A 144,179-nucleotide genomic window follows, 5' to 3' on the forward strand; every position below is an offset into this window, starting at 1 on the left:
ATGTTTTCTCAATGTCAACCATGCACTTGCAACAACCACCTCGATTTCCAACACATTGTAAGTACATGTTTTGAGAATACAAAGCTAGGTGTGAAATCACAGTGTAATGTTATTATGGATTCATACTTAACATTTGTCATGCATTTATAGTCATATTTCCATCCACGTTGGTGGAGGAGCAGCCACTACATAGTCTCTCCGGCACATTCAATGCTATACATGCGGATATTGGAGCAATAATGTTCCCGCATCTTTGCCCAACCAAACTGGTTCAAAGAAGGATTTTCTTCTATTCTCACTCCTATATTGTCCCTACTTCTACACAAGCATTTAGAACGCTTGAACCCATCAAAGTAACTTCCTTATTAAGTATGGAGTGGCCGGTCCCAGATTTGTGGTCGGTAGCATCTTTCAAGCAAAAGATGATAATGGATGTCCACAAGCTTCTAGGTCTGTGGGCTTGAGCAGGTGTTTGCCTATTCATTGTTTTGTGCACATTTTAAAAGAGTTTGGATTTGTGGAGACTACCACAATGCTTCTATGTAAAGATGCGCATTACGAGGAATTAGGAAGGCTTTTAGAAGAGGACTGGGGTTTTGTGGAGGGCATGCACAACGGGGACCGGTACCGTTGTAAGGTTGGAGCTTCAGGTATTGGAATGCGCTATTTGAAATCCCGCACCTCCTTGTACATACGATTTCACTATGATCGTTGGATGTGCAAGCTTGGAGTGTGGACTCCCTTATAGACTGTAGACGGCGCTATTGCAAGCTTTGACATTGCACTGAAGATGCCCAACGATGCTTTGGAGGCAGTCCAAGTGAACAAGCATTGGACTCTCAGTAATGTTCGAGAACATTTGGTTATTATGGGTTTTGAGGCCCTTCAACAAGCACAATTTCGTTTACAAGGTCACAAGGTGAGAATCCTTCCACCACATTTTCAATACATCATGGTTTGTCGATCATTAGATGCTTATTGTAATGAATGTCCGCAGATTGGGAAGAGAATGGAAGACAAATTGAAGGTCGAGGAGGACTGGGGGATAGATGGAACTATGCTATCGATCTTATAACTTTGTAACTCTTGCAATTTTCATATTGATCCCCGTTGTAATCAACATGATTTGCTTCGGCAAATCATGCCTTTGAATATAATTTTTTGCATTGGGATGAGAAATCATTTTTTGGTGAAAGTGCCTTCTTTTTAATGTCTTAAAAAAAGGGTACATTATAAAAGGAGGGCCACCTAACTCATTCACTATTTTCACTTTTGCAACTCTTGAGCTCCTCCACTCTCTATCCACACCCCAGGCTAAAAATGGATGTTGCCACAGCCTCTGCATCTGTACCCACATCCACCCCTTTGTCACGCTTCATCCTCTTCCTCGAGGACACCAAATACAAAGGGAAGTTGGACCTCCACACCTTTTTTACTCGTCTCCATGACCTTGACGCCACAGTTGCCCTTCACATGGATGCATTTGAGGAGATTTTTGCATTCATGGAGGAGCACATCATAAAATATTCTGTATCTATCCCCCCACATGCAGGGATCTGGGTGCCTTGCGATCTTTTGCACTATATACACAAAGGTGATCGCCCATTCTCCAAGCGGTTGCAACGATTCCAAGAAATTGCAACCAATGCAGGCCATTACTTGGACGAGCAAGCCCCTGGGGTGTCAGCGCTCAAGAAGCGCAAGTTGGGGGTGGAGTACCTTTCTCGGCTCGCAACATTTATCTTCTTGGTGAGCGAGGAACCTGATTTGGAGGAGCTCAGCTTACCACACCTTCAAGTTGGGTCCTTCATCAAGGACACCAAGGAGCAGCAGGTTATCCCCATGAACCCTGCAGTGGAAGGAAAAGCACACCAGCTCGAGTACCCTAGGGGTCTTGAGGAAGTGGTTGAGAAATCCATAGTTGCGGTTGGTCCTAGTGACACTCCAGTGCCACTACCACTGATGGATGTGGCTATCCCAGAGGTAGAAATTAGCCGCTTCTCCTCAGTGTTAGTGGATGGGGAGGAGTTTGTGTTCCTGCATGATTTGGAAAAAGCATTTGGCCTGCGCATGGATGAATGCTTGAGCGTGCTATGCAACAGCAGCAAATGTCCCTTAGACAATACGCCAGATGCCCTAGAAAGCAAGCTCTTGCCAGATGGGGACTCTATTGCTGACACTATTGCAGTTGTATGTGCGGAGGTCCTGGCAGCAGAGCAGTTGCACGTGGCTGATGAAGATTTCCAAGCCACGCAAGCCAAGGTTGAGGCTGCTAGGATGCCTATGCCATTATGCAACCTCCCATCTGATGATCCAAAGCTTGTATCTGTGGTGCATGGGAGCATTGACTTGGATGCAAAGGGCAACAGGGAGGAGGACGACAAGGAGCAGGAAGTAAACTGTATCCTAATTTTCATGTTACTATTTTATCCTTCGTTGTCTTTTTTCTCAACCTTCATCGGTTTATGACAGGATGTTGTGGAGGTTGATGATTTTGCTACAAGGACAGGTGGCAAGCGGACGGGCTTTGGACCTCAAGCTTCCCTTGCGCATTACCTCGGACAACTCCCCCCTGGCGATGTGGCCATTATCCATAATGAATTTACTCCCCAAGCCCATTTTATGACTTGGTCGTTAAAATCTTTGAGCAAGTTTTTGTGTTTGAGTACCATTGCTCAAACTGCGCATCAAGTGTTCCTAGTGCGTAGATTCCTTGTATGCACAGCGTTTGGCACTGGCTTTCGTGGTAAAGTGCTTGCCCAGATAGGGATACATGCTTCCATTGGCTCAACTGACCCAAATGCCATAGCGCAGTCCCTCTTGACTGGGGAGGTGCCTTACGCGCAAAATAGGCGCCAGGAAATGGTCAAAAAAATTCTGAACTCCTCAGATACATGATGTAAAATCACCGTGCTAGAAGGAATAAAAAATATTTGAAATTGTCTCTCTATATTGCAAATTCTTTTCAATCTGATTTGTCAATCTTGAAAATTGTTTCAATTGGTGATATGAATTATTTTTTGACTTTGTTATTTCAAGGTATGTAATTGCAGTCAATTTGAGTATAATTGTGATTTTTAAGTACCCTAGGGGGTTAGATTAGCCTATAAGGGGCAAAAAATGCCTGGCCACAAGGGCGCGCAAATGGCCCATCCATCAATTTTGGATGGGCCATTTGCGCGCCCTTGTGGCCAGGCATTTTTTTGTCCCTTATAGGCCAATCTACCCCCTAGGGTACTTAAAAAGCACAAATTTATTGCAATGGATTGGTTTTGCATCATTCATTTAAATGCAACCTTTTTATGGCAATTCCAGTATATGTTCATACTCAAGGACACTAGAAAAGCTCAAATCAATTATGAAATGAAGTTTCCAGCAAACTATCACTTGCTTTAGCTCTACCTACTACACCCTTGCACCAAAAAGTCAAATTACATTGGACACTTGGTTTCACAATATGTTATTTGTTTTGATATCCTATAAGGAATTCAAAGCTTGAAATGACCAAAAAAAGGTGTCTATAAGGATCCATATAAAATATTGATGCAAAACCAATAGGTTTTAGTAAATTTGGTTATTTTAAGTACCCTTGGGGGTAGATAAGCCTACAAGGGGCAGAAAAAGGCCTGGCCACAAGGGCGCGCAAATGGCCCATCCATCAGTTTTGGATGGGCCATTTGTGCGCCCTTGTGGCCAGGCCTTTTTCTGCCCCTTGTAGGCTTATCTACCCCTAAGGGTACTTAAAATGCACAAATTTACTGAAATTGACTGCAATTACATACAGAACTTGAAATTACAAAGATAATAGACAGAGTAGACACAACTGTTGATCATATTGTCATTGGAAAGTCAAATCATTACAAAGATAAGGGTGTGCAATACAAAAAGAGGGGTAACTTCGGCTAATGCTCGAAGTCTCGTCGCAATCGTCGTGCAAGCCGCATATCTTTTGGCTGTATTGTCACTCGCTTTGCATGAATGGCACATAGGTTGGTATCTTCCAACACTGAAATGATGTGGGCCTCTGCAGCTTCTTGAATAGCCTCTAGCGCTATTGCTTGCATTCTATATTGATTTCCATAGCTTTGAAGCACTTCCTTCACAGTGCGAGCAAAGGGGGCGCGTCGAATCAAGAGCTCCGTCGTCTTCTGGTAGTGGCGGATTTCTGCAAATGCCCTTGCTATTTTTCGGCGCCGCTGCGGTTGTCTTGGGGGCACTTGCACATTTGCTGGCGGGCGACGTGTAGGCTTCTTGAAAAACTTAGACTTGAGTCTGTTTACATGCTTAGGGGCTGGTTCTGCAGCCTCTTCTGATTCTTCCTCTTCCCTTGGTTGCCGATCTTGTCGTGTGGGGAGAACTCCCTTGCCTTGAGGCAATGTCTTCCCCCCAATGGCCACCCGGTGTGTGCGCGGTATTTTTTCTCGCAGCCATGGTGGCTCACTCTCTGATTCGGTGTCTGTATTGACCACCCGAGTCCTGGATGGTCCTGCTTGTGATTGGGGGCGCGACGGCTGCTCCCTATCGGACTCTGATGTTTGTTGGCCCTCTGCTTCTCTCCAACGTTGGGCACGTTGCTTCATTCTCTTTCTAGGTGTTATATCTTGAGGAGGTGGAGATTCAACAGTCCTTGATGACTCTCGTGGCCTACCACCATGCCCACTACCAGAAGAGTTCCTGGAACGGCCAGGTGTTCGTGGCCGTTTTCTTGTGCCTTTAAGCCATGACGGCTTCTCACATCCTTGGAGGGTGTTTTTGTTGGCAGGCAGATGCTCTTTCGCGGTTTGTTTGGTGCGCGCCATTTCGTTGGTAAGAGCTCACATGTTCTTAAGAAATGAGTGATTTATGAGAGCATGCAATATTTATAAGGGCCCATTTAAAAAGGGCCCTGTTCACACTAATTTTTTTAAAAGAAGTATTTATTTTTAAATAAACATGTCGCTAAGAGTTGGAGCCTGCGTTCACGTTTAGTGACTCGCGCAGTATCCACTTTGATCCTTGTCGCACTCTGCATCGCCGCCATGCAGCATGCTTGGTGGGACCTTGCGACATTTGCCACTTGTTGCTATGCTCTTGACGACTCCATTTGCGCACTTCAATAGCAATCCTGGATTGTCGCGCACGCTCCATTGTGAGCTTACGAGCAAATGTTGTGCGAAAAAACCAGTTGAGCATCTCCTCCAAATAATTGGATTGCACCATTCCACCACCATGTCGAGTATTTTTGAAGTACATTCCCCTTGCTCGATAATGGGACTTCTCCATGCCTTGAGAGCTAAAAATTTCAAGCGATCCATACTTGTGCATAAAAAATGCACCATGCGCAAACAAGATATGTTGTTCACATGAGCAAACGATCCACATTAGTAAATAAAAACAATCCCTTGTAATGAATACACCATGAATGACTTACAATGTAATGTGTGATGTTATTTTCACCCCAAGAAAGGGTGAAGACCTTGGTAAAATCCGCCAAAGCTTTTTGAAATGATTGCCGTTGTTCTTCTGTTGTGTTGTTAAGGCTCATAAGCTTGACCATTTTATCAAAATGGGCCCAAACTTGCTTGCGCTTGTTTGCAAGCTCGCCATTTGAATCATTGTCAGTAGTAGCTTCGCATAACTCCTTCCAAAGCTCCCAAAGGTTACCTGCCTGCTAGTTGGAGCTGCTTTGAGCATCATATCGACTTGGCTTTCCTTGGGAAACTTTCTTCAAAAAGTGTCTAGCTTTTTGTCCACTCATTGACACTTGTTGACCAATTTCATGGGCCTCCCCTGTGTTCTTTGCAGCAACTATAGACACATTTCCACCGTGACAGCCAATGAAATTCAAGAGTACCTCCACTCTTTCGATCGCTTCCTGGGACTTTTCCAACGGTTTGATTGTGAAAGCATAGTCAATGTGGAGCTTCAATAGCCTATCAAAAATACGCATGAATGCGTGTAATGTACAAAAATGTACATTCGATAGAGGAATCGAAAGATTGGATTCCAAGTGTGTTCCTTTTGATCACGGTCTGGGGCATTGAGCATGGGACATCTCAGAATAGACGCTTCCCATTCTCTACCTTCATCTCCGACATCATGACAATCTAACCATTGTTCTCCATGCCCTTGCCATGGAAGCATGTAACTGGCCTTTGCAGTGCTCTTATGTGATTTTTGTCCATTAGGTTTGTACCCTCGAGTGCAAAATGGACAAGGCATGAGAGAAGAAGCCCCTTGTTTGCAGCCAAGCAAACACTTTATGGTCTTCAAATCCCCACCTAAGTGCCACTCCACATCATAACTACCAAAGCCCTCAATCTCCAACTTCTGACCTGCAATTTGGGAGTGTATTACTTCTATGATCCATGGAGTTCTCTCAAAAATCCACGAAAGTACTCCATTGGTCTCTTTGGGCACCTCAATAGCACCCAACCACCAAATGTCTTTCTCTGATTGCACGCTAAAAGATAGGGTGGGATATGGCTCGACTGAATCCCTTCGCTTGGTTTGCAGAAGGGCCTCGTTCATTAGAGTGACACTTAGCCTCTCTAACCTTTGGCCTTTCACTATTTGACACTCATCGAGTTTCAGCACAAAAGCGACTTTTGTGCCAAGCACTACAAAATAAATAGTGCTAAGACCTTAAACTTCAACTTCTATGAAAAGAATAATACCAAAGAAAAAAGTAAAGTGTGTCACCTTCTTCAGGTAACTCGTAAAATCTAAGCATGGCTTCTTGAAGCCTTCTAAGATCCACGAAAATATTGTTCCACATTGTGTAAGCAAAGCCCTTATTCGAAGGTCTTATGGATTGTTTCTTACCTTTTCCCCTTGTCTTTGTTGCGCACGAAGCATAAAGGGAAGTTGGCATTGTGTCCTCAATGTGTAGGTATGTCCCAATGCGGGAGAACACATCTAGGTTTGTGGCCTTCTTTGGGAGCTTGACCTTGTGAGGAACGGGAAATAGGTTTTCCACAATGCCATGTTCTTTGAGGGCATCCTTTAGGAGTTGAAAAATAGCCTGATAGGCTTTGGTGCTGATTCCAGCCTCATCACAAGCTTGTTGAACGTCATCATCATTAACTGTTAGGAAATAAGACGTAGCTAAATAGATAATTGAGTAGATTACTTAATGGAGAGAGACAGATTTATATACACGAGATTATAGAGTAGAGAGAGAGAGAGAGAGAGAGTACACACGATATACGTGGTTCACCCAATGTGGGCTACATCCACGGGAAAGCAGCCACTCAACGGCTTTAGTACTTCAAAAGAAGAAGTAGTTTACAAAGGGATTATACCCTTAATGGAGCTCCCGCCTTGCTTCACTCTCACCACCTCACACTCACCTTGTTGCATCAACTTCACACTATGAAATGTGTGTAGAAATGGCCTCCTTTTATAGGCCAAAAGGGCTGCCCTCTCTTATGAGAGACAGTCACGTGTAGCCGCCCTTGTGCGAATAAGTCCAAATCGGACCCTCCAATCCGCCCATGTGTGGCCGCCCTTGAGAAGACAAGTCCGCTTTTGAATTCGGCCACCGGCCATTGAATTCCGACCACCGGCCACCAGCCATCGGCCATTGACTACCGGCCACCGGCCAACCGACCGGTTGTTTTTCGACCACTTTCCGGCCGCCGTCCGGCCATAATATTCCGGCAAAAAAGAATATTCTGACGAAAAAAAGTCTCGGGGGCCTCCGCCCCCGAGGCCTTTAAAGTTGCCCCTGATTCTTGTCCGTGAAAATTTTGGTTTCCGGTGAGTGATTTTCCTTCACGCACGATGGCTTCTCCTCATAATGGGGGCCTTACAAATGTGCGCTTTTACCACAGAAAATTACAAGGGTAAATCAGGCTCCATACTTAACAATCTCCCACTTGGAGACTGATCTCCAAACCAAACCTGTGACTGCTTTCCATTCTGGCTTCTTATCCTTGAATGCCGATTGAAGATGAGCAAAATCTCAACTTCTCCTTGTTGACCACCTTTGTAAACATGTCTGCAAGATTTTCACTTGTATGCACCTTTCCTACCTTTAGTTGTCCCTCTTTCAAAAGAGTGCGTATGAAGTGATATCTCACCTCAATGTGCTTTGTCCTTGAATGAAAGGCTGAGTTCTTCGCAAGATGGATAGCGCTTTGGCTATCACTGTACAAGGCACAATTGTCTTGTTTGAATCCAAGCTCTTTTAAGAATCTGTGAAGCCACAGAATTTCTTTGCTTGCTCCGTCATTGCTACATACTCTGCTTCCGTGGTAGAAAGTGAAACCACTTTCTGCAGCTTTGACGCCCAGCTTACTGTTGTGCCTCCAACCATGAACACATAGCCAGTAGTGCTCCTTCGAGTATCTTTGTCACCTGTCATATGTGCATCAGCATACCCTTCTAGAAAAATATCAGTTCCTCCAAAATACAAAGCATTTGTTGTTGTCCCTTTTAGATACCTAAGTATCCACTTCACAACTTGCCAATGCTCTTTACCTGGGTTGTCCATGAACCTACTCACAACTCCCACTGCATGTGCAATGTCTGGCCTTGTCCAGACCATAGCATACATTAGAGAACCTATCGCTGCATCATATGGAACTTTAGACATATAGGCTATCTCCTCTTGTGTCTTTGGACACATATCCTTCGTTAGTTTAAAATGACCAGCCAAAGGTGTAGAAACTGGTTTTGCATTTTGCATTGCAAACCTTTCTAGTACCTTCTTGATGTAATCTTCTTGAGATAGCTTTATTGTCTTCTTCGTCCTGTCCCTTGATATTTTCATACCAAGTATCCTCTTTGCAGCACCTAAATCTTTCATTGAAAAAGATTTGGACAGCTCCTCTTTTAGGTCTTTGATGTCCTGCATGTTAGCACTTGCAATCAACATGTCATCAACATACAACATTAGGATGATGAATTTCCCATATCCCAAATTCTCCCTGTAGATGTAGTGATCGGAGGTTCATCTTGTGAATCCATGATCCAACATCCATCGATCAAACTTCAAGTACCATTGTCTTGATGCTTGCTTTAAACCATACAAACTCTTCTTTAATCTGCAAACCATTTTCTCCTTACCTTTTACTTCATACCCCTTTGGTTGAAGCATGTAGATTTGCTCCTCTAAGTCACCGTGAGGGAATGCCGTATTTACATCCATTTTCTCGAGATTTAGATCATGAGCAGCCACAAGGCTTAGGACAAGCCTAATTGAGTTCATTTTTACAACAAGAGAAAATATTTCATTGAATTCAATACCTTTCTTTTGAGAAAAACCTTTTACCACAAGCCTAGACTTGTACCTTTTCTTCCCACCTTCTTCTTCCTTTAGCTTGTACACCCATTTGTTTTGAAGTGCCCGCTTACCTTTAGGCAACTCAACCAACTCCCATGTTTGGTTGCGATGTAGTGAGTCCATCTCCACTTGCATGCTCTTTGTCCATTCTTCTTTGGATTCATGTTGCATAGCTTCTTTATATGATTCCGGCTCTCCAGAATCTGAGATCAAGAGATGATTGAAGGAAGGAACAAACCTTTATGGAGGTCTACTTGCTCTTGTAGATCTTCGTGGAATAGGTTGAAGCTCCTCATTTGGTTGACGTTGTTGCACATTGTCACCGTTTGCAGTCCTTGAGTCTTCACCGTCCTCAAGCTCCATGTACTCATCACCTGTTTCTTTTGTTTGTTTTCTTTCCAAGTAATCTTTGTACATATTTTGTTCGTTAAAAATTACATCCCTACTCCTTAAGATTTTACCATCTTCAGGATTCCATAGGCAATACCCAAAGTCTCCTTCTCCATAGCCAATGAAGAAACACTTTTTGGACTTTGCATCTAACTTTGATCTTAGGCTTCTATCTATGTGCATGAAAGCCTCACACCGAAACACTTTGAGAAATGCATAATTCACCGGTTTACCTGTCCATGCCTCTTCTGGAACTCCCCCATCCAATGCCGTTGAGAGTGACCGATTGATTAAGTACACAGACGTACTTACAGCTTCCGCCCAAAGCTCAAGCGGTAGGCCTGCATGTAGCCGCATGCTTCGTGCTCGTTCCATGATTGTCCTGTTCATCCTTTCCGAAATCCCATTTTGTTTAGGTGTCCTTGGGGTTGTCCTTTGCCTCCGAATGCCATTGCTAGCACAAAAGCTTTCAAAAGCTTGGCTGCAATATTCGCCTCCATTGTCGGATCTGAGCCATTTAACCTTGGTACCTGTTTCATTCTCCACAAAGGCTTTCCACCTTTGAAATATGGAAAATACATCGCATTTATTCTTCATGACATAAACCCATGTTTTTCTAGTCGCATCGTCTATGAATGTTACATAGTACAATGAGCCACCAAGTGATGGTGTACTTGCAGGACCCCAAACATCAGAATGAACCAACTCAAGTTTTTTATTTTTTCTTTCATTTCCTGATTTTTGAAATTTTACCCTCTTTTGTTTACCATAAACACAATCTTCACAGAACTCTAAGTCCACTTCTTTCAAACCTGGTAGAAGCTTCTTTGTTTGAAGGATTTGCATTCCTTTGGCACTCATATGCCCAAGTCGGTAGTGCCACACCGCACTGTCAACTTCTGTAATTGCTGCACAAGCTGAAGGTTGCGTGCTAACAGTACACAAGTAAAGTGTACCGACTTTTTCACCCTTGGCAACCACCAAAGATCCCTTTGAGATCTTCCACCGTTTGTTTCCGAATGCAATGTTGTGACCTTCATCGTCCAATTGTCCTGTAGAGATCAAATTTTTGCGAAGACAAGGAACATGCCTAACATCTTTAAGCTTCCATTCATTTCCGTTAGCAGTTTTGACAGAAACTGTACCTTTGCCAACAATCTCACAAGCTTCATCATCTCCCAAGTATACATACCCAAAATTACCTTTGGTGTAGTCTTGGAAATGTTGCTTGTGTGGTGTTGCATGGAATGAAGCCCCGGAATCTACTATCCAGGAATTAGACACATTGTCTAATGACAGAATCAGAGCATCTTGCTCTACTTTACCTGCCACATTGGCCTCCGATGTTGGCTTGTTGTCTTGAGACTCTGTCTTCTTCTTCTTCTTGGACCAGCAATCCTTCTTGACGTGGCCCTTCTTGCCACAGTTCCAACATTCAAGAACTGACTTTGTGCGTGACTTGCTCCGCCTTGAGCGATCACGACCCTTTTGGTTTTTGAACCTCTCCTTAAGCCTTCCTCTTGTTTCCACCGATAGTGCAGCACTTGATGATTCTCCTGTGCTTCTCCTTCGCATTTCCTCGCTTAGGAGAACACCCACAACATCATCAAACTTAAGAGTATTTGTGCCAGAGATAGAATTACTTACAGCCATCACAAGGCTGTCCCAACTATCCGGTAGAGATGATAGTATAAGGAGAGCTCACACTTCGTCATCGAAATTGATTTTCACTGATCGAAGTTGACTTATGTTTGTGTTAAAGTCATTTAGGTGTTCTGCAACTGAACCATTCTCTGCCATCTTTAGATTGAACAAGCGCTTCATAAGAAATACCTTATTGGATGCCGATGGTTTCTCGTAGAAGTCGTCAAGTGACTTCATCAAGTCCTCCGTGGTCTTCATCTCAGAAACATTGAAGGCCACCGTTGACGCCAAGCTTAACCGGATTGTTCCCAGTGCCTTTCGATCAAGGACAATCCATGCTTCATCTGCCATTGTTGCGGGCTTCTTCGCAAGACCGCCTAGTGGCAAATAGAGGTCCTTTTGGTAGAGATAGTCTTCAATCTGCATCTTCCAATGTTGGTAGTTTTTGCCGTTGAACTTCTCAATCTTGAGCTTCCCTTCCTCCTCCATAACTCCCACTCAATTCAAGGAATCCTTTCCTTGAGATAATTTAGCTACGAGCAAACCTTGCTCTGATACCAGTTGTTAGGAAATAAGACGTAGCTAAATAGATAATTGAGTAGATTACTTAATGGAGAGAGACAGATTTATATACACGAGATTATAGAGTAGAGAGAGAGAGAGAGTACACACGATATACGTGGTTCACCCAATGTGGGCTACGTCCACGGGAAAGCAGCCACTCAATGGCTTTAGTACTTCAAAACAAGAAGTAGTTTACAAAGGGATTATACCCTTAATGGAGCTCCCGCCTTGCTTCACTCTCACCACCTCACACTCACCTTGTTGCATCAACTTCACACTATGAAATGTGTGTAGAAATGGCCTCCTTTTATAGGCCAAAAGGGCTGCCCTCTCTTATGAGAGATAGTCATGTGTAGCCGCCCTTGTGCGAATAAGTCAAAATCAGACCCTCCAATCCGCCCATGTGTGGCCGCCCTTGAGAAGACAAGTCCGCTTTTGAATTCGGCCACCAGCCACCGGCCATTGACTTCCGACCACCGGCCACCGGCCATCGGCCATTGACTACCAGCCACCGGCCAACCGACCGGTTGTTTTCCGACCACTTTCCGACCGCCGTCCGGCCATAATATTCCGGCGAAAAAGAATATTCCGGCGAAAAAAGTCTCGGGGGCGGAGGCCCCCGAGGCCTTTAAAGTTGCCCCTGATTCTTGTCCGTGAAAATTTTGGTTTCCGGTGAGTGATTTTCCTTCACGCACGATGGCTTCTCCTCATAATGGGGGCCTTACAAATGTGCGCTTTTACAACAGAAAATTACAAGGGTAAATCAGGTTCCATACTTAACATTAACCACATTTCTTAATTTACGCATAAGGTCCTTGGTGACTGCATCCTTAATGTGCTTACCTCCAGGTGATTGTAAGATAGAAATAACGTCCTCGGTATTGAGACAACTAGTGAGAAGGTTGACGCAATTATCTTGGCTTGTTCCATCGCATGCCTCCTGGATGAAGTTTCTAGCAACAAATAAACATAAATGTTAGAAAATAGTGTGAAGTAAGAATGCAGCATGCAAGTAAAGACCGAATCACCTTGTGGCTGTAACTCGTTGTTTGCGTGCTCCTCCGGAATGTGCAAGAGTTTCAATGGATGAATACGGGCGTTTGCGTTCCCTTGCACCAAGGGGTGTTTCTTTCAAGTATGTGATGGTGTTGGTAAGCTTCTGGATGTGGGACTCCTTTTCTTGCATTTGTTGTTCAAGACTTTTAACTACCCTCTCCGAAGAGGCAACACTCTCTTGTAATGCCGTCGTCTTGAGGTGAAGAGCTTGACATTCGTGCATCCACATATGCAAAGAAGCACCTGCACCCATACACAGCCACTTGCAATAGCCTAACAAGCCTGCTTCTCCCCTCCCAAGAAATTGAAGAAATGTGGAAAGGCTATTAAATGGTGGATGGAAACGGCTTATAGGATCGTAAGGGTACAAATGGCCATCCACCCAAATGTCAACATTGGTCTCACAAGCGGTGCGACGTTCCTGTGATGACCTTTGATCACCTTCACTAGTGGTCTTCGGTGCAAATGCCGTGGGTAAGCGAATATGTATGCTTTTGGTGTGCGGAGTACGTGGTGGTGGAAGCAAACCATTTGTGATGTCCGTGAGCACCATGGAAGTTGTTGCGTGAGGAAGCAAATGATGAAAAGATAGAGGGGGAAGGGTAGAGAGGCCGAGCAGGATGGGAGGAGAGAAGGAGGGAGGGAGGGGAGGGAGAGATTGGGGAGGAGGAGGAAGGTAGGGGCAGAGAGGGAGAGGAGAGGGAGAGGGAGAGAGGAGGGAGGAGAGAGGAGGGAGGAGGAGGAGAGAACAAAATGTTTATTACTTTTTGGGGGAAAAGATTTTTGAAAAAATGGACTTTCTAAGCTTGTGGGTTAAAAAATGGGTCAAAAAATGATTTTTGGATATGTATATATGTTGGGAGGGAGTTTTAAGTAAAAAACAAATAAAAATGAAAATTTAAAAAAAAATCAAATTTTGACTCTTTTTGACTCACGGAATTGCTGATGTGGACACACCCCTATGCTTCCTTCACTTTAAAAAAAAGCTAGAGAGAGAAAGCAACCCTTTAGGTCCACATCCTACATTTGTCTTAAAAAAAGGCTAGAAAAGCCTACTCAAAACTACCTTCTTCAATGCCCTTGCCCCCTAAACCCCACACAACATTAGCCTTAATCCCTAAAAATTAGGATTCCTTACAAGGCCCATGCAAGGTTCATATTTCTCCTAATGTTGAAACTGACGTCCCAAAAGATAATGTCTCCATATCTTGAGAGCGTGAATGATAGCCAAAAGTCCTAGAACATGAGTTGGGTAATTCAACTCTTGAATCCTTTGAAGGTGACTGGTCGGCCTTCTTATGTTAAGACTCTACCTATGGAAACGCTAGCATTTGTTACTACTTCAAAGTCTTGAGTGAAATTGGGTAACTTGAGCATGGGAGCACAGGTGAGAAACTGCTTTAGTTGTTGGAAACAATCTTCTTGCTCTTCCTCCCATATATAAGCTTGGATAATTTATTGAGTAGTTGAGTTAAGGGTGCATCGATGAGTGCATAATCCTTGACAAATAATTTGTACCATCTTGTAATACCCAAGAAACCTAAATCTTGCTGATAGACTTGGGTTGTGTCCATTCTATTATATCCTTAACCTTTGTAGGGTCTAGTGAGATCCCCTTCGAAGATATGATAAATCCAAGGTAAAGGAAACACATTTTCACATCTTGGCACATAATTGATGTTGGTGAAGGAGACTCAACACTTTGCATACATGATCTTCATGCTCCTTTGCATCTTTACAATAAAACAATATGTCATAAAGAATACCATTACAAAATCATCCAAATATTCCCAAAATATATCCTACATGAGCTGGTTAAGAGTTACCAGAGCATTAGTAAGACCAAAGGGCATGTATCAAGTGTTGAATGTAGTCTTGTAAATGTTTGCTTCCTTGATCCAGATTTGATGGTATCTTGATTTGAGATCAATTTTTGTAAGCGTTTTAGCCCTTTGTAATCTATCAAGTAGCTCATCAATACGAGAGATAGGGTACTTGTTCTTCATAGACACTTGATTAAGACCTTGATAATCTATGTAGAGGCGTAGGGATCCATCCTTCTTCTTTTTGAACAAAACAAGTGCTCCCCATGGTGAAGTACTTGGTTAGATGAATCCCTGCTCCGATAAGTTGTCGAAGTTGTTCTTTGAGTTCTATGGCTTTGGGTAGGGACTTTTTGTAGGGACTCTTGGAAACAAATTCATTACCTAGAAAGGTTTCTATCTTGTGATCTATATGCTGGATGAGGTAAATTTGAGAGATCCTCTTGAAATTTAGCCGAAAATTTCTTAAGCGACCTTGGAAGTTGGTTGGTCTCTAAATCTTCAACTTTGTTTAGTTTAACCATACATAAACCCTTTATAAGTCTACTACCCAAATGAGCCCTCGGTTTCCCATTACATCCTTGTACTAATACTTATTCCCATAATATATTTTCAAAGGAAAACTAACCTCTGTGCAATGGATGTAAGCTTGATATTTGGATAACTAGTCCATTCCCAAGATGTCGTCATAGATCCTTAGAAGGCAGGGTGCAAAAATAGGATGAGGTATGAGTCCCTCCTAATTCAAATTATACTTTCCCATTTGAATATTGAAGAAGAACCTCTTTCCCACTTGCTAGTTCTACTACCAATTTTTTGATGGGATATTGACTCAACTTAAGCTTTCTTAAGTATTTTGGAGAAATACAAGAATGGGTACTACCACAATCTATAAGTAACTCAATCTTTTAACCTTGTCGGTTTATAGTAGTTTGGATGACCGCATATTATTGACGAGCTCTAGAATTGTCAATTGCAAAAATAGTGTACCTCTTTCATTTTCTTCACTCATTAGGGTAGATTCCCCAACTGTGCCATAATCTCTAGCTCCTCTTCCTCTTCCTCTACCACGTCCTCCATTTCTAACTCCTCTTTGTATGTTTCCTTGATTCATTGGGAGTTGGTGGTTAAGTCTAGCTATAGCTCTATGGTCTTCATCTTGAGGAAAAATACTTTTATAATGCCCCATTTGGTTTCATCCATAATACCTCACATTAGAGAAAGGTTGGTCCAAGGTTGCTGCATCTACTACTATACATCACTAATTTCCTTGGTTGAAAGTTCCCCTAGCTCAATCCCTAAAACTGTTAGAATTATTATAAATCTTGGTAGAGTTGGTTCCTTCTACTGCAAGAGGTTTGGCCCTAAGAAGGGAATCTTGAATGGAGGTAGGCCTCATAGCTTCAAGGGGTGTACTCAAGGTTTGTTGAGGCTTTGACAAAAATAAGCAATCTGCTGCTCTGTTGCCATCTGGGGAGCATAGCATTCTAAGGACACAAATTTGGTGTAGTATTCCTCTAGGGAGAGTGCTCGATGAAAATTTTCTTGCAAAGATGGGAAAAAAAATCTTCCTCTTTTTCTTTTCAATTACATACTTCACAATTGAATTTTTCAAAAACCATTTATTTTCAACCTAATACCTTAAACTTTTCGTAGGGTTAGAATCTTAGTTAACACATGCTTCGATACAAGTCAAAGGTCCCCAACCTATTGACACTAAAGTCGAGATGGGACCCTTAACAGGTCTCTAGGACTAATAAAACTTATAGTCTCTAAGTAAGAAAAATCCAAGGAATAGCTTAGGACTATAGCCCTAGAGAAAGATCTACTCCTATCTTGCAAGCAAAAATGGGACAAAATCTAACTGCTCAAAAACTTTTTTGGCCCTTTAACTTCTATAGATGGGCTAAGGTATCCTCATCCAACACTTTTTTCCCTCTATGGGAGTGAGGGTACAGCCATTGGTGGACTTCTCTTCCACCGAAGAAGTATTCTAACGTTAGTGCATGGGGATGGATAGTTACCCAACTAATGGGGTCCACTCGTCCATGATTGCCAGCCTTAGTCAATTCCCCACTTAACACCTCACACTCACACATGCTTCTTTGTTTTTTAATTACTACCACGCTCTTTTTAATTACTACCACGCTCTTTTCACTCTTAAATAATGGTTTCTTTTAATTTCCAATAACAATAATTATTTCTTAAAACAAGTATTGAAAACAACATTGGAAAACTTTCTTTAACAAACAACATCTCTAAACTTAAGACGACAAGGTACGGTCACTTAGAAATAATCCTTGAAAACTTGTTGGTCGGCTGCCAAGCTTCACCATATCAATGCTAGCAAAGTGAGAACCACATATATAAAATGTCAATCCATGGCATGTAGCTGACCTAACTAGTGCGTGGAGGCTACAAGAGATAGCTAATCCCTCAGAAGACTCAAGTCCCATGTACGCTTGCCTAAATTGATTGTCTCAAATGTGTGTCAAACATCAAAAGGAACTTCCCTTACCGCAAGATTTATCCCATGATTTTGTATAGCTATGGTGCTTCGAATGCAATGAAACTTACTACCTAAAATGTGCAGAGTATCCTCACCATCCCCATATGCTCGAATTTCTTTTTTGACACTTGGACAAAATTGTGCAAGATAAACAACCTATCTTGGGTAGGTCGGTTTTGACCTCCAAAGCACTCTGTAGCTTCCTTAGTATGCACTATCCCTTTGGTCAAAAATCAGTTTAGATGCGTGTGTTGTGCGCAGGGAATGAAAATAACTCGTAGATGGGCAAGGCTAAAAGCACAACTTCATCGCAAGAAACTTACGTAGAAAAAGAGAGCTTTCACCTGCGAGGGTGTTGGTATGCTCAGATTCACAATGCAACACCGCACGGGAGACACGAGCAATTGAAAAAAAACGCAAGACTCACAATATTGAACTGCAATGTACTCTCACTTTCATTATTCAAAACTTGGGTTCAAAATTACAAAAGGTAACCCCTTATACCTTAGCCAAGGTTTAAAGAATGGATCTTAGCTATTTGGGCTCAAAAGCAAGACTTAGGAACTGAATTTAGCTACAAATTTGGAAGCCCTTGGCCCCTTTACACTCTTTAACAGTCAATGATAACACAACGGCTTTAGAATTTTGTAGGATTTTCATTAATACAAAAATTGTGATACAATCAATTGGGTAAAAATAAGAAGGATGTCCATTTGTTAATTGAGCAGCTAACATTCCCCCATCCTTGACTATGTCATGCGCAACATAGTTACTTAGGGTGCTGAGTAGTGGGCGGGCTTTCTGGCTTCAGTCCTCTTTTCATGCTGCTCTAGGTCTTGCTGATACTTGAGGCAAGCTCTTTATCTTCAGTGGACATGAATTGCATTGTAATTTTGTTCCTCTCTTCCACTGTTGAATAGCTGACAAACCTTGCTAAGAGATTAGTGATGATGGGGCCAAAAATCTTTGATCTGTAAGTGAAAAAGCCCGTATAGAATGTCTTCTCAAAGGTATGTATGTAGTTGGATGGCAAGAACAACACTCGAGCATAAAATCCATGGAGCAATTCCTCCAAAGGTTGGCTTGATAGATCATTGCACAATCCTTTGTTACCTTTGAGGAATGACATCCATGCTACATATGTTTGCTCCACATGGTGAAAAGTATGCAGACATGTAAGGAGCATCTTGGAGATTTTTACCAGCATGATGTAGGCCAAATCTGGTATTCCTTACAAAAGTTGAATGGTCAATGAAAGATTGTCCACCATATAGTCTTTAGTAGAAATGCCATTCGGTGGTGGTGGAAACTTGGGATAATTTAGCCTGATTGGCAGCTTTTGTTGAATGATGAGGTGTTGTTTCTAATTGCAGACTCTTGGTACCAGACACTGCACATGATCTTACTTTATAGTTGGAGGTGCATTTGCATAAAATTAAGATACCCGGGGTGTCGATTTAACCAAATCTCCCGCCACTTTGGATGTCCCATTGCAGGGTTGGCCTCAATGTCCTTGAGCAGCCTTTCCTTCATTTGTAGAACTTCAAACTTGATGAGTGGGAAGGGGAGAGCTTGCTCATGACATGATTCATTGATATTGGTTGGTGTGAAAATATTGACATTGATTGAGTGCAAGATGCACTCTTCCCACTGCATCGCTTCTTTCCATATGTTCTTTGTCTCCTCTTCCACTTCCTTCTTTAATACAGCTTCTTTCTCTACAATAAGGCTTTTTGGCTGGGTGGAGGGTCCAACTTCTTCTTGAGGAATTTCTAGATCTAGGAGACTACCTTCTTGAGTGGTCTCTACTTCAAAATCCATGAATTGCAAGGAATATTTGTTTCCCATTGCCGTGTTTGCTTGTTCTTCCCCCAAAGTGGATGCATGTGCATTGGCTGCCTCTTGAGCTTTGTTGAGCTCTTCTTTGAGTTGTGAAATTTCTTTTTGATTCCCTTATTCCCACTGCATAAATCCAATGGAGATCTCACATTGTTGCATTTTTTCTAGCTTTACTTCCATCTCCATGTCTTAACCTTTTGCTCTAGAGCTTTGAAGGCCTCATTCGTGCCTTGTAGTATGGCCATGGTGGGGTTATCTTTGAGTTGATTGACTAGTGTGTTTTGCACTTGGCAACGAGATTTTGTTTGTGCCAATTGAGTATTGGCAATATTCAATTGAATCTGTAGTCTTTGTACTACTATGGAGGTTGATTCTTGTAAAGTGGTGGTTGCCTCCTAAAACTGTTGTTCTTGTTGTTTGTTCTTTGCTTTTAGAGCTTCCAATTTTTCTTTAGAATTTGAAATTAGTCCTGCCAATTCCTTGTGTTTGATTTCCATTGCTTCTTTGTATGCTTCATTAAAATTCTATGCAATGTTGAGCATTTCATTTGAGTACTCCAATCGCTAATACAAATTGTGAAGCTGTTGGTGTGGGCAAGCATAGATCTCTTCTTTCATTTTTTCCACCACTTTAAGCACATATTGGGCGTACTTATCAATGTCAGCTAGACTTTCCAACTTTTTGGAATGGCTCACTTTAGGTTCATCCATTTGTGGGTCCTGATCCTTTGTTGAAAGTGCTTCATCTGGCAGATCAACTTGTTCCTCTTCAGGCTTCTCGGGAGGCAGTGTCTGTGCTTCCTTATTTTAAACATTTCAAGCACATTCGTCTTGTTGTGGTTGCTCTCTTGGAGGAGTAAATTCTGGAGTCTCTTCAATGTGTACTTGTGCCAATGCAGGTGAGTCCTCTCTAGGCAATGCTGACTCCTTTTCTTATTCCTTTACATGTTCTCTTTTACGCTCTTCTTGTTGATAAAGATGGTTTGATCCCACCATAGGATCATCATGCAGATTATACATGGCATTTTTAAAAAAAAACTTTGAACTTTTGGACAATGGTTTTTGTAACATTTAATGCACTAGTAACTTGTGTGTAGCGGAAAATGATAACATAGTGAGCATTTCATTAAGAACAAGTTCCTATTGAGCCTAGAGAGACTAGTTAGTTTGAGAAAACAACATAGCAATTTACACCTAGCTAGTTTGGCATAGACAATACTTGAAAAGAGAGAGAAATAGAACAATTGACAACAGTTGAGGACCAGATTTACATGGAGTGGGTCCCCCCTCCAAAACGGCTTTGTATATAACTTCTCCCATCAAAGGAGACTTTTGTACAATGCAATCTTTGTGTTCCTTGACAAAATTTGTTGGTGCAATAAAGATGGAAGCTTCATACACCAAATTATGTTTGAAAAACACACCTAGTGTCCCTAGCCTCAGCCCCAAGACCTCACACACCTTCAAAAATGGTGAGAGCTAGAAGAGAATGAGGAAAGATTGAGAGGAAGAAGATGTGTTTTACGAGAAAGAAGTATTATCCTCACATAATCACTCTAATATCATAGCTTAGCTTAGTAATTAGCATGGTAGAGGAGATGAGCATTCCATTGAAGCCTAGATCTTGGTTGGATTTGCATTCCATAGCCATGAGTTGTTGGTGTAGGACTTCTCAATCCTTGGAGAAGGAGATGGAGTTCTTGCTCAACACATGAGTTGTGTGTGTGTGTGTGTGTGTGTGTGTGTGTGTGTGTGTGTGTGTGTGTGTGTGTGTGTGTGTGTGTGTGTGTGTGTGTAGCAAAGTGAGTTAGACTATAAATGCTAACTCTCTCTCTACTTGGTCGACCCCTCTTCCCTTTTGCTCTTACTGGCTTCCCATTAGCTCCTGCAAAGCTTAGCCAATAACAATTAAGAAGCATAATTGATAGCCTTGTGGCATGTGTCCCCCTTTTCCATTTTGTGAGAGCTTTAGGTAAATAAAATAATTTAATTAACCTCTCGTTGGACCTTTTAGTCTTCTGACCAATAGGAATCAAGCAAGCCATTGGGCTGTTGGATGCTCATTGACCTTGGTAGACTGTCCAATAGTCTTCTAGGGAGATTACATTCTATTGGTTCTTTTATCAAACATTTTTAAATTGATTAGACTAATTTTGCTCTAGCCTAATTCTCATTGGTCCACCTCTATGGCCATCCAATAGGATTTGAGGGGACATTGGGGGCAAGTGTGCTAGGATCCTGCCATGTGTCCATTCTTCCCTTTGGGGAGAGCTTGGGAGTGTGTGTGTGTGTGTGTGTGTGTGTGTGTGTTTTTCTCTCTCATACCCTATCATTAGGGCTCGCCCCTTCCTAGGCCTGTGGGAAGACTTTTTAGTCTTCCCATAACCATCCAATTTTCCCACCTTTGGCCATTGGACTTTTTAGTTAATTTTTGGAACCTTAGACTATGGAAGTCTTTGTGAGGGCCATACCCAGACTCGACCCTACTCACCTCCCTCATGAAGGGGGATCGGAGAGCACCACAGACGGAGAGTGAGAGAGAGAAGGAGACACACGACACACAGATATGGGTGGGGAGACTCAAAGAGTGAGCAACCCCCTATACACTTATGCTATGTATAAGGTATACAAGTCAGTGGGTGCCCAGACTCTGGGTGGTCGGGCAAGGCACATGCGTCTATACCCCAACAACGTCCCACTTAAAGGCGACTGTGCATTTAAGCAAGGGAACCTAGTCTAAAGACTACAAAAGGCGAGAGAAAATCGCTCTCAACCGATGCCCGCTGGCTGGCTGTGATCGTGTGCATTCGGCTGTCCTGCTCCCGTGTAAGTCCATACACCACCAGACATACCGCACACGTACTGCAAGTATGTACACAATACCTGCATATCTCCCTCGTGCACTCTGCCATCATCAGCCAACAAACGACTAACAACTCCAACTGCAAATACTCCCACTACAGCTGTGATATCCGGTCTCAAGATCAACATCTCATACATGAGACCACCAAATGTTGATGCAATGCTAGCTGGCCCTGCTAGCTCTATGGAGCATGCATCAACATATATATCCATGGCAATAGGCATCTCTGACTGACAAGGCGTGTCAGCCACATGCATCTCCTGACTGTCCGCAAAAGACGCATCAACCTGTCGTGCAACCTCAGAGAAAACCAGCTGCTCTAGGTGTCTGCTGGAAGACATATCCTACACAACTATATCCCCATGCTCACTGTCGATCATAGAAAGGAATGATTGCATAATCGCTGACGTCTCAGCCTCCTCTGTAATCATCCACTGCAAACGTGACCACTCGATCTGTTGTGACTCACTAGAGCTCTCATGCTCTAACTCCTTATGCATAGACTCTTGCACAACTTCCTCCTGTCGTGACTCACTAGAGCAAGACCGCTCTACGTGTCTATCTTGCATAGAAGTATCTCGCACAATTGACTCTTTGCTTTGCTCACTAGCAAAGCATGCATCTCTGACTCTGTCACCTCTCTGTGTGATTGCTCAAGTCGTGCCCCAACTATGTGCACAACGAGCTCACTACTCTGCACTCCATACAAAGCACCCTGCAACCCATGAGCAAAAGAGATTGTCCGGGTCTCTCGCTCTCTACATGGCTGTAACAAGATTGAGACTCGACCATCTCACACCAGTACTACGTGCAATGGGTACCATGTGCCAACTCTAGCACCTCTCGCAATCACTAGCGAACCCAAATGCAACGCAAAAGATTGCTCAAGCAACGATACTCGACATCCACTATCCCATAACTGTCTGACTGAGATCAAATCCCATCTCAGATCTGGCACATAACGCACATGACGCAGGGTAAATCTCATACCACTGGGCAAGGACAAACATACGTCTCCTGCATCCTCAATGTCATACACAACACCATCAGCCATGTGCACACAACCAAGTCTCCCACTAAAAAACGTGCTAAACCACTCACGATGCGACGTGACATGGAAAGTAGCATCTGAATCTAGTAACCAATGCGAAGACAATGTGCAATCCGATATACAATTCGTAGACATAAGATCGTCTAAAGACAAGCTAGATGTAAATGTGACATCGCCGTCACAAGCATACTCAATAACCACCGTACTGATCTCACTAGTATCTGTCATGCCCAAATCTGCATCACGCATCTGTCGCCTCCGTTGTCTCAAACGCCTGAAACATCGACGCCTAATGTGCCCTCTATGTCCACAATGCCAACATGTCAAGTCTCTATGCCATCGAGACTTGCGTGTGGGACCAATCTCTCCCATGGACATAGAAGTGGGACTAGACTCCCCTGTAGACAAGGATGTTGTGTACATAGCATGTAAACTTTGCCATAAATCATGAGTTGTAGTCTCCCTTGAGACCTGCCAGTAAACAGACTCAACCAGATGCAAATGAATCGTAGACATGGCTAACTCATCAAGATCCTGCCAATCATCATCACGCATAGACTTGGGCTTCGCCGATAAACCATGCAAGGGTTTATCCTGCCCCAAATCCGTCAATGCAACAAGCATATGCTCCTTCCAAGCAACAAAATCTGCACCATCAAACTGTGTCATACCATAACGCTGGAAGTCAAATGAAAAATCAGCCATAATGCTCGCAAAAGAGCAACCAACAATGAGTAGCAAATGTCAACCAAATCATCCCTAAACTGGCTTGTATCGCATCAACAAAAGTCTACAAATATGGCTCAAAACCTGATGCAAAATTGCACGAATAATCGTGCAAAACCTTGCACAAAATCACAAGTCAATATGACTCGAATCCGGCTACCTAGCTCATAGCCACACAAGCATACATCACAATATTCACTCCTGTGAGTGTGCCAAGATAATTGTACGCCTGTCAAACCGTGAGTTAATCACCAAGCCCACATTGTGCGGTATCGATGCATACACACGCACAAATCTCCCACCTGCAGAGAACACCGCACGCAAATGCTGAGTGCAACCCGCAATCTCTACCTAGATCGCATAAATGATACGCATAAAACTCCTGGGAAAATTTCGCCAGTGTTTCGATGCACAATGGCTATCAACACAAAATAACCATTGTCCTGCAAGCTCATTAACAATGAGCAATCAATGCGCATCAAACTACACTCAACATACATACATAAGCTCTGAAAACCTGTGTCCAACAAATGCTCACAAAGAGTACCACAGCTTGCCGAGAAGAGGGAAGATGTTGTACACAGTGGGCTGATCTATAGAGGAACTGTGGACTGATCTATGAGCACTAGGAAGATCCTGAGAGATCTCCTGCAAGCCTTTGTATGGCTGTCAAAAACCCTCCTCTATTCCTTTGCTTAGATCTGTGACCTGTCTGCCATAGGCGACGATTTCATCGCGAAGCCGTCCATCTACGCTCTCACACCTGTCACTCTGATACCAATTGAAGGGGGATCGGAGAGCACCGCAGACGGAGAGAGAGAGAAAGAGAAGGAGACACACGACACACAGATATGGGTGGGGAGACTCTAAGAGTGAGTAGCCCCCTATACACTTATGCTATGTATAAGGTATACAAGTCATTGGGCGCCCAGGCGTCTATACCCCAACACCACAATCCTCTAGACCGTCCCAGGGAATGACGTAGATCTATCTGCAGGTATCCCTCCCACTTGGGATCGACACTCAGACAGGACTCCAGCCTATCCCGAATGCCAACCCAAGGGGGTACATCCCTTCATTCAATGATTCTATCAGATTCTCATAATCAATATGTCCTTGACAGCTTTCCGCACCCAAAATCGTGGTCCTTAGTCTTGATTCTCTTGATCTTTAACTTGAGGATCTGCTCTTGCTTTCTTGTTCTCCCTTGGTTCATGGCGATAACCCCTTTTTCCTGACAAGCAGGCACGGCAGTTATCACTTTCCCCTAAGAAGAGGGATCTTCCAATCCTACCTGGTCTCGTTCGTCCCCGATTATCCATTTTTATCCCACGTAGTCCTAACGTTTAACATAAAAAATTTAAATCAGCATCCGGCCATCTGACCCTCCGGATCCGCCCACCCACCGAACCATTTCATGAAAATCCCTTCCCGAGGTAGTACTTAACTACTACAAAATCAGGAAGATAGTAGTCCATCAGACATCATCAAACAACAAGCAGCATGCAATCTGTTGCATACCCTCATTCACGGAAATTCATCTGGTTGTTCCCACTAGATCTTTATTTTGAAACTTTTGATTCATTTCCTTTCCTTTATCTACTATAATTAGCTTGTGACTAGTTTCCTAACTAATCATGCAACACATTTAGTTTCAACCAATTCATCTTACCTCCCCATTCAGGCCAAGATAATCGGTTACAAGCCATCAAAATGGCATCACCTTCACAATATTTCCGAGAATTAAGTGTTTGGGAAAGGCTCATCAAGTAATTTAATCATTCCTTCCTAAGCATTTTATTTCGAGAGGTATAGCACCATCTGGTGACAAATGCACAGGATAGCCCCTATATTCCTAGCCTTTTCAGTTCCTTTTTAAGCAACCAAGTCGAACAAATTTCCTTAATTAAATTCACATCATCCTCCCTGAGTATAACCTTCTCATCCAACTATTGACATCAGGCCATACCCGGATTATGGTCAATTTCCAATAAGATACCGCGGTTACTTCACCCAGCCGGGCAAAAATAAAACAAACCCATTCATCCCTTATCCCTCGGGCATGAATGACCTAGGTATAACAACTTGCCAGTTACGCTGCCCTAGCCGAAAAGGGCCAATCTCTGATACGTTCCCCAAGAGAATCCTCTCAATGGGCTGGCCTTTCAATCAAAATGACCCCAAGAAGATCCATCTTGGTTTCCGGTCATTTCCGAGCAATCTTCAAAACTCCTAGTTAAATCTATGTTTTGCAATGGGCTATCCCTATCACCTCTCGAGATTCCTTTTTAACTCCTAGTTGGTAATTTCCAAGTTCATTCATTTATCAACCTTAATTCCTACTTTCATTAATTATCTACTAGCCAAGTTTATTTAGAAAATACCAGCGAGTTTTTGCCATAGGAAATTTGATGGTTAATGTCTCTTCGGAAAAGCCAACATTTTAAGTTCAATCCCCGTTTTGTCGATTCCTGGGTTTTTGCAATCCTTTGTCATCCATGGGGCATCTCCATGGAAGCTTGTAGAGTTTTCGATTCAAACAACACGTAGATCAATTCCCCGAAGTTATCCCCTATCTCCCCCATCCCGTATTTGCAAACAAACTTGAAATTGAAAAACTTTAGAAATACTCTTCAATACCAAAAATTGAACTACTTCTATCGAGTTAAGACAACTATTCTCTTATTATGGTGCCTAGCTTTCCATTTTAGGAAGCTAGAAGGTCATCCTATAATTTATGAGTTTTCGAGCTTTCCATTAAAGCTTAAACCTAAAATACAAGGTAGTCACTAAAGCTTACACCTAAGTGCAAAGTTACCATTAATGCTTAGCTTAAGAGTGCAAATCTACCTTTGAAACTTAACTTAATGATGTATAGATACTCTTAGCACTTAAGCTATTTGCGAGGTTTCCATTAAAGCTTAAACCTAAAAATGCAAGGTAGTTAGTGAAGCTTACACTTAAGTGCAAAGTTACCATTAAAGCTTAGCTTACGAGAGAAAATCTACCTTTGAAGCTTAACTTTATGATGCATAGATACTCTTATCACTTGACCCTAATTGCAAGGTTTCCATTAAAGCTTAAACCTACAAATACAAGGTTGTCACTAAAGCTTACACCTAAGTGCAAAGTTACCAGCAAAGCTTAGCTTACGAGGGCAAATCTACCTTTGAAGCTTAATTTTATGATGCGTAGATACTCTTATCACTTGACCCTAATTGCGAGGTTTCCATTAAAGCTTAAAATCTAAAAATGCAAGGTAATCACTAAAGCTTACATCTAAGTGCAAAGTTACCATTAAAGCTTAGCTTACGGGTGCAAATCTACCTTTGAAGCTTAAATTTATGATGCATAGATACTCTTATCACTTAACCCTAATTGCAAGGTTTCCATTAAAGCTTAAAACCTAAAAATGCAAGGTAATCATTAAAGCTTACATCTAAGTGCAAAGTTACCATTAAAGCTTAGCTTACGAGTGCAAATCTATCTTTGAAGCTTAACTTTATGATGCGTAGATACTCTACCCCAACAACCTCCCACTTAAAGGCGACTGTGCCTTTAAGCAAGGAAACCTAGTCTAAAGACTACAAAAGGCAAGAGAAAATTGCTCTCAACCGATGCCCACTGGCTAGCTATGATCGTGTGCATCCGGCTGTCCTGCTCCCGTGTAAGTCCATACACCACCAGACGTACCGCACACGTACTGCAAGTATGTACGCAATACCTGCATATCTCCCTCGTGCACTCTCCCATCATCAGTCAACAAACGACTGACAACTCCAACTGCAAATGCTCCCACTGCAGCTGCGATATCCGGTCTCAAGATAAACATCTCGTACATGAGACCACTGAATGCTGATGCAATGCTAGCGGGCCCTACTAGTCAAGGAGTACGAGCGAAAGTGCAACGCGAGAGAGAGTGCGAGAAGAAGAGCACGACGATATGGTGAACTCGCTCTACTATAATGTGTAGAGCATAGTGAGTTCTTATTCGGTTTTTACAAAAGAATATGTGTACATACCTAACGGCCCGCCCACTTACCTGGGCGACCACATTGGGCTTTCTACCCCAACAACCTCCCACTTAAAGTCCAATGTGGTACTTTAAGTGTGAGAGAAGCTACTATACAAGCTAATATACAAGAGATGTAGAGAAGTGATGTACTACCCTACACCTAACTGCTTGCGAAAATGCGCAAAGCTCTCTGAGGGAAGTCCTTTTGTAAGTAGATCAGCAGGATTTTCTGTGGTGCGAACTTTGACAAGCTGAAGTTGCTTATCCTCGAGCATTTCCCTGATGAAATGATACTTCACATCCACATGCTTTGTCTTTGAGTGATAAACTGGATTGCGAGCCAATTGTATAACACTTTGACTATCACAATATGACACAGGTATCTCTTCTTTGATTCCCAAATCTGTTACTAGTCGATTAAGCCAAATTGATTATTTGCATGCCTCTGATGCTGCAACATATTCAGCCTCTGTAGTAGACTGAGTAACACAATCTTGTAATCTAGAACGCCATAATACTGCTCCACCAGCCAATGTAAAGACATACCCTGACGTAGACCTTCGGTTGTCTAAGTCACCTGCATAATCTGAGTCTGTAAAACCCTTTACACTTAGCTCCAGACTCCCATAGCATATACGCATACTCTTTGTAGCTTTCAGGTATCTCAATATTCCTTTCACTGCCTCCCAATGTTTCTTGCTGGGTTTGACATGTATCGACTTACTACTCCCACTGCAAATGCAATGTCTGGGCGAGTAGCAATCATTGCATACATCAAACTACCCACTGCAGACGCATATGGAATCTTATCCATTTTAGCCTGTTCTTCCTCAGACATAGGACAATCTTGTTTGCTAAGTTTCACATATGGTGGCAATGGAACACTCAGTGCCTTTCCCTTCTCCATATTGAAATGTTGCAAAACCTTGTCAATATACTCTGTTTGAGATAACCAAATCAACTTCTTTGATCTGTCTCTCTCAATGCGCATACCAAGTATATGACTTGCCTCAACCATGTCTTTCATGTCAAACGATTTTTCCATCTTTGACTTCAAAGCTGAAATTTCTTCCAAGTGCTTGCCAGCAATCAACATGTCATCCACATACAAAATAAGGATCAGCCAACTACCATCCTTAGCCTTCTTTGTATATAGACAGTGATTGAACTCACTACGTTTGTAGCCTTGAGAAAGCATAAACTTGTGGAATTTATGGTACCATGCCCTCGGTGATTGTTTTAAGCCATAAAGACTCTTTAACAACTGGCATACCCAATCTTCCTTGCCTTTCTCAACAAACCCTTCTGGCTGTTGCATGTAAATTTCCACATCTAAATCACCATGCAAGAACGCTGTCTTGACATCCATTTGGTGCAACACCAAATCTAATATGGCAACCAATGCAAGAAAGCATCTCAATGTAGTCATCTTGACCACCGGAGATTTTCTTCATCAAAGTCAATGCCTTGTTCTTGCTTAAAGCCCTTGGCAACAAACCTTGCTTTGTACTTTGGATGACTATCATGAGCGGTGATCTTATACCTGTAAACCCATTTACGAGGTAGAGCCTTTTTGCCCTGTGGTAATTTAACTAGCTTCCATGTCTTGTTTTTATGCAGAGCTGTCATCTCTGGCTGCATGGCCAATTGCCAATTCCCGGAGTCCTTCATTTGCACTGCTTCCTTGTAACATGAAGGCTCATTGCAATCAGTCAACATGACATAGTTCATAGATGGAACAAACCTATCAGGAGGTCGCGTGACATGTCCAGATCTACGCACAATAGGTGGCTCAGGCTCAGCCACAACCTGTGGTTCAACTCTATTCTATCCTTGCTCCTCTTGAGCCCTGACATTTTGTCTTGCACGTGCAGGTCCATCTTCTTGGAGGACAACTCTTCTAATCTCCTCAACCCTCTCTGGTTTAGAATGATATTTGGATTCATTAAAGTGAACATCATTGTTGCAGACAACCTTTCTGGATTCGGGATCCCAAAGTCTGTACCCCATCTCACCAGAATTACCATAGCCTAGAAAGATGCAGTTTCTACTCTTTGGCTCAAGTTTGTTCCTAAATTCCTTTGGAACGTGAGTATATGCCTCACAGCCAAAGACTCTGAGATGCTTGTATGAGGGCATTTTGCCTGACCATACCATCTCTGGCACTGAATCCTTTTGCAAAACCTTGCTAGGAGATCTATTTACAAGATGTACAGTTGTTGATACAGCTTCAGCCCAAAACCCATTTGGCAACTGTGCATTAGACAACATACTTCTGACCTTCTCTTGTATGGTCCTATTCATCCTCTCAGCAACACCATTTTGAGGAGGATTGTAAGGAGCAGTAAGTTCATGTTTTATACCTTTTGACTCACAAAAGTCCTGAAAGGCCTTTGAAACATACTCTCCACCATTGTCAGTGCGTAAGCATTTAAGCTTCTTGCCACTCTGATTCTCCACAAGTGTCACAAACGTTTTGAAAACACTAAACGCTTCATCCTTGTGCTTGAGAAAGTAAACCCATACTTTCCTCGAGTAATCATCTATAAATGTCATAAAGTAAGAAGCTCCCCCTAGAGATAGGTTAGGCATAGGTCCACACAAATCACTATGAACAAGTGCCAACTGTGTATCTCTTCTACTGCTTCTATGCTTATGTGGATGCTTTGTTTGCTTACCATACAGACAATGTTCACATAATTCAAAATCATTAAATGAAAAGCCAGGCAAATAACCAGAACGAGATAAGATTTCCATTCCCTTCTTGGACATATGTCCTAACCGGCTATGCCACAAAGAAACGTTCGGCTGCTTGGTTACATTGATTACATTTTTAGAGACATTTGATACATAAATCATGTAAAGTCCTCCAGACTTTACTCCATGTGCTACTGTCATAGAACCCTTGGATATCTTCCACATGTTCTGTCCAAAAGTGGTGACGTAGCCAGCATCATCAAGTAAACCTGTGCTAATCAAGCTCTTTGTAATTGCAGGAACATGTCTCACATTCTTCAGCGTGAAAGAAGAGCCATTCTGAAACTTCAATTGAACATCTCCAACACCTAAGATCTCACATGTCTGCCCATTGCCTAGCCGAACATGATCTTTAGTGGTCACATAAGAGGTAAACCACTCCTTGTTTGGAGACACATGAAGTGATGCCCCTTAGTCTATAATCCAGTCACTTAGTGCATTTCCATCAGATGCTGTAAGAAGAGCACATTGTCTATCGGATTGCACATTGTCTTCGCATTGGTTACTAGATTCAGATGCTACTTTCCATGTCATGTCACATCGTGAGTGGTTTAGCACGTTTTTTAGTGGGAGACTTAGTTGTGTGCACATGGCTGATGGTGTTGTGTATGACATTGAGGATGCAGGAGACGTATGTTTTTCCTTGCCCAGTGGTATGAGATTTACCCTGCGTCATGTGCATTATGTGCCAGATCAGAGACGGGATTGGATCTCAATTAGACAGTTACGGGATAGTGGATGTCGAGTATCGCTGCTTGCGAAATCTTTTGCGTTGCATTTGGGTTCGCTAGTGATTGCGAGAGGTGCTAGAGTTGGCACATGGTACCCATTGCACGTAGTACTGGTGTGAGATGGTCGAGTCTCAATCTTGTTACAGCCATGTAGAGAGTGAGAGACCCGGACAGTCTCTTTTGCTCATGGGTTGCAGGGTGCTTTGTATGGAGTGTAGAGTAGTGAGCTCGTTGTGCACATAGTTGGGGCATGACTTGAGCAGTCACACAGAGAGGTGACAGAGTCAGACATGCATGCTTTGCTAGTGAGCAAAGAAAAGAGTCAGTTGTGCGAGATACTTCTATGCAAGATAGACAGGTAGAGCGGTCTTGCTCTAGTAAGTCACGACAGGAGGAAGTTGTGCAAGAGTCTATGCATAAGGAATTAGAGCATGAGAGCTCTAGTGAGTCACAGCAGATTGAGTGGTCACGTTTGCAGTGGATGATTGCAAAGGAGGCTGAGACGTCAACGATTATGCAATCATTCCTTTCTATGCTCGAGAGTGACCATGGGGATATAGTTGTGCAGGATATGTCTTCCAGAAGACACCTAGAGCAGCTGGTTTTCTCTGAGGTTGCACGACAGGTTGATGCGTCTTTTGTGGACAGTTAGGAGATGCATGTGGCTGACACGCCTTGTCAGTCAGAGATGCCTATTTCCAGGGATATATATGTTGATGCATGCTCCGTAGAGCTAGTTGTTAGGGTATAAACCCCATTGTGGTCGCCCAGGTAAGTGGGTGGGCCGCTAGGTATGTACACATATTCTTTTGTAAAAACCTAATAAGAACTCACTATGCTCTACACATTACAGTAGAGCGAGTTCACCATATCGTCGTGCTCTTCTTCTCGCACTCTCTCTCGCGTCGCACTTTTGCTCGTACTCCTTCAACTGGTATCAGAGCTCAGATCGAGGCTCGGGGCAGCACTGCAGTAGGCTAGAGTCACCAACTCAGATTGGAGTGAAATTAGACAGGCGAAGACACGGCCCCAAATCTTGTGGGAAGACCCGTAGGACTCGGTGTGCTCAGAAATTCATTCCGAGGTCATCTCGGTTACCGTTCGGCTTCGACAAAGTTCCGCACAGGCCATTTTCGACTACGTGGTCTCAACGGGTGCAGATCTGACTCTGCAAATTTGGGGTTTTCGGCCTACGACTGCAGGTGCTCAGGATATCGACACTCCCAGAGTGTTGATTTGTGGCTGTCTACACATCGAAGGAAGGCTCACAGTTCTTGGAGGCATGTCACATACGACAAGGGCGCATCTACACACAGACTGTAGGTGACATCCACTAGTTCATCAGGTAGCTTGTGTTTGCTGCTTGATATTCCAGATTTCATCCTGACATTGCAGGTACTTCCACATGGGATGTATTGTGAGAGATGATGTATGTCTGTTGAGGGTTTGCTGGCTGTGAGTCACGCAGCAAACAACCGCCACAGCGGTTACAGCATACAGTGGGAAATTTGTGGATGTATGACTTTGTGGGAAGTCTATGTACTGTCAGATTTATTGCAGCCTTTGTTGAGGGTCGAGTGAGGTTTTATTGAGCTGGGGGATTCTCGAATGTTGAGATCTTTTCGGTGATACAGGTCTTGGAGCGATCCCTCGAGCACCCTTAGATAGGGAGCTAGGATGTATTGACTGTGAGTTAGACAGTTGGGATTGCATCTTTGCTTTACTGCCGTTGAGGCATTGTCACAGTTTATGCTTAAGGGACAGTGACAGGACAATCAGAGACAGTACATGTGCAGGACAGGTTTACCCACAGCTTACAGTGTCAAAGAGACAGTGTTTTTTGAGCTGTTTTTTGGTCTGTTTTTGAGTACACCAGAGCCATTTTACAAAGGAGACTCTGCCGAAATTTATGCAGAATCTGAAGCTTTCTTGGTTCATTTGACAGGTTGATATTGGTTCAGAGGTCAGTTTACAGGGGAAACTCTGCCGAATTATTCCCAGGAAAGTAAACTACTGTGAAGCGTAGCTATGGCTGTATCACAGGACATTGCTCTTTATAATATCAAGAAGCTGGATGGAACCAATTTCCCATTGTGGAAGCAGCAGATTTGGCACGTGTTGGTACAAAAGAAGCAGATAAAACCTATAAAGCTCAAGGGGATAAAACCAGAAGATATGGACGAAGATGAATGGAGCGAAATGGATGAATTGGCACTTTCTACCATTATGCTGACTTTGGCAGAAAGCGTTTACTTCAATGTAGCAGACGAGATGTCGGCTTATCAAGCATGGTTAAAGCTGAGTGATCTTTATGAGAAGCAGAGTGCAGCTTCACAGGTATACTGGCTTAAGAAGCTTGTTGACTTGAAGATGAAAGAAGGGACACCTATGTCCAATCATCTGAATGAATTCAACACAATCTATAGTCAGTTGTCAGCTCAAGGTGTCAAGTTTGATGAACCTGTTAGAGCTATGTTCCTGTTGATCACATTGCCAGAAAGTTGGGACACTTTTTGCACAGCTTTGAGTAATTCTGCACCTCCAAATGGTTTGAACATAGCAGGTGTAGAAGGAAGTCTTCTTACTGAAGAAACCAATAGAAAGACAATGGACAAAGGCAAAGGAACAGCCTTAGTTGTCAGGGGAAGGACCAAAGAAAAGTACAAAGGTGGAAAGAGGAATCAGTCTCGTAGCAAGTCCCTCAGTGCTAAAGGCAAGAGTGACATAGAATGCTACCATTGTGGCAAGAAGGGTCACATGAAAAGAGACTGCAGAGAATGGAAAGCAGAAAAAGGCAAAGAGAAAGCTGAAGACCATGGTGAGAAGAACAAGTCCTTAGTGAAGATTCAAGAAATAAATGTGACAAACACTGTTGCAGAGGATGAAAGTCTAGTGTCAGGAGACATCTACTTCTTGAAGAATACAATGGACTAAGGAGTGAATTAGTCAGGGTTGATGAGGATAGGACTTAGTCAAGAGGTCTTTGAGTCTATTGAAGGTAGCATCTCTCCCAAACAAAAAAACAAAACAAAAGAGCTATCCTCAACTTGAATAAAATACGTAATTGATGAAACTTCTTGGATACGTCTTGCGACTTAACTTCTTGTTAACGCTTTCAACTTGACTTCTCTCTTACACTTCTTCATCCCCAAAAATCGGCTAATATAATATTGGAGTCATGGGAAATCTTTCTTAATAAGCTATCTTCTTGAAGAAGTCATCACGTTTGTGGCTTCTTCGATACACTACTTCCTCTTTATAAGCTACAGGTAATCCCTTCTTTATCAGCACTTGTTATCCTCTTATTTTTGCAATCTTTACTCTCTTGTAACTTAGTCATTTTCTATCTGATGGCGTCTTGGCAAGAAGACTTGGTTCTTCCTGTATGCATCTCTCAAGAAGATGGTGTCTTGGCAAGAGGAAAGCATTGTGTATGAGCCAATGGTTGGGAAACTTGAGTTGATAGGTCATCTCATTGATTGGCCTAAGAATATGAAAGGGACCATAGTACCTTTTTGCTAACTTAGCATAGTACTTTTGATGTCCCATAGGGTTCTTTCTTATTGTGTGCCTTAATCAACCCTTGGGAAACTTAAACAAGACCCAATCATTTTGTTTAAAGGCTAGAGCTCTTCTGTGCTTATCAGCAGCAGCCTTTTGCCTTTGCTGAGAGATGGATATAGCATCCTTAATCTTTTAGAAAGATTCTTGCATGTCTCAGCTATATTCGTCTGTAACGAAGATCTTCCCATGTACCTTGAGTAGCAGGGGACTTTTTGATCTTCCCTCTATCACCTCAAAAGGTGCTTTTCCCGTGGAAGTATGTACAGTGTTATTGTAAGCATAGTCCACTAAAGGTAAGTACTTCTCCCATTGGGACTTTTGATCTACTTCTATGACATAAGCTTTTAGTAGATCAAGAATTGTGAGGTTAGCTATTTCACTTTGACCACCATTTGTGGGTAATAGGGCAAAGAGAATTTTAGTCTTGTACCCCCTAACCCCAAGCCCACATTTGTATCTTGAGCCATTGGCATCATAATTTACTTTGTACTCTCACTAAGTTGAACATTTATTCGGTACTAATTCCACTTGTCCTCTTCTATAATATGAATAACACAATTCCAGTTCTAGTTGTCATTTCTATCTTTTATATTTCCAGTTCCAGTTCTACCTTTCAGTATACTGAAGTCTAATATGAAATCTTTAGTCTAAACTAAACTAACTCTAACTACCAATCTCGAAAAGCTTTTTGAACGCATTCAGCTCATTACAGGTTCACTTTTGGATTTGTTCATTCAACTTAATTATTTATATACAAATACCTCATATAGACACAATTGGGGAATCTATATACACATCGTCATTGGTTTTTCATAGCAATGTTTTCTTTGCAAAAAATTACACACTATAAACTTTCTTAAATGAACTTTAATTACAAAAAACATGTGAGTTTGGACCTTGAAAAATGCTCAGTTGATTGATGTTGGCCTACAGATACATTATGGACCTTAATTTTTTCCCCACATAACCTCCCCATGTTAATGAAAGAGGGTTTGAAAGACCAAAAATTTCTCTCTTTCAACATTTTTGATATTTGGATTTTTTTATTATAACAAAAATATGGTTTAAGAGTTATCAAGGGTGAGTCTTGCTATAATAGTTTCTTCCCATCCATAAACCTTGAAATATATGTGAAATCATATCTTGATGAGAAGCTAATAATCAATCTGAGGAAAATTTGTTAAATATGCACTAATTTTTTATGATTTTTCCATCTTAAGACATCACCATAATCTTAATATGGTATTAAATTTGAAAAAAAAAAATTGCGATCTTTTTCACCTTATCATTGACGTAAGGCATGAACATGACCTATAAATCTTGTTTCTAGGTTCATCAAATAATTATGACAATTAGCTAGAAAACAGGACACTTTAGGGTCTCAAGACACTTGAGTGTCAAATTATAAAACTCATGTTACAAGTTCTTTGTCTAGCAGCTGGTCTAGTTGTGTTGCTTCTATTCTTCTCTCTTTCTTTTTGCTTAGCTCAAGAACTATGTGTTCTTATCACTCTTGGATTTGGTAAAAATTACTCGTGTACTTGTTGATCTAGTTATCCTATACTGTGTTGAAATTCGAGAACTTTAAACAATTGAGATAAAGGAATCTTCTACCATTTTTAGTTTGACATTTGATAATGTACTAGTGAATAATATTAAAATAAAAACTCTTGAAAGAGCCTAGGCATGCTTGATATCATATACTAGTCCCTTTGAACCTTGTTCAAATAACCTTGACCTAGTTTTGTTTAAAAGTGATTTAGCTTTGTTATATCATTCTCTTGCCAAATGCTTATTATTTGAAAGCATGTAGTGATTTTTGTTATTCCAAAAGACAAGTATGTTTTTTTGGCATGTAGTCCATAATCATAGAGGGTCAAAAATTACATTGAATGATATAGAGCAAGAAGTCAACTTACCATATTTTATCACTTTTCAAAGCTAAGCATCATCTTAAGGGTTACAAAAATTTTATCAAAAGATCAAGCAGGCTTGGGATGTTGCTAAGTGCATGCTAAGTGTACAGAGGAAGATTCAAGAGTCAACAGCTTTCCATTGTGTGGTTTCATAAACTTTAAAAAAATATGTTCTCAACACAAGTAATGTAGACAAATTTCCAACTCAAAAGCTTGGCAAATCAACTTGTGATGTCAACAGTTTGGTAAGTACAGACACTATGAATTGAGTTCATTTCCCACTTTGAATATTGACAAGGTAGACTTTGAGAACTTTTGGTAAAGCATCAAGGCTTAAAGTAAGTCTACATTCACATCTGATAAGTCACCAATTTTTTTTTAAAAAATTATATAAAAACTGTTAATATCAATCACGGCTACAGCAAGTGATACAACCCAGCCAAACCAAACAAATAGTAGTACCTAGGGAGGTCAAATAGTCGCAACCACTTCCACAGAAGTGGATCACGTTTAGATTAAATATAATGCAGATTAAACCTTCAAAAATCTATGGTTGAGAAAGAATCAAACATGGCTGCATATTCCATTTCGGTAGATAACACTTATGGCAGCTAGGAAAACCCAAAAAGAGCAGCATAAATGAACCACAGTAGAGATTAAAATTAGGTGTTCCCAAAAATTCATCGCCAGGCAGAAGATACCACCACAGAACAAAGCAATAATCCCAAGAAGCCTCTACCACAGTGGTCCACCATGGCAACCATTAGATTTATAACCCCAGTTCAATTATCACAGTAAATCACGACAGGTGTTTAGGTATAATCCAAGTAGGAGATAAAGAAGAAAACCTGTGAGGCAACGGGTTGCTCCATGTTGCAAGACAAACCCATAGAAAAGCTACCTCGACCCTGTTTTTCTCAATAGTTTTAAATGAAAACAAACAATAAAACAAGGCTAAGTGAGGGTGTAAAAAACCCTCACCTGGTTAAATAGGCAGCTTTGTCTGCAAGTGGAGTCCACTTGGCATCCTCGAGGACTGACTTATGCTCCGGGCATCGGCCGTGGCAACCTCTAGATGTATTGCTATGTTATGGTTGTGTCTTATGTCTGGTGGTTATGTCTTGCATCCATGGCTCGGGTGGAGCATGGACTACATTGTAATTTTATGGTTTTGCTAATATATCTTCATCCACATATTGTGGGTTTTGCAAAAAAGGAACCTTTGTGAGGTTCTTAAATGAAAGGACTCTTTCAAGAAAATTAATCTTGAAAATTTGAATTAAATTAAAATAGTTTCTTTTACAAAGAGATTAAACTATAAATATATAACGAATTGAATCGAAACTGGATATGTAAAAAGTTATACCCAACTACTCTTGAACTCGAGACCTAGAAAAGTAAGGATTGGAAAACCAACCTACTACACTCATGGGTGATATAAACTTTAAAGGTTATTCCAATTTCCGCTTCTTATTCACACAAACCCCAAACACAAAGGCGGAAGTTCACTATAGCCTACATAAAGCTATTGAGAGGAATTTCATGATAAAAGTAGTTGGTCACTTTGCTAGAAATTGGCCGGAGGTAGCGGCTGCAGACTGGAGGTGAAGGTCGGGTACTCAAGTCAAAATTGGGGAGACAAGGAGCGAGGATAATGGTCCCTAGCAGTCAGGAAACAATAATGCCTCGCATGAGGGAACTTAAATCCAAACAACCATTGGCGAAGTCTCTCTTGACTGATCTTCTTAGCCACCTCATTGATGTCTCTGGACTATTCAGCTTAAAAAGAAGAACAACGTTGTCTCATTGTTCTGCAAGGGTTCTGTGGCTTCTTCGTTTTGTAGGGCAGAGAGGCCATTTGCTCTAAACGATAACAAGCCCGTACAAAGGCCTTGGAGCTTCTGCTTTTGAAACCACAAAATCTCGTGTGAACAATGCTTTATTTAGTGAGTGAGAGCGGCAAAAGAAGACAATGTGGGTAGCAAGCAGCGGCTAATAAGCAATGAGCACAGGTTTGGGTTATGGGTAAGCAGCATAAACGACACCCTGACGATGAAGTGACGCCTTCGCAGTGTAAACATTGTACAAGCGAGCGTGCAATTGTTGTGGTTGAGATGGATTGGCAGGGCAGACGGGGATAATGCAAAGCAATACGCGGCAAAGGCACCCGTAGAAAATGATATATAAGGCAGCCCCTTCACTTTTGCAGAGAGTGGTTCCCACCACAAATAGTGTGGGAGCGCATAACCCCTTATGTAATTAAAGTACACAAAAACACTCACACACATCTAATAACAGAAAATTAATTGGAGGTGCTAATCTCGCTCAGAATACATGATTACAAGTGCAATTCAGAGATCTTGACGAGTAGTATCCACACACATAAATCACATTAAGAAATTGCAAGATGAACGCTTGCAACCAGCACGAGTAATATTGATGTAATAAAAAAATGGAATGCTCGCATACTAATCAAGACTAGTCAATTTTAAGAGTGGGTAGTGGTTCTAGGAGCATATCCCAACATCTCAAGTGATTAAGCCATGATTGGAATGGAAGCTTATTAGAGCAAGACTTAAATGGAGAGAGAAGATGACTAATACAGAGCGTCACCTTTGCTCTGACACCAATTGTGAGGAATAGTAGCGGAAGTGTGTTCCCTAATTACTAATGGTGTAGCATTGAGTTATGGTGGATGGAGCCTTAGCTTAGCCATGGTAATAGGGCCACGGTTAGAGTGATTACGATTAGGGTTAGACTATGCCAAAGGCAAAAGCTAAAAAGCTAGAGTTTACACACAATGAATAAAATTCGAAGTGCAATTGTTTCATTAGAGTGAAACCTCTTAAATAGGCTCTCTGTTTTACATTCATTGGTTAGAGAGATTGCACCCTCTTCTCATTGGACCATCTCATCATCTATCCTTTCCTAGGTCGCTAGGTTGGTTTCCCATGTGGTGCCACAAAGCACAACAATAACAATGACCCCCATAGCCCCCACCAACACCATATGCATTGCCTGCCTCTGACAAGAGTGTCACACAATGGCGGCCCACAATGACTCCTCTAGCGTCGCCCTCCAACTTAAGATTATCTCTTGCTATGATGATGGCCAACAACCTCCTGCACCCACTTAGCCGTTGGTGCACAATAGCACAATCAACGGCCACTCAAAATTGTGACCCTTTCCCCACCCACGTCAAAGCCAAGTACTTGTTCCAACTTGCAATGGTATGCTTTACCATTACTATGGAAGGTGTCTTTCAAGGTGTGAAAGGGCATCCCTTCATTTTCTTATGTGTCTCATCTGCATCCCTCATTCACATGGCCCTCTATATAGCCCTTCTAGAAAATGGGAAGAACACCCATAACACGGGCAAGGCAACTAGTGTTGCTCTTGCCTGCATTCCTGCCCTACAAAGAGCAAGGCTTTTTATCATGCTTACTTGCCACAAGTGCTTTTAAAGCAACAAGTAGGAAGTCCTCATCACTTTTTATATGAAAATAAAACTAGTATATTGGGTGGCCTTGCAAATCTTTCCTAAGTGCATGTGGTTTTTGCACATGTAGAAGAGCGTATCCATGGTAAGCCAACCAAGTCTTGTTTTTCGAACTTCTTACTAGACTTTTGCATTTTGTGCAAGTGCACACAAGTGTTCTTTGGAAAAACAGATATTTACCATGCACAAGTATGGTGGGGAGCTGGCTCAGTCACACCCCAAATTCAGAATCATAGAGGAATGTGCCCTTCCTCCGATTCCAATGAACATCTCCAACAATGAAGATGGCCCGTTACTAGTTTGCAAGTATATGGTCAAATATCTTGACATAAACACCTTGGAAATACTCGCCACATTTTTGGCATATTCGAGAAGGATGTGGCAATGTGCAAAGCATAGGTAATTTGCAAAATGCATGTGTATATGGTAAAGATACCTTAGTTCTACACGAATGTCTTGTGAGATTTACAACCAAAAAAAAAAAAAGAAGTCTTGTGAACTTGAAAGCACTGGTATAATGTCACTAGACTTTCCGAGCACAGGTATAATGTCAATATTACACAATTGATTAAGGGAAAATTACCAAAATACCCCTCAAATTTCAAAATTACCCAAAACACCCCCAATATTTTGTCACAAATTCCCAAAATGCCCTTCAATTTTTCCAAAATTCCCAAAGTACCCCTGGTCGTGAGATTAAATTTATCTGAAAGACCAAAAACATTGTAGCTTTTCATAAGAAGACTGATTGTCTATTAATATACGATGCTAAATCTAGAATTTGGGTATGTTACGTAGGCTTTAGAGATGAACTTCATTATTTGTAGACATAATTACCCTTTTTGCGAGGTAATTTGTGACAAATTACATGCTAAATTAGAATTTAGGTATGTTACGTAGGCTTTAGAGATGAACTTCTTCATTATTTGTAGACATAATTACCCTTTTTGCGAGGTAATTTGTGACAAATTACATGCTAAAGCACTCAAAAACGGATCTTAATTGTCAAAGAGGAATAAAGATTTAAAAATCTTGAACAATCCAACCACGGTACTTTGGTAATTTTTGAATATTGAGAGGTATTTTGCGAATTTCCACAAATTAGAGGGGTATTTTGGTAATTTTCCCTTGATTGAAAGACTGGTCAGAGCAAAGAAATTACACGATGTATACCAGGTGGTCCATGTTTGTCCAGTCATTAATGAAAGAACAACAGTATATAGCAATGTCGAGGGTCCATAACTCTTCTGCTTACCTAGAGGATATGGACAGAAGATAGAACAGCAAAGTTGTGTCCTTGTACATGCTCTAAAGCATTGCACGACAATATATTCATCTCAACACTTAAAGCTAACACCAATGTAACCAGCTTGCTTTTGTAATGCGACTTCCAGTAAGCTCAACCCCCATCCCCTCCCCTCAAAACAAAAGAGCCATTATAAGCCTGTTCAATTCAAACTTATATACAAACAAAGCTTAGCGCAACTGAGTCGACTAGAACCAAGGTACAATGTGCAACCCCCCCCCCCCCCCCCCCCCCCCAAGACTTTGCAAAGACACAATAACTTGGCTTCGCATGCCTACAGCGCAAACAATCATGTAACAGAAATGATCATAAGCACCACACACGGCGTGATGGAGATCCAAATGTAGCACGTCCAATGACACAACTGCACTCTTAAACAGTACTTAGGATCACAGAATGCCACAGTCACTAATCCTCTCACAAATCCTACCCTCCTTTAAAAAAAGATTTTCCCGGCAAAAGCCTTAAGCAGAATTCCCAAAGGTGCCAGAATAATAATGGCACCTTCAAAAGCACATAGTCACTCTTAATCCTTTACATAATGTTGATGTAAACTAGACAACAAACTTGGGAAATTGCAGCGTGTCCCAATGCACAACCCCAACACCATATGAGAAACATCTGGAACATGGGTTGTAAATCCCAGATCTTTGTTAAGGCTTGCGTTCCTGCGGCCTCCCTGCTCTAACATCCAAATACACGAATTCATCTCATTGCTTAAAGCAATTGGAACCTGAGAGAGGTACAGCTTTTCGGTCGTTAGCAATATACACTGGCAAAATGCAGCAACAGCTTCCCTCACAAGATGTCAGTTTAGAAAACCTGGCAAGCTCTAAAGGCTTCTACCCTCAAATTTGTCGAAAGAGCAGGTGTACCTCATCTTCGTATGAACAAACTGCAAGAAATGAGCAGAGCCTCAACCTTCATATACACCATAAGGACCCCAGGAAGAATTCACGGTTTACTTCATAAATTCTTGCCTGATCTGAGGCTGACCAATGCCCACATACCTAGGGATCACCACGGAAAAGCTAGTAAATAACAATATAGCCAACAAGCTGAAGAAATCCATCACCAAACGTATTGCAACAGCATGGGTCGGAAATCAGGCAGCTCGCGCAGATTGTGTGTCAGTACCAATCGTACTGCTTAGAGATCCAAGGGAGCTGTGTGAAACAAGCCGCTGACCTGGTTGGGAAGGAAAAAGAGAAACTGCACCTGGACCGCACAATGATCCAAGAGAGCTTTGAGAGAGAAGACGCTGTTGCCCAAAGGAACCAGCCATGAATGAGTCTGTGCTTGTAAAATTTCCAGGAGTGCCCCGTGCCCTAGAGAGAGAGAGAGAGAGAGAGAGAGAGAGAGAGAGGAGAAGAAGAAGAAGAAGAGAAGAGAATTTTAGTCGGAGGAAACTATCCCAAGAGGAGAGCTTGTGCTATATGTGACAGGAGGGATCGACGGTGGGGGTTTAATCCACCGTTGATGGCATTCCACTGAAAAGAAGAAAAAAAAATAGGATTTCCTGCGTCGCGTTTGCCCGTTGAAGCCCCGACCTCTCTCTCCACAAAGCAACGACCTATCCACCCGAGGTAGCGCGTGCTGATGCACTGTAGGCATGTATAAAAACCTTGCCCCCCCCTGCTGCGGATATCCGACGTCCCAAATCACACCGCCCTGCAATAAATCGCCCGCCATCAATGCCTTGACAAGGACCTTGAGTCACTCTTGACAAGGCTTGCGCTCCCTCACGCTCTCTCAACATTGGACTCCTGGAAGCATAGCATGCGTCAAATTTCGCGTTCTTTTCAACTCCCACAGAAAGTAATTCTCAAAAGCATCCCCAGATCTCCTGCCACACTTTGTCCAAAACGATGCATTAGCACATGCCTCCATCAGTGCCAACAAACATATGACACACGAAAGAGTCTCTCTCATCATAGCTACCGGGCTAAGAGTGCATTCGCACGATGAGTGGAGTAACGTTTTGCCATCGTAAGCATGCATTTGTTGTTTGTGCCTCAATTCTCCCAAATTCGGCAGAGTTGGGAAAACTCTGCCCATCTCTCTCTACTCTCTCATGCAGAGTTTAAAAACGACAACTGATCTGCAAGGTAGCACCGAAACGTTATGCGCTGCAGCCAAGACTGCTCACCTCAACCAAAACGCTGCTTTTGCAGCGTGCAAATGCGCCCAAAACTCAATTGCAACCAATGTCGACACTCTCAGCAAGCCAAGAATATATGGTAGAGGGGCCAATAAACAGAGGGGGCCCCTCTAGTAACACCCCACTATAGAGACAACGTGCCATTAGATATACATCCAAAAAGTTAAGAGCGTAACGGTCAGCACATTTGAAATAAGGGAAAATTACCAAAATACCCCTCTAATTCGAGGAAATTCCCAAAATACCCTTGTATCTATTTTGGTTGGAACGTTCAAGATTTTCTAATCTTCATTCGTTTTTGACAATTGAGATCCGTTTTTGAGTGCTCAGCATGTAATTTGTCACCAGTTACGATCGCAAAAAAGGCAATTATGTCTAAAAATAATGAAGCAATTCATCTCCAAAGCCTACATAACCAACTCAAATTGTAGTTTTAGCATCTTGTACGATAGACAATCACTCTTCTTGTGAAGACCTACAGAAAAATTTAGTCTCACAACCAAGGGTATTTTGAGAATTTTGGAAAATTTGAAGGGCATTTTGGGAATTTATGACAAAATATCAGGGGCATTTTGGGAATTTTTGAAATTTGAGGGGTATTTTGGGAATTTCCTCAAATTAGAGGGGTATTTTGGTAATTTCCCCTTGAAATAAAGCATTCTTATTAGATGGATTGTGGGTTGAAGCCTTGGAGGTTTTCTCTTTGGAGCCGCCCTACCACATCCTCCATCTTGGACAGCTCAGACCAAACAAAACAACAGAGAGCCTTGTATGTCGGGACCTAGAAGGCACAACATGGCCCCTATACAAAGAGTCCTCTGTCCATCCTATCCCTCTAAAGCAATATCACCTACAACTAGGAAAGAGGGCTGACCAATACGCTTGTTCATTCATGTCAAAAGAATATACAATCACCTTATTAGCCCTACGCCTACGTGTGCTCATTACACTTTCTTTTGAAGAAGAGGTTTAGGAACTTGTATGAGATCCAACATATACAGATTGTAAAAAGATGCACAATTAAAGCCCACTAGCAAATCAATGATATCCCACAGGAGCAGGAGAATCTTTGAGCTTTTTTCCTTCCTCATGTATGTCCTGCAAAAATTGGTTTGAAGTTGAGATCTATTTATGTATGCACAGAGAGAGAGAGAGAGAGAGAGAGAGAGAGAGAGAGCAGTTGAAAATTCACATCTCATACACAAAAAGAAGTGAAATAGAAGTGATACTCAAAACACGTATATGAACATAAAAAGTAAAAGACCGGGTGAAAAGCAAGAGGAGATAATGAACTAAGTAACACTAACGTCTTTGGCAGGCCAAAAAAAGATAATGAATAGAGGAATGCATAAACTGAACAGATGTGAAGAGAAGTGATGATGCATACTTGAATAACACAAAACATAAATAAATACAGAGCCAATCTCACCGCTGCGTAGTGATTCACGTCTCGATGATGAGCTTCATCCGCTCTCACCACTAGGACAACATCTCTGATGGTAGCAGTTTTAGGCAGTCGCCAATAATCTATGGCTATGGCAGGTGCTGGCAAGTTAGGTAAGTGCCCCTTGTCAATTTCCTTCAGGTACTCAGTGTAGGAATATATGGCTTCTTCCTCTAAATATCCTGTAACTCTATGTGCAAGGCGTGGTGATACCAAGTAGAGGATGAAATAGGCATTAAAGAATATCCCCTGCACAGTGAATACCAGAGCACGTTCATACCACTGAGGTTTTGCGACCTCCATAAAAGTCATAAGATGCATTCTTTCATTTTCAGCCTCCTCAAGGAGGGCTTTGATCCACCCTCCACTGTGTTCAAACCTTCGTATTGATCTCAAATGTAGAAGCATACCCCCCACCATACCCGGAACTGCCGCCACCGTCTCCAACATCATTGCTCTGCAGCCATAGCGCTTCTATAAAAAAAAGTATGTTAAGATGTGTACTGGGAATTTCATTTTGTTCACCGCCATCAGCTTCTCTCCGAACTCCTAGGTCATACAACAGAAGGCAAGCCCAAAATTACATAATCCCAAAGAATCACTCACGATCAAAATATACCTGGAAGAATAAATCAGTAGGCCAGCGAAGTGCCTTCACAGTCCAAAGGGCGATCTTATCTGTGTACGTATCTGGCACATGATGCTTCTTCAGGTCTATCATTGTGTCGGATGAGTATGTATCACCTGGCTGAAAACAAAACACATCAAAACTTGTGCAGCTTCCACCTCCAGCCATTGCATTACCTTCACGTGGAAGCTCATCTCAAATCGGAACAAACATCTAGTTACAACATGGCATTGTAGGCCTCTCTGGTCACACAGCAAAAAAGAGTGCAAAACCAATTGAAATAAAAAAGGGAATCTTTGACTGCATACCTAGGTAAGAATCTAGTGGAGATACATAGACAGAGAGAGACACTGTTGGTACCTGTAAGGGCAGCAGAGCGTGGCCCCCCTCCCTCCCTCCCTCCCTCCCTCCCTCATATGCCGTGTATCTTGTATCCTAGCCTCCGACGGATCACCCTCTCCCCTCTTACCACAGGACCACATTTTGTTACTTTGTACCTTCGTCCTTTCTTGATAGATGAAGGACACATACATGTATATTTCATTTGTCTCATAGGCTGCCTTCGGCCTCTAATAGATGAAAAAAACCTCTCTCTCTCTCTCTCTCTCTCTCTCTCTCTCTCTCTCTCTCTCTCACACACACACACACACACACGGATACATACCCACACACACACTACACACATACACGCATACATACACGTACTCCCCTTCTCCCCTCTTCTTCACAATATGAAGAGAGGGTAGCTCCGAATACAACTATGTCTTCCCCCATCATCAAGACGCCGAAACCGACAATGAAGACAACCTTCATGCTCACGAACAAGAGGCTTGCACAATTGGAGAAGGACATGAAAGAATGGTGGATGGAGAGAGAGATATGGAGGGAGGAGAAAGCCACCTTCATCAAGCTATGGAACGAAGAAAAAGAGGACATGAGAGCGGAAATCCAAAACCTCAAAGAGGAGAAGGAGAGAAGGGCACGGGAGAACGAGAAGGAGAGGGAGAGATGGAGGAAAGAGCAAGAAGAGATGAAGGCACAAATCGACCTCCTTCATGCTTCCATCACATCCCTCACCCCCGAGGAAGGAGAGATTAAAGAGGAGGCTAAGGAAGCCCTCAAGGAGGAGATCACCAAAGCCCTCACCGCAAGAATTGAGGACAAATTAGAAGCCACCAAAGAAGGATGGGTCGAAGTGGTCAAAAAGAATATCAAGAAGGTAGCAAGAGAGGAAGCCCAAAAAGATGAGGTACTCATCGTACACACAACCATCGAGGAGGAGAAAATGCGACAAGCTCGCCGTCTCAATGTGCGAGTGACCGGCATCAAAGAAGAAGAAGGGTCCACACCCGAGAGCGATGGGAAAGCCTTATGCAAGAAAGTGGGATACAAGGAAGAAGAGATCCCTTTCTCCAAAGTTTGGAGAGCCGGTAAAGATCCAAAGAAGAGAGCTCTCATCCTCCAATTCGCCTCCGAGGAGTCTCGAACTTCTTTCCTCCGAAAGAGGGTCATCTTGAGAGGGCTAGAAGGCCCCCCGATTTATCTTGATGATGACCTCACAAAGATGCAACAAGATCACCGCCGCACGTGCATGCCTAGAGTCCACCAGGCCCGCAAAGAAGGGAAGAAGGCAGTATATCGAGATGGTAGGGTTATCATTGATGGCAAGACCATCGCATAGGGACTCGCGGCCTGTGGGACACACGAGGAGATTCATGTCACGGTTTGGAATTGCAATGGAGACCTATGGACACACCCAGAGAGACTTGAGGAGGTGATGAGAGGTCGAGACATCATTCTACTTACAGAGACACACGAGAGCCCAGAGAGAGGGTTACCACGGATACATGGTTTCCAATGGGAGTCTCTACATCGGGGATGTATGTGCCAGCACACCACTCGCGGTTCAGGAGGAGTGGCTATACTCTTTAGACAGGGGCTTCACAGCAGACTACAGATTGTTGCCTGGGAGCCACAGGCCCGATACATGTGGATTCGCCTCGAGCTCTCACGAGACAGGATCGTCTACATTGCCCTTTGCTACTTTGCTCCCACAGGCTCCAGATTCGCCCCTATTGAGCAGGAGTCACCGTACGCATGCCTCACGGAGGAGATTATGGAGTACTCCACACTGGGTGAAGTCTTCCTTATGGGAGACTTCAATGCTCGTACGCGCAGTGAGCAGTGTGAAACATATGACCACGAGGACCCAGAGGCACTACACACTCTAGATGAGGAGGCTACTATGAGAGATACAGCAGACAGAGCTCCAGTCACAGCCTACGGACGACACCTACTTCGACTTGGCTCCCAGCACCGTCTCGTTATTTATAACGGGATGGCCCAGTGGCCCACCTCAGGGGGCCTGACTTGTATGCCACATGGAGTTACAGAGGGAGGGGGGAGTACAGTCGACTATATTCTGGGACCCAGGGAGGCTACACACCTTATCACATCCTTCACCATTCCACCCATACCCATCGGAGCCGACCACACATACCTCTCTTTCTCCATCACCGGAGATACCATCCCACATAGCTCCACAGCACACACACCACACACCACCATCCATTTCACACATGAGCTAGCCTCTCTTTACTCAGCCGAGGTCGAGCATGGCCTATGCCTCCTCCACCCATCCACACCACTCTCAGTTCTCACATCACATATCTCTTCCATTCTCCACACTTCAGCTATTAGCTCTTTTCCACACACCACTCACACAGGACGCACTCCCCCCCCCCGGGACTATGCCTCAGAACCGCTGGTATGATGATGAGTGCAGAGAGTTATACCGACGCCTCCGTGCACGGCGAGCCTTAGGAGAGATCACAGAGAGAGAGGCCAGACGAGATATGAAGACGCTGACACGCCAAAAGCGGCGAGCATTCGAAGAGGCACAGGAGCTTGAGCTATACCGCCTATTCATGAGCATAGATAGCGCGACGGCATGGCGCACCCTGCGCGAGCCACGTCCGACCACAGCTATTGAGGATCCACAGATATGGCATGATTATGCAGAGCGCCTCTATGAGGTGCCAGGGCAGCCTCCTATCCCACAGCCACATGAGCCACGCCCCACGTGCTCCTCCTTCTTTACAGCAGAGATGGTAGAGAGGGCCATACGCCGCATGCAGCACAGACGATCAGCTGACCACACTGGATTACAGAGTGAGCACATCATTTATGCGGCCTCCACTATAGCCCCGTTGATTGCACATGTCTTCAACCGGGCTATAGGGGAGGGCTTCCCAGAGGAGTGGACACAGCACACCATAGTGCCTATCCACAAATCTGGCGACACCCTGGACCCAGGGAACTACAGGACTATCATGATTGGCCACACGATGGCCAAGCTATATGGAGCAGTACTTGAGGCACAGCTTAGCTGCTACGCAGAGACCGAGGGTTTACGAGCTCCAGGCCAGGCAGGTTTCAGACGAGCTTTCTCCACCACTGACCACATCTTCGTTCTGCGCTGCCTCATTGATGGGGCAAAGGCGCGGAAGAAGAGGCTTTACTGCTGCTTTGTGGATTTCCGCAAGGCCTTTGACACAGTCCCACGCGAGAGACTCTTCCAGCGCCTTCACAGCATTGGGGTACCGACAGAGATGATTTGGGCCATATATACTCTCTACGAGAGGGTGACGGGTCAAGTTCGTTGCCCAGGCGGCTTTTCAGAGACCATTGCTAGCACCATTGGTGTTAAGCAAGGATGCCCACTCTCCCCGACACTCTTTGGGCTCTACATCGACGAGATCTCCGACTACATACTACGAGCAGGGGGAGAGGGGAGCGACTTGGCAGGTACTCCGGTCCACATCATGTTATATGCTGATGATATTGTGTTGATTTCAGAGTCACCCGAGGGCTTGCAACGCCATCTTGAGGCCTTGGACGATTTCAGCACACACAAGGGGTTGACTGTGAACCTTGGCAAAACCAAGGTCATGATCTTTCACACATCCAGTGCAGTGAGGAGCGCTGCCACCTTCACAGCAGCAGGAGGACAGGTTGATGTAGTCACCTCCTATGTCTATCTTGGCATCACATTCACCAGCCTACCAGGACCCTTCACTATGAGGCAGGCTGCTGCTAACAGGCTCACCCGAGGATATGCAGCTCTGACCATGCTAGAGCGGAGATGCCACCAGGCACACTTTCAGGAGCCCCGCACGAAGGGCTGGCTTTTTGACACCTTAGTCACCCCGGCCCTGATGTACTCGGCGGCAGTATGGGCACCAGGATTGACAGATGACCAGTGGACACAGCTTGAGAGACCACAGGTATGTATGATCTCACGCTTGCTCCGCAGCAAGAAGACAGTGCCACATGACATTATTAGAGCCGAGCTCGCCACACCACCTATGGTTGTAGAGGCATTATTCCAGACAGTCTGCTTCATCCAGAGGATGAGAGAGCTACCTCCTGACAGACTCACTCGTAGAGCATTTGAGGCAGCTATACAGCTATCAGAGAGTGGGCATGCGAGAGCTTGGTACTCACAGGTCAGAGCATGGTTTGAGGGACACGGTCTTGACATGGAGAGCCTACCACCATTCCAGTACGACCCCCACTCACCATCTGTTCACCTCTCTCGTAGTGAGAGAAACTTGGTATTGAGACAGGATCTGTGGCAGCTATACACTAGGAGAGTCTGGGAGCCACCTGGCTTGGGGACGAGGATGTCAGATTACAGAGACCAGTTTCTCACCATATTGTCTGGGGGGTTCATACAGAGACCACGCTATATGGACACATATATGCCACATAGCTCACGGGTGGCGATTGGTCAGCTGAGAGTGGCTTCACACAGGTTAGAGATTGAGATCGGGAGACATACTGGTGTTCCCAGGGAGGAGCGAGTCTGCAGAGCCTGCACAGAGGAGGTGGAGAGTGAGGAGCACTTTGTATGTAGATGCAGAGCATACACTGAGATCAGAGGCAGGTATGAGGCCTTATTCAGAGGACAGCCCACTCTCCGAGAGATCATGGACTCTCGAGATCAGAGACAGCTCGGACATTTCTTACTAGAGATACAGAGCCATCGGGACACACTACTACAGCCACGCACAGCTACACAGACAGAGGGGAGACAGTCGCAGCTCACAGACTTCTTTCAGAGGATTGCCACCCCTACCTCACCAGATACTCAGAGAGGAGTGACACTCCCACAGGCGGAGGTGAACCGAGCTAGACGACGACCACGAGTCACAGGCTACAGGGGCGTGAGCTCCCACCACCGACAGATCGAGGAGATCCGAGCCCGGGAGCGCCGTGCCACTGAGGAGCGAGTAGCTCAGATGAGGGCCGACCCGACAGCTTTCATCCGGGTAGCCTTGACACCAGCCCCGCCCATGTACCACATCTTACATCCCCCCATTTGTACAGGATGGAGCTAGAGAGCTTGATGCATTCTCATGATTGTACTACCTTGAGCATATAGACATGCATATACCCCTAGAGATAGAGCCCCATCCCTCCTCAGATACTCCATTACCTACATTCAGTTCAGTTTTGTATCAGTTTTGTTTCATTTGTCTTTCCGATAGACGGATGACATACACGCCATGTACATTTGATTTGTCTCATAGGCCGATTTCGGCCTAACATAGACGTTAAAAATCTTTCTTTCTTTCTTTCTTTCTTCTCTCTCTCTCTCTCTCTCCAAATGGGTTTGGATCTCTCTCTCACTAATTTTAGGCTTTTGTCACCTCTTTTTTGTTGTTTTTAGGGTTTCGTCATTGTTTTTTGCTATTTTTAGGGTTTTGAAACTATTTCTTTAGGGTTTTGTCATTGTTTCTTGCTGTTTTTTAAGGTTTTGCCACTGTTTTTTCTGTTTTTTTAAGGTTTCAAATATATGTTTTTCTGTTTTTTAAAGTTTCAAAGCTGATTTTCTCTGTTTTTTAGGGTTTCACAAGCGTTTATTGCTGTTTTTTAGAGTTTCTTGTTTTTTTTTTTGTTGTTTTACTCTCTCTCTCTCTCTCTCTCTCTCTCTCTCTCTCTCTCTCTCTCTCTCTCTCATGGTCTCCCTCCATTGGGCTACCCATCGAACCCCTTTCACATGGCCTCCCCAGTGGCTATAGCTTGCCTCCCTCTCAACATGAAGTTCTCGATCACCAACAAGCGGATATCAACACTTGAAGTTGAAGTGAAGGAGTGGAAAAAGAGATGGAGGCAAACTTTCTTCAAAAGATGGAGGAAAGGAAAGAGGAGAAGAAGAACCTATACAAAAGGATTTCTCGCGTCGAAAACCAAGCTCTGGAACCCGAAATGACATTGCGAGATGTGCACTAGGTACTCTCTTTCTGAAGGATTACGGAGTTCGGAGAGTACATGGGAGACGGAATCTCTGCGGGAAAGGGAGAAATTGGGATAATTCTTCCATCATGGATAACTGAATTTCACCTTCTTCGAGCCGCCCACTTTGTGATGCAAGAAGTTCACCTTAGAGAGTTCGGATTGTGGCTTCTTGTGAAGCCTGTAGGCAAAGTAAGTGTGTGTGGAGTGGCTCCACGGACAAGTCGTCCTCCGTGAAATCCTCGATCTCGTCGAGCTCTGGAGTTAGTGGAGTGTAATCAGGCACGACTTCCTCTGCGTGAAAAGGAATCAATGTGTGGGAAGTTTAGATCTCAGAGAGGTTATCTACGTAACAGGCCGGAATGTGGTGTGCGACGAACGCGAAACGAGTCAAAAGAAACTCGTAATGTGGTAACACTACCTGCTTGCACCGAATGGCAATCCGCCGAATAGCAGCCAAGAGTGCGGCTCCCTCAACCTGTCACTGAGTCAAACATGACGAGCTCACAGCTCGTAGCGAAGCGAGGCTACAAAAGACCAACCAGCAACAGTTTGAGACCCAAGCTTCACGACACGCCCAGTTCGAGTCCATGCTCCAGTCTTGTTGGTTAAGAAAAAAGATGGTTCAATGCGCTTGTGTATTGACTACCACACATTAAACAAATTAACAATTAAAAACAAATTTCCTCTTCCACGGATTGATGAACTATTTGACCAACTTTTGGGTGCTAAAGTATTTTCGAAGATCGACTTAAAGTTTGATAATCATCAAATGGGAATCAAAGCAGGTGATGAGTATAAAATGGCATTCAAAACAAAATATGGATTTCCGGTAATACCTTTCGGATTAACCAATGCTCTTGCACGTTTAGGACCTTCATGAATGAAATTTTTTGTCCATATCTGGATTGTCATCATCTACTTGGATGACATGCTGGTTTTTAGCAAGGATATTGCAGAACACAAAGAATATCTTCATTTGGTGTTTTTAGTATTGCGGACTAATGTGCTTCATGTCAACAAGAAAAAGAACGAATTTTTCAAGGATCGGATCGAGTATCTTGGTCATGTTATTTCAGCTGATAGAATAGCAATTGACCCTCAAAAAATCAAAGTCATTATGGAGTGGCCTCTTCCACCAACAATATCTGATGTTCGCTCATTTTTGGGATTAGCAAACTTCTATCATACCAAGGTTTACAAATTTTCGGATATATTTGCTCCTCTCTCAGAGTTGACGAAGATTGACAAGCTTACCTGGTCTTCAGAAGCAGAGAAGTCCTTTAATGATCTCAAACAGGCCTTGACAACTACTCCAGTCGTGGCCATTGCGGATCCTACAAAACCATTTCTTGTGATGACAAATGCTTCAGATCGTGCTTTTGGTGGCGTATTAATGCAAAATGACAGGGATATTGGATTCGATAGGAAGAAGTTTACTGCTATACAGATCGGTTATCAAGTCTATGACAAAGAGTTTATAGCCATTGTCCATGCATATCGTACTTGAAAACATTACCTTTAGGGAGCTGACTCTGTTGTCAAGACAAATCATCAATCATTGCAGTATGTTTTTACACAACCAGTTATGAATCCTCAACAAGGACGTTGGGTGCAATTTTTGGCAAATTTCCACATGGTCATTGAATATGAGCCAAGACGTCAAAATTCGGTAGCAGATGCACTTAGTAGAATGCCTCAAGCTACGAATATGGCAATATCTACAGTTACATTTGATATTCTTGATTGTTTTAAGGATGAATACTTGTGTGATCGAGATTTTGATGAAATCTTTTGAGTGCTTCGAACAAACACTCCTAGACAGGCAAAAATGAACCTGGTTGCAATGCAGCTTATACAATACAAGATGATCTGTTGTATTATGAGGACAGAATTTGTGTACCACATAATTCGCGTTTGCGAAAGATGATTATTCAAGAACATCATGAAGTACCTTATGCTGCTCATCCCGGCATCAACAAAACGTACAAACTATTGACAGCAGTTGTTTATTATTGGCCCCAAATGAAGCAAGACATGGTGAACTTTGTCAAAGCTTGTGACTCTTGCCAAACTATGAAGGCGTTGCGATAATTACCACAAGGATTGTTACAGCCTTTACCAATTCCAAATGAACATTGGGAAAGCATCAGCATGGACTTCATTACAACGTTAAAAGAGAATAATCAGATATTGGTGACAGTGGATCAATTTTCCAAAATGGCACATTTCATACCTTGCAGAATTACTACTTCAGCACCAAATATTGCTTCATTATTTGTGCAACATATATTTCGAATCCATAGATTACCAAAATCCATCATTTCAGATCGAGATCCAAAGTTTACAGAACATTTTTGGACCTCCTTATTCAAATCATTGGAAACGAATCTTTTATTCAGTTCAGCTTATCATCCACAAACTGATGGGCAAACTGAACGAGTGAATCAAATATTGGAGGAAATGTTACGACATTATATACAGACTCGACTGAATTCTTGGGAAGAATATTTGCCATTGGTGGAGTTTGCTTACAATAACTCCTTTCACTCAACAATTGGCATGACTCCCTTCCAAGGGGCTTTCGGACATACTCCATTGATTCCTACAAATTTTGTGATACAACATAAGGTTGCTTTGGCAGATCAATTGGTGATGGAAGATATTCTTATTCAGATCAAGACAAGTTGGCACATGTTCGACAGACTTATCAAGAGCTGCTCATCTCGGCATCAACAAAACGTACAAACTATTGATAGCTGTTTATTATTGGCCCCAAATGAAGCAAGACATGGTGAACTTTGTCAAAGCTTGTGACTCTTGCCAAACTATGAAGGCGTTGCAATAATTACCACAAGGATTGTTACAGCCCTTACCAATTCCAAATGAACATTGGGAAAGCATCAGCATGGACTTCATTACAACGCTGCCCAAATCTTCAAAAGACAATAATCAGATATTGGTGATAGTGGATCGATTTTCCAAAATGGCACATTTCATACCTTGCAAAATTACTACTTCAACACCAAATATTGCTTCATTATTTGTGCAACATATATTTCGAATCCATGGATTACCAAAATCCATCATTTCAGATCGAGATCCAAAGTTTACAAGACATTTTTGGACCTCCTTATTCAAATCATTCGGAACGAATCTTTTATTCAGTTCAGCTTATCATCCACAAACTGATGGGCAAATTGAACGAGTGAATCAAATATTGGAGGAAATGTTACGACATTATATACAGACTCGACTGAATTCTTGGGAAGAATATTTACCATTGGTAGAGTTTGCTTACAATAACTCCTTTCACTCAGCAATTGGCATGACTCCCTTCCAAGCAACCTTCGGACATACTCCATTGATTCCTACAAATTTTGTGATACAACATAAGGTTGCTTTGGCAGATCAATTGGTGATGCAAGATATTCTTATTCAGATCAAGGACAAGTTGGCACAAGTTCGACAGACTTATCAAAAGCAAGCATATAAACATCGTCGCCATACAGAGTTTCAAGAAGGTGGCTTGGTGTTACTATATGTTGCTTTGCATCGATATAAGACAATGAAGTCTATCTTTCCAAAGTTACGACCCAAATATTATGGTCCTTTCAAGATTTTGAAGGAGTATTCTACAGTCAGTTATAGACTTAAAACTTCACAAAGCATGGGGAAAGATTCATCCAACATTTCATATTTCTTGGCTTAAGAAATATATTCCAGAAGATTAAATTAATCCAAATGCCAGAAATAGAAGAAGAACACTTGATTCTAGTTCCAGAACTTGATGTTTGTCAGAAGGAGACAAGTGTCACAAGACGGACACCACGTGCCAATAGAAAAGAGCAGACTGAATAGACTTTTAGTACTTCAATAACAACTGAATTGAAAGAGCGACGACACGCAACACGAAGTGGTGAAATTCCACCCCAGAGAGTATTGGCCCCAAACCTTGGCGCCCCTTTCGGTATTTCTTTATATTGCATCAACACAGTACAAGCCAGTACTCCAGACTCTGCACCTTCTCCAGGAAGCATGCCAGAGAATGAGCCCTAACCTCATATTTAAAGGCCCTTGGCCTAAAAAGTAATTACAGTGAAAAGCCTTCAAACTCAAAAGCATTTTGTCGAAAAGCAAAGCCAAAAAGCTGCCAACGCAATTTACAGAAATCCGTACAGCCTGCCACATCCTCAGCCAGCGCAAAACACGGAAATCCGTACAACCTACCACGTCATCATGTCAGCACAATTTTTGGAAATCTGCCACATCATCAGTTTATGTATGTGTGTGTAGGTCTTGCTTTATTTTAATCCTTTGTCACTTGGGGCCCGATCGGACGAGGTCCCCATAAGTTGGTAGGACTTCTTCTGTTACTTGTTCTTCTTAGGGTTTCAGCCCCTCGGTCGACATCTGCAAGTTGGCTCCCTTCTTCAGGGCTTTGACACATCAGCAGTTTGTTACATCTCCCCTTCTTGAAAGAGAGTAATTGTCCGTGATTACAGCATATCTGCAAAACAACTCAAGTTAGCTCAAAAATTTCCGAGGGACATTCTGAGGGACAATCAGATTGCTCTTTTTGTTAAGGAGTTAGCTTCTCCTTTCGGCTCTTTTGATCAAGGAGTTAGCTTCTCCTTTCGTCCTGATCGGAACTCTCGATATTCCGGTGTAGTAAAATTAGCCATCACACCCAGACCGTACTAATCTTCCACGGGTGTCTTGATGCACTAAAATTACATACCCAGGCAATCTCATCCAATTAGGAATATTCATTGGTTAGCACATCACAATGCAACACAAATGCTCACATATGCATGTTACAAGACATAGAAACATAAAGCCGCCGATAAACACTCCTCCCGCATAACCTAACAAGGTCCGGGCCGGGAGATATTCAACGACTCCCTCATCACTCCTCCCGCATAACCTAAAAAGGTTCGGGCCGGGAGATATAGAGGCCTTTTACAACCAAACGCCCCCCATACCGCAGCCTGCGTCGTTTGGAGGTGCTAAGAATAACCACTGCTCAGACTTCTTAATACTCCTCCCGTATAACCATCCAGGTTTAGGCCGAGAGTCACAACAACAATTATTTTATAAGCATACAACCAAACGCTCCCCAGGCATCGGCCTGCGTCGTTCGGAGGTTTTCTAGCATACAATGAAATGCTCCCCTAATAGAACGTCATAATTGCCCAACTTCATGATGTGGAAATAAGCTTTTCCATGATAATCTTGAATATTCACTGTAAGAGCACCAATGAGCGATACTACTTTTTGAGATTGCCTTGTGGCTAGCTCAGCTTCAATTTCTCCACCCTCTGCATCATAATCAAAGTACATCTGCTTTAAGAATTCTGGATGAATGAAGTTCTCTGTAGCTGCGGGTCAAAGAAAATAAGGGCTTTGAAGCCATTGACTTTGCCATATGCTCGACACAATTCATTTATACTCTCAAGACGTATGTCATAGATATCAGGAACTAGTCCAATAGCGAGTCTAGCTCTCTTAGTAGGAGGTGGCGCTAGGGTTCTGTCGACCGTTGGTGCGGGCGTCGGCTCTTCTGGTCTATCAGTGCGTTTGGGACAATTAGAATGATTATGCCCTGTTTGAAAGCATCCAAAGCATCGGCCTCTTGTAGTAAGGTGTCTCGTTGTTGATGCGTCAAACGAGGCCTTTGCAGTTGATTTTCACGAGAGTCTCGAGAATTTGTTCGTTGTTGTCAAGAGTTGTGATTAGTGGCCGGAGATTCTTCTGTGGTAAACTCTAGCTTTCCCTTCATCAGTTTGTAGCTGACCGCGGTATGGTCCATAAGCTCTTGCATGGTAGAGACTTGCTTGGATAGACAATATTCCTGCAATGGTGATGGGTAGTCCAATGGTGTATCGCTCACATTGGGCCTCCAAGGGAACAGATCTAAAGAAGGACATTGGAAGGTACACATCGAGAAACCTTTGGTTATATTCGTCCATGGTTTCAATAGCAAGTATTTTCAAGTTGCCCCACTGTCAAAATCCGGAATTCATACATAGAAGTCATGTAACTACGTACAAAAACCGTCTTGAAAGCTTGCCAGGTCCTTGGAGCATGTGGTTGTGTCGCGAGTGAACTCCACCATTGCATAGCATTATCTTTAAGAAATCCCGTTGTTTGCGAAATCTTGGATTCTATTGTATAGTTCCCTAAAGCATAGATGTTGTCGAATTGCTGTAGAAATTGCAATGCTTTCTTGCGATCTTTCACCTCGGAAAAAGTGAAAAATTTGACTATCGTGCCACCATCTTTGAAATCTTTGGGTTCGTTAGGCACATATCCCGGGTATGGATAATAAGGGTATCCATATGGGCTCCAACCATTGTAGCTTGGTGGCGGTGGTGGTGGTGGTGGTGGAGGTGGGGACAATGGCGGTGGCAAAGGCGGTGGCAAAGGCGGTTGCACTGGATCAGGGTCAGATGGCTGCACCATATTCCTGAAGACTCCCCGGAACAGACGGCTGAGAAGGTTGCCGGTTGGAAGCTCCCGTACTTTCTGGTGCCGGGGGAAGAGGTACCACCTAGGGCATCAGAGAGGGTAACATGTAGTTCAAAAATTGTTGAAAACTTTGCAGCATCGAAAGTTCTGCTGAGGATGTCACAAAGTGATGACATGGCTACTGACAACAGAAACCCTAATTTCTGCCAGAAACCCTTAAAAATCCTGCAAACCCTAATTTCTGCCAGAAACCCTGATTTTGCAGAAACCCTAATTTCTGGAAACCCTAACCCTAACTGCTGGCTGAAACCCTAAGTGGCTGGAAACCCTAAAAGCTGGCGCCAGTGCCACGTGGCAACAGTGTACATAGGTCCCGGAATTTGCGGAAGCTGAAAAAAAAGCAAGCGACGTTTTTTTGGGCATGCTTTTGGCTTGGCTACGCAAGGGAGATTGAGAGAGAGAGAATTTGCTTTATTTTGCTCTCTTGAGAGAGAGAGAGATTGCTTTTGAACTGGAATCTTTTTGGGGCTCTGCTTTTGGACATCCCTTGTAATCTTCATATACGCGGTGAGGGCCTCACTCCTCAAAGCATATGGACGCAGAGTCTGAGTGTGAGCGAGGCGCCCTCACTCTTGTACTTTGAACTCAGATTAATATAAAAAGAAATACCGAAAGGGGCGCCAGTCTTTGGGGCCAATATCTCTAGGCACGGAATGAAACCGGCCTGTTCAATCCAAAAAGGGCGGTAGACTTTACTTTAAACCTTGATTTAGCTTTCACCCATTATTAGTCGTCTATTTTAACTGTACTTTCAAGACACAACAAAGGGGAGAGGGATACAGGCTGCTAGATTGCACCTGTATGAGTAGACGGACACCAGATTGGCCCCTAACTTAGGCGCCCCTTTCGGTATTTCTTTATTATTCAACAGAGGGAATAAACGTTGTGGTTCCTACAAGCTGCCCCGCACAAACTCGGCTGAATTTCCACTGTTCCAGCCCGATTTCGGCAGCATAACTGTACTAGAACCCTTCACGGTCAGTATTCCTACGCATTGACTGACTTTCCCGACGCATACGGGCACTTTGCAAAACCTGGCGAGAATCTGCAGCACGCTGAATTCTCTGTTTTCAGCCCTGAAAATGCGCCAGATCGCCTGTACAGCGGTCCCCTTGCGTCCCCGAACCTCCTGGGGGTATTAGGGTCCGTTTAGGGCCAAAACCCTAAACCTGCAAAAATACACAGCAGGCTGTAATTCACTGTTTCGGGCTCCGTTTCGCGTGCCGGTCGCATCCCTAGCAAGTCCTCGAGCTCCCGCACCTGTAGGGCTACTTGCCCTTTGAATCGGACGAGATTTCTGGCGTGAAACCTCTCCGAATTCACCTGTACCTGCGGGGGGGATTAGCCGCTAGCTAATCCAGTACCTGTGCAAGAGGCTCTTGCCTCGGCAATCGCGCATGAACCCACACAACTGTACATTGGTCAAATGAAGAGCCCACTAGAGGGGCATAACATACTGCCAAAGGGGAGAGAGAGGGCAGTGCGTAGCGTGCAGGGCATCACTCCTGGCACTGCACTGTGCATAAGAGGGAAAGCAAGCACTCCATAGCTCTTAACCTGTGACAAAATCAGCAAATGAGCCCTTCTTCCCTTCAAATTCAGCGCCAACTCCTTCTTGCATTGGAAACTGCACCAGAATGTGCCACTTGGCACATTTACAAGCATTTTCCCGTTTCGGGGTTGCCGCCTAAAAATATCCCAACCGGTTGCCCAGTTGACTTCACGGCAGAGTAAGAAAATGTTCCCTTTGTCATTCCGGAGGTAATGACGCCAACACATTTTCAGGTCCCAAAATAGCAGTTCCCTAAATTTTAGGAGATGTTGCCATTATATCTTTCTAGGTCATCCGACCCTCTTTGTACACTACGGCCACATCCAAAACTGAAATGTAGCCTCTGTAGCAAAGGATTCCTTTGGCTAGTCAATGACCCCACTTGGCTAACCATAGTCCTTGTCCAACCTTAGTGCTCTCTTGCCCTCAGGCCTGGACTCCCTCTGGACAGTTCCACACTAGCTATGCAATGCAGGGCAGTTAGATTTCCCGAGGGGTGTTTCCAAAAAGTGAAAGTAAATAGATAATAAGAAAGAAATCAACAAAAAGGATAGATAGTAGTCACACGCTGGTGACATACCCCCCTCTTGAAATCTCAAACGTCCTCGTTTGCATCTATGTCGTACATGCTTACTGTTAACACTGATGTATTCAACACCTGTCAACACATATACGACACATACATGCTCATTGTCAACCCTGGTGTATTCAACACCTCGTCGACTCATGTATTGCTTGCGTGTGAACCCTGTCCCAATGACATAGTGGTAGCTTCGCACTCTGCCATTGCTTTGAGTCACTAACGTTCCAATGACAAAATGGTAGCTGCACATTTTGCCATTGTCTTATAGTACACGTTGGATCCCGTAACACTTTCGAGCATATCCAAACCGACAGTTTAAGAATGCAGTTACACATGTACTCTTTAATAGAAGCAATCACTGTATCCTTGACAAACTGACAAGAAATACTCACTTCTATAGCACCAACCAAACTTTTGGACATTCCATAAGAGCAATTGCCAAACTGACAATCTGTACAGCTCTAACATTCATGTAACAGGTATTTGATTTGAGCTCACTTTAAATACCATGTACATCATTTGTCTCAGAAGCCATTGTCAGACTGACAATCCATTTAGCTTTGAAACTCAAGGGGTCAAGGTAGGTTGCAAATCGAAGGCTTCCAGGTAAAGTGATAACACAGTTGGTGACTCTGCAAGTTCACCTTCTTCCATCCACTTAGCATCCATTGGTGGATAGTTTCTGAACTTTACCAAGTAACGCCTAGCAACCTTGCCTTTCACTTTTCTTTCTCCATCGTTTCCTGTCTGCGTTTTCGGAAGATCAAAGATAAAATCCATAGCAATACTTTCCCATGGTTTATCTGGAATAGGTAGTGGTTGCAATAACCCTGGTGCCTTTTGCCTGTCAAACTTGACCTTTTGGCATATTAGGCATTCTCGCACAAAGGCATCCACATCCCTTCTCAATGTAGGCCAATAGAAGAATGTCTCTACCGCTTTAACTGTAGCATCGATACCACGATGCCCTGCATACGGTGGGACATGACTCTCTTCCATAACTTTGCGTCGCAATGGCTTTGTGACACACAATCTGCCATGCATCATCATGAACCCGTCTTTAAGAAGATAGTGTTCATGACGTTGTCCATCCATTAGTTGCTCGAAGACCCTTGCAAAATCTTCATCATTTGCATACTGTTCTCTCATATCATCAAGTTCATGATGATAAGGAATCGACACAGCTGAAATTTGTGGCTTCCTTGACAAGGCATCAGCCACAACGTTCTTCTTGCCTTCCACATGCACAATCTGAAAATGGAACATGGACAAGATATTTGCCCATCGCATATGCTTTTCAGATAACTTTGTCTGTGTCAAGAAGTATCGCAAGGTCTGATGGTCCGTTTGGACAACGAAATCTGCACCTAGCAGGTAGTGTTTCCAACTTAAGAGCGCATGAATCACAGCCAGTAACTCTTTCTCATAGACCTGCATGGTCATCTCTGGCCCTTGCAAAATTCTGCTCTCATAGGCTACTACCCTGCCATCTTGCATTAGCACAGCACCAATGCTACTACCGCAGGCATCACACTGGACCACAAATGACTTCCTAAGATCTGGCAACACAATGACTGGATTCGAAGTCATCTTTTCCTTTAAGAGATTAAAAGCTGAAATCTCTTTTTGTGTCCATCTAAAGGTGACTGCCTTCTTTTGAAGAGCATGTAAAGGTGAAGCAATCTCAGCAAAATTTCGGATAAACCTTCTGTAATAGGAGCATAGTCCCAAGAAGCTTCGGACATCATGCACCGTCTTCAAATTTGGCCATGACTTGATCGCTTCAACTTTTGCAGGATCCATTCTGACACCATCCTTTGAGACAATGTGTCCCAGAAAGTGAATCTCTTCCAGAAAAAACTCACTTTTCTTTGCATTGATGAGCAACCTATGACTGCGTAGCTCTTTGAACACAATGGCCAAGTGATGCCTATGCTCCTCTTCATTCTTTGAGTAGACTATCATGTCATCAAAGAATGTACCAACAAACTGCTGGTGTGGACGGAAAATTCTGTCCATCATCCTATTGAACGTAGCAGGAGCATTTGTGAGACCAAAGGGCATCACTAAAAATTCGTAAAGGCCAAACGTTGTTCTAAAAGCAGTCTTGTGCACATCCTCTGATCTAATGCGGATCTGATGGTACCCACTCTTTAGATCTATCCTGCCAAACATAGCTGCTCCTTCTAATTTGTCCATAATATCATCAATTCTAGGTATAGGGAACCTATTCTTGATGGTATTCTTGTTCAGTGCACGGTAGTCGATGCACATACGCCATGAGCCATCCTTTTTTTGCACCAACAATACTGGAGAACAAAATGGAGATGAACTGGACTCAGCCCCTTTTCTAACAGCTCCTGTACTTGGCCCATTATCTCTTTCTGCTGAGCCGCACTAACCCTGTACGGAGGCTTGTTTGGTGGGCTACAGCCTGGCACCAAATCTATCGCATGGTCCTCGGGTCTCTCTGGCGGTAATTGAGACGGTAATGAATCGGAAAAACAATCACTATACTGTTGTAAAAACATTGACCTTTCTTTATCTAGCACAGATAAATTTGATTCATCACAATCTGACACTTCACATGCAAAAACCAAGTACGCAGAAAGATGCTTTTTCATTACAGAAGTAATAGCAGAAGCTGATACAGTAGGAATAGACTCCCCTTTAAGCTTTACATCCAGAATATGAGTCTTTCCCCTGCTCTGTACAGTGATCTTTTTGTTGTAGGCATCCATGATTCCCTGTACACGAAACAACCAGGGAATACCTAACAACACATCACATCCGTCCAGTGGCATGATGTAAAATTCTTCAGCATCTACATAGGACTGGATATGTAGACGCAACTTTCCAATGATGGGTGTCACAGCCTCTGTATGGCCAGGACATGCCAAACCTGCCTCTGCTGTATACCCCATCTCTTCAGGTCTGATTCCCAACTTTGAAGCCAATTCTGGGGAAATAAAGTTGGCTTTGGCACCTGGATCAAAGAAGATAAGCACTGTTTGATCCCTAACCTTTCCCCATGCTCTGCAAAGCTCACTTGCATCTGAATTTGGCTTGTCGCCCACCATATCTGGCACTAGACCAGCCATGGGCTTCTTTCCCTTCCTGTCCTCCTTGTCTTCAGAATCAGCTGGCCTTTTCTTTGTAGGACAGTTGTAAGCAATGTGGCCAGGCTGCTCAAATATAAAGCATTTGTTCTCTGTCCTCAGGACCTTCTTTTGCTCTTCTGACTTGCGAGGAAAACGTCTTTTCCATTTCTTTGCTGGTCCTTTTTCTGGTTCAGCCGTAGCTTTGTCTTTCCCTGCGTTGGCTGACTCCTGAGTCCCTTTAGGAGCCTCATTGGGAACATGCTTCTTGGCTGAATTTTTCTTGCGTGATCCTGCCTTGACGCCAGTGTTAAATTCACAATCTTCTCCCTTGAGCAAACCATTGCCAGTGTTTGCTACCTCGATGAGCTGCGTCAAAGTAGTGACTTTTGTCTTCGTGCAGTATTTTCTCAATCCTTTGGGTAGGCCACTGAAACCGGCCTGTTCAATCCAAAAAGGGCGGTAGACTTTACTTTAAACCTTGATTTAGCTTTCACCCATTATTAGTCGTCTATTTTAACTGTACTTTCAAGACACAACAAAGGGGAGAGGGATACAGGCTGCTAGATTGCACCTGTATGAGTAGACGGACACCAGATTGGCCCCTAACTTAGGCGCCCCTTTCGGTATTTCTTTATTATTCAACAGAGGGAATAAACGTTGTGGTTCCTACAAGCTGCCCCGCACAAACTCGGCTGAATTTCCACTGTTCCAGCCCGATTTCGGCAGCATAACTGTACTAGAACCCTTCACGGTCAGTATTCCTACGCATTGACTGACTTTCCCGACGCATACGGGCACTTTGCAAAACCTGGCGAGAATCTGCAGCACGCTGAATTCTCTGTTTTCAGCCCTGAAAATGCGCCAGATCGCCTGTACAGCGGTCCCCTTGCGTCCCCGAACCTCCAAGGGGTATTAGGGTCCGTTTAGGGCCAAAACCCTAAACCTGCAAAAATACACAGCAGACTGTAATTCACTGTTTCGGGCGCCGTTTCGCGTGCCGGTCGCATCCCTAGCAAGTCCTCGAGCTCCCGCACCTGTAGGGCTACTTGCCCTTTGAATCGGACGAGATTTCTGGCGTGAAACCTCTCCGAATTCACCTGTACCTGCGGGGGGGATTAGCTGCTAGCTAATCCAGTACCTGTGCAAGAGGCTCTTGCCTCGGCAATCGCGCATGAACCCACACAACTGTACATTGGTCAAATGAAGAGCCCACTAGAGGGGCATAACATACTGCCAAAGGGGAGAGAGAGGGCAGTGCGTAGCGTGCAGGGCATCACTCCTGGCACCGCACTGTGCATAAGAGGGAAAGCAAGCACTCCATAGCTCTTAACCTATGACAAAATCAGCAAATGAGCCCTTCTTCCCTTCAAATTCAGCGCCAACTCCTTCTTGCATTGGAAACTGCACCAGAATGTGCCACTTGGCACATTTACAAGCATTTTCCCGTTTCGGGGTTGCCGCCTAAAAATATCCCAACCGGTTGCCCAGTTGACTTCACGGCAGAGTAAGAAAATGTTCCCTTTGTCATTCCGGAGGTAATGACGCCAACACATTTTCAGGTCCCAAAATAGCAGTTCCCTAAATTTTAGGAGATGCTGCCATTATATCTTTCTAGGTCATCCGACCCTCTTTGTACACTACGGCCACATCCAAAACTGAAATGTAGCCTCTGTAGCAAAGGATTCCTTTGGCTAGTCAATGACCCCACTTGGCTAACCATAGTCCTTGTCCAACCTTAGTGCTCTCTTGCCCTCAGGCCTGGACTCCCTCTGGACAGTTCCACACTAGCTATGCAATGCAGGGCAGTTAGATTTCCCGAGGGGTGTTTCCAAAAAGTGAAAGTAAATAGATAATAAGAAAGAAATCAACAAAAAGGATAGATAGTAGTCACACGCTGGTGACACGGAACTCCGCCGGTATTGTGAACTGTGAACTGTTTTGAAGTGGTTATTTGGTGCTGTCGCAGTAGATTCTTGACTTGGAGTGTCCAAGTCTGTTACAGTGGTATCAGAGCACGGCCGATTTCTCTTCTACGCGAAATCCGATCCCAAATTTTCTTTCCGCGGCATCTATGGCTTCAGGCAAAGACCAGTCGACTCCCTCTGCATCCGGAGATGCGGGAAGGGATCACAACGAAGAATCCGGCAAGAGTATGGCCCACCTCGGCCTACTCAGGCGGAGCGTCGAGAGATGGAGCGTCATCAATTGATCGGCGATGCAACAAGGATGATGCTCAATTCTGCCAAGGACCCGAAAATGGCAAAAATATATGAGCAAGACCTCTTTGAAGGAAGTGCACGCGCAGTGGCGACAGACCACAGAACCACCCAAGAAACCTCCTACTCCCAGGATGTACACAGATCAAGAATTAGAAGAGGTGGATGCACGGATTGCTCAGCTTTTTGACGCGCAAAACAAAGCTAAAAGGCACGGCAAAAAGAGAAAGGCACTGACTTCTCAGGCTATTTGGGTCGTCAGTCGACATTTGAAAAGGTAAAGAAACAGAAGAAGTGTGTTCGATTTGAAGAAGTACCCAGTTCTTCTTCTTCTTCTTTTTCTTCTTCTTCTTCTTCTTCTTCTTCTTCTTCTTATAGCTCTTCTAGCTCATCTGACTCGAGCGAAGAAGACCGAAAAGACAAAAAAGCGAAGCAAAAAGCAACGCTTCAAAAAGGGCAAGAAAAAGGCAAAGAAGTCTAAATCTCGCCCCGTGAGTGACAGTTGTACAGAGGACCCGTCTACAAACAATTCAGACTCTGGCGACAGCAACTTTTATGCAAAAAAGAAAAAATTTTACAAAGCCAACCAGTATGACTTTCTAGAAGACAAAAGCAAGAAAGTCCTAGGGTGTAAGGAAGGTGGACAGTCAATTAAATTTGACACGTTTACTGGTTATAGAGATGCCTCAAAGGCTTTCTCTTTTGTACAGCAGTTTGACATCGCTTTCGCGGGAGGGCGTTACTCAGAGCACTCTAAGATTCGGAGAGCTGCCTCTTACTTGAAGGGGAATGCTCGAACTTGGTGGTCCACGCTTCGAACCATCTTCAGATGACCAAGAAGGATACAGTGGACGCTTATTGCGAGAGATTTTGGAGCTCTTTTCTACCCGCCTCTTCATTTAAGATCTCGTTCAAGGAACACATTGAGCGGTTTACCTTGGATCTTCCTACAAAGACCCGAGATCACTGCTTGGAACAAAAGTCAGCTTCGATTTAGGAGTTGATGAGTCATGCGAAACGGGGTTTTGCCATTCACTCTAGCAGTCTGACCTACCCCACAGAAGAGATCATGACACAAAGAGTCGAACAGACTTCGAAAAATGAAAGTAGAAAGAGAAACAGCAACCCAGAACAAAAAGATAAGGATACACGACCCAAGCTTACTCCTCAAGAGAGGGCTCTCTACATAAAGGAGGGGAAGTGCTTTGAATGCGGAAAAACTGGGCATATCTCCGCGAAGTGCCCTAGCAAGGCACCGAATGAACAAGATGAAGAAAGGCCAGAAAGTTCTAAAGCAGCTGAGAGACGTGGCAGAAAAGGCAGATAAAAAGCAGAACTGGTACCACATTGCGTGGGGCTTGAACCGAATCAAATGAATAAAAGTACAAATTTTGCCGCTTTTGGGGCAAAGTGAAAGATCAGGAAGCTCTTTTGAAGGAGCCAAGGACAGCTTCTTTTCACTTGGAATTGGCGGCTCGATTTGGAATTACGTCCGATAGGTTGAGGCCACAGGGGGAGATAGTTTGACTGACACCCGGACGGGATGTTGCCATTACACCGAGCATTGGCAAACTTTGTTTGCAATGACATGGGTGTTTAGTGCACGAGGAGTTTTACGTATTTGCCTTGGAAGGTTGTGACGTTCTACTCGAAATCCCTTGGTACCACAACAACAACGCTGTGGTTGACTACCGGGCCGAGAAAGCGACTTTGACAAATGAAGGGCTCAAAGATTGTACTTGATGAACTTAAGTTTGGAGTGTGGAGAATATCTTGGCGTTCTTTTTTTTGGGAGAGAAGTGAACGATGGATAAAGGTCGAATATGTTTTGGACCTCAACAAAAGAACGCCAAGATATTCTCCACACTCATGCCGATTGCTTTTCAGAGCGCCTGTCAGGCGAGTTACCACCCGCTCGTCTTGAGGATTATACTATTGATATGATACCGGCCACCTTACCGTGTGAGCCGAGCCCAAAACGAAGAGATTATGAACCAAGTGAAAGACTTCTTGGAAAAGGGTCTTGTCTAGCCTAGTACTTCACCATATTGCTCTCCAGTGTTGTTGGTTTTGAAGAAAGACGGATCTTGGAGAATGTGCATCGATTATAGAGCTCTCAACAAAATCACCATCAAGGACAGATTTCCGATCGATGATATACTCTACAGATTACAGGGATCCTCGTGTTTTAGCAGGATTGATCTGAATAGTGGATATCATCAGATCCGAATCGCGCCGAGAGACGTCTACAAGACAGCCTTTCGAACGACTTTTGGGTTATTTGAGTTTTTGGTGATGCCTTTTGGCCTAACCAATGCTCCTACGACATTTAACCGGATGATGGGCATGATTTTTCGAGAGTACAGGCTATTTGTTGGCATTTTCTTTGACGATATCATTGTTTTCTCAAAGAATGAGGCAGAACATAGAGATCATCTGCTTCAGGTCTTTCAGGCATTACGAGATCACAAGTTCGTGATTGATGCGAAGAAAAGTGAAATTTTCCTACCATAGATACACTTTTTGGGACACATTGTGTCAGCAGCAGGAGTGCAGATGGATCCGGCCAAGATAGAGACTATCCGTGATTGGCCCGATTTGAAGAATGTCCATAAAGTTAGAAGCTTCTTGAAATTGTGTTCGTACTATAGGCGGTTCATTCGAAAGTTTGCAGAGGTTGCTTCCCCTTTGCATATCTTGACACAGAAAGGAGTCCCTTTCTCGTGGGGATCCACAGAGGTGACTGCCTTTCAGACTTTGAAAGAGAAATTGACTACGGGACCAGTTTTGACTTTGCCGGACTTGTAGAAGTCGTTTGAAGTATATTGTGATACTTGTGGTCGTAGTCTGGATGCGGTCTTAATGCAAGAAGGCCAATGTCATTGCCTATGAGAACCGATTGTTCTCAAGGCCAGAATTGACAGCACAAATTGGTGAGAAAGAGCTTTTGGCGGCTATCCATGCTCTTATTCAGTGGCGACATTACCTACTCGGAGCCGATTTTACCGTTTTCACAGATGATGTGAGTTTACGCTACTTGTCACGGAAGCAGCTATCGGAAAAAGCAGATGCGGTGCGCAGAACTTATTGTCACGAATTACTTCCGAATTGTCCATGTGTAGGAACAGAAGAAATTGGTGGCAGTTACTTTGTTCCGCAAGCCGTTGGTTCTGGCTATTTCCGCGATACATCATAGGAACTTCGAGGATATGGTCGGTCAGTATGCCATAGAACAGATTTTGCAAATGTATTCAGTCGAATACAACAAAGGAAGATAGTAGCGGATTATTCCATTCGGGATGGCTACTTGATGAAGAAAACCATGTTGTGCGTTACACAGCCGTTGAGGGAAAAGGTTCTAACCGAATGCCAATGTCCGCCTTTCACGGGTCATCGCGGCATTACTACCATCTTGAAAGGGGTAGAGAAATACATCTTTTGGTCGAGACTCAAGAAGGATGTGGACGAGTTTGTACGCAGTTGCTTGGTATGCCAGAAGGTCAAGTTTGACAGGCATAAAGCACAGGGATTGTTACAGCCTTTTTACCCGTACCCACCCGCCCTAGGAAAGTATTGCAATGGATTTCCTCTCACGAGAACACTGCGTGGGCAAGATTGTTTATTGCCCAGGTCTTCAGATTACATGGCATGCCTGAGACGATTGTCTTCGACGGGACCCCAGGTTCATGAGTTTGTTTTGGACGGCTATTTGGGAGAACATAGGCACGCGGTTGCAGGTCTCGTTTCACACGCAGACTGACGGGCAATCAAAGATTGCTAATTCAGTGATACTGGCTTTGTTGAAGTCTTCTTGGTTGGATCAGAAGACTACTTGGGAAAGGATTTTACCTTTGCTGGAATATGCCTATAGAAACACGTTTGACTCTTTGATGGGGAAGATGCCATTTGAGATTTTTGAATTTGCTACAAAGGTTCTACCCTTCCTTAGCACGAAAGATAAGATCTTTGAAGCGGATGAATATACGCGACATTTAGATACGGCTTTTGCCAAGGTTCGCGAGACTTTGCAGAAGTCTCAAGAACGACAAAAAAAGGCAACGGATCGCCAACGTCGCAATTTGAAATTGAAGGAGGATGATTGGGTACTCTTATGTTTTGAGAAGGCACGCCTAAAAAAGAAAAAAGGAAAGGAGAGGCTTTTTCCAAAGCTCAGTATGCGATACTATGGACCTTTCCAAATCACTGAAAAGATAAATGATGTCTCCTTCCGATTGAAACTGCAAGATACTTGGAGGATTCACAATGCATTCCATGTGAGTCTCTTGAAACCTTTTAAGGGTGATCTGCCCGATGATGGGGATCCTGATGAGCAAACCCAAGTGGAAGAAAACAAGGAGATCCTTGTTCCTGAACATATTTTGGCACATAAAGATACGAAGACTAAAGGTAAAGTCCAAAGGCAGTTCTTGGTTAAGTTCAAGAACTATCCTGCATTGGATGCGAAGTGGATGGAGGAGGAGGACATAGCAGATACTCCTCAGATTGTGAAATTTTACCTCGATGCTTTTGGTTTAGCATAGTCTACTCCAAACGGAACCCAGAATTCAGCTTGGCCGGAGATCTGGTGCAGTAGGATGCACAAGAGGGGAGTTACTCCGCTCCTTTGTCAACAGATGCCTTGATTTAGATACTAGAGTCACTGATATCTCTTTGAGCTTCAGGGATACTGAAAGCTGACAGTACTCTGCTGTATGACTTTAATGAAATGGAATTCCTGATTATGATACTGAGTTGTTCTTGACTTCTTTTAAGTGCAGGAACTCATAGATGAAATGACTGCAGCATTTTGGTCTGATTGATCTCGAATAGACATGGTTGCAATAGAGGTTAGTCATTCGGACATCAATGAGGTCCCGATTGGATTTAGATGCGATTGCTAGCTACATTGCCGATAAATCATGGTCTAAGATCCGAATGAATGTTGAATGTCATGTGATGTCCTGTGATGTCTAGTGATGTCTTGTAATGTCGTGTGATGTGACTGTCGATTTGGTACATGTGCTAGATGTGTGTTCCTAGTACGTGGGTACTGACAGTCGGCGTCTGCTAAGACGGTTTATGGCTTCTATCGGTTTTGCAAACGTAATCGCAGTCGATTACAATGCTTTCAAGAGGGGGGTATGTCACAAAGTGATGACGTGGCTACCGACAACAGAAACCCTAAAAATCCTGCAAACCCTAATTTCTGCCAGAAACCCTAATTTTGCAAAAACCCTAATTTATGGAAACCCTAACCCTAACTGCTGGCTGAAACCCTAAGTGGCTGGAAACTAAAAGCTGGCACCAGTGCCACGTGGCAACATTGTACGGAGGTCCCGGAATTTGCGGAAGCTGGAAAAAAAAGCAAGCGACGTTTTTTTTTTGGCATGCTTTTGGCTACGCAAGGGAGAGAGAGAGAGAGAGAGAGAGAGAGAGAGAGAGAGAGAGAGAGAGAGAGAGAGAGAGAGAGAGAGAGAGAGAGAGAGAGAGAGAGAGAGAATTTGCTTTATTTTGCTCTCTTGAGAGAGAGAGAGAGAGAGAGAGAGAGAGAGAGATTGCTTTTGAACTGGAAGCTTTTTGGGGCTCTACTTTTGGGCATTCCTTGTAATCTTTATATACACGGTGAGGGCCTCACTTCTCAAAGCATCTGGACGCAGAGTCCGAGTGTGAGCGAGGCGCCCGCACTCTTGTACTTTGAACTCAAACCTTGGTGCCCCTTTCGGTATTTCTTTAAATTGCATTAACACAGTACAAGCCGATACTCCAGACTCTTCACCTTCTCCAGGAAGCATGCCAGTGAATGAGCCCTAACCTCATATTTAAAGACCCTTGGCCTAAAAAGCAATTACAGTGAAAAGCCTTCAAATTCAGAAGCATCTGGTCCAAAAGCAAAGCCAAAAAGCTGCCAGCGCAATTTACGAAAATCCGTACAACCTGCCACGTCATCAGCTAGCGCAAAACACGGAAATCCGTACAACTTGCCACGTCATCATGTCAGCACAATTTTCGAAAATGTGCGACGTCATCAGTTTGTGTGTGTGTAGGTCCTGCTTTATTTTAATCCTTTGTCACTTGAGGCCCCATCGGACGGGGTCCCCATAAGTTGGTAGGACTTCTTCTGTTACTTGTTCTTCTTAGGGTTTCGGCCCCTCGGCTGACATCTGCAAGTTGGCTCCCTTCTTCGGGGCTTTGACACGTCAGCACTTTGTTACAACAAGATGGAAGATTACTACAGAATTTCTAGTCAAGTGGATGGATCTTGATGAAGCAAATTACATGGCAAACAGATTAAGAGATGCAACAATACCCTCACCTTCTACAAGAGTTCTTTGATAAACGAATGTCTATAATTTAATACACAGGGTTTTATTTTAAATGGGAGGGAATGTCACGATTGTGTGTAACAAATTTGGACTCCCCAAGTAAAGATTCTACCGCGACACAAAAAAGATTCACTTCAAAACAGTTCACAATTCACAATTAGGTCGACACAGCCCGGCGTAGTTCCGTGCCAAGAGGTATTGGCCCCAAAGACTGGCGCCCCTTTCGGTATATCTTATTGTCTGTGTTCAAAGTACAAGAGAGTGGGTAGGTGCTCACTCTCAGACTCTGCATCCAGATGCTCTCAAAAGTGAGGCCTTGCCCACTTATTTAAAGGTACAAGGGATGCCCAAAAGCAAAGCCCCAAAAGCACTTAAATTCAAAAGCTTTGAATCTTAAAAAGCAATAGGCCCAAAAGCTGTTAAAATCAGCCAGCGCTATTTTCAAAAATCCATACAGTCCGCTTTTTGCGCCGCAGATTGTGGAGATTCCATACGGGAGCCCAGCAGCGTAAAATGCTGACGTCCGTACAACCGCCACGTCAGCTTGTCGGCACGTTTTATGGAGACTGCTGCCACGTCAGCAGTGTGCTTGTCCGAGAGCCTGCTGCCACATCACCATTTTGTGACATACCCCCCTCTTGAAAGAATTGTAATCGTCCTCGATTATGCCTGCAAAAACACACAGAGGCCATAAACTGTATTAGTAGACACTAACTGTTAGTATCAACGCACTAGGCACAACACATCTAGCACATGTACCAATCGACATTCTTCAAATCGGGCCAATCACGTATAGTCTCAATCTTGGTCGGGTCCATCTGTACTCCTGCTGCTGCGACGATGTTTCCCAGAAAGTGCATCTCCGATAAGAAAAATTCACTCTTCTTGGCATTGATCACCAACTTGTGATCTCGCAATGCCTGAAAGACCTGTAGCAGATGTTGTCTATGTTCTGCCTCATCCTTGGAGAAAACTATAATTATTAATGTCGTCAAAGAAAGTGCCAACAAAGATCTGTACTCTCTGAAAATCTATCCATCATTCAGTTAAAAGTTGTTGGAGCATTGGTAAGGCCAAAAGGCATCACCAAAAATTCATATAAACCGAAGCTCGTCCGAAAAGCTGTCTTGTAGACATCTCCCGGCACGATTGGGATATGATGATATCCACTTTTCAAATCGATCCTGCTGAAACAAGAGGATCCTGGTAGTCTATCAAGAATATCATCAATCCTCGAAATCGGAAATCTCTTCTTGATGGTGATTTTATTAAGAGCTCAATAATCAATGCACATTCTCCAAGATAAAACCAACAACACCAGAGAGCAATAGGGTGATGTACTCGGCTAGATAAGACCCTTTTCTAAGAGGTCTTTCACTTGGTTCAAAATCTCTTCATTCTGGGCTCGGCTCACTCGGTAAGGTGGCCAGTTCGGTGGTGTGCTTCCAGGTATCAGATCAATAGTATGATCCTCAGGACGAGATGGTGGCAACTCGCCAGACGGGCCCTCAGAAAAGCAATCGGCATGAGTGTGGAGAAAATTTTGGCATTCTTTATCAAAGTTCATACATATTTGTCCTATGTTCATCATTTAACCCTTTCAAATAGATAGAGTAAACAAATAGACTGGATTTCATTAATTTCGAAATGGCTGAAGCCGATACAATAGGGACAGACTCGCCCTTCAATTTCACATCAAGTATAATTTTTCGGCCCTTTTCATTTGTCAATGTCGCTTTCTTCGCCCGATAATCGACCACGGCGTTGTTCTTATGGTACCAAGGAACTCCAAGGAGGACATCACAACCTTCCAAGGGCATTCTGTAGAAGTCCTCAAGTCCCAAATACCCCTGACAATGCAACCGAAGTTTGCCAATGACAGGTGTAATGGCTACCTCCCGTCCACGTGCCGCTAGAACTGCCTCTGCTTGTGGTCCCATCCGATCGGGTGTAATCTCGAGCCGCGCCGCCAATTCAGGTGAAATAAAGTTGGCCTTGGCTCCTCCATTAAAGAAAATCAGGGCTTCTCAAGCTCAGCAAAGTTCTATACTTTCATCAATCGTGCTTGGGTCAGTACCCATGCGATCTGGAACCATACCCGTTTTCATCTTGCCTTTTCTGCCACGTTCCTTAGCTGCTCTCGAACTCTCTGGCCTGTCTTCATTTTGTTCTTGTTGTGCCTTTTTAGGGCACTTCGTGGAGACGTGCCCATGTTCCCCGCATCCAAAACACTTCCCCTCTTTGATGTAGTTGGCCCTCTCTCGAAGAGTGAGCTGAGGTCGTGAATCCTTGTCTTTCTTCTCTAAAGAACTCTTCCTCTTTCTACTTTTCATTATTAGAAGTCTGTTGGGTTCTTTGAGTCAAGATCTCATCAGTGGGGTAAGTCAAATTGCCCGAATGTATGGCAAAACCCCGTTTCGCATGACCCACCAATTCTTGAATAGAATATGACTTTTGTTCCAAGCAGTAGTCTCGAATCTCTGTAGGAAGTCCGCAGCAAAACCGATCAATTTGTTCTTTAAACGAGACCTTAAATGAAGAGGCTGGCAGAAAAGAGCTCCAAAATCTCTCACAATAAGCGTCCAGAGAATCTCCCTTGCTCATCAGTTTCTATATCTCGTTCGTACTCTCAAGTCAGCCAAGAAGAAATAAAAAGCCTTTTTTCAACCATTTAACTAGAGCTTCCTTTCTCAGTAGAAGGGTGGACGACCATGTTCGAGCATTTCCATTGAAGAAAGATGTAGCCCTCCGAATCTTGGAGTGCTCTGAGTAATGCCCTCCAGAAAAAGTTATGTCAAACTGCTCTATGAAGGCCAAAGCCCTCGGATGTCACATGACACATCCAACCCTATGTGTCCGTGGACAAGCTACAGCATGACCAGGGTTCAGTTCAGTCAAGTCAGTCTAGATTTAGGTCTAGATTTAGAAGTGATCTGGCACTTTTGTGAGTCTATTCGTAGACCGACCGTGCATGCCCAATCACTTAGTGTAGATGCATATCCTCTGGTTACACACAGCATGATCATAAGCATTCCTATCAGAATCCTTCAAGGGAATTTTCCAGTGCATTTAGCCTATTTTACCTATTTTTGACATTTTTCACTTATTATTTTTAAGTGACTTTTGTTGGAAAGTAGGTAGGGCAATTTTGCTAAGTTTGTATATAAGCAAACTAGAGCTAGCACTATTTGGCAAGAGAGGCAACTGGAGCCAAGCTCAGTAGGCAACTTCTCCAACAAGACTCCTTGGTGGATTTCCTCCGAGCAAGAAGCAAAACCTCCCCTAGCGTTTTTGAAGACCCCTTGCCTGGCGTTTTTTGCATCAGCAGTCATCGCCATGCCTCCCAGCCACTAGCGTTTTGCATCATCATCCATCGCCAGATGAAGCAAACAAGCTAGCGTTTTTTAAGACCAGCAACCTAGCGTTTTTGCATCAACATCCTTGCCAACGAAGCAGAACCCCCTAGCGGTTTTGATCCCCACATCTCTAGCGTTTTTGACAGTTCAAGCATGGCGATTTTCAGCAGGTATGAGCAGCGTTTTTCAGCCATGAAGAGCCTCCGATTTCAGCCCTAAGAAGCTAGCAGATTCAGCCCGAAAAGAGCATCAGTTTTCAGCCTAAAGAGACCTCAGTTTTCAGCCCTAAACCTGAATATTTTCAGTGTCAAAGACCCACAGAAAACAGCCCCCAAATCAGCGTTTTTGGACTAGTTGCAGATTTAAGCCCACAGCATTTTTGGACAGCAGTAGAAAGATTGCAGATTTCAGCCCTTATGTCGACTTTGTCATCACCATCGTCATCGTCAACATAGCCTAGACTTGCATCAATCTCATGCATACCATATGTACCAGATTGTGCAATCATAAGTAGACCACTCTCGCCGACGAGAGTGGGGCCTTCGGAGGAGGGTTTTACAACGTCTCTGGTGTCGTATCTCTTCTCTCTCTATCTCTTAGTCTCATACACTTGCACGCACAGTGTCCATTCACTTTGTTTGTAATCATTACACTCTCTCATTAAGAACGGAAGGGTCTATGTCACGAGGACGTGGCAACTGCTAACTTTAGTTGTTGGTTTAGTTTCCAATGGGTTTTGTTTTATTTTTGAGACCCTCTTCTTGAAGTAGCAAACGGTCGGACACTATATGGCCAATGTAAACGGTAGTTTCACCCGCAGATGGGTAGTGGTCGGCACTGGAATTCGTATGGTAAGATGATGTCTAGGCTCAGAGCAAGATCATATAATTCCTCCCGTTGCACTTAGTAAGTTGGTGGATACTAGGAAGTGAACTCAATAAAGGCCTAAAGTAAAGGTGTGACTACCAACAGAAAGTAACCGACAGTTGGGCCACATTGCACTTTTGGATGCGGTCCCAATAAGGATTGATGGTCAGATGACCACAGGGAGCGCAACGGAATCATTTCCTAAAATTTAGGGAACTACTATTTTGGGCCACGAAATGTGTTCGCGTCATTACCTCCGGTATGACTAGGGGAACACTTTACAACTTTGCCGCGAAGTCAACTGAGCGACCAGTCAGGAGATTTTTAAGCGGCAGACCCGAAACGGGAAATGGTCTGTAAATGCACCAAGTAGCACACTCTTGTGCACTTTCCTCATGCAAGAAGAATTGGCGCTGAATTTCATGCTGGGAGAGGCCTCATTTGCAAACAGTCACAAGTTAAGAGCTATGGAGTGCTTCCTTTCCCTCTTATGTACAGTGCACTGCCAGAAGTGATGCCCTGCACACTACGCACTGCTCTCTCTCTCCCCTATGAGCAATATGTTATGCCCCTCTAGTGGGCTTTTCATTTGACCAATGTACAGTTATGTGGGTTCATGCGCGATTGCTGAGGCAAGAGCCTCTTGCACAGGTACTGGATTAGCTAGCAACTAATCCCCCGCAGGTACAGGTGAATTCGGAGAGGTTTCACATGAGAAATCTCGTCCGATTCAAAGGGCAAGTAGCTCTGCAGGTGCGGGAGCTCGAGGTCTTGCTATATATGTGACCGGCACGCGAAACGGAGCCCAAAACAGGGAATTACAGCCTGCTGTGTATTTTTGCAGGTTTAGGGTTTTGGCCCTAAACGGACCCTAATACCCCCAAGAGGTTCAGGGACGCGAGGGGACCGTTGTACACGTGATCTAGCGCATTTTCGGGGCAGAAAACAGAGAATTCAGCGTGCTGCAGTTTCTCGCCAGGTTTTGCAAAGTGTCCGTATGCGTCGGGAAAGTCATCTAATGCATGGGGACACTGACTGTGAAGCGTCGTAGTACAGTTATACTGCCGAAATCGGGCCTGAACAGGTGTTCCTTAGACTTGATTGTGCGGGGCAGCTCGTAGGAGATCGCAGGTTTTATTTCCTTTGTTAAAGACTAAAGAAATACCGAAAGGGGGTGCCAAATTTGGGGCCTACAAGTTGTCGGCATCTGCTCGGAGCATTCTAGCTCCCGAGCCGTGTGTGTACTTAGGTGTTGATCCCCGTTACAGTTTACCTTTGCAAAGTACTCTGTGTGTGTCTAAAGTAAAGAATTTCGGGTGAAAGCCAACGCCTACCGCCCCACCACGGGCCGGTTTCATGGTTCCGTTGCCGGGACATCAATCACTTTTTCCTTAACGAGTGAGCCTGGATTGTTTTGGGTAAAGACACAAAGTGCAGGAACACGGGATTACACTATGGCCGACAAGGGGAAGGGCATTATGAAAGAGGGTTCCTCTTCAAAGGACAGGCAGGAGATCCCTATGGTTTTCGAGATTGGCGAGAGCTCACGACCATGTCAATCTGTACCTCTTGTCAATGTGAATGCCCCTTCAGTAGTACAGGGCTTTATGACTGGGCAACTTGAGGATGATGCGTTCAAGACTCAGTTAGTTGCCGCGGTGAATGTCTTTTCGCAGCTGGTGCAGAATCCAAGGTTTATGGAGTTCTTGCAAGCGCCACCAGTGCAACAGCAAAATAGGCAACCTATGCCGCGTACGGAGCTTGTTGATGCTCAAGCCCAGGTACTTCATGCGGCTCAGGAGGAAAGTGAACACTCGCATGTTGCGGAGTCAGAGGCTCCAAAACAGGTTCCTCCTGTGCTTGAACAGGTGGCTAGAACGCCTATTCCACATGTTATGTCAGTTCAGCCCGCCACCTTTCAGAGCCAGCATGCTGTCTTGAATGGACAGGGAATTGGGTACCAGGCTATGCGCTCAGTTTTTCCACCACCCACGGTACATCTTGGGTATTTCGGGGGTGGATCAGTGTTCCAAAGTATGGTTGGTTATGCGCCTGGAAGTTAGCCGTACATGCCAGGAACAGTGTTCGAGGGTATGCAAGGCATCATGCCAAACCCCATGTATGGTAGTATCGGCATGCAGCAAGGTTTTCACTGCAACCAGGGCCAGTTTGGGGTGCCACAGGGTCATTTTGGCATGGCTGGTTTTTCTAGACAGCAGCCAGATATCGCACCTCTGACGCAAAATGTGAATGGCCAAGATGTGCCGATCATGCCTACTCCAGTGCCCATGTTGCAGACCATCCCTTATGAGAACTTGGGGGCACTAGAGAAGCCGAAGGCTTACAAAGAAGGTGGTGCAGCTGTAAAGTTTAATACCTTTAGTGGTCTCGAGGATAAGACAAAGGCCCTCACTTTCCTCCAGCAGTTTGATACAGCTTATGCGGGAGGGAATTTTACAGAGGCCTCGAAGGTCAGGAAAGCTGCCACTTTCTTAAAGGACAATGTGCTTACATGGTGGACGACATTGTTAATGCAAGGACAGGCACCCGCCACTTGGGTTTACTTCAAGCAAATGTTTGCATCTGCTTGGCTATCAAATGAATTTGAAGCCGACGTCATGACAGATTGGCACCAGCTTACTTCAGCTTCGTGCAAGAGCTTGCTGGAGTACAATAGGAGTTTTTGTAAAGCGTTACTCTCAGTGACCTCCTACAGATTTGTGCCATTGACAGAGTAGATAGAGAAGTATTGTTGTGGGTTGCCTAAAGGGCTTCGCGATTACTGTACAAAGAACAGAGTGGCTACCCTCACTCAGCTTATGGAAGTTGCGAACACTGGTCTTGCCTTGTTGAAAGGAGAGGACAGTGGATTTCCGAGCAGCGACAAAGGAGAGCAGCAAAAGAAAAATTCAGCGAAGAAGCCCTTTGGGAAAACGGCTCCTGATGCGTCACAGGGGTCAGAAAAGGCCACCAAAGACAAGGATTCAACCGGGACTTTTGGAGCGCAGGCAAAGAAACAGAAAAGGAAGCCTTTTGTGCACAAGTCGCTCGAGGAAAAGAAGGTCCTAATGGCTGAGAACAAATGCTTTATATGCGAGCAGCCTGGTCACTTTTCTATCAATTGTCCACAAAGGAAAAGACCAGCTGACTCAGAGGATAAAGAAGACCAGAAAGGCAAGAAGCCTAAACCCACGGCAGATTTAGTGCCAGACATGGTAGGTGACCGGCCCAGCACAGATGCCAGTGAGTTATGCAAGGCATGGGGTAAACTTAGGGATCAGACGGCACTCATCTTCTTTGATCCAGGTGCCAAAGCCAACTTTATCTCACCAGAGTTAGCTATGAAGCTGGGCATCAAAGCTGAAGAGATGGGGTACACAGCAGAGGCAGGGTTGGCATGTCCTGGCCACTCAGAGTGTGTTACTACCATCATTGGAAAACTGCGTCTGCATATTCAGTCGTATGTGCACACAGAAGAGTTTTACATCATGCCGCTGGAAGGTTGTGACGCCTTGTTGGGGATCCCGTGGATGTTCCGAGTGCATGGAGTCTTGGATGCCTACAACAAAACGATCACTGTACAGCATAGGGGCAAAACTCACATCTTGGATGTAAAGCTTAAAGGAGAGTCAGTCCCTATTATATCTGCTTCTGCTATCACTTCTGTAATAAAGAATCATCTTTCTGTGTACTGGATTTTTGCACGTGATGTCTCAGATAGTGATCAGTCAAATTTATATGCGTTAGATAAAGAAAGGTCAACATTTTTGCAAAAGTTTAGTGACTGTTTTTCTGATTCATTACCGCCACAATTGCCGCCAGAGAGACCTGAGGACCATCAGATAGATTTAGTGCCAGGGTGTAACCCACCAAATAGACCTCCCTACAGGGTTAGTGCGGCACAGCAAAAAGAGTTATGGGCCAGGTTGAGGAGTTATTAGAGAAGGGGCTGATTCAGCCTAGTTCTTCACCCTTTTGCTCCCCAGTGCTCCTAGTGCAGAAGAAGGATGGCTCATGGAGCATGTGTATTGATTACCGTTCGTTGAATAAGAATACCATCAAGAATAGGTTTCCTATTCCTAGAATTGATGATATTCTCGATCTGCGTAGAATAATACGGTGCATTCGTCTACTGGCAAAGCACCTTTTGAGATTGTTGAAGGCGGCAAAAAGGTTCCTCCCATTCTGCATACAAAGGACAAGATCTTTGAGGCAGATCGATATGTTGAGAACATGGATGAGATGTATAAGAATATTAAAGTTGCCTTGGAGAAGACTCGGGCAAAGCAGAAAAAGGCTGTTGATCGTCACCGTCGTGAATTGCTGTTATCACCTAGTGATTGGGTTCTGTTAAGGTTCGAAAAGGCAAGGTTAAAGAAGATGAAGGGCAAGGAACGGATGTTCCTAAGCTCAGCATGCGTAACTATGGGCCTTTTCAAGTGCTTGACAAGATCAACGATGTGACTTACAGGCTGAAATTACCTGATGTGTGGAAGATTCATAATGTGTTTCACGTGAGTCTTCTAAGACCCTTCGTGGGTGATGTGCCAAAAGATATGCCAGATGAGGATCGGGCAAAAGTTGAGGAACTTGATGAGATCCTGGTACCTGAGCAAGTTTTGGCACATAAGGACAGAAAAGTTAAAGGACAAGTTGCAAGACGCTATTTGGTGAAGTTCAAGAACTATCTGCCTATGGATGTAAAGTGGATGGAAGAGCATGAACTGTCAAAGTCACCAAATGTATTACAGCTTTACCTTGAAGCCTTTGGGTTACAACCTACTTATGCCTCAACCCAACGTGTGCAAAAGAGGGGTAATGATAGAGCTAGTACATCAAATGTACATATGAATTCAGTGTAATAGATGGAAATGACAAAAGTATGATGGCCTCATTAAGTCATTTGTATCTATGTGTTATGACCTTTCTTGCGGATACAAGCGATGATAAAAGAGTGTTGATAGCACAAGATCATCAGTGGCGTGTATTTATGGTATGCAATTGAGGACGTTCGCGATTTCAAGAGGGGGGTATGTCACGGGGACGTGGCAACTGCTAACTTTAGTTGTCGGTTTCTTTCCAATGGGTTTTGTTTTATTTTTGAGACCCTCTTCTTGAAGTAGCAAACGGTCGGACATTGTATGGCCAATGTAAACGGTAGTTTCACCCGCAGATGGGTAGTGGTCGGCACTGGAATTCGTATGGTAAGATGATGTCTAGGCTCAGAGCAAGATCATATAATTCCTCCCGTTGCACTTAGTAAGTTGGTGGATACTAGGAAGTGAACTCAATAGTAAGTTGGTGGATACTAGGAAGTGAACTCAATAAAGGCCTAAAGTAAAGGTGTGACTACCAACAGAAAGTAACCGACAGTTGGGCCACATTGCACTTTTGGATGCGGTCCCAATAAGGATTGATGGTCAGATGACCACAGGGAGCGCAACGGAATCATTTCCTAAAATTTAGGGAACTACTATTTTGGGCCACGAAATGTGTTCGCGTCATTACCTCCGGTATGACTAGGGGAACACTTTACAACTTTGCCGCGAAGTCAACTGAGCGACCAGTCAGGAGATTTTTAAGCGGCAGACCCGAAACGGGAAATGGTCTGTAAATGCACCAAGTAGCACACTCTTGTGCACTTTCCTCATGCAAGAAGAATTGGCGCTGAATTTCATGCTGGGAGAGGCCTCATTTGCAAACAGTCACAAGTTAAGAGCTATGGAGTGCTTCCTTTCCCTCTTATGTACAGTGCACTGCCAGAAGTGATGCCCTGCACACTACGCACTGCTCTCTCTCTCCCCTATGAGCAATATGTTATGCCCCTCTAGTGGGCTTTTCATTTGACCAATGTACAGTTATGTGGGTTCATGCGCGATTGCTGAGGCAAGAGCCTCTTGCACAGGTACTGGATTAGCTAGCAACTAATCCCCCGCAGGTACAGGTGAATTCGGAGAGGTTTCACATGAGAAATCTCGTCCGATTCAAAGGGCAAGTAGCTCTGCAGGTGCGGGAGCTCGAGGTCTTGCTATATATGTGACCGGCACGCGAAACGGAGCCCAAAACAGGGAATTACAGCCTGCTGTGTATTTTTGCAGGTTTAGGGTTTTGGCCCTAAACGGACCCTAATACCCCCAAGAGGTTCAGGGACGCGAGGGGACCGTTGTACACGTGATCTAGCGCATTTTCGGGGCAGAAAACAGAGAATTCAGCGTGCTGCAGTTTCTCGCCAGGTTTTGCAAAGTGTCCGTATGCGTCGGGAAAGTCATCTAATGCATGGGGACACTGACTGTGAAGCGTCGTAGTACAGTTATACTGCCGAAATCGGGCCTGAACAGGTGTTCCTTAGACTTGATTGTGCGGGGCAGCTCGTAGGAGATCGCAGGTTTTATTTCCTTTGTTAAAGACTAAAGAAATACCGAAAGGGGGTGCCAAATTTGGGGCCTACAAGTTGTCGGCATCTGCTCGGAGCATTCTAGCTCCCGAGCCGTGTGTGTACTTAGGTGTTGATCCCCGTTACAGTTTACCTTTGCAAAGTACTCTGTGTGTGTCTAAAGTAAAGAATTTCGGGTGAAAGCCAACGCCTACCGCCCCACCACGGGCCGGTTTCATGGTTCCGTTGCCGGGACATCAATCACTTTTTCCTTAACGAGTGAGCCTGGATTGTTTTGGGTAAAGACACAAAGTGCAGGAACACGGGATTACACTATGGCCGACAAGGGGAAGGGCATTATGAAAGAGGGTTCCTCTTCAAAGGACAGGCAGGAGATCCCTATGGTTTTCGAGATTGGCGAGAGCTCACGACCATGTCAATCTGTACCTCTTGTCAATGTGAATGCCCCTTCAGTAGTACAGGGCTTTATGACTGGGCAACTTGAGGATGATGCGTTCAAGACTCAGTTAGTTGCCGCGGTGAATGTCTTTTCGCAGCTGGTGCAGAATCCAAGGTTTATGGAGTTCTTGCAAGCGCCACCAGTGCAACAGCAAAATAGGCAACCTATGCCGCGTACGGAGCTTGTTGATGCTCAAGCCCAGGTACTTCATGCGGCTCAGGAGGAAAGTGAACACTCGCATGTTGCGGAGTCAGAGGCTCCAAAACAGGTTCCTCCTGTGCTTGAACAGGTGGCTAGAACGCCTATTCCACATGTTATGTCAGTTCAGCCCGCCACCTTTCAGAGCCAGCATGCTGTCTTGAATGGACAGGGAATTGGGTACCAGGCTATGCGCTCAGTTTTTCCACCACCCACGGTACATCTTGGGTATTTCGGGGGTGGATCAGTGTTCCAAAGTATGGTTGGTTATGCGCCTGGAAGTTAGCCGTACATGCCAGGAACAGTGTTCGAGGGTATGCAAGGCATCATGCCAAACCCCATGTATGGTAGTATCGGCATGCAGCAAGGTTTTCACTGCAACCAGGGCCAGTTTGGGGTGCCACAGGGTCATTTTGGCATGGCTGGTTTTTCTAGACAGCAGCCAGATATCGCACCTCTGACGCAAAATGTGAATGGCCAAGATGTGCCGATCATGCCTACTCCAGTGCCCATGTTGCAGACCATCCCTTATGAGAACTTGGGGGCACTAGAGAAGCCGAAGGCTTACAAAGAAGGTGGTGCAGCTGTAAAGTTTAATACCTTTAGTGGTCTCGAGGATAAGACAAAGGCCCTCACTTTCCTCCAGCAGTTTGATACAGCTTATGCGGGAGGGAATTTTACAGAGGCCTCGAAGGTCAGGAAAGCTGCCACTTTCTTAAAGGACAATGTGCTTACATGGTGGACGACATTGTTAATGCAAGGACAGGCACCCGCCACTTGGGTTTACTTCAAGCAAATGTTTGCATCTGCTTGGCTATCAAATGAATTTGAAGCCGACGTCATGACAGATTGGCACCAGCTTACTTCAGCTTCGTGCAAGAGCTTGCTGGAGTACAATAGGAGTTTTTGTAAAGCGTTACTCTCAGTGACCTCCTACAGATTTGTGCCATTGACAGAGTAGATAGAGAAGTATTGTTGTGGGTTGCCTAAAGGGCTTCGCGATTACTGTACAAAGAACAGAGTGGCTACCCTCACTCAGCTTATGGAAGTTGCGAACACTGGTCTTGCCTTGTTGAAAGGAGAGGACAGTGGATTTCCGAGCAGCGACAAAGGAGAGCAGCAAAAGAAAAATTCAGCGAAGAAGCCCTTTGGGAAAACGGCTCCTGATGCGTCACAGGGGTCAGAAAAGGCCACCAAAGACAAGGATTCAACCGGGACTTTTGGAGCGCAGGCAAAGAAACAGAAAAGGAAGCCTTTTGTGCACAAGTCGCTCGAGGAAAAGAAGGTCCTAATGGCTGAGAACAAATGCTTTATATGCGAGCAGCCTGGTCACTTTTCTATCAATTGTCCACAAAGGAAAAGACCAGCTGACTCAGAGGATAAAGAAGACCAGAAAGGCAAGAAGCCTAAACCCACGGCAGATTTAGTGCCAGACATGGTAGGTGACCGGCCCAGCACAGATGCCAGTGAGTTATGCAAGGCATGGGGTAAACTTAGGGATCAGACGGCACTCATCTTCTTTGATCCAGGTGCCAAAGCCAACTTTATCTCACCAGAGTTAGCTATGAAGCTGGGCATCAAAGCTGAAGAGATGGGGTACACAGCAGAGGCAGGGTTGGCATGTCCTGGCCACTCAGAGTGTGTTACTACCATCATTGGAAAACTGCGTCTGCATATTCAGTCGTATGTGCACACAGAAGAGTTTTACATCATGCCGCTGGAAGGTTGTGACGCCTTGTTGGGGATCCCGTGGATGTTCCGAGTGCATGGAGTCTTGGATGCCTACAACAAAACGATCACTGTACAGCATAGGGGCAAAACTCACATCTTGGATGTAAAGCTTAAAGGAGAGTCAGTCCCTATTATATCTGCTTCTGCTATCACTTCTGTAATAAAGAATCATCTTTCTGTGTACTGGATTTTTGCACGTGATGTCTCAGATAGTGATCAGTCAAATTTATATGCGTTAGATAAAGAAAGGTCAACATTTTTGCAAAAGTTTAGTGACTGTTTTTCTGATTCATTACCGCCACAATTGCCGCCAGAGAGACCTGAGGACCATCAGATAGATTTAGTGCCAGGGTGTAACCCACCAAATAGACCTCCCTACAGGGTTAGTGCGGCACAGCAAAAAGAGTTATGGGCCAGGTTGAGGAGTTATTAGAGAAGGGGCTGATTCAGCCTAGTTCTTCACCCTTTTGCTCCCCAGTGCTCCTAGTGCAGAAGAAGGATGGCTCATGGAGCATGTGTATTGATTACCGTTCGTTGAATAAGAATACCATCAAGAATAGGTTTCCTATTCCTAGAATTGATGATATTCTCGATCTGCGTAGAATAATACGGTGCATTCGTCTACTGGCAAAGCACCTTTTGAGATTGTTGAAGGCGGCAAAAAGGTTCCTCCCATTCTGCATACAAAGGACAAGATCTTTGAGGCAGATCGATATGTTGAGAACATGGATGAGATGTATAAGAATATTAAAGTTGCCTTGGAGAAGACTCGGGCAAAGCAGAAAAAGGCTGTTGATCGTCACCGTCGTGAATTGCTGTTATCACCTAGTGATTGGGTTCTGTTAAGGTTCGAAAAGGCAAGGTTAAAGAAGATGAAGGGCAAGGAACGGATGTTCCTAAGCTCAGCATGCGTAACTATGGGCCTTTTCAAGTGCTTGACAAGATCAACGATGTGACTTACAGGCTGAAATTACCTGATGTGTGGAAGATTCATAATGTGTTTCACGTGAGTCTTCTAAGACCCTTCGTGGGTGATGTGCCAAAAGATATGCCAGATGAGGATCGGGCAAAAGTTGAGGAACTTGATGAGATCCTGGTACCTGAGCAAGTTTTGGCACATAAGGACAGAAAAGTTAAAGGACAAGTTGCAAGACGCTATTTGGTGAAGTTCAAGAACTATCTGCCTATGGATGTAAAGTGGATGGAAGAGCATGAACTGTCAAAGTCACCAAATGTATTACAGCTTTACCTTGAAGCCTTTGGGTTACAACCTACTTATGCCTCAACCCAACGTGTGCAAAAGAGGGGTAATGATAGAGCTAGTACATCAAATGTACATATGAATTCAGTGTAATAGATGGAAATGACAAAAGTATGATGGCCTCATTAAGTCATTTGTATCTATGTGTTATGACCTTTCTTGCGGATACAAGCGATGATAAAAGAGTGTTGATAGCACAAGATCATCAGTGGCGTGTATTTATGGTATGCAATTGAGGACGTTCGCGATTTCAAGAGGGAGGTATGTCACGGGGACGTGGCAACTGCTAACTTTAGTTGTCGGTTTCTTTCCAATGGGTTTTGTTTTATTTTTGAGACCCTCTTCTTGAAGTAGCAAACGGTCGGACATTGTATGGCCAATGTAAACGGTAGTTTCACCCGCAGATGGGTAGTGGTCGGCACTGGAATTCGTATGGTAAGATGATGTCTAGGCTCAGAGCAAGATCATATAATTCCTCCCGTTGCACTTAGTAAGTTGGTGGATACTAGGAAGTGAACTCAATAGTAAGTTGGTGGATACTAGGAAGTGAACTCAATAAAGGCCTAAAGTAAAGGTGTGACTACCAACAGAAAGTAACCGACAGTTGGGCCACATTGCACTTTTGGATGCGGTCCCAATAAGGATTGATGGTCAGATGACCACAGGGAGCGCAACGGAATCATTTCCTAAAATTTAGGGAACTACTATTTTGGGCCACGAAATGTGTTCGCGTCATTACCTCCGGTATGACTAGGGGAACACTTTACAACTTTGCCGCGAAGTCAACTGAGCGACCAGTCAGGAGATTTTTAAGCGGCAGACCCGAAACGGGAAATGGTCTGTAAATGCACCAAGTAGCACACTCTTGTGCACTTTCCTCATGCAAGAAGAATTGGCGCTGAATTTCATGCTGGGAGAGGCCTCATTTGCAAACAGTCACAAGTTAAGAGCTATGGAGTGCTTCCTTTCCCTCTTATGTACAGTGCACTGCCAGAAGTGATGCCCTGCACACTACGCACTGCTCTCTCTCTCCCCTATGAGCAATATGTTATGCCCCTCTAGTGGGCTTTTCATTTGACCAATGTACAGTTATGTGGGTTCATGCGCGATTGCTGAGGCAAGAGCCTCTTGCACAGGTACTGGATTAGCTAGCAACTAATCCCCCGCAGGTACAGGTGAATTCGGAGAGGTTTCACATGAGAAATCTCGTCCGATTCAAAGGGCAAGTAGCTCTGCAGGTGCGGGAGCTCGAGGTCTTGCTATATATGTGACCGGCACGCGAAACGGAGCCCAAAACAGGGAATTACAGCCTGCTGTGTATTTTTGCAGGTTTAGGGTTTTGGCCCTAAACGGACCCTAATACCCCCAAGAGGTTCAGGGACGCGAGGGGACCGTTGTACACGTGATCTAGCGCATTTTCGGGGCAGAAAACAGAGAATTCAGCGTGCTGCAGTTTCTCGCCAGGTTTTGCAAAGTGTCCGTATGCGTCGGGAAAGTCATCTAATGCATGGGGACACTGACTGTGAAGCGTCGTAGTACAGTTATACTGCCGAAATCGGGCCTGAACAGGTGTTCCTTAGACTTGATTGTGCGGGGCAGCTCGTAGGAGATCGCAGGTTTTATTTCCTTTGTTAAAGACTAAAGAAATACCGAAAGGGGGTGCCAAATTTGGGGCCTACAAGTTGTCGGCATCTGCTCGGAGCATTCTAGCTCCCGAGCCGTGTGTGTACTTAGGTGTTGATCCCCGTTACAGTTTACCTTTGCAAAGTACTCTGTGTGTGTCTAAAGTAAAGAATTTCGGGTGAAAGCCAACGCCTACCGCCCCACCACGGGCCGGTTTCATGGTTCCGTTGCCGGGACATCAATCACTTTTTCCTTAACGAGTGAGCCTGGATTGTTTTGGGTAAAGACACAAAGTGCAGGAACACGGGATTACACTATGGCCGACAAGGGGAAGGGCATTATGAAAGAGGGTTCCTCTTCAAAGGACAGGCAGGAGATCCCTATGGTTTTCGAGATTGGCGAGAGCTCACGACCATGTCAATCTGTACCTCTTGTCAATGTGAATGCCCCTTCAGTAGTACAGGGCTTTATGACTGGGCAACTTGAGGATGATGCGTTCAAGACTCAGTTAGTTGCCGCGGTGAATGTCTTTTCGCAGCTGGTGCAGAATCCAAGGTTTATGGAGTTCTTGCAAGCGCCACCAGTGCAACAGCAAAATAGGCAACCTATGCCGCGTACGGAGCTTGTTGATGCTCAAGCCCAGGTACTTCATGCGGCTCAGGAGGAAAGTGAACACTCGCATGTTGCGGAGTCAGAGGCTCCAAAACAGGTTCCTCCTGTGCTTGAACAGGTGGCTAGAACGCCTATTCCACATGTTATGTCAGTTCAGCCCGCCACCTTTCAGAGCCAGCATGCTGTCTTGAATGGACAGGGAATTGGGTACCAGGCTATGCGCTCAGTTTTTCCACCACCCACGGTACATCTTGGGTATTTCGGGGGTGGATCAGTGTTCCAAAGTATGGTTGGTTATGCGCCTGGAAGTTAGCCGTACATGCCAGGAACAGTGTTCGAGGGTATGCAAGGCATCATGCCAAACCCCATGTATGGTAGTATCGGCATGCAGCAAGGTTTTCACTGCAACCAGGGCCAGTTTGGGGTGCCACAGGGTCATTTTGGCATGGCTGGTTTTTCTAGACAGCAGCCAGATATCGCACCTCTGACGCAAAATGTGAATGGCCAAGATGTGCCGATCATGCCTACTCCAGTGCCCATGTTGCAGACCATCCCTTATGAGAACTTGGGGGCACTAGAGAAGCCGAAGGCTTACAAAGAAGGTGGTGCAGCTGTAAAGTTTAATACCTTTAGTGGTCTCGAGGATAAGACAAAGGCCCTCACTTTCCTCCAGCAGTTTGATACAGCTTATGCGGGAGGGAATTTTACAGAGGCCTCGAAGGTCAGGAAAGCTGCCACTTTCTTAAAGGACAATGTGCTTACATGGTGGACGACATTGTTAATGCAAGGACAGGCACCCGCCACTTGGGTTTACTTCAAGCAAATGTTTGCATCTGCTTGGCTATCAAATGAATTTGAAGCCGACGTCATGACAGATTGGCACCAGCTTACTTCAGCTTCGTGCAAGAGCTTGCTGGAGTACAATAGGAGTTTTTGTAAAGCGTTACTCTCAGTGACCTCCTACAGATTTGTGCCATTGACAGAGTAGATAGAGAAGTATTGTTGTGGGTTGCCTAAAGGGCTTCGCGATTACTGTACAAAGAACAGAGTGGCTACCCTCACTCAGCTTATGGAAGTTGCGAACACTGGTCTTGCCTTGTTGAAAGGAGAGGACAGTGGATTTCCGAGCAGCGACAAAGGAGAGCAGCAAAAGAAAAATTCAGCGAAGAAGCCCTTTGGGAAAACGGCTCCTGATGCGTCACAGGGGTCAGAAAAGGCCACCAAAGACAAGGATTCAACCGGGACTTTTGGAGCGCAGGCAAAGAAACAGAAAAGGAAGCCTTTTGTGCACAAGTCGCTCGAGGAAAAGAAGGTCCTAATGGCTGAGAACAAATGCTTTATATGCGAGCAGCCTGGTCACTTTTCTATCAATTGTCCACAAAGGAAAAGACCAGCTGACTCAGAGGATAAAGAAGACCAGAAAGGCAAGAAGCCTAAACCCACGGCAGATTTAGTGCCAGACATGGTGGGTGACCGGCCCAGCACAGATGCCAGTGAGTTATGCAAGGCATGGGGTAAACTTAGGGATCAGACGGCACTCATCTTCTTTGATCCAGGTGCCAAAGCCAACTTTATCTCACCAGAGTTAGCTATGAAGCTGGGCATCAAAGCTGAAGAGATGGGGTACACAGCAGAGGCAGGGTTGGCATGTCCTGGCCACTCAGAGTGTGTTACTACCATCATTGGAAAACTGCGTCTGCATATTCAGTCGTATGTGCACACAGAAGAGTTTTACATCATGCCGCTGGAAGGTTGTGACGCCTTGTTGGGGATCCCGTGGATGTTCCGAGTGCATGGAGTCTTGGATGCCTACAACAAAACGATCACTGTACAGCATAGGGGCAAAACTCACATCTTGGATGTAAAGCTTAAAGGAGAGTCAGTCCCTATTATATCTGCTTCTGCTATCACTTCTGTAATAAAGAATCATCTTTCTGTGTACTGGATTTTTGCACGTGATGTCTCAGATAGTGATCAGTCAAATTTATATGCGTTAGATAAAGAAAGGTCAACATTTTTGCAAAAGTTTAGTGACTGTTTTTCTGATTCATTACCGCCACAATTGCCGCCAGAGAGACCTGAGGACCATCAGATAGATTTAGTGCCAGGGTGTAACCCACCAAATAGACCTCCCTACAGGGTTAGTGCGGCACAGCAAAAAGAGTTATGGGCCAGGTTGAGGAGTTATTAGAGAAGGGGCTGATTCAGCCTAGTTCTTCACCCTTTTGCTCCCCAGTGCTCCTAGTGCAGAAGAAGGATGGCTCATGGAGCATGTGTATTGATTACCGTTCGTTGAATAAGAATACCATCAAGAATAGGTTTCCTATTCCTAGAATTGATGATATTCTCGATCTGCGTAGAATAATACGGTGCATTCGTCTACTGGCAAAGCACCTTTTGAGATTGTTGAAGGCGGCAAAAAGGTTCCTCCCATTCTGCATACAAAGGACAAGATCTTTGAGGCAGATCGATATGTTGAGAACATGGATGAGATGTATAAGAATATTAAAGTTGCCTTGGAGAAGACTCGGGCAAAGCAGAAAAAGGCTGTTGATCGTCACCGTCGTGAATTGCTGTTATCACCTAGTGATTGGGTTCTGTTAAGGTTCGAAAAGGCAAGGTTAAAGAAGATGAAGGGCAAGGAACGGATGTTCCTAAGCTCAGCATGCGTAACTATGGGCCTTTTCAAGTGCTTGACAAGATCAACGATGTGACTTACAGGCTGAAATTACCTGATGTGTGGAAGATTCATAATGTGTTTCACGTGAGTCTTCTAAGACCCTTCGTGGGTGATGTGCCAAAAGATATGCCAGATGAGGATCGGGCAAAAGTTGAGGAACTTGATGAGATCCTGGTACCTGAGCAAGTTTTGGCACATAAGGACAGAAAAGTTAAAGGACAAGTTGCAAGACGCTATTTGGTGAAGTTCAAGAACTATCTGCCTATGGATGTAAAGTGGATGGAAGAGCATGAACTGTCAAAGTCACCAAATGTATTACAGCTTTACCTTGAAGCCTTTGGGTTACAACCTACTTATGCCTCAACCCAACGTGTGCAAAAGAGGGGTAATGATAGAGCTAGTACATCAAATGTACATATGAATTCAGTGTAATAGATGGAAATGACAAAAGTATGATGGCCTCATTAAGTCATTTGTATCTATGTGTTATGACCTTTCTTGCGGATACAAGCGATGATAAAAGAGTGTTGATAGCACAAGATCATCAGTGGCGTGTATTTATGGTATGCAATTGAGGACGTTCGCGATTTCAAGAGGGGGGTATGTCACGGGGACGTGGCAACTGCTAACTTTAGTTGTCGGTTTCTTTCCAATGGGTTTTGTTTTATTTTTGAGACCCTCTTCTTGAAGTAGCAAACGGTCGGACATTGTATGGCCAATGTAAACGGTAGTTTCACCCGCAGATGGGTAGTGGTCGGCACTGGAATTCGTATGGTAAGATGATGTCTAGGCTCAGAGCAAGATCATATAATTCCTCCCGTTGCACTTAGTAAGTTGGTGGATACTAGGAAGTGAACTCAATAGTAAGTTGGTGGATACTAGGAAGTGAACTCAATAAAGGCCTAAAGTAAAGGTGTGACTACCAACAGAAAGTAACCGACAGTTGGGCCACATTGCACTTTTGGATGCGGTCCCAATAAGGATTGATGGTCAGATGACCACAGGGAGCCCAACGGAATCATTTCCTAAAATTTAGGGAACTACTATTTTGGGCCACGAAATGTGTTCGCGTCATTACCTCCGGTATGACTAGGGGAACACTTTACAACTTTGCCGCGAAGTCAACTGAGCGACCAGTCAGGAGATTTTTAAGCGGCAGACCCGAAACGGGAAATGGTCTGTAAATGCACCAAGTAGCACACTCTTGTGCACTTTCCTCATACAAGAAGAATTGGCGCTGAATTTCATGCTGGGAGAGGCCTCATTTGCAAACAGTCACAAGTTAAGAGCTATGGAGTGCTTCCTTTCCCTCTTATGTACAGTGCACTGCCAGAAGTGATGCCCTGCACACTACGCACTGCTCTCTCTCTCCCCTATGAGCAGTATGTTATGCCCCTCTAGTGGGCTTTTCATTTGACCAATGTACAGTTATGTGGATTCATGCGCGATTGCCGAGGCAAGAGCCTCTTGCACACGTACTGGACTAGCTAGCAACTAATCCGCTACAGGTACAGGTGAATTCGGAGAGGTTTCACGTGAGAAATCTCGTCCGATTCAAAGGGCAAGTAGCCCTACAGGTGCGGGAGCTCGAGGTCCTGCTACAAATGCGACCGGCACGCGAGACGGAGCCCAAAACACGGAATTACAGTCTGCTGTGTATTTTTGCAGGTTTAGGGTTTCGGCCCTAAACAGACCCTAATACCCCCAGGAGGTTCGGGGACGCGAGGGGACCGCTGTACACGTGATCTGGCCCATTTTCGGGGCAAAAAACAGAGAATTCAGCGTGCTGCAGTTTCTCGCCAGGTTTTGCAAAGTGTCCGTATGCATCGGGAAAGTCATCTATTGCATGGGGATACTGACTGTGAAGCGTCCTAGTACAGTTATGCTGCCGGAATCGGGCCAGAACAGGTGTTTCTTAGACTTTATTGTGCGGGGCAGCTCGTAGGAGACCACAGGTTTTATTCCCTTTGTTAAAGAATAAAGAAATACTGAAAGGGGCGTCAAATTTGGGGCCTACAGGTTGTCGGCGTCTGCTCAGAGCATTCTAGCTCCCGAGCCGTGTGTGTACTTAGGTGTTAATCCCCGTTACAGCTCACCTTTGCAAAGTACTCTGTGTGTGTCTAAAGTAAAGAATTTCGGGTGAAAGCCAACGCCTACCACCCCACCACGGGCCGGTTTCACTCTACCTTCCATAAGAACAAAAGGAACCTTGAGCATAGTTCAGAGCACTCATCTTGAGCAAAGCGCAAACATTCATTCCGCTGCACCTAACATTGGTATCAAAGCTTTGGCAATGTTCTGTATCACTCAAGGAAAGAACCACAAGAATCACAAGATTTTTTTTTTGCTAATTACGGTCGCACGAACCCAAGTTCGCTTAGGCGTGTCGATTCCTAATCGTGTTTTTAAAGCGTGACAAGAATCCTAGGAAAGAAGAGCTTGTCCAGCCTCCCCTTGTGCCTCTTTTCACTCATTGAGAGTGGATCGTGCACTTAGCGGCCGGCCAATCGACGTGAGGTGGGAAAAAGCAACCTTGGTGTGAGCGCAAGGACGCCAAGGGATGCGCCCGCGGAAAGGAGTAAAACTTGGGTGAAGAGAAGATCCTTCTCAAACACGGTTTGCAAGCGAAAGAAAACTCAAGAACCTCAAGAATTCAAGACCCCGAAGAACCCAAGTTCCTCGTTAACTTGAGAACCCAAGACCACAAGAACCCACAAGAGCCCACGACTTCAGTGGATGGTCATCACTCGAAGCGGAATGGATACTTCGCTTAGAGGTGATGAGCATGAGAGAGGCAAAGAAGAGTTTTCCTCACCAAGAGGTTTTTCTGACCCTCCCCCTTCCCATCTACGACAAGGATTGCACTAACTCCTATGGAGGCTTTGCCACAGTTGTTTATGGACAAGAAGTTAGAACACGACGAAAGAAGGGCAGCCATAGATCGTGACTACGAAGAAAGAAGGGCAGCAATAGATTGTGCATACGATGCAAGAATGGAAGCCATAGATCGTAAGTACGACTTGGAAGAAAAAGAAAGTCAAGCCAAATTTGATCGCGAGAACAAAGCAAGACAAGCAGAATTTGATCGCGAGAACAAAGCCATCAAAGAAAAGAGCGACCAACACATGAAAGAATTCTTGCGACTCTTTTCTCAAGTTCAGGCACAGATGCAAGAGATTTGGGGAACGGAGACTCTCTCAGTCTCTTCTTCTCCAAAGCAAGACACACAGGATTTGCATGATTATGAGAAGCATGATGACTTGAATGATAATGATGAGCATGATGATTTGAATGCCAATGATTTGCATGATGATTTGGATGACAATGATGAGCATGATGATTTGCATGATCAAGATGTGATTTCTCACAAGCATGATGATTTGCATGATGATCAAGATGTGATTTCTCACAAGCATGAAGATGATGTGATGGTTCACAAGGATGATGTGTTAGTGGATGCTTTTTCTAGCGAAGCTAATTTCGTTGTAGATTCGATCAATCACAAAGAACCGATCTTGGCTTTCGAGTAGAGGTCCAAAGAACCCCCACAAGACGATTCGATCATTCAGGAAGAACCGATCTTGGCTCTCGAGCCTAGGTCCAAAGAACCCTTACAGGAAGTATTATGTGTTCGCATGATTGATACACACGCATTGTTCGAGTGCTTCATTCGTGATCGCTTCCTGTATTTTAGTCAGTGTCTTTATGTGATCCCTTTTTCTAGGCATGACATATTGTATGTTGAGCACGTTTCACTCATGAATGAGCACGAATGTATGCGGATTGTTCATGAAAAGCTGAAAAGTATGTATGTAAGGAAGTCGCATTCCATGTCTTTTCCTTGGCACGACACGGTTTTGGAAAGAGCACATGAAAGTATGAGCACCAAGCATGGGCATTTCCGTTGTGAATTGCCACAGTTGATTGCTCTAGATCATAAGAGAAAGATTCAATCTCATTGTTTGCGTGTATGTGGTGAACGGTTTGACACTCTGTCTATTGGTTCATCTACATTACATGCACAGTCTTTGAGGACAAGATTTTTTCCACTCACTTTACATAGAATAGGTATGTTCATGGTTTTGTGTTGGAAATGGTTTCAGGAATTTTCAGCCATGGAGATTCTTGAAGAAGAAAGAAGAAGCATGACTCTCAACGAAGTTGAAGCATCAAAGGAGCCACAGAAGACTTTGCGTCGCTTTCGGCGCGGGCCAAAGAAGCAAGCGTGGCAAACCTTTATGAAGTTCAAGTACCGCACGACCCACACATCCAAGTGGGCCGGCGAAGAGTCCCTTCCAGGAGTCCGGATTCTATTGGCGATCTCCCTCGACGCCATACAATTCGGTACCAGTACGTCACGTGACACATCCAACCCTATGTGTCTGTGGACAAGCTACAGCATGACCAGGGTTCAGTTTAGTCAAGTCAATCTAGATTTAGAAGTGATCTGGCACTTTTGTGAGTCTATTCGTAGACCGTGCATGCCCAGTCACTTAGTGTAGATGCATATCCTCTGGTTGCACACAACATGATCATAAGCATTCCCATCAGAATCCTTCAGGGGAATTTTCCAATGCATTTAGCCTATTTTACCTATTTTTGACATTTTTCACTTATTATTATTAAGTGACTTTTGTTGGAAAGTAGGTAGGGCAATTTTGCTAAGTTTGTATATAAGCAAACTAGAGCTAGCACTATTTGGCAGAAGAGGCAACAGGAGCCAAGCTCAGCAGGCAACTTCTCCAACAAGACCCTTGGTGGATTTCCTCCAAGCAAGAAGCAGAACCTCCCCTAGCGTTTTTGAAGACCCCTTGCCTGGCGTTTTTTGCATCAGCAGTCATCGCCATGCCTCCCAGCCACTAGCGTTTTGCATCATCATCCATCACTAGAAGAAGCAGACAAGCTAGCGTTTTTGAAGACCAGCAACCTAGCGTTTTTGCATCAGCATCCTCGCCAACGAAGCATAACCCCCTAGCATTTTTGAAGACAATATACCTAGCGTTTCTGATCCCCACATCTCTAGCGTTTTTGACAGTTCAAGCATGGCAACTTTCAGCAGGTATGAGCAGCGTTTTTCAGCCATGAAGAGCCTGCGATTTCAGCCCTAAGAAAGTAGCAGATTCAGCCCGGAAAGACCATCAGTTTTCAGCCTAGAGAGACCTCAGTTTTCAGCCCTAAACCTGCAGATTTTCAACGTCAAAGACCCACAGAAAACAGTGGACAGAAGTAGAAAGATTGCAGATTTCAGCCCTTACGTCGACTTCATCATTACCATCGTCATCGTCAACATAGCCTAGACTTGCATCAGTCTCATGCATACCATTTGTACCAGATTGTGCAATCATAAGTAGACCACTCTTGCCGACGAGAGTGGGGCCTTCGGAAGAGGGTTTTACGTCTCTAGTGTCGTATCTCTCTTCTCTCTCTATCTCTCAGACACACTTGCACGCACAGTGTCCATTCACTTTGTTTGTAATCATTGCACTCTCTCATTAAGAACGGAAGGCTCTACCTTCGATAAGAACAAAAGGAACCTTGAGCACAGTTCGGAGCACTCATCTTGAGCAAAGTGCAAACATTCATTCCGCTGCACCTAACATTGGAGCATCTCAAAATCCAGGAAAAGAGTCAAACTTAATTGACTGTCCACTGTCTTTGAATTCTCTTACTTTCGTGCTTTTATCCTCGAGGAAGTCATATTGGTTGGCTTTATTAAAATGATTTTTCTTTGCATAAAACATGTGATCGTCGAAGTCCGAGCTATCTGAGGATAAGTCCTCTGTAGAACTATCAGAAACTGGGCGAGATTTAGGCTTCTTTGCCTTTTTCTTGCCCTTTCCGAAGCTTTGCTTTTTGCTTCGCTTTTTGCCTTTTCTGTCTTCTTCGCTCGAATCAAAGGAGCTAGAAGAACTGTCAGAAGAAGAAGAAGAAGAAGAAGAAGAAGAACTGGGTAGTCGTTCAAATTGTACACCTTCTTCTGCTTTCTTGCCGATGCAAAAGAAGATTGACAACCCAAATAACCAGGGAAATCAGTTCCTTTCTGATGCTTTTTGGATTTGTTGTTTGCGTCCAAAAGCCGGCTAATCTATGTCTGAACCACCTCTTGTAATTCTTGCTTTGTAAACATCCTTGGATTGGAGAAGGAGGTTTCTTGATTGCCGGTTTGATGGGTGGTTCTATGGCCTTCTGCCACTGAGTGTACTTCTGCGGGGGAGGTCAAAAATTTTGGAAATTTTGGATCCTTCGCAATTTTAATCATCTGCTTTGTTGCCTCGTCAACTAATGTCGACGTTCCATCTCTTCAATCTCGAACTGAGTAGGCCGAGGTGGGCCGTACTCTTCCTCAAATTGCTCATGAGAATCTTCTATAAAGAAGTCGACTAATTTCTGTTGGAGTCCATAAGTGTCGCGAGAAAAGGATCAGATTTCCCAGTAGAAGAGAAATCGGTCGTGCTCTGATACCACTGTGACAAACTTGGACTCCCCAAGTCAAGATTCTACCGCGACATAGCAGAGACTCACTTCAAAACAGTTCACAATTCACAATTAGGTCGACACGGCCCGGCGTAGTTCCGTGCCAAGAGGTATTGGCCCCAAAGACTGGCACCCCTTTCGGTCTTTCTTTTTGTATTAATCTGTGTTCAAAGTACAAGAGAGTGGGTAGGCGCTCACTCTCAGACTCTGCGTCCAGATGCTCTTAGAAGTGAGGCCTTGCCCACTTATTTAAAGGTACAAGATATTCCCAAAAGCACTTAAATTCAAAAGCTTTGAATCTTAAAAAGCAATAGGCCCAAAAGCTGCTAAAATCAGCCAGCGCTATTTTTGAAAATCCGTACAGTCCGCTTTTTGCGCAGCAAATTGCGGAGACTCCGTACGGCAACCCAGCAACATAAAATGCGGACGCCCATACAACCTGCCACATCAGCTTGTCGGTGCGTTTTACGGAGACTGCTGCCACGTCAACAGTGTGCTTGTTCGGGGGCCTACTGCCACGTTACCAGTTTGTGACATTGTGACGTGTTCTTTATGTTTGTATTACCTTCCTCGCTTGGTTCTCTTACAGATACGAAGACGTACCGGATCAAAGACCCCTATTCTCAAAAGGATGTGCCTTTTCGCCGAAGAGTCACACCTATTCGGCGAATAGCCATGCCTCTTCAACGAATGGCTGCATCTCTATGCCAAATGCTCACAACTCTACAACAAAGGGACACAACTATTGGCCTAAAGTCATGTCTCTTGACCTATGCTCATATCTCTTCCTCGTGTCTCTTCAGATTCCATATAAGAACGCCCTTGTAACACATTTCAATCAATCAAACACATTCAGTCTCTCAGTCTCTTGTTCTCAAGTTCTTTTCAGAGTTCAATTTTCATCTAAGTTTAAGTATGAATAAACACACATAATAAGCGCATTCCTCACAATTGTTGGCAGACTACAAGGAAGCCATGCAGCTCGGTATCAGCACCTCACTTTGAAAAGGAGGGGATGTCACGTGCACATCTAACCCTATGTGCATGTGGACAAGCTACTTCAGGTCTAGGTTCAGGTCAGCTTAGAAAGTGTTCTCGCACCTTTGTGAGCCTGTGCGCAGGCCGTGCATGTCCAGGCACTTAAAGTAGTTGCATCTCCTCTGGTTGCACACAAACTAATCATCAGCATAACATTCAGTACCCATCATGAGCATTTTACAGTGCATAGAACCCATTTTCCCCAATTACTCATTTTTCACTTATTATGTAATAAGTGACTTTTGTTGGAAAACTAAGTAGGGCAAATTTGCTAAGTCACTATACAAGAAACCTAGCGCTAGCATTTTCTGGCAGAAGAGGCAGAAGAAGTTCCAACAACTTACAGTGCACCTCAGCAAGACCAACAGGAGGCCTAGCGTTTCCAGCCAACAGGAACTAACAGCATTTTTGGGATTTCCACTCACTAGCGTTTCTAGCAGCAAATACAGCATAGCGTTTTTCATCAGTAGCAGATTCTACCTGGCGTTTTTCAGTTGCAGACCTAGCCTAGCATTTTGCAGTTTCCGACGTCAGATCAGCCCCAGTACATCAGCATTTTCAGTTTTCAGCACTTAGATACAGCACATCCAGCCCCTAGCCTCGCAAATCTCACCCACCCGCAGCAGATCCTCACCGTATCGTCGAGTCAGCCAGCGTTTTCAGATTCGGCCCACTGTCCGCAAATTTCAGCATCTGCATTTTCAGCGCATCATCGTCGCGTCGTCACCATCGCCGTCCTCGCCGACACAATATCAGTATTCAGCAGAGTCAGCAGTTAGCATATTTTAGCTTTTCAGCCCTAGCGTTTTCAGATTTCAGCCCGTCCTCGTCCTCGTCGTCATTGTCGTCGACATTGTCGGCAAGTCCATTGCATCTAGACCATTGTACTAGATTTGTGCAATCAATCCTCTCTCACCATAGAGAGGGGGGCCCTTGGAGGAGGGTTTGAGAACCGTCTGGTGTCGTATTCTTCTCTCTCTCTCTCTCAATCTCAGCACCTTCATTCACAGTGGCATTCACTTTGTTTGTGATCATTGCACTCTCTCACTAAAGGAACGGAAGGCTCTCCATTTCGTACGTAAAAGGAACCCTTGAGCACAATTGGGAGCACTCATCTTGAGCAAAAGCAACATTCACTTCCGCTGCACCTTACAATATGTGTCATAGGTCACTATTAGTAAGTTTACACATTTATTAGCCTTTTTAGGCCATTTTATGGGATCGTGGGGTTCTAGGATTTACCTATATATGCAACCCCCCCCACCCTCCCCCCCCTTTGTACTTTTTGGCATGTGTTTAGTGCAGAGCTTTCAGCGTTTTGGGCTACTCTCTCTCTCTCTCTCTCTCTCTCTCTCTCTCTCTCTCTCTCTCTCTCTCTCTCTCTCTCTCTCTCTCTCTCTCTCTCTCTCCACCCTGCACCACAGGGTTTGACAGTTGTGAGTGTTTGTGCCCGTTCGGTGGGCGGTACACGGTAGGAGGTCAATGACAAGGAGATCTGTCGCGATAGATCCAAGATCCATTGGCTGCCCAGTCCCGAGAGGAGATCATCACCTGATTCGCTTATCTGCTGCACCTTTGACAAGGTGATCACTCCTACAAACATGGCTACTAGATTGTTGGTAGTTTCCGACGAGATCATCACCTAATTCGCCCTTCTCCACTGTACCTTTGACAAGGTGATCACTCCTACAAACATGGCTACTAGATTGTCGGTCAAGCTTCCCTTTTAGTACGATTCCCTCTACTAGTTCTCATGTGGGAGGATTTTCTACCTGCCTTGGAACAGATTTCTCAGCATATTCAAGATAGACATACATACCTCTGACTACCACGTGTGATATCGGTTTGACAATTGCTTATGGGGGTGGAGCTACTCCGCAAGGTCAGCCCAATACGGCCACCCAACAAGATCAACATGATAGTACCTATACCTATTGTGAAAGACATAGACCTACGACAACTATATGTTATCGGAGACGGCGTGATGGTCACAAAGATACAGACGTTGATGAGTAACATGGGACCAACAGCTTCTACTGTTGCTACTCCCAATGCCTGGTCGAGAGGTCGGTTGCGGGCATTTTCATATGCCCGCTACTATCCTCCCATGTCACTTTCTTTAGACGGGGATGGTGCCAGTTTCTTATCAACCTCATAAACCTTTCTCCTTATGTCAAAGTGTTCAGCTTCAAGGGGGTAACCTCTTCTTTGCCTCTCTCCCACTCCTTCACCTTAATCAATGGGCTATGATACGCTCATCTTTGGCACCTCTATTCAAACTCTCGCAACTTGTTCCGTTTTTAAGGCATCTTCTTCAGCTTCCGTGTCCGACTTGATCAGTGCAACCTTAACTTTAGTCATCATACTCGGCACAGGACGGTTCGTCATTTTTTGGCTTGGTACCCATTTTGGTTCTTCATATTTGTCACGACTCCTACATTTTCCTCAGCAATTTCTCAGCCTATGGTTGAGGGGGGGTGCTAGAGCGTTATGTTCACCTCCATATGTTTTTACTCTTGCGTACCGGCTTGGGGACCCTTTCACCCTCCTCCTAGGTATTCTAGGAACATATAGGGTTTGCACCAGCATTTTGCCCATTTTCTCTTTTTTCCCTAATTATGGATTTTGGTGGTGGTTGTGTTAGGTGCAGCAGAATGATTGTTTGCGCTTTGCTCAAGATGAGTGCTCGGAACTGTGCTCAAGGTTCCTTTTAGTTCTTATGGAAGGGAGAGCCTTCCGTTCTTAATGGAAAGTGCTATGATCACGAACAAGGTGAATGGACAATGTGCGTGCAAGTGTATGAGACTGAGAGAGAGAGAGCGAGAGAGAGAGAGAGAGAAGAGAGATACGACACCAGAGACGTTGTAAAACCCTCTTCCGAAGGCCCCACTCTCGTCGGCGAGAGTGGTCTACTTTTTGATTGCACAAAGGTACAATGCGTACGCAATGCACTGATGCAACTTGGACTATGCCGATGACGACGACGGTGATGACGACGACTTTAGGGCTGAAATCTGGGATCTTCTAATCGCTGAATTTCGGGACTGTTTCGGTGGCTGAAAATGACTGTTTTGGCTGCGTTTTTATGGGCTGAAAATGGGGGTACTTCTGCAACCAATTGGGACTGTTACTACTGCTGTACCATAGGCTGAAAACGCTGTTGTTCTACTGCGGTAAAGGCTGAAAACCAAAAACGCTGATCTGCCTGTTGAGCGTTAGTAAAAACGCTATGCTGTTCTGGGTCTGCTACTGATGAAATCCAAAAACGCTAATGCATCTGAAGGTGGTCGCTAGGCTGAAAACCACAAACGCTGCCTTGTCTGGGTACTGCTGGCGATCATGGGAAAAACGCAAGGGCTGAGTATGGCGATGAAGGAGACCAACAAACGCCAAAGGGGTTCTGGGCTCACCAAGGGGAACTTGGAGAGTTCTTGCTGAGAAGGTGCCTGTTGAGCGCGGAGCTTCTGCTACCTCTTCTCCTAGAAAGTGCTAACTTGGGTTTGCTTATATATTAACTTAGCAAAATTGCCCTACCTACTTTTGTTGGGAAGTCACTTAAATTAATAAGTGAAAAATGTCAAAAATAGGGAAAATAGGCTAAATGCATTGGAAAAATCCCCTAACTGATTCTAATGGATTCTGATGGGAATACTGATGATCATGCTGTGTGCAACCAGAGGATATGCATCTATGCTAAGTGACTGGGCATGCACGGTCTACGAATAGACTCACAAAAGTGCCAGATCACTTCTAAATCTAGACTAACGGGACTGACTGAACCCTGATCATGCTGTAGCTTGTCCACGGACACATAGGGTTGGATGTGTCACGTGACATCCCCTCCTTTTCAAAGTGAGGTACTGGTACCGAACTGTATGGCGTCGAGGGAGATCTCCAATAGCATCCGGAATCCTAGAAGGGACTCTTCGCCGGCGCACTCTGATGTGTGGGTTGTGCGGTACTTGAATTTCATAAAGGTCTGCAACGCTTATATATACCTTCATAAGTTCAGAATAGTCTGAACTCACGAATTATAAGAGGGAATAAAGCACTCATAAAACTATAAAAGCAAAGGACACACGAAAAGAAAAGAAAAACAAAAACAAACAAACAAACTAACTAAATCACTTTGTTTGCTACGAAACAAAACTAGATAAAACAAAACATTATTAACTTAAAAATGTTTTTAGAAAAGGCATGTGTAAAAATAAGTTGACGCAACTTACTTGGCTTAAAACAAGTACTCAACTTTAAGCCAAAAAAAAAAAGGATAAGACATCTTAAAAACTTAATCCTAGAAATCAAACTTCACACAACTTATAATGGAACACATTCTTAAGTCCTCAGGTAAGCTAAATATGAAATCGAAAAATGAATACTACTACAAACCTACGAAGAGCAAAGAACCAAACTTGACAATATGTGATCTCAACTTCACAGCTTGTCCAAACAGGAAGAATAAGATTATCACCTTTATCATGCATAGCTTGGACAACAGCTATGACATCCCTACTCACGTCGTCAGTGCCCAAGAGTAGGTGCAGGTTTATATAGAGGCCATTCATGCTTTGAACGTACTCTACAAAACCAACGAGCTGAGTTTCTATGACCCTCCGGAGGTGATGGGCATACTCAGCCATGATAAAGGCTAGCAATTGTCAAGCTATAGTGAAAATACTAGAAGCGCTAAAGATCAAAACAACACCATAAGGTGTTATTAAGTCAAACAATAAGTGGGCTTTTTAGCTCCCCACTTCTATTGAATTTACTATTGATTATCTTGAACATTCCAAAGAAAGAAACACTAAAAATAAACTTACTACGATGCAAAAATGAACGAACTTTTTTCATGATTCTTTTGAATGAGTATCCTTTTTCAACTAGTAAAGAAATAAGATGGCAAGATTGAACAACAAAAGTAGATTTACTAGAACAAAGACGAGAAAATCTAAATAGTTGAGAGCAAATGACACCATACTTAGCTAAAAGAGAAATGTTCGAAGAAATGTGAGGCATGCGGATGATTTTTAGATTGGCATATTCAGGTTCAAGGCGCTTATCATAGATATCTACTTCTAATCCCAAGGGAGTCTGAAAAATCTTAAGGTCTAAAAAGGCACAACAATCACTATTTGTGGTATAGTTAAGTTCACAAAACTCTTTGGGATAAATTCCTCCGCCTACAAAACTCGAATTCAAGTACATAAAATCTTGAAAAGAAGGAACGTCAGGGACAAAAAGATCATCTACAAAGCGTCTTACATTGCATAACTTGTGCAAAAATATTGGGCAAGTGTTAGCAAGGACAAGACGCTCCATAAAATCAAACTCATAAGTAAAAAGATAGAAATTAGCAAGAAAAACAGCACAATTGGTGCCCATAGGGATACCAATTGTTTGCTTGAAAAGAGAGTCGCCGATGGTTATATATAAATTGTCCAAAAGAAAATCTAACCAAGATATGATGTCAATGTCATCTACAATCCTAGTGAATCTCTTTCTTCCTTTGTCTACATCTACATTCTTATTTTTCAGCCGTAAGAAGTCAAAGTTCAAGGCTGACTTTTCTACTAGCAATGCCTTGTACCTATCCTTCTCAAGCTTGTACGCAAAAACTTTTGAAATAAGAGACTTGACTCTAAATTTAAGGTCCTCCAAATTTAGCTTCGTGTATAGCGTTGTAAAGTCAAAAGTTAGGAGACATAAAGAAGAAGATTTCTCCTTAAGGCTTCTTGAAGAGTTCAAAAACTTTAAAACAGGAATCACGCCTACTGAATCATTTAAAATCCAACTTGAATCGGTAGGTACGTCTGCTTCCTTTAGCATATTATTCCACAATTCATTTACGCTAGGTAAAATGGCTTTGAAACAATAACTAAGCCATTTGGAAACCTCGGTCAAAGAGGTGTTACAAGAAGCGGCTATAAATCTAGGCTTTATAGGGTTCCTGTGGAACTTCCAAACGATATATAAAAAAGGTAATTTAGGCTGGCACTTGAAACCAAAAGACTTACAAAAGTCTTGATGTTTCAAGATAACCTCTTGAATTGAAAGATCACAATCACTGTAAGTCTGAGAGTTTACTTCACCTAACAAGCATTCTAAATAGAACTTTTTGCACGTAACAACAAAGTTATTAGAGCACTTATCTACATAAGAGATTACAAAATCACGATGAAATTTCCTAAGAGAATCACGATCAGAAGAAGATAAGCTATTCCTTCCTGAAGAAACGTTCCGAGAGCAAGATGTTAATTTCAAAGAAGCTTTCTTGAGGATTACAGACTTCCAATGGGTAAAAATACCTTGAACTCCTAAAGACTCCTCAAACTTTACTACGAAACTAGAAATTCCTTTTTCTATGGCTTTGAGAAGGCAAGAGTCGTTTGAAGAAGGGAGCCTATATTTAGTACCTCTTGAGAAAAGGTCTTTCAAGGAATCCGAAGGAAGGATAGAACAATCGGCAGTAACTACATGACCCAAAGCTCCATTTACGTAAGAAGAAAAGGCAGATTTACTACAAGGGCAATCAATACTTGAGATTGCAAGCCTCTCTTGCTTTTTAAGATTACGTCCTATGTCACTATAGTTGAAAGCTTTTTGTCCTAAAGTTTTCACATATTTGAAAGCTACGACAGGATGGTTCCATACCTTTCTCACACAAGGAGGGAGAGCATCCAAAGCTTCTTGAGATCTCAAAATAGAGCTTAATCCAATCTTGTCTAAGTCAGGGGAGATAAAGACAGTTATCAACAAATCTTTCTTTCCAACCAAGGGATTTTTCAGACTATGACATTTGGACTTCAAAAATTCGCCTAACAGTACTTGAAGTTGAGTACTATGAGACTCTCTTAGCTCCAAATCTTCATAAGAGTAGTTCTCAAGGGTATACAAGAGCTTAAATAGGATCCTTATATTATACCTTTCAAATGTTTTATAAGAAAAAGAACCCAATTCCATGGCTCTAGAGAGGTAAATCAATCTCCGTTTAAATCTCTAAAGGCAAAAATTATATGGTTAGAAGGATCATCACTCTCAATTCTAAAGATTGAAGCCCTAGGGAGACCTTGTACTCTACTAGAAATAATGTTGTGCAAAACAACTGGATTGATTTCAGGGATAGAAGGCGGATCTGAACGAGAACCTTTAGGAATCCAAGTTCTTTTAAACCGACTTGAAGGAAGAACTAACTCGGATTTGGGATGCCTTTGCCAAAGCATAGGTTTCTTATGGTAAATTGTCTTATTTTTACGTAAAGAAGACTTTCCTTCCAAGTTGAAACCTTTAGGGAAAAAAGTATGCAAGGTTCTCATCCAAAACAACTCTTGAGGCCACGCTGATTTATAGAACTCTTTAGAGTTTCTAAAATTACCTTCTATGTGCTCAATGGGAAAACAACGGAAAGACTCAAACCCATGTTTTGCTATTGACGCATACAAGGGTTTCAGACTCACGTACGGTGCTCTTACTTTGAACTTTTCTCGCTTCTCTTACATGTTCCTGAAAACGAACAAAAGCTGTTCGAAAGGTTTGGCCAACATACATCATAGAACTATCGTGAATATTATAAATAACATAAATAACTTGAGAGGTATGAACCGGACTTAGAGGACGATCTACCGCAAGATGTTTTTTCCTTAAACGCCTCAAACGATTGAGGGCTTTTATGGAAGAACTTGTGTAATGAGTACTAACTAAGACATTCTTAAAAGAAGCCCAACGAATAGGACCATCACCAAAAACATGCAAATTCTTCAAATTAGACTTAGCTAAAAACTTAAATCTTTCTTGATACAGATTATGACTACTTCTAGCTACTGAAAAGAAAGAAGGGTCGAAAAGACGTACCTGAGAGTCATCAACATTGCTGGTTGAAGCTGAAGAAGAAGTAAAAGTGTTTTTCATTTTTGTAGTGAGGTCAGTGTTTCAGATCAACGCCCGCCTCAAGGCTAAAGATCCTAAGGCTAGATTGGTGCTAGCCACACCCCTCATTTGTATAGCAGGGTTGCTGCCAAGCAGTGAGGTCCTTAAATAAGGCTGCTTGCTACACTCAAAAGATCATCGACAATAGCGTGCAATCGAGTGCCCGTGATCCCTTGCTAGAATCACTACTCAACCTCTCCTCTCACAAGAGATATTTCATGAAACTGCACAAGAAACCCTTGATCCAAAGGACCCAAATTAAGATGTTATTTTTATTTTTTAAGAGATTTCAGAGAAAAACATTATTTATTAAAAACATGCAATCTACAAAGTTAGATTTATAACTTTCTCACTACAACAACCAAACACACACACACACACACAATCAAAAGCAAAAAACAACAAATAGATAAATCAAGACAAATTAAAATATAAAAGACATAACACTCAAACAAACCAAAATCAAGACAAAAAGAAGCTCTACACAATAAATCAGGATACAACCAAAATTACAAAAAGACCCATACTTATAAAATAAAATAAAAAGTTTATTTAAACCAAGGAATAAAAGTAATACACACATAAAATCACATCGACACACACATGAGTATAAGATCGGTAGCTGTTGGGGTATGCACACCCTCCCAATATATCTTCGTGAAGCTCAACAGCTGGTCACCACTCGGACTAAAATCAAAAAGATTTGCATGTCCGCTAGATGACTGAAAAATATACCTTCATAAGTTCAGAATAGTCTGAACTCACGAATTATAAGAGGGAATAAAGCACTCATAAAACTATAAAAGCAAAGGACACACGAAAAGAAAAGAAAAACAAAAACAAACAAACAAACAAACTAAATCACTTTGTTTGCTACGAAACAAAACTAGATAAAACAAAACATTATTAACTTAAAAATGTTTTTAGAAAAGGCATGTGTAAAAATAAGTTGACGCAACTTACTTGGCTTAAAACAAGTACTCAACTTTAAGCAAAAAAAAAAAGGATAAGACATCTTAAAAACTTAATCCTAGAAATCAAACTTCACACAACGCTTGCTTCTTTGGGCCGCGCCGAAAGCGACACAAAGTCTTTTGTGGCTCCTTCAATGCTTCATCTTTGTTGAGAGTCGTGCTTCCTTCTTCTTCAAGAATCTCCATGGCTGAAAATTCCTGAAACCATTTCCAACACAAAACCATGAACATACCCATTCCATGTAAAGTGAGTGGAAAAAATCTTTTCTTCTTCAAAGACTGTGCATGCAATGTAGGTGAACAAATAGACGGAGTGCCAAACGGTTCACCACACACACGCAAACAATGAGATCGAATCGTTCTCTTTTGATCTAAAGCAATCGATTGTGGCAATTCATAACGGAAATGCCCATGCTTGGTGCTCATACTGTCATGTGCTCGTTCGGAAACTGTGTCATGCCAAGGAAGAGACATGGAATGTGACTTCCTGACATACCTACTTTTCAGCTTTTCATGAAAAAATCCGCATAATCGTGCTCATCCATAAGTGAAACGTGCTCAACATACAATATGTCATGCCTAGGAAAAGGGATCATATAAAGATGTTGACTAAAATATAGGAAACGATCACGAATGAAACACTCAAACAATGCATGCGTATCAATCATGCGAACACATAATACTTCCTGTGAAGGTTCTTTGGACCTAGGCTCGAGAGCCAAGATCGGTTCATCCTGAATGATCGAATCGTCCTGTGGGGTTCTTTGGACCTCGACTCGAAAGCCAAGATCGGTTCTTCGTGATTGAACGAATCTACAACGAGGTTAGCTTCGCTAGAAAAAGCATCAACTAACACATCATCCTTGTGAACAATCACATCATCTTCATGCAACTCAGCATGCTTGTGAGAAATCACATCTTGATCATGCAAATCATCATGCTTGTCATTGGCATCCAAATCATCATGCTTAGCAATATCATTCAAATCATCATGCTTATCTTTGTCATCCAAATCATCATGCTTGTCATTCAAATCATCATGCTTATCAGCATCATTCAAATCATCATGCTTCTCACAATCATGAAAATCTTGTGTATCATGCGTTGGAGAAGAAGAGACTGAGAAAGTCTCCTTTTCCCGAATCTCTTGCAGCTGTGATTGAGCTTGAGAAACGAGTTGCAAGAACTCTTTCATGTGTTGGTCGCTCATTCCTTTGACGGCGGCTGCAATTCTTTCTTGGTGTCTGCGTTCTATTTCTGCTTTTCTTACTTTGGTTTCCAAGCGGGCTTGCTCACTCGCACGGGCTATGACTGCCATTCTTTCTTGGTACTTACGCTCTATGGCTGCGATTCTTTCTTCGCTTTCTGACTTCCTATCTATCATCCTCTTGTCGAAAGCCTCCATAGGAGTTAGTGTAATCCTTGTCGTAGATGGGAAAGCGGGAGGGTCGGGAAAACCTCCTGGTGAGGAAAATTCTTCTTCGCCTCTCTCATGCTCATCACCTCCAAGCGAAGTATCCATTCCGCTTTGAGTGATGACCATTCTGAAGTCGTGGGTTCTTGTGGTCTTGGGTTCTTCAGTTCATGAGGAACTTGGGGTCTTGGGGTTCTTGGGTTCTTAAGTTCACGAGGAACTTGGGTTCTTGGGTTCTTGGGGGTCTTGAGTTCTTGAGGTTCTTGAGGTTTTCTTTCGCTTGCAAACCGTGTTTGAGAAGGATCTTCTCTTCATCCGAGTTCTACTCCTTTCTGCGGGCGCACCCCTTGGCGGCCTTGCGCTCACACCAAGGTTGCTTTTTCCCACCTCACGTCGATTGGCCGACCACTAAGTGCACGGTCCGCTCTCAATGAGTGAAAAGAGACACAAGGGGAGGCTGGACAAGCCCTTTTTTCTTGGGATTCCTGTCACTCTTCAAAAAACACAATTAGGAATCGACACGCCCAAGCGAACTTGGGTTCGTGCGACCGCAACAAGCAAAAAAAATTCTTGTGATTCTGGTGGTTCTTTCCTTGAGTGATACAGAACACTGCCAAAGCTCTGATACCAATCTTGGGTGCAGCGGAATGATTGTTTGCGCTTTGCTCAAGATGAGTGCTCCGAACTGTGCTCAAGGTTCCTTTTAGTTCTTATGGAAGGGAGAGCCTTCCGTTCTTAATGGAAAGTGCTATGATCACGAACAAGGTGAATGGACAATGTGCGTGCAAGTGTATGAGACTGAGAGAGAGAGAGAGAGAGAGAGAGAGAGAAGAGAAATACGACACCAGAGACGTTGTAAAACCCTCTTCCGAAAGCCCCACTCTCGTCGGCGAGAGTGGTCTACTTTTTGATTGCACAAAGGTACAATGCGTACGAAATGCACTGATGCAACTTGGACTATGCCGATGACGACGACGGTGATGACGACGACGACTTTAGGGCTGAAATCTGGGATCTTCTAATCGCTGAATTTCGGGACTGTTTCGGTGGCTGAAAATGACTGTTTTGGCTGCGTTTTTATGGGCTGAAAATGAGGGTACTTCTGCAACCAATTGGGATTGTTTCTATTGCTGTACCATAGGTTGAAAACGCTGTTGTTCTACTGCGGTAAAGGCTGAAAACCAAAAACGCTGATCTGCCTGCTGAGCATTAGTAAAAACGCTATGCTGTTCTGGGTCTGCTACTGATGAAATCCAAAAACGCTAATGCATTTGAAGGTGGTCGCTAGGCTGAAAACCACAAACGCTGCCTTGTCTGGGCACTGCTGGCGATCATGGGAAAAACGCAAGGGCTGAGTATGGCGATGAAGGAGACCAACAAACGCCAAGGGGGTTCCGGGCTCACCAAGGGGAACTTGGAGAGTTCTTGCTGAGAAGGTGCCTGTTGAGCGCGGAGCTCCTGCTGCCTCTTCTGCCAGAAAGTGCTAACTTGGGTTAGCTTATATATTAACTTAGTAAAATTGCCCTACCTACTTTTGTTGGGAAGTCACTTATATTAATAAGTGAAAAATGTCAAAAATAGGGAAAATAGGCTAAATGCACTGGAAAAATCCCCTAACTGATTCTAATGGATTCTAATGGGAATACTGATGATCATGCTGTGTGCAACCAGAGGATATGCATCTATGCTAAGTGACTTGGCATGCACGGTCTACGAATAGACTCATAAAAGTGCCAGATCACTTCTAAATCTAGACTGGCTAGATTGACTGAACCCTGATCATGCTGTAGCTTGTCCACGGACACATAGGGTTGGATGTGTCACGTGACAGGTTGGGTATTTTTCAGCGGTTTTGGCCGACCTAGCTTTGGCGCACTTTATATGTACCACCAAGGTCGATTCTCTAGACATCCATTGTAACGTACTCCAATCTCGAGTTGTTGAGTTGCCCGCTTAACCACCTGTCTCTTGTGTTCTTTCGTGTGCCATCGTCTCTCCAATTAGCTCTACAGGGGGATACATCATGCCAGTATGCACAAATGACATCATGGTTTCAGACACATGGCTTCACCATGGACAAGTTGCCTCCTTTTCAGTACTCCCTACAGGCACCCCTAATGTCTCTGACACGGGTGGAGATTAATAGACTCATTCGTCAGGATCTGATCCAGCTGGACACGAGGAGGACATGGGTAGAGCCGACACAGGAGTGGGGCACGAAGATGGCTTTTTATAGAGAGTATCTTCTCCACCTCACAAGGGATGGGTTTGTGATTCGACCTAGCTATATGGACACACATCTCTCTCATGGTTTGCGTTGTGCCATTGGCCAGATACGCACATCCTCACATCAGCTCGAGATTGAGACTGGCAGATTCAAAGGGATACTAGCAGATAGCAAGATATGCCCCTTATGTCATCTAGAGCCAGAGACAGAGTTACATTACATATGTCATTGCACAGTGTACTATGAGATACGATGTCCTTTTCATTGTCTATTCAGAGAGGGTTTTGAGCCTCTATCTAGGGTCATGAGTTATGAGGATCAGAGATGCCTTGGACTGTATCTACTTGAGTTACACAGGCATGGAGACACTTTACTTAGGAGAGCTGGAGAGACAGTCCCAGAGACAGATTACAGATTTCTTTACACTAGATATTGGACAGCCAGAGGAGCAGCCACCATTGCAGAGCTCTGCCCGCACTCATACTACCACTATTGGCACTCTCATAGTCTGAGCATTGGACCTAGGGAGATCAAGACGACCGCGATTGAAGAGAGGAGCTACACAGTATCGACGGAGACTACAACAAAGGATTCGAGCCATACTTTCTCGACGTCGAGAGTGCAGATGAAGATGGATCTCTACCATATCTCCCCCCCCCCCCCCCCCCTCTCATTGTACTACACATTGTACTGGGCACCTTCTGTAGTAGCTGGAACATCCATACAGACCCAGCTTGTAGTAGTTGTATTTTTGTTTCAATTCTTCTTCTTCTTGATTCCGGACATGGTATTAGATTCACTATGTTGTAACAGCTTGGTCTCATAGGTCATTTTGGCCTTTTGAAGACGTTAATATATCATTTCATTTCATCATATCTCTCTCTCTCTCTCTCTCTCTCTCTCTCTCTCTCTCTCTCTCTCTCTCTCTCTCTCTCTCTCTCTCTCTCATGTGACACATCCAACCCTATGTGTTCGTGGACAAGCTACAGCATGATCAGGGTTCAGTCAGTCCAGTCAGTCTAGATTTAGAAGTGATCTGGCACTTTTGTGAGTCTTCGTAGACCGTGCATGCCCAATCACTTAGTGTAGATGCATATCCTCTGGTTGCACATAGCATGATCATAAGCATTCCCACCAAAATCCATCATGGAATTTCCCAGTGCATTTAGCCTATTTTACCTATTTTTGACATTTTTCACTTATTATAAGTGACTTTTGTTGGAAAGTACGTAGGGCAAATTGAGTGAGTTTGTATATAAGCAAACCTAGACTAACACTAAATGGCAGAAGAGGCAACAGGAGCCAAGCTCAGCAGGAAACTTCTCCAACAAGACCCTTGGTAGATTTCCTCCAAGCAAGAAGCAAGAACATCCCCTAGCGTTTTCACCTTCAGCATCTCCGCGAGGACTTTCTCAAGCCTGGCGTTTTTGCATCAGCATCATCGCCTCAGTACCCCCTTGCCTAGTGTTTTGCATCAACAAGGATCGCCAAAAGAATCAGCCAGCAAGCTAGCGTTTTTTGGGAAACCAGCAACCTAGCGTTTTTGACCTGCATCAGCCTAGCGTTTTCAGCCTTTCTGACCTCAGCCTGCAGCGTTTTTCAGCATTGAAGCACCTGCAAGTTCAACCCTAGAAGAGTAGCAGATTCAGCCCGGAAGGACCATCAATTTCCAGCCCCAAGAAACCTCAATTTTCAGCCCTAAACCTGCAGATTTCAGCGTCAAAGACCTACGAAAACAGTCCCGGAATCAACGTTTTTGGACTAGTCGTAGATTTTAGCCCATAGCGTTTTTGGACAGCAGTAGAAAGATTGCAGATTTCAGCCCTTAGGTCGGTCTCGTCGTCCCCGTCGTCATCGCCGACATAGCCTAGACTTGCATCAATCTCATGCATCACCATTGTACCAGATTGTGCAATCATAAGTAGACCACTCTCGCCGACGAGAGTGGGGCCTTCGGAGGAGGGTTTTACGTCTCTGGTGTCCTATCCCTCTTCTCTCTCTATCTCTCAGTCTCATACACTTGCACGCACAGTGTCCATTCACTTTGTTTGTGATCATAGCATTCTCTCATTAAGAACGGAAGGCTCTCCCTTCCATAAGAACAAAAGGAACCTTGAGCACAGTTCGGAGCACTCATCTTGAGCAAAGCGTAAACATTCATTCGGCTGCACCTAACATTGGTATCAGAGCTTTGGCAGTGTTCTGTATCACTCAAGGAAAGAACCAAAAGAACCACAGAAAAAAAAATTTGCTTGTTGCGGTCGCATGAACCAAAGTTCGCTTGGGCGTGTCGATTCCTAATCGTGTTTTTGAAGAGTGACAAAAATCCCAAGAAAGAATGGCTTGTCCAGCCTCCCCTTGTGTCTCTTTTCACTCATTGAGAGCAGACCGTGCACTTAGCGGCCGGCCAATCGACGTGAGGTGGGAAAAAGCAACCTTGGCGTGAGCGCAAGGCCACCAAGGGGTGCACCTGCGGAAAAGAGTAGAACTCGGGTGAAGAGAAGATCCTTCTCAAACACGGTTTGCAAGCGAAAGAAAACCTCAAGAACCTCAAGCACCTCAAGACCCTCAAGAACCCAAGACCCACGAGAACCCAAGTTCGTCGTGAACTTAAGAACCTCAAGACCACAAGAACCCACAACTTCAGAATGGTCATCACTCGAAGCGGAATGGATACTTCGCTTGGAGGTGATGAGCATGAGAGAGGCGAAGAAGAATTTTCCCCACCAGGAGGTTTTTCCGACCCTCCCCCTTCCCCATCTACATCAAGGATTGCACTAACTCCTATGGAGGCTTTGGACCAGATGTTTATGGAAAGGAAGTTAGAACGTGAAGCAAGAAATGCAGAAAGAATGGCAGAAATGGAACACACACACGCACAAAGAAAAGCATAAATGGATCACACGCACGCAGAAGACAAAGCAAAAAGAGAAGCAGAAAGAAAGGCAAGACAAGAACAGAGTGAGCGACACATGCAAGAGTTCTTGCAACTCTTTTCTCAAGTGTCGGCGCAGATGCAAGAGATTCAGGAGACGGAGACTCTCTCAGTCTCTTCTTCTCCAAAGCATGACACATTTGCATGATTATGAGAAGCATGATGAATTGAATGATAATGCTGAGCATGATGATTTGAATGACAATGATTTGCATGAAGAATTGCATGACAATGACAAGCATGATGCTTTGCATGATCAAGTTGTGATTTCTCACAAGCATAATGAGTTGCATGAAGATGATGTGATTGTTCACAAGGATGATGTGTTAGTGGATGCTTTTTCTAGTGAAGCTAACCTCATTGCAGATTCGATCAATCACAAAGAACCGATCTTGGCTCTCGAGTCAAGGTCCAAAGAACCCCCTCAGGAAAAACCGATCTTGGCTCTCGAGCCTCAGTCCAAGGATCCCTCACAGGAAGTATTATGTGTTCGCATGATTAGTACGCACGCATTGTACGAGTGTTTCATTCGTGATCGTTTCCTGTATTTTAGTCAGCGTCCTTACGTGATCCCTTTTCCTAGACATGACATATTGTACGTTGAGCACGTTCTACTCATGGATGAGTACAAATGTATGCGGATTGTTCATGAAAAGCTGAAAAGTATGTATGTAAGGAAGTCACATTCCATGTCTCTTCCTTGGCATGACACATTCGTTCCACTCATGGATGAGTACAAATGCATGCGGATTGTTCATGAAAAGCTGAAAAGTATGTATGTAAGGAAGTCACATTCCATGTCTCTTCCTTGGCATGACACATTCGTAGAAAGAGCACAAGAAAGTATGAGCACCAAGCACCAAGCATGGGCATTTCCGTTGTGAATTGCTAGAGTTGATTGATTTGGATCAGAATGACAAGATTCAATCTCATTTTTTGCGTGTGTAGTGAACGGTTTGGCACTCCGTCTCTTTGTTCATCTACATTGCATGCACAGTCTACTAGGACGACAAGATTTTTTCCAGTCACTTTACATGGAATAGGTATGTTCATGGTTTTGTGTTGGAAATGGTTTCAGGAATTTTCAGCCATGGAGATTCTTGAAGAAGAAAGAAGCATGACTCTCGACGAAGTTGAAGCATCGAAGGAGCCACAGAAGCCTTTGTGTCGCTTTAGGCGCGGCCCAAACAAAAGCCATTGCAGACCTTTATGAAGTTCAAGTACCGCACGACCCACACATCAGAGTGGACCGGCAAAGAGTCCCTTCCAGGATTCCGGATGCTATTGGCGATCTCCCTCGATGCCATACAGTTAGGTATCAGTACCTTACTTTGAAAAGGAGGGGATGTCACGTGACACATCCAACCCTATGTGTCCGTGGACAAGCTACAACATGATCAGGGTTCAGTCAGTCCAGTCAGTCTAGATTTAGAAGTGATATGGCACTTTTGTGAGTCTATTCATAGACCGTGCATGCCCAGTCACTTAGTGTAGATGCATCTCCTCTGGTTGCACACAGCATGATCATAAGCATTCCCATCAGGGAAATTTTCCAGTGCATTTAGCCTATTTTACCTATTTTTGACATTTTTCACTTATTATTTTTAAGTGACTTTTGTTGGAAAGTAGGTAGGGCAAATTGAGTGAGTTTGTATATAAGCAAACCTACACTAGCACTAAATGGAAGAAGAGGCAACAGGAGCCAAGCTCAGCAGGCAACTTCTCCAACAAGACCCTTGGTGGATTTCCTCCAAGCAAGAAGCAAGAACCTCCCCTAGCGTTTTCACCTTCAGCATCTCCGCGAGGACTTTCTCAAGCCTAGCGTTTTTGCATCAGCATCATCGCCTCAGCACCCCCTTGCCTAGCGTTTTGCATCAGCAAGGATCGCCAGAAAAATCAGCCAGCAAGCTAGCGTTTTTTGGGAAACCAGCAACCTTGCGTTTTTGACCTACATCAGCCTAGCGTTTTCAGCCTTTATGACCTCAGCCTGCAGCGTTTTTCAGCATTGAAGCACTTGCAAGTTCAACCCTAGAAGAGTAGCAGATTCAGCTCGGAAAGACCAACAGATTCAGCCCGGAAGGACCATCAGTTTCCAGTCCCAAGAAACCTCAGTTTTCAGCCCTAAACCTGCAGATTTCAATGTCAAAGACCTACGAAAAGAGTCCCAGAATCAGCGTTTTTGGACTAGTCGCAGATTTCAGCCCATAGTGTTTTTGGACAGCAGTAGAAAGATTGCAGATTTCAGCCCTTAGGTCGGTCTCGCTGTCCCCGTCGTCATCGCCGACATAGCCTAGACTTGCATCAGTCTCATGCATCACCATTGTACCAGATTGTGCAATCATAAGTAGACCACTCTCGCCGACGAGAGTGGGGCCTTTGGAGGATGGTTTTACGTCGTCTCTGGTGTCCTCTCTCTTCTCTCTCTCTCTCTCTCTCTCTCTCTCTCTCTCTCTCTCTCTCTCTCTCTCTCTCTCAGTCTCATACACTTGCACGCACAATGTCCATTCACTTTGTTTGTGATCATAGCATTCTCTCATTAAGAACGGAAGGCTCTCCCTTCCATAAGAACAAAAAGAACCTTGAGCACAGTTCGGAGCACTCATCTTGAGCAAAGCGTAAACATTCATTCCGCTGCGCCTTACACTCTCTCTCTCTCTCTCTCTCTCTCTCTCTCTCTCTCTCTCTCTCTCTCTCTCTCTCTCTCTCTCTATCTAACGCACACGTGGCATCCAAATGGGCTTGCACTCTACTTCGAGATTCTGGTTTCAGATTCTACCATTCAAAAGTAGGTTTCTACGCGTCATGGAACTCGTAGTTCACAGCAAATGAATTATGCTCTAATATCACAGGTGGATGACCTAGATTTTGTAGAGGAGGCTATGTCGCACTTCTCATTGGAGAAAGCTATGATAGTTGAGATGTCTTCTATTGATGACAATCCTATTTTGAAGCATTTACCACTTGGATATTCGAAGGAGAATCTTCATGAAGACCAACCGGTCCTAGAGACAATCATGCCAATGCACCTTCATCTCCTACCACTATTTATTCAAATTCTCAAAGTGCTAATGCATTAACATATAATCCTGTTTTCCGTGGACGAACTACGCACTTTCATGTTGATTACCACTTTGTGCGGGATCACATTGGTGATTGTCGTATCAACTTGGGGTATTCTCCCACCATTGACAATTTTGCAGATCTTCTCAACAAGCTTTTACCTCGACCTAGACTCGATTATCTTCGAGTTGGACCACCCATTTTGCGCTAAAGGGAGGTGTTGGACATACGTCATCACCAAATGGTGGCATCCTAGGTTGCATGCCATGGTTGTATAGCCATATAATGGCCTTGTATATGTATTTCAGTCCAGTCGTCCCTTTTTTTTTTGTCCTAGACATTTTATTAGCCAAACCCTATGTTGATCCAGTTGCCGGTTTTAGATGAGGTGGCACAATTAAGTGTTGGGCCCCCTCTCTAGCTTCGTATTTAGTTTCGAATTTAGGGGCCAAGGTGCCCCCACTTTGCACACCTCTAGATCACCTTTCAGCACTGTAAATGTGACCCTTGCCCTCTCATTCTCATTATCCACAATGAAAACGGTGACTCGCCTCTCTCTCTCAACGTTGTCTCCTCCGTCTGTCTCCTCTCTTCATTCCTTCACTTGCCGCCTTATCAGGTGACTTGCCAATTTCATAAGCAGGGGGTGTTATACGCACACTAGCTTTTTGTGTAATACGAACATGCTACTACGATTAGAGAGCCACCCATAGACCTTAAAAGCTTACAAATTTTCAAAATTCAGTCTATCAATTTTGTGAGCACATTTGCAAACATGATGCCCAAACAAAGCATACCTAGATGAATCCAGGATAAGCTCAGATTCACCCTTAAAGAAGAGTGCAAGGTATAGACCCATGGTAGTCACCCACAAGACAATATACATCATGCATAGTATTGACTAAATACCACGGCATCCCCACTAACGTTGTCAATGCCCAATAGTGGGTGTAGAACTAGGTACTAACATATGCTCCCAAACAGGACACACACCATACGCACACAAACATGAGCATACATCAACACATGATGCCCAAATAGAGTAGTTAGACCCCTGCATAACCCTCTTTGCACAAAAGATTGCACAAGGTGTACTCATGGGCATTTGACACTCAGTAAGTAGCCTAGGATACATAGTATGCGTTCCTCTCATTGGGTACAAATCGGATTCACAGATCATGTGATTATTTTGCAGGTAACTTTATAATATTAGCTTTCAAGAACATGGCACCTTCATGTGGCATGTAACCCTAAACCTAGCCCAAGATAAGTACAAGTAGAACATTAGCCCTCCTTTCTCACAAGTATGGTAATCAAGAAGAAGAAGGAAAAAAAGTAGCAATCAGCCAAGCCTTTCCTAGCCCTTTTCTAGATTCTCTTCTGACCCTGCTGGCTCTCTTTCTCTCTCTGTCCATCTCTACCTTCATCCCTCTATCTCTCTGGCTAATCCATAAGGGAAAAGGTGACTGAAGGTCACCTTTGTAAGACTAATCAAATGACCTGCATACCCAGACATAGTTTGCACCCCTACATAATACTCTATGCTTAAAGCATTGTTAGTCAGGTGCTTTTACACTTTTGTGAGCATCGAGCGGCAATTGAATGGAGCCTAGGATAAGTTGTATGTGCAAGAATTGTATATAACTAGCCTGCTGCACACACACAATGGCGCAAATTAGTCAGTATTCCCGGCATTACACATCAAAATTTCAACATCTCATGAGCTCTTTACATGCCCTTCAGATGTGAAAGCCTTCGCAAATCAGAGTACAGCATGCCTCTCACTTTGTTTCAGTCTTAAGCTAGTGTCTATATGCGCTCTTAAACACACAGCATTCTATTGCATTCTTTTTTTACTTTTGGCAAGAGCACTGTGGACCAAGATAAGAAATCCTTTGATAATAAAACTACTTTCCACTTGCCTTTGTTCCTACCAGCTGACAAGGATAACCTTTTCCTAGCTTGAGATGTCTAGCACGCGCCTCATGGGCCAGATTTATAAGTACCAACAAGAGGGTAGGAGTGCAAGACTTGCATTGAGCTCATACTAGTAGTTTTAATAACAATTTCCTTGAAGACTCTAAAATGATCCCACATAGCAAGTGCCTTTTGGTTAGCTTTGACTGTGGCTACTATCGCAATACACAAAGCCCAGTTGCAATAGTGCAAACACAATATACAACTCTGTTACTGATGTAATTTGTCTAGGGTTTCAGCAGAGAGCAATGAGCACACAGGCTGAACAAACTTGAAGCAATCCAGATAGCTCGCTTTAAACAAAACGTCAAACAACTCACCGACTGCTCAAAAATAAGCATACCTTGAAACAATGCCAAGGCCAAGATGTACCGTCCTCTCGATGTAGATCCTTGTGAGAAATACCCCAGTAACTAGACGCACCATTCTTCCCCGCACTTTGAATGGCCTTTTTGAGGCTGTCTCCAGGAGACGTCCCAGATGAAGTTGTGTTGACCTTGTCAGACAATGGATCTACAGCAGAGCTGTGAGTTCTGACCATTGAATAATTAATGCGTCTTGCGTCTTTTATGAAACTGTTGTTAAAGTATACTCCTCCACAAATGCCTGGTCCTGCTAAGCATACGCCGTCGATGGTGCCATGATTGACCAAATACCTGCTCAGCATACTGCGGCATTCTCTGACTGCGGCCATTGACGCTATTTATCGGCTCTACTATTTCGCAGGAACGGTGGCGTGTAACAACCACTGCCAATCCCGGCTGAATTTCAACGAGGAGGAGGGAACGGTTGGAAGTTGGGTGGTGGTTGCCTGCTTGCTTGCCTCGTCACTATGTCACACGGGCTTCTTCGGGAGGGGCGCAATCGGCAAATGTGTAGTTCACCTCTAGTTCACATTCCACTCTCCCCGGCGTATTCGAACCCATGACGCCCAATCTTGAGGGGCAAGGGGCTGACCATCACACTATCACACGCATCATGTCATGGAAGGTGTGGCTTACCCACATAGTCCTAATTCACCCCTAAAAGATCCGATGGCCCAGATTTTCTCCGCCGTGTGTGAGTGTTGGTAGCCATAGTCCTACCATGTGTCACATAGTGACGAGGCTTGCATACTAGAGAGAAACTTTGTGTCTTACGTAAAGAGGGGGGGGGGGGGGGGGGGGGGGGGGGGGGGGGGGGGGGGGGGGGGGGGGGGGGGGGGGGGGGGGGGGGGGGGGGGGGGGCGGGCGGCTCTTCTAAGCTAAGTGATGTGGTTTACTCCTATATAGAAAGTAAGATTGTGGTGCGGGTCTACTTGTGGAAAGTCGGTTCAGACGAGTCGACAGAAGAGGTGTGCTAGGCAGTTGTCGCTATAGGGCACTTTTACATGTGAATTGCAGGGAGCATGATTTGAACTTGCATTGATTGGCTGAGACGCACTAGCTCTACCACTACACTACCACCCATTGCCTGCTATGAGTGCGATCGCTGTAAATAAATTTCCACATTCGCTTTATGTAAGAAGGAAACCCAGAGGCAAGCGCCACGAGCCCAAGCTATCGTTGGGCCCGTCTAAAACCAGCTTGAGTGCAACGTGGGATGTTTACGAGTCGGCACCTTATATAAGCTTCAATCACTCGTCGTACATCTTCTATTCTAGTGGTTTGCTTTCTACTTGTGGGTTCTTTTGTGTTGCATCCTGCTCACCAATGCTCTCTCTCTCTCTCTCTCTCTCTCTCTCTCTCTCTCTCTCTCTCTCTCTCTCTCTCTCTCTCTCTGCGTGTTGGGGTAAAGGTGTTGCGCCTTCTCTCAGGCCGGACGTCCAATGTCCGACCGCCACTGTGTATACACACTTCCTTATTCTTTCTCTACATAAGAATAAGGAGCACCTCACTCATATACTGAGTTACTTCCTGAGGTTGCTCCACCCACATCTCTCTCTCTCTCTCTCTCTCTCTCTCTCTCTCTCTCTCTCCTCTCTCTCTCTCTCTCTCTCTCTCTCTCTCTCTCTCTGCACACGCACCGCATTCGCGCACTCACAATTGGTATCAGAGCTACGGCTCGGTGATCGCGGATTGCTTCATGTAAGAAGGCAACCCGGAGGCAAGCACCACGAGCCCAAGCTCTCGTCGGGCCCGTCTAAACCCAGCTTGAGTGCAACGTGGGATGTTCACGAGTCGGCACCTTACATAAGCTTCAATCACTCGTCGTGCACCTTCTATTCTAGTGGTTTTCTTTCTACTTGTGGGTGCTTTTGTGTTGCATCCTCCTCACCAATGCCCTCTCTCTCTCTCTCTCTCTCTCTCTCTCTCTCTCTCTCTCTCTCTCTCTCTCTCTCTCTCTCTCTCTCTCTCTCCCCCCCCCCCCCCCCCAGCGTGTTGGGGTAAAGGCGTTGCGCCTTTTCTCGGGCCGGACGTCCATTGTCCGACCGCCCACTGTGTATACATTGCAGATTTGAGAATTCTGCTCGCGATGCCTATCCGTGTCGATGTGGTCTACAACTTTGCAAATAAAGTTTTGCAAATTCCTCGCCGTTTTGCTGATATTTATCTCAAAATGACTGTATACAGAAATTGCAGTTTTTTGTTTTCGCATAATGTGCGAGTTTGATGCACTTTTGGAAGTGCGGCAAGTGCTCGAAGTTAGGTGCATAAATTTTGAGCTAAAGATGCAATTTCAGCTTGTGCAGAGCTTGTGGTTTAAAGGTTTTTGCCAGATTTGGGCAAAGAGTTAGGAAGGCGTTTACACACCATCGAAGCGGTCTCTTGAGAGACACTGTTTTTGGAGCAATGGGTGGAGCTTCTTTCACGGGTTTTCACATGATACTTTGGCAGTGATTTTGTGCTTGGATTCATGGTCTTTGCGGATAGTTTGAAGATGGTGATGGCACAAGGTCGGGCCCTCTTCTAAGCTAAGTGATGTGGTTTACTCCTATATAGAAAGTAAGATTGTGGTGCGGGTCTACTTGTGGAAAGTCGGTTCAGACGAGTTGACAGAAGAGGTGTGCTAGGCAGTTGTCGCTATTTGATTGGGAAAAAATAAAGAGGTATGCTTTCAAACCCCTCACCCCCCCTCGAAAGATCAACATTATAGGGCACTTTTACATGTGAATTGCAGAGAGCATGATTTGAACTTTCATTGATTGGCTGGGACGCACTAGCTCTACCACTACACTACCACCCATTGCCTGCTATGAGTGCGATCGCTGTAAATAAATTTCCACATTCGCTTTATGTAAGAAGGAAACCCGGAGGCAAGCACCACGAGCCCAAGCTATCGTTGGGCCCGTCTAAAACCAGCTTGAGTGCAATGTGGGATGTTTACGAGTCGGCACCTTATATAAGCTTCAATCGCTCGTCGTGCACCTTCTATTCTAGTGGTTTGCTTTCTACTTGTGGGTTCTTTTGTGTTGCATCCTCCTCACCAATGCTCTCTCTCTCTCTCTCTCTCTCTCTCTCTCTCTCTCTGTGCGTGTTGGGGTAAAGGCGTTGCGCCTTCTCTCGGGCCGGACGTCCAATGTCCGACCGCCACTGTGTATACACACTTCCTTATTCTTTCTCTACATAAGAATAAGGAGCTCCTCACTCATATATTGAGTTACTTCCTGAGGTTGCTCCACCCACATCTCTCTCTCTCTCTCTCTCTCTCTCTCTCTCTCTCTCTCTCTCTCTCTCTCTCTCTCTCTCTCTCACACACACACACACACACACACACACACACACACACCGCATTCGCACACTCACAATTGGTATCAGAGCTACGGCTCGGTGATCGCGGATCGCTTCATGTAAGAAGGCAACCCGGAGGCAAGCACCATGAGCCCAAGCTCTCGTCGGGCCCGTCTAAACCCAGCTTGAGTGCAACGTGGGATGTTCACGAGTCGGCATCTTACATAAACTTCAATCACTCGTCGTGCACCTTCTATTCTAGTGGTTTTCTTTCTACTTTTGGGTGCTTTTGTGTTGCATCCTCCTCACCAATGCCCTCTCTCTCTCTCTCTCTCTCTCTCTCTCTCTCTCTCTCTCTCTCTCTCTCTCTCTCTCTCTCTCTCTCTCTCTCACCAATCGGAGAGCACTTTCAAGTGTTGGTGTGCTCTCTTGAGAGCATTGTTTTCGCATTGATCAAGTTTCCGGATTGCAACTCTTTTGGCACTTGCTTATGTGCGGTCACTCCATTGATGTACGTTGAGTGTAGATTGCCATTATATGTGAAAATGTGGAGCCATTTTGGCATTTCAACTCATTGGCATTGAGTAGTGTTATGAATTATGGTAGAGATTGTACTTGAGTTTTTGCTCAATTTTTAAAGGAAACTCTGCCGGATTTCTCCTAGATTCTCGCCATGGTTTATGTGTATTTGCAGTTTACTCTGATGGTTTAGTGGTCGAGTTGACTCCCACTCTGGCAGTTATATGCAATTTCTTGGCTTGCAGATTGAGTTGAGTTTTGGCTCATTTTGCAAAGGAAACTCTGTCCGTTTTTCCCCGTCTTCTTGCCATAAAAGTTTACAGTGCTATGCCATATTGTACGGTGGTCGATATATTCCCACTTTGACAGTGATCGAGTATTTACTCTCAATTTGACACTTGGACACAAGTTTAGTGTTCTTGTGTCCACTCTCGCAGGAGTGCATTTATGGTATGCTCGTAGTGGTTACGTTTCCTTTGATTTTTCTTCATGTTCTCACATCGACACATATTCCGAGCATAAGACTACAACATGCAGGTTACAGTTTTTCACTATTGAGCTACTGGTTGGTTTATGCTTGATTAGCGCAGTGGTCGAGTGATCTCCCACTTTTGACACGTATGCATTGACATGATGTGTGACACAATTGAGTCTGCAGTGACGGCTCATGAGAGACAGAGGTCTCGATCTTGCCCCCGATACTTGCGTTGTTGGCATTGTCGTCACACAGGGCACATTAGACGTCGTTGTTTCGGACGTATGAGACAACAATGAGATATATGTGAGATGCAGATATGGCTTTGACACAGGTTAGAGAGACAGTTCCTATGGCAGTCTATGCCAGTGAGACGGTGATGTCATGCTTGCCTCTAGTGTACCTCTTGTAGATTTGTCTATGGATATCACACTTTCTCCACAGTGATTACTAGATAGGGATGCAGTTTTCCACATCACACCATGTCGTGAGTGGTTTAGCACATTTTATAGTGGGAGAATTGGCTGTGTGCACTTGGCCGATGGTTCGGCGTGACATAGAGGGTGCAGGAGTCATTTGTTTATCTTTGCCTAGTGGTGCGTCATACACGTTACGACATGTGCGCTATGTTCCTCAGCTGAAACAGAGCTTGATCTCAGTGAGACAGTTGGCAACTTTTGGTTGTCAGGTACTGCTTAGAGAGCAGTCTTTCTAGATGCATTGCGGTTTACTAGTGTTTGCCAGAGGAGCCCGCAGAAGCAGCCTGGTATATCCTATGCATGTGTCTAAGGTTTGAGATGGTGTAGTCTCGATTTTGTTGCTGGCATGCTTTGAGCGAGAGACGAGACGTGTCGCTTTCATAGGTGAGCTCCACCATGCTCACGAGACAAAGCATTTAGTTGTGCAAGACATGCAGGAGACTCTATAGAGACAGAGGTAGAGCCGCAGTGCTCTAGTGAGACAGAGCAAGTGTTGTGAGACTTTGTGCAGGGGGGTGCAGGTAGAGGTAGAGCAGGTCTGCTCCCTAGAGACACAGCCAGAGTTGACAGATATGGAGTTCTTTGATATGCTCATGTTAGAGGTTGATGAGTTGGTACCAAGACGCAGTTTTGCCTATGGGTGACAGGGACGTAGGTTTCCCATTGTCGGTGTTGACACATCCATACGCGACGGATAGTCTTGATGATGTAGTGATTGCAGATAATGTAGGAGAGGTGAGTACAATCAAGTTTGCGCAAATTTCGTCAGCATTCGGGCATCTCATGTTCTACCTACTAGTATCGAGGCCCGATCTAGCAGCTGCAATGGGAGCATTTGCAACCGAGGTTTTCTCTCTCTCTCTCTCTCTCTCTCTCTCTCTCTCTCTCTCTCTCTCTCAGCATTCACGCACTCACACAGTGAGCGGCGCACTAGAGGGAAAGAAGAGAGTTGGAGAAAGAGCCAATGTACACACAAAAACTTGTTTGGGATGTCTAGTTGTGGATGTGAGATCGAGGATTCAATCATGATTGTTGCATCCCAAGATTTGAATTTTTACATTGAAAAAAGGGAAGTCTTTTATATGAGATACCCAATTTAGAGAGACAACTGAGCATCTGACTCATTTATGATCAAGTACAATTTAAGTGAGTTCTTCTTGACTTGAAGCCGTCTTGAGAATGTGATCATAGCGTTCCCATGTTGGTCTTAACCTTGGTGGTGCATTCATAATCAATACCCACATTGATCATTTGCTCTGAAGATATGCTAACTTGAACTTGAGAAGGACATGGATGAGAATGAGCATGAGCTTGACACAAGTTGATAGTTAATCATGGGTTCCATTATTCATCAGTTTTATGTGCATGTGTATGAAAATGAATGGAAAGAAGTTGGGAAGTCCTGCTCTTTTCATCTGCACTCAAACTATTAGATACTTCTTCTTCCATCATATATGGCAAGCGAGGAATCGTCGTGTGTTTGAACGAAATTTAAATGTGGCAAGCTTCACATAGATTATACAAGAGAGCAGAGTGGTGATCTATACACTTAGACGCAAGCAAGACTCAAAAGACTGGTCTAGGGCTACCCATGCAACCTACGATAAATAAATCCTAAGACTATAGTTCACCTTCTTTGTTAAGCCGATGACAATAAATCCAACTTGTAATCTTAAGCACCTCAAGTCTCAGCCAAAGCTTGAGGTTGTTTTGTAATTTCATGTTGTGCTTGATACAATACGTCACAAATTCTGAGTTTTGCCCGAAAAAAAAAAAAACTTCGCCACGTAGTCTTTTCTTTGAAAGGCCAAAACCTAGAGAAAGTATGATATGGAGAATGAAAGAGCCTTATAAGATGGAAGATGGAAGATGAAAGATATTAGAGAGAATTGAAAGGTAAAAAACTGTCCCTTTTGTTGGCTATATAAGCCTCATATAGCATTTTGCATTGCTGCTCCACTTTCTCTTTAGAGCTTGGTCCATAGGAATCTCTCTAACTAATGATGTTTTCAAGAGTAGAGCGAGTTTAGTAAACTAGATTCTGAGCTAAATTATAAAAGCTCCTCATTGGAATTGAAAAGTTCAAATGACTCAAAGCGTGTGAGGGATTAAAGCGAAATAGCTAAGATTTCAATCCTTTTTTTTTTTGTTGGCAAAACTCAAAATGGTGAGTGAATTATATTGACAACCATAAGAAATTACAATCATGTCATGCTCATGTTGAGCCATGACAACTCTTAGATGTTACTGATACACCGGTTAATAGGGGAGCCAGTAAGTGGACAATGCAGGGTCTTTATCTATGAGAGTTAGTTAAAGTGGTGTCAATTAACATGTTCCATTCATTAGAGTTCTCGCGTTTTCCAAAGGCCAGGATCGCCCCCTTGCTTTCTTGAATTATCTCAATGAACCTGATTGTTACATGGTTTTATCAAATAAGCGACCGTTCCTAGCCTTCTAGACCTGTTTGAAGTAACATAACCTAACAATTTGTGCTGCAATAAGCAGCTCCTGGCTTTTCAATACATTCCCTCCAAGAACAGACCGTTCTTATAGAAGCCTATCTTCCATGTCCTTGCACCCATTTGCATCAATTACCCGCAAGGCCGTTGATCGCAGGGCACTCCTTGAAGAGGTGGGAGAGGTCTTTGCTAGCCATTCTGCATTGGGAGCATCTATGCGGGCAAATTCCCCTAGCAAGATTGTTTATATCTTAACATCCCATTGTAACACATATTGTCATGTCAAACTCCAAATTCTTCGTTGATCTTCTCTCTCCTCTAGGGGCACTAAGATTTCTGTACACGGTCTCTACTTCTCATCAACCTCTTGATTCACCCATTGCCACCATTAGCCCAACATGGTCATTATCCTAACTTAGCTGTTTTATTGTTGACCAAGGCAATCCACCGCCATGCAAAAATTGGCCAAGTTTTTCCTTTTAACAATGAAACCCAACTTAACATGCACTAGCTTTTGCCTTCTTAACAACACAATGCAGCCCAACATGCAACCACAAAATAAAGTGGCTATTATTGGTGTTTCCTTTAATAGAACCATCCTCTGCTAGTCGGTTTGCTAACCGTACCTATTGCTCTTATCTCCAATTTACATTTGGCTAACGCCATCAAACATCAACCTTATGCAAACCAAATTGGTACCTAGTTGAGGCATGCAATCTGTTAGAGGCATGCTAGAGTTCTAGACTATGTGCGCTAGCCCCTTCACCTTTTATTATTGATCATTGAGGAAGGATTGAAAAATAGGTGTCTCAAATTTTTGAGGCTGGTCTATTTAGGGAGAATCTCCTAAGATACCCGATTTGGGCTTGAGGTGAAAAAGGGGGGTAATGGCCTCACTTGCTCATTGTATTTGTAATTGATCAATTTTTTTGCCAATAAAATTGGACCAATTTATCTGTGTGTCTAAATGTGTAAAGACACATTAATAAGGTGATTTGTGGTAGTTTGAGCTTACAAGTGCTATAATAAATCCAAAATTGCATCAAATTTCAAGTGAAAACATTGTGATAGTGCCTAATTGTTTTACCAATTGTGTCATGAGAGGATTTGTGCACTACTTATGTGTGTTCATTGCTTAATTAAGTGAAAATTGGAATCAATTTTGAGTAGAAAACCATTTTTATGTGCATGCATGCATTCCAATCACAAGTGTATTTTCAAACAACCATAAAACCATAACAAAGAGAATGAGAGATTGAATAGTGTTAGGCGCAATTTTTTGATCTATTTTCCATTGTTTGTGCATAATTTCTTAGAATTTCACTAGTGAATGGTTGAAGGGTAATGTGCAAAAAATTATGGAAATTTCATGCATGATATGTGCACACTCTTAGTAACATCAAATTGGTTTGGTGGTGACATCGAGCCAAAATTTGGTGCAAGTGGCCAATGCGCCGTTGGTTTTTGGCTTTATGGACAGAGTGCCATCACAAATTGAGCTCATCAGATGGTTCTTTAGCTTGACGGTTCAGAACCATGGCGGAATGATTGGCTATGTTCAATATCTGACCAAAGGGTTTTTCACTGTCTGATTCAATGACCCTGCTGCTGCAGCTGACAAAGTCCTCGCAAAGTGTCCGTTGTACCTTAATCGCTCCCCTGTCTGCATGCTACCATGGAACCCATCCTTCGAATCTTTGGAGGCCTTTAAGGATATGTGCTCGGTGTGGGTTGACTTTGTCAATCTACCAATCTGGTTTTGGGATAATCTCAAAGACCTTGCGAGCACCCTGGCTATTCCTCTGTTTGTCCCAGTGCACAGAAAGCTTGGGACCACACCTTAATAGGGTATGTATCTGTTGGGACGTGCACAAACCTCCTTTGGAAAGCATGGTAATTAATGTAGGGGCAGGTTTGAAAGTGATCCCTCTTAGATTTGGCACGTTCTTTGGTGCATGTTTCAAGTGCAAGGGTTTGGCCACTTTGCTAGAGATTGCCATATGAATGGTCTAGTGAAGCTAAAGTGGGGAAGGCAAAATAGTCAGTAGCAACCACATTCAAAAAACGGACTGTGTCCAACATGGAAGTAGAAGGAGCAAAAGCAAGGAGAAGGAGGGAGCACTAATGAAAAGTAGTGCCCGAATCTAGCAAGATGGACATTCATGCAGCTGCCCCCAAGGACCACTCGAGTGCTGAGCCGAGCCCACATGTGAACAACAATCAAGCCACACCAAGAGTGAAATTCTTGATATTTCTTGTGATCAAAACACCCATGAAACCTTGGAAAAAAATTCCATTGCCTCTACCCCAAGGCACGTGGATGCTGGTTGGCAACAAGTCTCGATAATTAAGTGCAAGCAATTTAGAACGTTGGCTCGTGGTAACTTCCACCGCAAGGAGAAACTCCCAGATTGCTAGGAGCCCCCCATTAAGTTGGGAAACTTCTTCAAGGCTTTGAAGGCCAATAATCTAAGGGCTCTATTCACCTCAGAGTTGTCCTCTTCTCGGTTGATCGTGGTGGAAGAGGAGAACCTTGGTCACAAGGGCAATCTTTAGGGTGGAGCGGAGGAGGGCAACAAAAGAGAGCCAGCTCTGCATAGCTCTCCAAACGCAGATGAGTCTGTACCACTCTCCCCCTAATGGACGACCTATTGATTCAGTTTTGGAATGTGAAGGGCGTAAAGTCGGCCCATAAGCGCATGCTGTTTTTGGAGGAGGCCAGAAAAACTGCTATGGACTCTTGGCTTATTCAGGAGCACCATCTTGATGCTTCCAGCTGCAAGATGTAGGCATTAGGGATTAAGTTATTGTTTTACGGCAATGGCACTCTTGGGTTTAGTGGGGTGCTTTCCATCATTGACAGGGAGCTGGGGCCACATGTTGTGATGAACCATGCCTCAGGGAGAGTCCTCGGGGTAAGAGTGAAGTGAGCAGGACTAAGGGGAGAGCCAAACTCTAGGTGGATCTAAGGGAGCATCCGCTGGAAGGAGACTTGTCATAAAAACTAATATCTAATTCTCCCAAATGATTTTCTCATGTTAAATTGATCATTTAATATGGGGAAGTACCAGGGGAGTAAAAGCTAGAATATTGGTAAGGCTGCCAGACAGGTCTCTGCAAGGATCCAAAGGAGAGAAAATAGGGATCCAAAGGGGGGCAATCTGCAAAAGAGCAATGTGCATCACTACAGCTTAAAAGACCTTAGGTTCAGCTCCATTAAGACTTCTATCGGCTACGATTCCAAAATTTTAATTGAAAAGTCCAAATGGTCGAAGCTGGGAAAATTGGATGGTGGAGGGAAGACTCAAAAGTCTTCCCACATCCCTATCAAGGAGGGGGCGAGCTCTAAGAGTAGGGGAGGAGAGAGAAACACACACACTCTCTCCAAAGCTTCCCTAGAGGGAATACTGGACACATGGAAGACTCCTAGGCCAGTTGCCCCCAATCTTCCCTTAAATCCTACTGGATGGCCATAAAGGTGGACCAATGAGAATTAGGCTAGAGTAAAATTAGTCTAATTGATTTAAAAATGCTTGATAAAAGAACCAATAGAAATTAAGCTCCCTAGAAGACTATTGGACAGTCTACCAAGGGGTCCAATGAGCATCCAACAGCCCAATGGATTGCATGATTCCTATTGGCCAGAAGACTAAAAGGTCCAATGAGAGTTTTAATGAATTATTTAATTATCTAAAGCTCTCACAAAAGGGGAAAGGGGGACACATGTCACAAGGCTATCAATTATGCTTCTAATTTGTGATTGGCTATGCTTTCCAGGAGCCAATGAGAGGCCAGCATAGGTATTTTGCAAGAGGGGTCGCGATCGAGAAGAGAGAGAGGGTTGCATTTTTGACCTACACTTTGCTACACACACGCGCGCGCGCGCACACACACACACACACATGATGTGGTACTATGGCTTTCTTTTTGTTTCAGATACTAAAACCCCGACACAAAAAACCCCCCCCCCCCCCCCCCCCCCCCCCCCACTTTGTTCTAACCCGGTAACAATTGGGTCTCTTTAGGGTTGGGACTTCGGAAAATGCCATTACTTTTTTAAAGACCATGGGGCTTAACCCTTGATTGTTCAACTAATGATCTTAAGATATTATCTCTCTGGCGTGCCGAGCATGATTATGTTTACCCTTCTTCATTACACCATGAAGGTGGCCTCTCCGGTTTTGCTGTGGACCTCCCCACTCATGGGAATCTGTGTGCCGATTAGTGCTACCGCACACACTCACACTCTCCAGGATGGCGGCCCGGCTCACTCATGGCTCCCGCTCAGAGAACTGGCAGTCCCCGCTCCGTCCACTATTTAAACAGGTGAGGGCTCACCTCTGCCCCTCACTTAGTCGGTATTGTTTTTTTGTGTTTTTTTCGAGAAGAGTGACTGCTTGGTTCACAAAAGGAGCTATGGAGCTCACGACTCAAGTGACTCGGGTCTTTTTTTTTCCTTGCTTGCCTCGCTATTGGATTTTGTTAGAATTTTCTTACTGTTGTTCCACATTGAGCACTCAATTGTTATTTGGCACAGTAAGGTAAGTGGTTAATGGTTGTCGGACAATAGCATGATGGAGGTGTATAATTTGCTTAAAATGCCTTGCCTCTGGCGTATACTGCATAATCATATTATGGTAGGATAGGTTTGTTTACGGCTGTCGTTAACTGTCTTGGTTGTCATATTATGCGCAACAGGAGTTTATTTTACTCTTATAAATGATAGGTGGTCTTGGTATTACTATGACACCTTGGAATTTCTGCTGGTGTTTTTTGTTTTTCAGACTATGTCGGTTCAAGTTGTCACACTATGAGCAACAGCTGTTAATACTATTCCTATGATGGATAGGTGGTCTTGGTATCACTATGGTACCATGGAAAATCTTAGCTTCTGCAAGTTTTTGTTCGGTTGCAGACTGTGTCTGTGCATACCCTCCTACTGATTTTTGTAATAAAAAGGTGAAAAATGGGAGTGATCTTGGCATTTTTGACACTAGAAGCTTCGGGAATATGGGCATCTGAGTCGAGATTATGCTTTTTTTTGTAGCGTTACTACTGTTGCCGTGTGATTGGAAAATCCCACCGCTCTGGTACACTATTTTGGAAGGTAAGTATATGGCCTTTTTTGCTTGACATTTTGGATGATGAACATCTGAACTGGGCTTGGAAAGGGATACAAACTCTAAAGTGTATTATATCCTACAAATGTTATTGAAGTTGGTTTGACTGGGTTTCTTACTGATAATTGCTTCGGCATCTATTCAAAATCTCTGTAAGTGCGGCAAATGGAATTTTTGAGAGAAGAAACCTTATAACCCCCCCCCCCCCCCCCCCCCCCCCTTTTTTTTTAACCATTGAACAAGGTAAGTTGGCTACTCGCTCTAAATATTGACAGGAAGTTGGTTTCGTGGCATTCATAAGACCCAATATGTACTATGTTTGCCTTTTTTTTAAAAAAAAAGACAAGATAATACGTTATTTTTCATTCACTTATTGCTTTTAGACGAGCTATGCCGCTTACTTTTTTAAGCTAGCGACGAAATTGTGATGGTTTTTTATTGAAAGTAGTGAACTCCATCTTTTGTAAAACATAAATACATTATCTGCTCTTATCTGAGAACCTACTAGTTATAAAATTCTTAGGCTTAATTGCTGGTAAAACCTCATTATTCCAACAGAGTATAACTGAAGTATTTTGCTTCTTAAAGGGATATACCACTTGTGGTGATCAAAGAGAGCAATCTATTATTTGGATTAAAAGAGATTTTGGTTCTCTTTGACTAGAAAACATTGTGATAAATTGATCTACTTTGGTCTTAGCTTGTAAAAGGTAATTTTTTTTTAGGATGGACATGGATAACAACTGGTATAGTCCATTAATACCTGTAAGACACATCCAAGGCTAACTGAATTGTCGTCTTATTTGGATGGATGCAGGTAAGGACTCTATCTTATCTTGGAGGTTTTTTTGACGTTGGCAAGCTATCTCACTTTGGATGGAACACTCACTTATGACTTGGGAAGTTCCTTTACTATCTGCATACTGAAAGGGGATCTCTTTCCTACAAACATTGTACTCAAATAATTTTAATACCGAGTTGTTTTTGTACTTATCTATTCCTTGTTCCGTTGCCAGCTGTTTTTTGAATGTAAAAATTCAATTATGTCTTACTATCTAAGATTTAACAGCTCCACATACATCCTATACATAAGGTTTTTCTTTCCAGAGAAACTGGGATGCTGGCTTTGGAAATTTTCTTTGAATTTGAATTCTAAGTTGGACCCACAGTCTGTAATCCCTTGACTGGTTGACTAGTGTTAGGAGGTTCTTCATAGACTCTTTTTCTAGTCCCTTGCTCACGGCTACTATAGTCTTTGACTTTGCCGGTTGAAGGTTTATATCTTTACTAAAATTACCAAGGATATTACTTTTTGCCTTGACCTTATATTATCTGAATTTGAGCTTATTTGTGCCACTAAATAGAAAATCTGCCAGGACTTCTTACATATTCAATACAATCCTTTTTGGCTTACAAAAATCTCTACAGAGGTCTGGCTTAACCTTCCTCAGCATATCTTCCACATTTTTACAGCTGACATTACACAATGTTACGAAAACACTCCCCTTGAGGGGGAGCTTGTCCTTAAGACAATTCTTGCCAAAGTGATTAGATTAGCTTTCTCCAATGCTAGAAAGCAAAAGCTTTTTTACATCTCTCTTTCCAGAAAACCCAGGTGGATTAACATATCTCACTCCACTCCTTACACTTTAATGAAACTAAGCTTTGTTCTTACATCTCCTGGCTGCTGAGTAACTGCAATATAGTTTCAGGCGGTCTTTGCTTTAACCAATCCTTAGGCATCCCCATGGGATTCTCATGCTCTCCACTTATGTGTAATATTTACCTTGCTTTCTTTGAATACAAGTGGTGTCTCAAGACCATGGAATCTTACAAAAATAAGCTTTCACAATTTAAACATACCTATAGGTACATGGATGATTTACTTAGTATCAACAATAGAGACTTCCCCAATGAAATTTGTCTGATTTACCCTCACTGCCTTAAGATTGAACCTACCTCTCTCCATGAGATCATCACACCCAATGGGGCTTTCTGCACATCTGTCCAATTCCTTAACCTCTCTATCTCCCTTCATGACCCATCTGTTGGTGGGTATGACCTTAGGTTTGTGTGGAAAAGGGATCTCTTGAAACTACCACTTATAGAATTCATAAAAAAGAATAGCAATAGGCCTTACAAGGTGGCTATTAGCTCTTGCATCAGCCTACTACACTTAATTTTCTATTCTTCCTCTAACTCTTTTCTTGCTTGGGAGGAGGTGTTTTTACTAATCAGAAAATACTGCCATAACGGGTTTAATATAAACTAGATTTGTAACACTATTACACAAGCTCTCACCCAACATAGTTGGCTTGGGTTACTTTTTAAACAGGAGAATCTCATTTCTTTGATTAGGTAGTACGCCCATACACAATGGGCCTACTACCTACCCATTGTGTATGGCGCCTGGGTTAGGGCGGGTACACACACACACACACACACACACACACACACACACACACACACACACACACACACACACACACACACACACACGCTGTGGTACTATGGCTCTCTTTTTGGTTTCAAATACTAAAACCCCCACACAACACCCCCCCCCCCCCCCCCCCCCCCCCCCCCCCCCCCCCCACTTTGTTCTAACCCGGTAACAACTGGGTCACTTTAGGGTTGGGACTTCAGAAAATGCCATTACTTTTTTAAAGACCATGGGGATTAGCCCTTGATTGTTTAAACTAATGATCTTAAGATATTATCTCTCTGGCGTGCCGAGCGTGATTACGTCTCCCCTTCTTCATTACACCATGAAGGCGGCCTCTCCGGTTTTGCTGTGGACCTCCCCACTCATGGGAATCCGCGTGCCGATTAGTGCTACCATACACGCTTACACTCTCCTAGATGGTGGCCCGGCTCACTCATGGCTCCCGCTCAGAGGACTAGCAGTCCCCGCTCCGTCCGCTATTTAAACAGGTGAGGGCGCACTTCTGCCCCTCACTTAGCCGGTATTGTTCTGTTGTGTTTTGTTTTAGAAGACTGACTGCTTGCTTCACAAAAGGGAGCTATGGAGCTCACAACTCAAGTGAGTCAAGTCTCTTTCACCCTTGCTTGCCTCGCTACTGGATTTTGTTAGAATTTTCTTGATGTTGTTCCACATTAAGCACTCAATTGTTATTTGGCACAATAAGGTAAGTGGTTAATGGTTGTCAGACAATAGCATGATGGAGGTGTATACTTTGCTTAAAATGCCTTGCCTCTGGCGTATACTGCATAATCATATTATGGTAGGATAGGTTTGTTTACGGCTGTCGTTAGCTGTCTTGGTTGTCATACTATGCGCAGCATGAGTTTATTTTACTCTTATAAATGATAGGTGGTCTTGGTATAACTATGGCACCTTGGAATTTCTGATGGTGTTTTTCATTTTTCAGACTATGTCGGTTCAAGTTGTCACACTGTGAACAACAGCTGTTAATACTATTCCTATGATGGATAGGTGGTCTTGGTATCACTATGATGGATAGGTGGTCTTGGTATCACTATGGTACCATGGAAAATCTTAGCTTCTGCAGGTTTTTTTCTGGTTTTTGCAGACTATGTCTGTGCATATCGTCCTACTGATTTTTGTAATAAAAAGGTGAAAAATGGGAGTGATCTTGGCAGTTTTGACACTAGAAGCTTCGGGAATATGGGCATCTGAGTCGTGATTATTGTTTTTTTTGTAGCGTAACTATTGTTGCCGTGTGATTGGAAAATCCCACCTCTCTGGTACACTATTTTGGAAGGTAAGTATACGGCCTTTTTTGCTTGACATTTTGGATGATGAACATCCGAACTGGGCTTGGAAAGGGATACAAACTCGACTGTGTATTATATCCTACAAATGTTATTGAAGTTGGTTTGACTGGGTTTCTTACTGATAATCGCTTCGGCATTTATTCAAAACCTCTGTAAGTGCGGCATATGAAATTTTTTGAGAGAAGAAACCTTATAACCCCCCTTTTTCTTTACCATTGAACAAGGTAAGTTGGCTACTCGCTCTAAACATTGAGAGGAAGTTGGTACCGGGGCATTCATAAGACACGAGATGTACTATGTTGGCCTTTTAAAAAAAAGAAAAAGACAAGATAATACGTTATTTTTCATTCACTTATTGCTTTTAGACGAGCTATGCCGTTAACTTTTTTAAGCTAGCGACGAAATTGTGATGGTTTTTTATTGAAAGTAGTGAACTCCATCTTTTGTAAAACATAAATACATTATCTGCTCTTATCTTAGAACCTACTTGTTATAAAATACTTAGGCCTAGCTGCTAGTAAAACCTCATTATTCCAACAGAGTATAACTGAAGTATTTTGCTTCTTAAAGGGATATACCACTTGTGGTGATCAAAGAGGGTAATCCATTATTTGGATTAAAAGAGATTTGGGTTCTCTTTGACTAGAAGACATTGTGGTAAATTGATCTACTTTGGTCTTAGCTTGTAAAAGGTAAATTTTTTTTTAGGATGGACATGGATAACAACTGGTATAGTCCATTAATACATGTAAGACACATCCAAGGTTAACTGAATTGTTGTCTTGTTTGGATGGATGTAGGTAAGGACTCTATCTTATCTTGGAGGTTTTTTTGACTTTGGCAAGCTATCTCACTTTGGATGGAACACTCACTTATGACTTGGGAAGTTCCTTTACTATCTGCATACTGAAAGGGAATCTCTTTCCTACAAACATTGTACTTAAATGATTCTAATACTGAGTTGTTTTTGTACTTATCTATTCCTTGTTTCATTGCTAGTTGTCTTTTGAATGTAAAAATTCAATTATGTCTTATATCTAAGATTTAACAGCTACACACACACACACACACACACACACACACACACACACACACACACACACACACACACACACACACATACACAACTCATGTGTGCAAGAAGAACTCCATCTGCTTCTCCAAGCATTGAAAAGTAGGGGCCTACACCAAAAACTCTTGGCTATGGAATGCAAATCCAACCAAGAGCCAAGCTTCAAAGGCTCATCTCCTCTACCATGCTAATTACTAAGCTAAGCTATGCTAATTACTAAGCTAAGCTATGCTAATTATTAAGCTAAGCTATGCTAATTACTAAGATAATCTATGCTAATTAGAGTGATTATGTGAGGAGAATACTTCTTTCTCGTATGATACATCTTCTTACTCTCAATCATCCTCATTCCCTGCTAGCTCTCACCATTTTTGAAGGTGTGTGAGGTCTTGGGACTGAGGCTAGGGACACTAGGTGTGTTTTTCAAGGATAATTTGGTTCATATAGCTTCCACTTCATTGCACCAATGAGTTTTGTCCAACGATTTTTGTCAAGGAACACAAAAATTGTACTGTACAAAAGTCCCCTTTGATGGGAAAAGCTATAATACAAAGCCTTTATGGAGGGGGGGACCGACTCCATATAAATCTGGTCCTCAACTATTGTCAATAGTTCTATCTCTCTCTTTTCCAGTATTGTCAATGCCAAATTAGCTAGGTGTAAATTGCAATGTTACTTTCTCAAATTAAGTACTCTCTTTATGTTCATTAAGAACTTGTTCTTAATGAAATGCTCACTATGTTATCAATTTCTGCTACACACAAGTTACTAGTGCATTAAATGTTACAAGTCTGGTGCATCATGGGGGATTTCAATATGGTGGAGGTCCAGAAGGACAAATTGGGCTCAAAAAAATTCTGACAGGTTCAAAAAATTTTTAATGGCAAGCAATGTATGCCAAATGGACACAGGTCGACCTGTGGACTGCGACCTGTGGACTGTTGGTCCATCGAGCAGCTCTCCTGGCTAGACATACACAAGCCTACAATACTCCAATATGGCTTCCCGCTTGAAATCCCACATCAAGCCGACTGGATTCCCTCTATTTGTTGTTGAAAATTGATACTTCCAAGAGCTTATCTGATCATTTTCCCTAAAGATTCACATACTAAGGGCTAGTAATGATGCTTGCCTCCCGGAGGGGAAAAAGAAGAAACTAATTTTCGAGGAGCCTCTCTTTAAGAACTCCCTCTGCAAGTCCCTAGTTAAGAAGGCTCCCAAAAAACTTGAGCATGGTGTGGAGGCTGGTGACCCTCGTTGTTGAGCTGAGGACATAAAAAAGACATGTTTGCTAGCTAGAGAGTTTGCCCTTAAACCTGACCTGACCAACTAGGTTCATTTCTTTAGAGCTCTAAAGGTCAAAATAAGAATGGATCTACTACAACAATCACTGACGAGAAGGGAGACATTGTAAGTGACCAAAATGCTATGGCAAAACTCATGCTCGACCATTTGAGTCAAATTTTTGGTTAGCCAAAAGTATGCTCATAGGAGGCTGAGGAGGCAAAAGCCCAACTACTTGGTACTGCTAAGTGCAGTGTGTTGCTTGTTGAAGCGATAGCATTGGAGAGATAATTGTGAGTCGATGAATGCTGGTTTGCCTTCTAAGACTCAAAAAAGGGCTAGTCAAACCTATTCCCAAAATGGTTTTCTGCTCTTTGCTAAAACACTAGCGCCCTATCTCAATGATGACGGTGGCGTACAAGCTCATTACCAAGGTTGTGGCTGTAAGGATGGCTCCAATATTGACCAAAGTCATCACTCCTCTCATCAGCATGGCTTTATCAAAGAGCATTCTACATATGATAACATCTTGGTAGCCATGGTAGGCATTGAGTATGCGGCTTTCACCAAGCAAGAGAGTAAACTCCTTCAACTTGACCCGGATAAGGCCTATGATGGAATCTTGTGGTCATACATTGGAACGATCATAAAGGATCTATGTATGGACCCAAGTTATGTGTATGAGTGCATACGCTTGGGGAGGGGAGCTACTCTAAGCTACGATTCAACAATAGAATAGTGGGTATATTTGAGGTCAAGCGATCGATCAAACAAGGTTTCCCCCTTGCTCCACTTTGCTATTGGCTCTCACCCACTGGTAACCTTGCTCGAGGACAATGCTTCAAAAGGGGAATTTCAAGGTCTATCATTGTTTGGAGGTAAACAATTGCTTGCAAAGTTGTTTGTAGATGACTATTCTATTATTCCTCAAAGCCAAGCCAGAAGTGTTAAAAAGAAGTGCCCTTGACATTGTCCAACTATTTTCCATGGCTTCGGGCTTGTTGTGCAATACTGAGAAGCCAAGACTAATCTCTATATTTGAAAGCGACTCGTTTGACCCCGCGGAATGGTCAAGGGAAGTTATTGGGAAGGGTGCCGTTTTCAGGCACCTAGGTACCCCACTGGGGTAGGCCTACTGGATAAGCATCATTTTTATTGGGTGTTGAACAAGATTAAAAGAAAATTGAGAAGATGGAATTTTGTGCTCCTCCCCTTCCATAGTAACAGAGCCATTGTCATCAACGCTTTCATGATCCCCTACATTACTTTTGTGTCGCCGCTGCTTAGATTGAGCAAAGCCAATTAGAAAGAATTTTTGAAGCCTATTAAACAATTCCCGTGGAAGAGCAACACTAAGACCACGATCCCTTGTCAATGGGTGGAATGGGAATGGTCAGCAAGATAAAAAAAACAAGGCGACATTGGGGTCTTGGACCCCATGCTTCATGCAAAAGCATTGTGTGCCAAGCAAGTTATCTCACTGTAAAAAATAAGGCAAGAGTGGCCATCATGGACTGGGATACGATAAGCAAAGCAGAGGTTATCTCAAAAGGGGGCAAATGGAAGGAGGCTACATTGCACGACAAGATTCTGGCGCCTCTTTAGGTGTCCCTTAAGCTTGGTGGCAATACATGAAAATTGGCACAAAAGTGCAACAAAGCGGCTCTTACCTTGGAATGGGGGAAGAAGTTCATGTATTTCAAGGGTTCCTCTCACCAATGGTCCCCCTGGCTTTCTAAACTTGAAAGGCGTTCTCTAAATCCTTTCTAGAGGGAAGTTTCCCGATAGGTGAGCAACAAAGGAATTTCTAAAGTTTCTCACCTCTTGGATACCGAAAACCTCTCTTGGAAGGAGGTGGAATTATTAGTGCAACAACATAATTTGGGCCTTTATGAAAGAAATCTGATTAGTAGACTCTTGAAGTACTACCAGAATCACCGTCTCCCATCTTCGGGGAGGAGCTAGACTAGAAAGCCTAGCATTGCCCGAAAGACAGAGTGTTCTCTCTCCTCAAGACCCAAGATACATGTTGTGAGCTAACTTACAAAGCAGACTGGTTTGCCCCTCTCACCAAAATATGGAAGAAAAATTGGCCGAAAGATCGATGGCTAAGAAGGATTGATGCTATAATAACGGAAGATCAAATGGCTAGATTACATTAAGTATTTTGTCTAGAAGGTGATGTGGGGAGCCATGCCAACTGGGATGAAGGTTCGTGCTAGAAAGATCCGCATTGGCACTTGCTTTGGTTTCATGGTGGCTTCTAAGGGACCCTCTACATTTATTTAGCAAGTTCCCGACCTCCTTGCCGCCAAAGTATGCAAATGGGTACGGAATAGTTGGAAGATCAATTTTTTTACCAATGACTTGATTTTGGGAGGGTTGAGCTATCATAGCCAATCCTTTTTGGTGTGCACCCAAATCAACAAATTTTGCTACCTTAATCAAGTCTGGAAATCAAGGAACCTTCGGGTGTTTGAGGCAAAATTGGTGGTGGTCCAATTTCATGATATAGTGCATCTTAGCACCGAGCTTATCCATGATGTGGGAGGGGCAATTGGTAGAAATAAAGAATAGCATCATGTACTAAGCTATCTACGTTTATCATAACATGTTTTGGTTTTTGTTGGGGTAGGGGCCTCATACAGTTGACACCTCAACATATGTTGTGCTTGAGGGCGATTGTATTTTTTCCAAGATAATATAATTTCTCCACTCAGAATTAGGTCTCCTCAATCTCAAAAAAAATTAAAAACCTTTCAAAACATCTTTTTTTTCCCAGTAGTCACCAATAGGTGAGTTGGAAAATAAATTAACAACTAAAAAAAATTACGAGTTCAACTCATGCACAACATGTGCCATGCGAGCTAGCCATCCACAAAGAAACAAATAGTCTGGGGCTTTTACAGGGAGCCCTTACCCACCAAGACAACATACCAAATAGAGTAACAAGGTCCAACCAAACCGGGTGTTCGAGGCAAAATTGGTGGTGGCCCAATTTCATGATATAGTGCATCTTAGCACCGAGCTTATCCATGATGTGGGAGGGGCAATTGGTAGAAATAAAGAATAGCATCATGTACTAAGCTATCTACGTTTATCATAACATGTTTGGTTTTTGTTGGGGTTTGGGCCTCATATAGTTGACACCTCAACACATGTTGTCCTTGAGGGCGATTGTATTTCTTCCAAGATAATATAATTTCTCCACTCACAATTAGGTCTCCTCAATCTCAAAAAAATTTAAAAACCTTGCAAAACATCTTTTTTCCCCCCAGTAGTCACCAATATGTGAGTTGGAAAATAAATTAACAACTAAAAAAATTTACGAGTTCCACTCATGCACAACATGTGCCATGAGAGCTAGCCATCCACAAAGAAACAAATAGTTTGGGGCTTTTACAGGGAGCCCTTACCCACCAAGACAACATACCAAACAGAGTTACAACATCCAACCAAACCCAAAAGGTGCCACGGATAACCACCATGTTTGCCACACACGAGTGAGATCCCCCTCTAGAATGGGACATAACACCACGGTACCCCATCAATGTAAAGCTGAGCTCGAACAACCATACCCAAAATGAAGACATAATCACTATAGAAAGGGGGGAGGTGTTACCTTCATCACTTGCATGCCTAGCTTGCTCCAAGAGGAAACCACGGCCCAACTTATGCAACCAGCAAGCAAAAGAACACCACTTGAACGAGCCAACAGAAAAAAGAAGGACACAAGCAACCAAAGAGAGCCAGATCAACCTTCCACCTTGAGTCCATGAGACACCATAAGTTTTAAGAGGGGAGCCAAGCCCTTATAGAGTAGAGCCCCTGTTGCCACGAGCCAACCGCCCGATGAGCAAGCCCACACAAGTTGCACCAAAAGTACGAGCTGCCAGTTGCCCTCCAAGGGGAGGTAGGAGTAGCAGCCTGTTTTGCATGCCAAAAATAGAGGGCATCGATCAAGGGACTGTTTGGTGGATACAGGCGTATGCACACCAAACCCTGTAAACACTCACTCGATTTTTCAAAGAAAGCCATGTAATTCAGCCTATGATGAGTTGTAATTGTGATGTAATTAGACAATACCCTATCTCAAGACACACAGGACCCGCAAGGTCAAGACTTTGGTTCTCCCAAGGACACTGCGACACCTCCAGAGACTGCAAAAAAGGGAAAGAAAAAATTGAAGGCTTTCCAGAGCAGGGAGAGGAGGAAAGGCAGTTAGAACAAAAAGCAGAAGAAGAAAAGGAGGCCACCCAAACAAAGCCCACCACAACCTGTGCTGATCTAGTACATCAAAGACAGAGAGAAAAGCAAACGGATGAGGCTGCACAATTAGATCAGGGCCAAAAAGGCCAGCAGAGGCCACAATCACCTCGAGCACAAGCAGCAATGGAGGAGGGTGCGGAGATAGTCAAGTCCTTTGACATTGACGCTCACTTAGAGCAGATCAAGATACAGTTTCAATGTCAAAGGGCTCTTTACAATCTGCAAGAGCTGGAGTTAGAAGATACAAAGAAAGAAGCATCTAAGACGGAAGCAGAGTCCTTGCAGTTAAAGCAAAAATATAGAGACACTAGAGAAGGCACAACTCCAGGCACAATCGGAGTTGCAAAGAGAAAAAGAAAATGCACTATTACAAGGAGGTGCAACACTTTAATGAGGAAAATTCCGCACTGCAAGTCGAGCAGCAACGTCTCGAGGAGGAGCTCACCAAAGAAAGAGAACAAAGTGAGAAGATGCAAAGCTCGTATGCTGTGGTTAGTAGATCTCTAATTTAGCTTCTGGCCATATAAGAAACCCCCTCCTCCTCAATGACGACTGGAGGGTCTGCCTCCTTAAAGCAAGAAATCAAAGATTTGAAAGAAGCCCTGACTTAAGAAAAATATGACAGAAAGATCATGACAGCAAGACATAGGGCCATACAACAAGCCAAGGACGAGGAAATCAAAGATTTTAAAAAGCAGCTAGCTGAGGCAAGAGGGGACTTAGCGACTCTGAGAGCAAATCAGACAAAGTATCAGTAGGCCCCATTGGAATTTAAGCAGGAAGGAGGGTTTGAACCTTCCACGTCTGAGGCCGATCAAGCAAAGGTGCCCACTACCAGCACAAGAAAAGGAACGCAAGAATCTACAGATCCAGCCATGACATCCACTTTGGAGTCGGCAAAGGACAAAATTCAGCGCTGGATTTCAAAAGTAAAGGACCCCTCGCACAAAGGTTATATGTAGTATGAACTGAAGGTGCTGGAATTGGATGCCCTCCTCATGATTACTCTAAATGAGGTAGTAAAGAATATCAAGCATGAGATGATCGCCCTGCCACTGATGCTGCAAGAGGTTCGATTATGGCAACAAAAAATGCTCCCCGAACTTGAACCAAACTACAGAGGAGCGTACAGGGAGATTCCTGTCACGACACTTCAAATTGAGACGATCATTGATCTTCAACCCTCTGGCGGAAGAAATGGTTTGATCAAAGGCCAACATATGAAACCTATTACAGCAACACTCCCCAATATCTCAAGATCGACCCCACTTACTGTCCAATCAACAGAAGGCGATCCTGGGACAACTTTTACATTTGGCAAAGCAAAAGACCGGCAATGCTAAACTACCCGGTAATCACAAAGCCTATCAATAACAACCCCACCATCCGAACAGTACATGGTTCAAACTCTAAAAGGGGTAATCAACATGATGAAGGAGATCCCTGATCTCGCCTGCCAAATGCTTGTAAAGATTGCCAGGATGGTCATCACCTGCATTACAACTTTCAAAGGATATAGAAGCAGCTGAGCATCCATGGCAAATCTTTGTC

The 144,179-nt window shown here is 43.7% G+C and overlaps 1 protein-coding gene across 2 annotated transcripts; it reads right to left on the reverse strand.

The window, feature by feature from the left end:
- Positions 1 to 44,551: 44,551 nt before the first annotated feature.
- On the reverse strand, positions 44,552 to 120,442 carry LOC147428745 (ubiquinol oxidase 2, mitochondrial-like). Of its 2 annotated transcripts, XM_086496500.1 has the most exons (5): positions 119,886 to 119,995; positions 106,881 to 107,193; positions 45,745 to 45,873; positions 45,111 to 45,599; positions 44,552 to 44,779 (listed from the first exon to the last, which is right to left on the reverse strand). In XM_086496500.1, the coding sequence occupies exons 2-5, from the start codon at positions 106,935 to 106,937 to the stop codon at positions 44,720 to 44,722; spliced, it is 735 nt and encodes a 244-aa protein (XP_086352626.1). In that variant the 5' UTR covers positions 106,938 to 107,193; positions 119,886 to 119,995; the 3' UTR covers positions 44,552 to 44,719. The 2 variants fall into 2 exon arrangements, with proteins under 2 accessions (XP_086352626.1, XP_086352625.1); XM_086496499.1 differs by lacking the exon at positions 106,881 to 107,193 and having other exon boundaries at positions 119,886 to 120,442.
- Positions 120,443 to 144,179: the final 23,737 nt, after the last annotated feature.

The sequence above is a fragment of the Adiantum capillus-veneris genome, chromosome 23 (assembly GCF_014529385.1).
Source record: "Adiantum capillus-veneris isolate H3 chromosome 23, ASM1452938v2, whole genome shotgun sequence".
NCBI classification, from domain to species: domain Eukaryota; kingdom Viridiplantae; phylum Streptophyta; class Polypodiopsida; order Polypodiales; family Pteridaceae; genus Adiantum; species Adiantum capillus-veneris.

Bases quoted from the DNA above. Each gene is read 5' to 3' on its own strand.
- LOC147428745 (XM_086496499.1), bottom strand. From the start codon at position 120,236: ATGGCCGCAGTCAGAGAATGCCGCAGTATGCTGAGCAGGTATTTGGTC. The intron at 45,874-119,885 runs GTATGCTTATTT...TTTTGTTTTCAG, and splicing joins GGCCTTGGCATTGTTTCAAG to CCAGGTGATACATACTCATC. The intron at 44,780-45,110 runs GTGAGATTGGCT...CAATTTTTGCAG, and splicing joins ACGTGAATCACTACGCAGCG to GACATACATGAGGAAGGAAA.